At 36.7% G+C, this 144,179-nt stretch overlaps 4 protein-coding genes and 1 non-coding gene across 5 annotated transcripts in view; 2 read left to right on the forward strand and 3 right to left on the reverse strand.

The window, feature by feature from the left end:
* LOC149075041 (uncharacterized) overlaps positions 1-9,499 on the reverse strand; it is a 20,772-nt gene extending 11,273 nt beyond the window's left edge. The window contains exon 1 of the mRNA XM_089245719.1: positions 9,416-9,499. Coding sequence (XP_089101845.1) covers positions 9,416-9,434 — 19 coding nt within the window. The 5' untranslated portion in view covers positions 9,435-9,499. The remainder of the gene's footprint in view (positions 1-9,415) is intronic.
* An 18,393-nt stretch (positions 9,500-27,892) lies between these two features.
* On the reverse strand, positions 27,893-29,371 carry LOC149075042 (F-box/LRR-repeat protein 6-like). The gene has a single exon (XM_089245997.1). It carries the CDS (start codon positions 29,369-29,371, stop codon positions 27,893-27,895), a length of 1,479 nt encoding a protein of 492 aa, XP_089102123.1.
* A 10,409-nt stretch (positions 29,372-39,780) lies between these two features.
* E(z) (histone-lysine N-methyltransferase E(z)) lies at positions 39,781-82,743 on the forward strand. The gene is made up of 17 exons (XM_089246056.1): positions 39,781-39,949; positions 42,823-42,955; positions 43,063-43,191; positions 47,908-48,021; positions 50,287-50,581; positions 51,348-51,447; positions 51,666-51,829; positions 53,949-54,040; positions 56,903-57,068; positions 57,265-57,431; positions 58,067-58,328; positions 60,788-60,901; positions 61,082-61,143; positions 63,752-63,847; positions 65,916-65,997; positions 79,824-79,989; positions 82,501-82,743. Exons 1-17 carry the CDS (start codon positions 39,936-39,938, stop codon positions 82,559-82,561), a joined length of 2,217 nt encoding a protein of 738 aa, XP_089102182.1. The 5' UTR covers positions 39,781-39,935; the 3' UTR covers positions 82,562-82,743.
* Positions 82,744-102,287: 19,544 nt separating this feature from the next.
* LOC149075044 (G protein-coupled receptor dmsr-1-like) lies at positions 102,288-115,608 on the reverse strand. Its single transcript, XM_089246057.1, has 2 exons — positions 115,480-115,608; positions 102,288-105,621 (listed from the first exon to the last, which is right to left on the reverse strand). The coding sequence occupies exon 2, from the start codon at positions 105,525-105,527 to the stop codon at positions 104,373-104,375; it is 1,155 nt and encodes a 384-aa protein (XP_089102183.1). The 5' UTR covers positions 105,528-105,621; positions 115,480-115,608; the 3' UTR covers positions 102,288-104,372.
* A 21,952-nt stretch (positions 115,609-137,560) lies between these two features.
* On the forward strand, positions 137,561-137,632 carry TRNAW-CCA (transfer RNA tryptophan (anticodon CCA)). Its single transcript has one exon. It is a non-coding gene; the product is annotated as a tRNA-Trp (tRNA).
* Positions 137,633-144,179: the final 6,547 nt, after the last annotated feature.

Below are 144,179 nucleotides of genomic sequence, written 5' to 3' on the forward strand. Positions count from 1 at the left end.
CGAGATATCAAGGAAACAGTTATTTTCCGAATATTTTGCTAAGTGGTGTAGTTTGTTTTCCAGTAGTGTAGATGGTAGCATGCTTGCCCGGTATGCAAGCGGGCACGGGTTCGAGTCCCGGCGGAGACGCGATGACTTTTCTTTCCGAGTTCACCTCAGCAAAATATCCGGAAAATAACTGTTTCCTTGATATCTCGGGCTGAGAAAAAGACATCTATCTCAATCTCCCCATTCTTGAGATATGCCCGGTGATTCTTTGACTATTTTTTCGTTTATTTTTTGACTTTTTCATAATCCTTGTAAAATATTCACTGTAATTATTACATTCTTGTAACTTTGTACACATTTTTCTCATGCTTCTTTGAGCTTATATACCGAAGTTCTGTATATATATTTCAAATATTGTATTTTACATTTTCCATTGTCTTTTCGTCCAACATGTTTTTGAGACGGCAGGAGTCGGGGAACAAGGGTTAGCATTTTTAATGCATTTAGGCATAGCCACCCTTCAGAAATGCCTACTTTTTTCCGAACCATGCATGGGGGTTCCCCTTGATGAAGACCCACTGCATAGGTTCTATTTCACTCATGAAATTCAATTTTTTCCTTTTTCTTAATATAATTCTTTTTGTGTATATATATATTATAAAGTTATTCTGTAAATTATATCTTATTAATCTTACTCTACTAATACGTTTTTATTAACTATAAAAAGATATCTTAAAACTTTTGCGTTTTGAGTTTTTTCGGGAAGTTCCTTATATTTTTGATGCAATTGCATTACGGCCCTCTTTCAAACTTTGCCAGAGAAAACTTAGGGAACATATTTTGAAGGTGTTTTAAAGCTGCTGATTTAGTTACTACTGATAAATGAAGAACTGTTTAATGTGACTCGTGCAAGGCAGTTTTGACGCCCCTTTGCCGTATAAGTAGCACCAGTAAATTAACGCAGGAAACTTGTTGCTGTGTTCCCAGCCTGATGAAATGCCTCAAAAATCACGGGTTTCCTCTACGAACCATTTAGTTTGCTCATAGTTTGAAAGTTTGCATAAAAACTTTTTTTTGCAAGTTTTGTAATCATTTTTGTTTTTCATCCCTGATTTGGCGCTCCATGCATCGCGTAGGATATACATCCTAGAGCCTTTTTGATCAGTGCTTATAGTGTAATGCCTTAGGCTGGCATTACACTATAAAAGTTTTGGAAAAGTTTTTATATAAAACTTGAAAAATGCAACTAATCAGCGTATCTGCCACACTCGAGTGAATGCAACCGATAGGCTTATTGGATGGTTTTTCAAGTTGTGTAAAAGATTCTTTATCAAACTCTTATAATGTAATCGGACTTTAGTTCGATCCATCGTTGAAGTAAAAGAAAAGCTATATTACAACTTGAAAATGTATAAGAAAGAAAAGGTATCCCCATAACAGTGGGTCACCAAAATTATGGTACGTCTGAGTAATATCGTCCATGCTGCGATTCAGTGGTTGCCTTCATGAAATCCTAACAAGCAGTTGATGGGAGAAAATATCTTTAAATGTTTTTAAAATATTGGTAGGGGGGGGGGGGGACAAAGGTAATAACACAGCCATTATCTACAGATACTGATTAACATCGTTTATGCCCGATGAGGGCTCTAGGATATAGCCATTTTTTCGCATTTCTGGGGGACTCCCTCCCTTCGCTACGGCTGTGATTGTGCAACTTTTCTGGGAACAATCAACAGTTATCATTTGACATTGTGAATCTCAATAGAGAACTAACCCAGTAGTTTTCTGCTGCCAGTTAATCTCACAGTAATGGGCTTTGGTATGTCTACTTTCAGTTCACGGAAACTTGGCCTCCGACATTTTGCCCCTAATTTTTTTTGACTCCTGACAGTAGGGTCCTAAATAGAAAGGAGCAGGTGGTTCTGGTGCCCCGGACCAGAGGGATTGCAAATTTCACCCTTTAACCTCTTCAACATTACGGGGGAGATGAAACTACGCTCTCGTCCCGGCTGATGAAGAATAGTCGTTGAAAAACTATTTTTGATCCTAATTCCGCTCATGTGCACTGGCAACAACCAACACCTAGAACAGCTATAGTTGGTATTGCAATTGTAAAATTCATGCCATAATAATACCTGTAGTGCGCTTGCTCAAAGAATGGATCAAAAATCATGGAGGAATGAATGAGTTTCTAACCTCCCTGATCAAAAAATGGTTTTTCAGTGAATGTGGAATGAGAACGCGAGGTTACCATCCAAAGAAGTGGATTGCCTTTAATTAGCTACTTTTGCTCAGTTCGTTGCGCACTGGCTCTCTATTACATACCAGTTATGCATTTGTTTATTGAGGTTTTTTTTTTAACGATTGAGATCACATGCTCACACACACACTGGTTTTGGTCTCTTACATACTTGCACGTGCTCTAGATCAGTGATTCTCAACCTTTTTTAGCCCATGTCCCCCACCTCGTGTTACCCAGTGTCTCACCCCCCCCCCCCCCATGTCGGAGTGCGAGATGTTTCCCACTTATTGAATTGAATTTAGTCAAAACTAAATTTATAATGAACAAAACTTTTATAAATTTGATCGACCTTCGTAACCCTGGGCAGACATGTACCCAGAGGGGGAAGAACAAGAAAGGATCATTTTCCCCAAGAGCCGCATTATATGGAAAAAATAGGTCTTGTAATATACGAGACAAATCCACAGAGAGCGTATATATATAACAATAAATCTGCCTTCTGACACTACTAATTTTCTTGGCCACTCATTCGCTAAATTTGCCGCCCTGGGCTGTAACCCGCCAAGCCCCCCTGTAAATACGCCACCGTTCACCCACTCTTCCATGGCCAAATAATAATTTCCTCTTGTATAATAAAAGTATGCATTTGAAATCTCTGATTAACGGTTACCCCTCATTCATGGACAAAAAAAAAATTGTCAGAGGGGTGAAAATATGTGTTTAGTTTGCGTGTAGGTCTCTCAGAAACTTCACAAATTCGAGTTTTTTTTAGACCTGAAGCATTTTCCTTTCATTCCATGATATATTATCCACTATAACTCAAAAACAGTTTGAAATGGGACAGGATTGGTAGGGTTTTTCGTGTGTTTCACTTAGGCTCATCAATGAGCCTTCTTTCGTTTGACAGAACCCGTTCACCCTGCATACACATTAGATCATCGGTTCCATCATTGACGCTAGCTGGGGTGGCTCAAGCTCACATGCCGAACGGGTTCAAAGCCTAATGTGCTGCCCTCAACGACAACCCTTGCAGGGAGGCTGACAGGGTTTTTTTTAGTGAAAAATCACACACAACACTACATGTGCACTCAGACTGTTAGGTACACACACAGTTACACCCCGGCACAACTTTGCCCAGTGATCCAGTGATAAACTTGATTTTTTTCGAACAAAATGTCTGTGTTTATACGTCCCACTTTTAAGAAACTGCCTCGCATGTAGGTCCAGGATTCTTTTGTTGTTCTTATCACGCCCGATAACTTGAGTCACATTACAACTCTTATTGATGCGCCAAATTCCCTGGACGGATCATGCTGATCCCTTGGGAATACGTGAAGACTACGTTATTAAAAATAATTAATTAATTAATTAAACTATGGCCCCCCCCCACTACCTGCAACAGACCCCCCCCCCCAGGCCAGGATCTTTGGTAGGCCTCTCTAGTGTGAATTTATAGCGAAAATAAAAATGACCAGATTCGTTCCAGGCTGGAGTCCGGTCAGCCCTGCCCTTGGGGGATGGGGGAAACTATGATCATTATTCATACTTGTCCCGTAAACAGGGGCATCGGAAGTATTTCGAATCTGTGGGAGCTCGCCTCAAGCTTTATGTAGAAAATTTAGATTCCTGAACCTTTTCGGGAGTTCGTAAGACAGTTTTTTCGATGCCAATCCCATTGTGCCATTCACTGAATGTGTTGATTTTGACGAAGACATCAACAACGCTCATTTTAGTAGAGTAATATTAAAGTTTTTGTTTTTAACGTGATCGTCACGTATTCCCAAGAGATCTTTGCTATCTGTCCAAGAAATTTGTTAGTAATTAAAATTTCATAATTTCTGTGCAGAAATTTCCTTTTCCCGCGATTTCAATTTTGTGTGTGCGTAGTATTCAAAACCCAGATTTTCTCTGCCTACCAATTGTAGAACTCTTTTTCCGCTTTGTCAAAAGCATGATATGCGGTAAAATATAATGGCTCCCCACACCATTCAGCAGGACCTTTAAGATGGGATCTTTGTTTCGGCCCCCGGAACCCTCTCAATATAGTGAATTTATAGTGTGAGCAAACAAAAAATGATGAGAATCGTTTTCAAGGCTGGAGTCCTGTCCACGGGTAGAATTATGAAAAAAGAAGATTCCTTTCGTCGTGCGGTATTGTACCAGTGAACGCAGGAAGAATTTTTTTTCCCATAACCTTTCTATTTGCCCCACCAGTGGAAGATTAAAAAAAATGGCTACTGGTGGGCCAAAGCCCCGTTTTCTGTTTTTCTGATGCAGCTTCTATTTCAACCCGTCTACTATGATGGGAGTCAAAGATGAAACTTCAGCAATAGGTTTTGTCCTGCCATTTTAGAAACAGAATTTTCATGACCTTGTTTGAGAACACAAAGACAGATCCATTGAAAAGATAGCTCTCCATGGACAACTTTTCTGGAATAGGTCTTTTTCTATCGTACTTTATTTTAATAACTATACAACCCTCTTTGCAATATGAATGATATATCTGAGTACTAAACGTTATTTGAAAATTTTTTCCATATAACTTTTCAACTTTTAACCAAATAAACTTTTCCAATTCCCTTGTTTGCTATGCAACTTGTATATTTTATTATTGTGTGTGTCACGCTTGATGAATTGGCCAGCATTTCCACCGTGTTAGGTCACCACGTAGAGCCATTGTGTGATGGTTAGACTACCCAATGGAACCAAACATTGCGTCATCCAGTAGTAAAACTCGTTAAGCGCCAATCAGTTTTTTATTTTACAAAAAGTGAAAAAAAAAAAACTTTTGTAGAGTGCGTTTTTCGGGCTGCCATTTTGAAATTTAAAATTTTAACAGCATAACATTAATATTTAACAAGTGTCAGCTCAAAAAACACTCTACAAATGTTTCTTTTTCACTTTCTATAAAAAAAACTGGTTGGCGTTTGACAAGTTTTGCAACTGGACGACTCTCTCTCTCATATATATTTTACATGATAAATCTATCTATCAAGATAAAGTAATGCCAAATAAAAGCTAATCACTGAGTTTCAAAGAGTTTGATTGTTGTTTGATTTCAAAGTCGATTTCCCGAGTGTGTGTGTTTTTTTCTCGGGGAAATTTCAGAGCTATTCCAGGGAAGCATGCTTGAGAGTGTTTCTTGCGCGCCCCCCCCCCCCTCTCTCATCTATCTATCTATCTATCTATCTTCTTCTATATATATAAAATTGATTTTCTGTGTGTCTGTGTGTCTGTGTGTGTGTATGTTCTCTATACAAACCTACAATTTTAGATCGATCGTCGCCAAATTTTGCATATATACCAAATGGGACCCGACTTGAACGATAGGCTACTTTAAAATTTCGTCAGAGTAGGGCAAATGCCCCAAATGGGCAAAAAACTGTCGGGCAACAATGGTTTTTGGACCTCAACAATCACTTTACGAACGTTTACTTTGGTTACCGTGGTTCCCTAGCAATGCGTTTCAGACGTGTATATGCCTTTACAACGGTTTGTCACTTCTTTAATCCTGTTAGTATATGTATAATAGTTTATGCCTTTATAATGGTTTGCCACATTTTCAATATACTCTCAGTAATGAGACTTTTTGAATAGACGTCATAATCATCATCAGCATCGCTTTGAGAGTCAGGAAAAGGGTGATCCTCATAGAAATCAGTGCTAAAATTGTCGATTTTACTGTAGAAATGCTGCAATTTAGTGGGGTTTTCTGTCACATCAATAATTTTTAAAATTGTATTGAATTCTCGGTTTTTGAAATATTCAGTTCGCTTAGAGATATAGGAAGCCCAGGAGATTAAATATGAAGTAATTAGCCAAACCTATACTTTTGAGTTGGATATTCGAACAATATCATTGATTTCATTTATATCTTCTCAAGTATGAAAATTAATGTCTCCATATTGTCTCTTTTGATATTTATTTGCATAAATTCATGTGGGTTAGGATATTTTAAAATTAGTTATGAGCCCGTGAAAAGTGCATCGAAAAAATTCCACAGCTTTAACTAAGGATTTTTGGAAGCTGGAACAGACAGATGGATAACTTGAAGTTCAGGGGGTGGAGGTTTATCGAAATACCTAGCGCCCCTTAAAAAAAAGAAAATATATATTCATTGCTACGTTTCTGTGTAAATCTAGATTTGTTTATTTCATGAATCGCGCAGGTCGCCATATTGGTTAACTTGGACACGGTTTGTATGTCCCTCAAGAAAAAGAGAGGGAGATATCACGTGATCCAAAAAAGCCTCATTGAAGAAAACCCGGGCAACGCCGGGTATTATAGCTAGTCTCATATAAAAGAGAACCAGGAGCAAGGAACTTTGCTACTCGTTGATTTGATTTTTGAATAATTAAAATTAATTAAATTAATAAATTTTTATCAAAATTTTTTTGTACACAAAAAAGTTTATATGTAAAGGTGAATCCCTGAACCCTCCGTCAGCCTCCCTCTTGTGAGATTTCTACAGGTTGTTCGAAAGGATTCTAATATATAGTCATACTTTTTCCTCTTTATATTTCCTCTTAAATGCTTCGCATCTGTGCTTTCTTCACAGGTCTCTCAGACCCCCTTAATCACATGCCGTGGTTTGAATTCTACTTGGTTTTCATCCATCAGCCCCCTCCCTTAGAATATTCCAGGGACATTAAAGAATCTGGTCTAGATTATAGTGGTCGAAATGCATTGATTCTACTACCATCCTTTTCAAAAGTATTTTCTGCAAATAATTAAAGTTAAATTTGCAAAATTTGTCAAGGGCGCCCTAATGAGTTGGCTGGATGTGTGCCTGTTCAGTTCTTTCAATAGTTTTTTTTAAAATATTTTGGGGAGCCGTGGATAAACGTTACCATAGCAAGAGACCAAAAGTTTTAAAATCACTGCTTTAAAGCTATTCGAATAAGTAATGAATATAAAATGCAATGCACCCATCTCCTCCTGCGTATGCGCTCGAGTCTTTCAGGCTATCTCTATATACACGGAACGACTTTCAACTTTCAGTCCCTTTAATCTTTTCTTCATGTCGGTGTCTGTGGTACTGCCCAACAGCATTCGCCAATACGCCGGGCCGTCATAAGAGCATCATGGGCCCCCGGGCCAAGTGATTTTTCTGAGACCCTACCTGGCAAATTCTTGAAAATTTTAACAGGTTCTCATTTTTGTGAGGCACCTCTTCTCTTCAGGCTCCCGGGCCGTGCCGGGTGGGCCCATGCGTTAAGACGGCATTGCCAATACGCGTGAGTAACGCATCAAAATTCAATTTTACTCCTCTGAATTTCGTTGAGGAGTGAAAATATTCCTTCAAATTGTAAGTAAGGTTTTTTATAGTTTTTTTTTATCGCGATAAAAAAATACGCCTTAAAATTTTGAAGAGGAGTGAAAATCAATATTCAAAATTATATTTTCCGATAACACTGCTATTCATTATGGGAAATACGGGTGCCAACGGCGTTCATAAGAACCTAATTTTCAACATGCGAGCAGGGCCGGATTAAGACGCTTGAAGGCCCTAAGCACTTGAGTAATTTTGGTGTCCCCCTTCCCCACCCTGCCATTGACTACACAGTTCAACGATTTTTTTTGCATTTGAAAACTAAAAATTTGTACTTTCAGGTTTAGCTTTTTTTGGGAGAATTGACAATATTGGATATTGCCGATTCCCCTCTAGGGTGACCATACGCATCGTATTTCCCTTCCATGGTCCCCACAAGGGTGAGCTGACAGGGCTCCGTCCCGACACGATTTTCATTTTTTTTTCACGCTATAAATTCATCATAAACGGGGCCCGTGAAAATCTGACCTTGGAAGCAAGCAAAAAATCTCAACCTAAGGGCCATGTTTTCCCATCTATCTATCCACATTATTATTCAGAAGTACCTTATATTATTTAGTTAATTGCCATGATTGGGTACCTTTTCCTTCTGATACATTTTCGAGTTAATTTGCAATTTAGACTTGGTAGCATGCTTCTACGTTGAATCAAACTACGCAGTTCATCCATATATGTGTTATACTCGTAGATCTGCACATTTTAAGTTCATGTCCTCATTCTGTAGAACTTGGCTCACGCTGTGTCTTTTTGACGCATGGGACCATCCAGGCGCGCCTCGGGGACCTTAAGTGCAAAGAGGGCCTCGTGACAATTAGATCTGGTTGCAATTTTCGTGAGTAAGTATTCAAATTGGAAGGCAGGTATTTTTAGCTAGATTGGAGCTTCGGAAAAGTCTTTTTGCCCAGGGGTCCTAACGAGGCTAGTGTGATTTCTCGGACAACGAGAAGTCACTCTATAAGAGGGGTCCAATCGCAAGGGTTACGCTGAGAAAAGGAGAGTTTGGGGGTTTTCTTTCGGCTGTCGGAGACGCGATTGCCCAACCTAGTTATTGGCCTTATCAAGAGCACACAGAATCGACCTATCGAGGGACACAAAGAATTGAATCTTTCCAGAAAAATTTTTTGTTGATAACTTCGAAAAAGCATTATAAATTAACAGATATTCATTTGGTAACATGTAAAGGTATTTTCTTTTAATATTTTAATTCTTACAAAAATATTTTTTACTTTTAATCCTCATTTGGGAGATACGGGGCCTCTACCTGCGTAGGCCTCTGGAGTCTACGACCCTGCTAAGAATGCGCTTGGCTAAAGGCCGTCTTAACAGCATCATGGGCCCTAGGGCAAAGTGATATTCTGGAGGCTCATATATTTCTGACGGGGACGTTAAGGAAAAAAAGAGTTAAAAAATTGAAGTTAAATTCAACCATTTTTCGACTGAAGTTACATTTTGACCCGATGTTCACAATTTTACGAACACACTAGGGCCAGGGCCGTACACAGGATCGATTTTTGGAGGGGGAGAGGGCCACAAGTAATCTCTTTCAAAGAATTAGTGTTTCTAATCTTCAAAAAGCATAGTATTGAATTAATAAAGGTTAAGGTAGCATAAAAGGGTAATTTCATTCAATAATTCTTTTTTGCGAAAATATTTAATAACATCTTAATTTGTGATGAGGTAAAACGGTTCCTCATGTTCCCCCGTACGCCTGCAAAAAGTGCCTTTTTTTCAAGTGGCCCACCAGTGAAAATTCATTATAATATGGCGTGGAACGGAGTACAGTAAAAGTGCAAAGATAAGTAAAAACGCTTGTTGAATTATGGATAAATAATAATTGTGAAGTTGCTACTTACTGGTCTTGACGTTGGGCATTTTTGACTTGCAGAAGTAGAAGAGAATTTGCCAATGGGATCGAAACGAAGGTCACTATATGTTCAATAAGAGTCTCTGATGTGAAAATATCTATAAGATAAAGATAGACGGAAGATAAAGAATTCGTCTGCAAAGATTTTACTTTTTGAGAATTTTCTAATTCTTTTCCAAATAAAAACAAATTTACTTACCGGTTACCAAATTTTCCGTGGCCGGTATCGAAAATGAATTTTTGGAAATGAACGACTGTGACCGAAATTTTATGAGCTTAAGTTTATATAAAACTAGCAAAAATACCGGGCGTTGCCTAGGTTCTATCCCTTGGTGACAAAGAAGACCGACAAACCATTGTAAAGAGATAAATGTATGAAATGCATTGTTTGGGAACAGCTTAAAAAAAATCGGGGGAAAAAGCGTTTTCCTCTAATTTAGACTGTTTTCACCCAACTTTTCCCCGATTTTGAATTCAAATATCGCAGTGATATTAGGGACATCCCTGTAGTTATCTTCCTTCGTGAAAACCAACATCCTCTATATCAGGCCCGATATAGATTCGCGGGCCAGATATGGGGTATTTTTGCCGCTCGCGTGACCATATGACCCGTTTTTTGCGGTATATTTCTGTAATTTGGGCCGTCCCAACTGTTCTTTGGAAAATGTGTCCCGTTTTCTCCTTATTTTCAACAATGATAATTTGAATTTTTGAAATCAAGAACAAAGATTATTTTCATGACTTAATTATGTTATGATAATCATGACTAATAATAATTATAGTCAAATATATTCACATCATATATCAGTATACGTACATGAACATGTAAATTTTTTTGAATTACATTTTTATCTGCAATACCCATCATTTTGTATGATTGGCGATTTTTCGACAATTTTAGCGATAGTTGGTAGCTTTACTGGCCTTTGATAATTTTTCGTCTGTAAATGTCAGCTTGACTTGCTTTTGACAATTTTTGGTTGTAACCAACACCCTTGAACCCCCAGACACTTGAAGGTTGTGGAGCTGCCGGGCTAGAGAACTGATTCTTACCCAGGGCCGCAACTATATATACACTCTTTCAGCCGGGCAAGCATGAATCATGCCACCCTCGGGTGATTTTGAATAATTTAAAAAAATAATTTAGCATCCCTATCTGGTTCTGCGCACGCGGCACTAGATCCACCTGCATTCTTCTCTTGGCTAGGTGGGAGAGAGGTCTGTGAAAACCCTAGGCCAGAGGATTTGATATCTAATTTTTAGCGTAGCCGGTCAATTTGTCGCACTCAACTCGTCGCGGAACAAATTCGTCGCAGCTCCAATTCGTGCCGGTACAAGTTTGCCGCCGTGTGGATGATGGGTTGCATTTCAGCATCTAGTTGAATGATTTGAAATCGGAACAATCCAGTCTTATTTCGATGAATTTTGTGTTGCGAGCCAGAATAAACATATTAACGGTCGAAAAACCATTATTTTTTTTCTCCAGTATTTTACTTCATATATTTAGGAGAAATTTAAAATAAAAGTTGTTTTGGTAACTGCTGTGCCTCTGGTCTAAAAATACGTTTGAAAAATTGTATTTTTTCTAACGAAAAATTCCACAAAAACAAAGTTTACATAATTTTTTTGCATGTAAATTTCAAATGTAAGTGTATGAATTATTTTTATTCGTATTCTGTATGTTTTTGTGAACATTTTAGTGAAAATTTCACTTGAATATATTGAAAATTGAAAAAGTTGTGATTTATTTTCTCAAACAATGCCGCTTAAAAATGGAGCCTCGGAAAAGTCATCTGCATCAGTTTTTGATAAATTTCAACATTTTTTTTTCTCAAAAAGTTTTAGAGATATGCAAATAATATTTCACACGGTTAATAAGGATGGTAAATGCAACAAATAAAAAAAAAATCATTGAAATCTGAGACTATGGCTGTCATTTTGGCATTTTGCCGGGTGATTTGAAATGGAATGACCCACCAATTACTTTGCTTTTAAAGTGGTATGTGTACGAAAATTTGACAAAAAAGTTTCGAATTGAGTTTGAAATCTGAAATTGTGTCTGTATTCGAGTTTTTGCCTGGAATGGAGAAATATTTCTATAATATTTTAATATGAACAGCTGAAAGGCATTATATATGCTAATGTTTTGCATATATAACGTTTTTCAGAATTTTTAAGTCAGAATTTTTAAAACACCGCTTGTTCAAATGTCTTTAAACATTGTATTTCTCTCAGCACTGAGGTATTACATGTTTTGGCATAATATTTTTAAAATTAAAATGCCGAGAAGAAATTTTGTGGCACAAGATATGGGTAAATTTTGGTTATTTTTGTAAAAGGTTCCATGTTGTTGAAGTTAATATTCGAAAACAAATAACAACTAAAATTGTAAAAGCTCTCGTTCAATTGTATAAATATATCCAAAGAATTTGAGGGGAAAAAATCGAGTTCCTGAAGTGAATAGTAAATTTTTAAATGATTTTTAAAAACGGAGATGTTTCTCATAGGAAAGCATGGGAAGCCACGGTTTGTTTGGGCTTACTTGGTCCCTTTAATAGAGCTATCACTGGCTTCATCTGGCAACCCAGCTTCCCCGTGCTTTCTCAACGGAGGCGCTGGTCGCGTCACCTCCTGTTATTCTTTCCTCCATGGAACCAAACAAACCGACTGTGGTCTGCTCATTAAGAGGTTCTTTGTTTTTGACTTTTCCTTATGCTCTAACAAAATAACCGAACTTTCAGATCGAATTTCCAGTTCAGTTTATGAGCTTTGTTTATAAGCATAGGCGTAAACTTATTGAAAATGTTGGGGGGGGCTCACGCTCTAATGGAACCTCGTTTATACGACGCGTCGTATAAATGCGAAAGCAGTACTGCAAAACTAACTTTTTCCGAAAATTACCCCCCTCCCACCTTTTTTTTACAGACGTTTCCGAAAAAAAAAATTTGTGAAAATCTGTCGTTTTGATTCAAAATCTTATGCTTGAGAAGAAATATACTTATAATACTATCATAACATTACTGTTGCTCAAGCAATTCTTCAATTCAATAAGTCTCAAGCAATTTTCCGGTATTCATTTCAAGATTTAACCGAAAAAAAAAGTGTTATTTAAACGTTATGTAAAACGTCCTTTACTTGACAGAGAACACCGTTACAAAATTATCGATTGTGGGGGCGACAAAAATCCCAGTTACAGCCCTGTTACAGCCCCTATCAGCATACCGTAGCCCGTTCAATAATTATTTCAGTACCTGTCAAAAGCCATTGAACACAGGGCCACAACTAGGGAGGAGCAGGCGGGTCTCGTGCCCCGGGCGCTAGACCGGATGGGGTGCAAATTTCATTCTAAAACACCTCCTTCAACATTACAAGGGGGGGGCGTCAAAATGCGCGCTTGCCCCGGGTAACCAAGCATCTAGTTGCAGCCCTGATTGAACCAGTCAATCATCTTAAATTTTATTACTTTTTCAGTAAAAAATATGCATGAGAAACTACAGTCGGTCCCGCTTAGTTTTTCCGCTTACAACGTTTCTTCATGATGGGTTTTTGAAAACCGTAAAACACTGTATTTCAGTGACACGTTTTCACCAATTGAAAAATTATGTGATTCGATTGATAGAAAAGGTGTTTTCCAAAGACTTGGGAGTTCGAATCGAAGTGAAAACGTCGATTAATTGAAGTGTATACAGGCAGGGCCCTGGGTAAAGCAGGAATTAGGAGGCTCTTGCGACAAGAGTCAAAGATGTTAATTGGTCAGTGAATGTGTGTTGTTTGAATTTCGGGGGCTCAAAGTTATAAAGGCTTCATTTGCCCATGAAGAAATTAGGCCCTGTATACAGGGATAATGTATAGAAATGTATAGCAACTGAAGCAAAACCTCGTACAAATAAGTAAGGTCAGAAACGTAATAGGGAGATATATACAAAGGGTTCCATTACATTTTCCTAAATACAGTAAAATCTCCACAAATGATCACCTGTACTCAAACACAAATATGCATCAGTGGTCGCCTCTATTCGGCGTAAAATTTCTATGGTGGAGCCCCGTACGCTCTCCTCTTATATTCATTTATCGAATTTACTGATTTATTTTCTTCGAGTGGGTGCGGAGCCCCCGGGAAGTGTACACGGAGCACCGGTTGAGAACTGCTGCTTCAGTGAAAAGTTTCCCAAACTTTTTGTGTTCCATAGCTCTTCTTTAAAAAAAATTTCTTTCTCATTTCTCCCAACTCAAGCCCACCCATAGGATCCTATACTAAACCCATAGCTTCTATCAACCCTTTGGACAATTGCATCGACCCCTTCCCCCAGGGGTCGATATTTCACACTTTGGAAAGCACCGCTTCAGTGGCCATTCTTGGTTATTATACAACTTAATTTAATGAAAGGTCACGGGAAATTGACCTTTTTATTTTTGATTTATTCTTTTTTTTTTTTTTTGCACTATTTATAAATTTGTTATGATTAGTCCTGTTTGTTGCATTTATATAAATTAACCTCTTTTTAGCATTAATGTGTGTGTATAAATGTATGTAATTGAAGCATTTTCAGAATAAGTGCAAATTTTCAAGTTGTGCGGAAGATTAATTAAATTTTTGTAATTTTTAAAATTAATATTGCTCATAAATACAATAAAAGTTCGTTATAACAACAGCTCACAACCACAAGAAAAGTTTTCGCTGTAATGTAGTTCTCATTATAAACGAATTTTCACGTTTCGCTCTGTAAGGACATAAAATTATTGAAAATTGCTGCTTTATCTGCATTGGGACGTCTTTGAGATCATTTCGTTCTAATATTAACGATTGAACGGAACTCTAGTCATGTGAAATTGATTTTTGATCTCAAATCAGTTGATTCTCTAAGAGTATAAGACGTTTTCCATAGAATTTCGTATCATCAAAGCGGTTTAGATGACCAACTGAACAATTAAAAGTCTGAACTTATTACATACATGCTCACTTCCATGGATTTATGGATCAGGCAACATCGTCTATCGAATCGGAAATTCAACATTTTGAAATAGTTTGGTTGCTCAACTCCAAGGACCTTCTAGCTACATGTACCATACCCGAAGCCCGGGTGCTTTATTTGCTTGTCATTTCTTTTTTTTCAAGTAAAAAGAAGTAAAATCTCAGGAGAAAAATCCACCCATTTTTGACATTATTCATGTTTTGTTACTTGTGTGCACGTGTAGTTTGCTTCTTTTTCAAGCAACTTTTTCTTTCTATTAGTGAGCAGCTACAGTACTAATAACTAGAAATTCCTAAATAAAATACATGTAGAAATCATTTGCATGAGAATGTTTTTGCAAATGAATATGCACCGAGATAAATAGAAAAGATGCATTTAAAAACGCATTTCCGTTTTTTGCTTGGTTATTTGTTCTTTAGCACATATTTTCTCAGTTTTAGTTCATATTTAGCCATTTTTTTTAAGTGGAAAATTCGGGCTCTAATTACAGGCGAATCCCGTTTTAACGAATACCGTTACAGCGAAAATATCGTTTTAACGAATAGTTTTCTAATCCCTCTAATAAGTATACATAGGAACAATGCAAACAATCTGAAATTTCTTTATAACGAAGTGTTTTCTCCGGTTTCTTGGACTTCGTTATAACAGGATATTCGACTGTATAACAATCATTTAATGTATTGTTACCAAAGTGAATGTGACAAGGGCGTAGCCAGAAATTTCGTTCGGCAGGGGGGACCAAAGTGACAGAACAATAGATTTGGTCATCTTTTTCCCTTTTTTCGGTCATTTTCTCACATTTCGGACGAGGGGACCAGACCCCCAAGTCTTCCTCTTCGCTACGCCCTTGGAATGGGACTACCCCTGAGCATGAGCGTACCCCAAGAAAACCAATCTATTGGGGGGGGGGGGGGGGACGACGACACGGAATTTCTTCCAGAGAATTTTTGAGTTGGTGCCAATTTTTCAAAAGCATTTAATTAACAAAAAATTATTTGATTGTTGGGGGCGTAGCCTTTGCCCTTGAGCCCCATTCTAGTTTGATCACGGTCCAAGTAAAAATATACTTTCATTCTCTCTCTCTCATTGAAACGAGCACAACTCCGGTCTATCGCCATAGGCAATTTATTCAGATGTAGTCATGCCGTAAATCTGCGTATATCCTCCCAGGATCCCCCAGATCTCATGAATCCCGAAATCCCCTGGGCGGGGTCATGAAAATGACTATATACAAAAAATATATTCAGAACAGTATATGCATCTTTATTTATTCCAGGGTTGGACAAACCCCAAGTGCCAGGTCACCATGGTGACTGGAAAATCTGTATTCGCGCCTAAAATTTTGTATATGTGATTGCTAAATCAGAATCTAGTGATGGCTCAAAATTTTCCGATTTCATAATTGTCTTCCAACATGGAAAGGAGCAGAGCCACAACTAGAGAAAGCAGGTAGGTCTGGTGCTCCGGACGCTGGACCAGAATGTGAGTCGAATTCACCCTTTAACTGCTTCTTCTACATGCAAGGGACGCCAAAATTCCGAATTGCCCCAGATGACAAAGTATCTAGTTGCGGCCCTGGGAAGGGGTCATCAATTCCCAGAAAGGTTGAAAAAAGATTATTTAAGATACTTCTCTCGTGAAAAAACCATGCTTGGCTCTTACAAAATTTGGCTGGTGCCTAGATTTTTTAATGATTTTTGTCGAGCCCTGTATTTATTTATATTTTATGATACAGTGTATATTTCCCCCAAAATCAAATTACATGTCACTTATTTAAGATTTATTTTACTCTCATATATTGAGTCATATATCAGGTTTTAAATTAGAAAAATAATAATTTTTTTAGTTGCATAAATTTCTTATTAAAAACTCGATTCAAATATTGTCACTTTTACAAGTACGCAAGCCAAATGGAGTTTAAATTTTTCTTAAATAAATTTTAAATATGATTGAAAAAAATAAGACATATAGTAAGTTTTATTAATTTATTGATGTGTCTAACAGAAAAAAAAGTATTTTATACTACGATTTATTGATTATAAGTATTAGAGGGCTGCAAAATCTAGATTGTTTTTGAAGATTCTGAATAAATTATCATTAAAGAAAATGTTTAAAATGCATGAATTTATCAAAAATGTGTAGCTATATTTAATATTGCTTACTTTTTCTGTCAGGAAACTGTGCGGAATCACGAGGAACTTTTCCGTTTTCTTGTAATACAACATGTTTTACTAACAGAAGGTTATACTGTACGTGCACAACCGAATGTGGTCCACACAAACCATAAAATACTGTGGAACTGTCCATCTCAACATTTGTGGTGGGGGGGGGGGGTTCAGTGGAAAAACAAGGAGTTTACTTCAAGTGGCTCCAAACACAGCTATTCTTATTTTGCAGAATCACAAACCTCGTCTAGATCTTTCTTCACCACTGTAATTTCTTTATATTCCAATTAGGATCATCTATGGCTGGGACCTGACTACGGCGCGGTTGGACGCGGTTGAGGTTGGGGGGGAAGGCATCATCTATAGTTTTATTCTGTCAACGCACAGATACAACTGCAACCGCTGAGCGCGGTGTTTTCAACCGAGAAAATCCACATTTTTTGGGACGGTTGGGGTAACCGGAAAGCTGCCATCATGTATTGCAAAGGCTTGCGCTCCCTGATGACGGTTCGGCTGGACCTGCGGTTGCTCTCTTCCATTGTCTATTAAGTGGTTTGACAAGGAGGGTGACGGGATTTCGGATGCACTGGACAAAGGAATTGCTCTCCTCAGGTTGCCATAAAAATGAGGGGAAAAGACAAATTCGAAGAACTGTATGGTGAAGTTCTATTCGACAGAAGCTAATTCTTTGTTTGGCGCTTTTGCACTGATAACAATAAAAAAAACCAATGGAGAAAAAAAAAATTTCTAACTAGTGAAATTTTTTTGCTCTACATGAGCACACATTAAAACTCGGTTATAATGACATTCATAAACTAACGTGATTACGCTAAAACCGAGATGTATATTTTAGAACACTTGAATGAAATGCATTGGATCCCGATTATAACGTGTTAGCAAAAAACCAATTAGTTACCTCATCCAAAAGAGTACAAATTACCACGGGGCCCAACCATTTATAATAAATTCATAAAAAATTAGAAGTAAAAATAATCAGACATCTGAAGGAATATATTTTTATATTTGCAAATTCTCCATATCAAACTTTTGAAACATTTATTAAAAGCCTAAGTATGAACCGGGGATGAAATATGTCCCTAAGAGCTGCATCGTGTGTGTTTTGCTTTCATTATTCTGTCTTTTTGGTATTAATTTTTGTATCGTATATGAATGTGGCTGTCTATCTGTTGTTTTTGCAATGAAAAAAAAACCATCTAGTCCAGCGGTTCTCAACCGGTGCTCCGTGTGAAGTCCCAAGGGCTCCGCGGCCCTCGAGGAAATTAAAAAAAGAACCAGTAAATTTGAAAAAAATAATTATTAATATTTTTGAATAAAAATAAATCAGTAACTTTGATGAATAAATAAAAAATAGGCCTACGGGGCTCCACCATAGAAATTATATACTGGAAATTGCTCCGTGGGTCAAAAAAGATTGAGAACCGCTGATCTAGGCAAAACGTTGTATGCGGGTAATATCGAAGAGTGCACTAAGACAATTTTCACACCTACCGTTCTTTTCAAGCAGTTTTTGATTTACAAAGCCGCAACTAGGGAGATTAGTGTGAAGCATGTAAATAATTTCGTATAAGGGGGTGGTTGATGATGTAAGTGACCTTCAAACCCCCCTCGCCCCTTTGTCATCAAATGTCCGCAAATCCTAAACCCCGCCCCCGCCCCCCCCTCGATGCTGACGTAATACTTGAATCACACCAAATGAACATTTTTGGGAACTAAAAGGTCTAATGAGTATCAGAATGTTTTTTTAAAAAAATTTGATTTTTTACAGTTTTTAAAACATGAAATTCAGAAATTTCATTCCGATTTCCTATCTGAATTTTTTTTTCCTGACCATCAAAAGAAATATATATTTTTTTTAAACAGGAGAAAATCATTTTTTCCTTGACTTTCTTTTGGTCATATGGGGTTTCCCAAAATCACAATTATTGTGCTTAATTTCCATTAATTAGAAATTTAATTAATTGGAAATTTACTTTAATTACAAAGAAAAACGTGCTAAATTCATGACCAATAATTTTCTTCAAGCCAAAACTTCAAAAATATGTTACTTAAATAGTTTTTTAATATATTTAATGTTATTTAAATTAATTATGATGATTCCAGTCATCATATATAAAAAAATTTGTGCGATTTGGTCACGAATCGTAAAAGCATCAAAAATGGGTCAACTTGTAGGCTGTCTTTCTTCAACTCTGAATTAATTTCAAATGGCAAATATTGTTACAGAAAATTAAATTTCATTACATGAATATTTTTATTAGTATATACAGTAAAACCCCCTCCTTTTTGTGAACACGGACAGGACAAAAAAATTAAATACATGTAAAATGGGTGACCGTTGAAAAGAGGTTTGAAATTCATACGTTTTTATATTATACATCTGTAAATTATTATTTGTCCGTAAAAGAGGGAGTATCCGTTAAGACGGGGTTTTACTGCAATGCAGCTTATGAGCACGAATTTGCATGCTAACTGGAGCCAACTTCAGCTTGGCGAAAATAATTTAGCCAATCCCGAGATGTCACGTGACATAAAAAAATAAAAAAACCCGGTTGCTAACAGCAGTGTGTTTTTCATGCAAAATTTCACGGTTGCTGATAAGATCAACCGCGCCAGCCGAACCGTAGTGTGCCGGCAGCCTATGTCGGCGTCCTTCACGGATGGCCATCCATTAAGCACAAAAGCTTTTAAAGCCTTGACCGGCGGCGTCAAGAAGAATGTAGTTTTCAGGATCAGAAGGGGGGGGTCCCCATATGGACGGATGCCTCCAGGTGACATATTCCCCACATAAGCGACACGCTATACACTCCCCGTCCTTCTAATTAGGAAATGGTGATTGTATTCAGTAAACCTGCATTGAAGCAGCCGAAACTGAACCCTATTGAAATGCTCTTTGTCAGCTGCAGAAGGTGCGGCCCCTTTATCATGAAAAAAAAAAAAAAATACATGGAATAAAAAGTCCGCCAAAGATCCCAGGCTAGAAGCCCTTCTCCAGTATGTGGGAGTCCATGGCCGTGCTTATAGCTCGCTGAGTGCCCCCCCCCCCCCGGGAATCACGCCACTAGATGCCACGGACGGGCTAGGAGTGAAGATCATTTTATTGTCTGGAAAGGGGAGGGGGAAAGCATTGAAATGCCTCCTTGAGATCGACTGTGATGCCGCAAGATATTTAAAATTTCTATACTACAAAATTTATTGCGGGGGGGGGGGGGCTCAAATGGCCTCAGCCTCTAGGTTCTGGCACCTATTCTTTATAGAGTGTAATTTATTTCGGTTTCAATATCATTGCTTCCCAATTTTCAACCTCCCCCCCCCCCCCCCCCCACCATGCATCTTTTGGCTTATTTTCATGTCGGCGCCATGGCCGTCCTCCGGTCGCAGTGAACAAAAGAAGAGACACTCAGTTTTTGCCACAGGCAAAGAAGAAAGAGCCCCCTCAACACCTCAAAGAATCTTCCTCTCAGCCGTGCCTTCTGGCAGTAAGGATTGGAACCGATGGAGGGTGCAATTGGGGATTGAACGGCAGGGAAGAAATGAGATAAACGTATTGTCATGGAACAGGAAAGCCAAAGACCATCCAGATTTTTTAAAAGAACTAAAATTTTGTGCAGATTGTTTCCATTAACTAATTCATAATTAGGACAACTTTTGGTTAAAAAAAAATTTTTCATTATTGCAAAATGAATAAGCCATATTCATACGAATTTTTGGGGGGGCTGAGCCGCGTCTTCAAAAATGTTGGGGGGGGCTCAGGCCCATGGGCCCTATAGAAGTTTACGCCTATGTTTATAAGGAACTGAGCGGAATAAACAATGTAGTTTTTTTACTTTGAACTTCATCATCACGACATGAGTCACTTTTAAATTTGAGACTAGATGGCAGCACATTACTATAAAATGGAGTGTAGAAAAATTCACATTTTACGATCTTACCTGTCGTCTGCTTGTGTGGAGGTTCTCTGTTTTAGATGTCTCCTTGGGTTTCGAAAAAATTACTGAACTGGAAGTTTGATCTTTCAGGTCAGTTTATAAGCTTTGTTTATAAGGAGCAAAGTTGAATGGAGAATTCAGTTTTTTTATACCTGAGCTTCGTCATCACCACATAAGGTACTTCTGATTTTGAAAGTAGGTAGCAGCACCAACAATATTTTTAAAAATGAATGTCTTAAAGTATTCTAGAGTATTAAATTTTAATTTTAATTCCCTTAAAATTGTTAGTGCCATTGTGAATTTGCGGCAATTGCTACAAGCCAAAAAAAAAACCTGCTATTGGCGGACGGCGTAACATTTCGAGTCACCCGGTATATACGGGACTCATTACTTCCTAAATACAATATCTATAGGATATTCGCCTAGTCGGGAAGACTGGATGCATTTATCGCATCCACGTCCTGCAACAGGGGTCGCTAGGCTGGGATCTTTGTTGGGGCCTTAGGGGGCCAGATTTTTCCTTGGTCCCTCGATAAAGAGTTTATAGTATGAAAAAAACAAAAATTATATAAGAAACTAGACTGAAGCCTTTCAGCTCTCTCAGAGGCCGTGCGACCTGTGCAGCCACATGGGGCACCTCTCAAAAAAAGGGTGCCAAATCCGAGTTGGAAGGTAAAAAAAAAATTGTTGAGCTGAGAAACGTCATCGGGGGCATCAAAAATAGATCCCGGACGGGCAGAGATTCCTTTCTCTTTTCTGCCCCTACTCATTTGTACATCAAGGCCACCTTTAGACCATCGTAGACCCGGGGCCACAACTAGAGGTTTGGTCAGCTGTGTCAAGCAAGCATTTTGGCACCATCTTGTAATGTTGAAGCATAGTTGGAAACAATTGGCTGTGTGACCTGCTCGGCTGATGCGGCGTCCCACCACCAGGTGCGGATCCAGGTCGATGTGTCGGGAGAAGAGAATTTTCGTGGACCCCACTCGTGGCCTGCAGGCGATGTGCGTCTTTGCAACTGCCCATTTTCCCCCCATATCTTTCTATTGATATATCATTTCATGTGCAACAAGTGGGGAAGTGTGTGTGTGTGTGGGGAAGGGGGAGTTGTATGAGGGGTCCTGCTGCTGGTTGGCTTGTGGCTTGGTGTGGGAGGTTTGCTGGTCTTGTCTCTGAGATGGGCCAGCTTATATCTTCTAGTGGGACCAGAGCGGGGGTCACGGTTGGTCTGGTGGTGGGAGAAGCGAATTGTGTGCAAGTTCGTTGGATCGTTCCGTATTTTACGGGACAGGAAAATTTTCCAATATTATTCGGTTCTTACCTATCGCCCCCACCCTTGGATCCGCATCTTCAGCTGCTGCGAATGGAGCAGAGGTGAATATCTTCAGCAGCGAAATGAGTAAAGGCAGAAATATTCAGCTCCGAAATGAGTAAAGGCAGAAATATTCAGCTCCGAAATGAGTGGAGGCAGAAATATTCAGCTCCGAAATGAGTGGAGGCAGAAATATTCAGGAGGTACAACTATCTTCAGCTGCGAATAAAGCCTAGGCAGAGATCTTCAGTGGCGAACAGAGCCTAGGTATTTTCAGCTGCTAATGAAGCCGAGACAGATATCTTTAGCTGCGAATAAAGAAGTGGCAGACATCTTTAGCTTCGAATGTAGTGAAGGCAGACGGATCCAGGGCGATGTGTCGGAGAAGCGACTTGCTGTGTAGGTGCATTAGATCATCCGTATTTCACGGGACAGACAAATTTCTCCCGTATTATTCTGCTCTTGAGAGGGGCGATCGCCCCCCCCCCCCCCCCGTCTGGATCCGCACTTGAGCCCTGCTCAAAGAAGTGTGCGAAATTCGAGTTGAAAAAGTGAGAAGCTTTGTCGACAAAAAAACAACAACAACAACGTAGGCAGGCGACACCAAGAATAGATTCCGCACAAGTACACATATCTTCTCGATTCACCCCTGTTGTTAACGCATATTGGTGCATCAGCCCCCCCCCCCTCCACCCTCCAGAGCCACCCTCTGAACCTCTGTGTAAGGTTTTTTTACAGGATATTCATTACTCTATAATGAATTCATAACAAACCATGGATTAAATATCCTACGGCATGGTTCCTAGACAGGGATCTCTGGTACGCCTCCAGATCAAACTTTCATGCCCCTCCCCCCGTAGTAAGTATATTATAAGTAGTAGTATAAAAAAATATAATTATCGTCCCGTGTCTGCTCCCCTCTAATTGCGGCCATAGGGAGCAGCGAGTCTTGTGACCCGGGCGTCGGATCAGAGGGGGTGAGCACCAAAATGCGTCCTTGCCCCGGCTGACTAAACATCTAGTTGCAGTCGTTGCAGTCCTGCCTATACTCTTGTGGGAAGGGCCGCAACTAGTGGGGTTGGGCAAGTGGGTCCAGTGCACCTGGCACCGAGGCTATGAGGGGGGGGGGTCCACCCAGGGACGTAGCGTGCCGCGAGACAGACTTTCTTGGGGCCTCTTGAAACGACTTGGGGCCTCTTACTATCATGCAAAATAATTATATATTTTTTGTAAGCCTCCCCCGCCCATTCGCTCGAGGCAGGACTCTGGTTACCCCAGCTCTTTTACGGGCCAGGGTCCATCCGGGGGGGGGGACTAAGAAAAATAGGATTTGGTGAACTTTTTTTCGGAGCATTTTTCATACAAAGTACTAGGTGAGCATTTCCAGCCAGAAGGGAGGGGTTGGGAGCTTAGATATATCACTTTGTTCGGGTGCCAGGGTCGTCTTAAGAACACCATGGGCCCCCCGAGCCAAGTGATTTTTCTGAGGCCCTATCAGGCAAATTTACATGTATGTTCCTCGAAAATGTCAACTATATCTCATTTTTTGTGAGGCCGCTTTTTCTCTAGAGGCCCCAAGGGCCGTGCCCAGGTGGGTTCATGCGTTAAGACGGCACTGCTGACAGAGTTCCAGCCCTGGGATCCGGGACAATAACCATCATTTTTTTTGACGGAATAAATTCATTACAGAAGTCTGGCTTGGGGCCCGCTAAAGATCTCAGCCTAGGGGCCTCGCTCCAGGATGTGGGGTGTGGGATGTGGAACCCTCAAAAATAAAGAAAAAGAATTTGACACGGTTAGAACTACATTTGAAAATGTAGATTAATTTAAAATTACTACAGCATATTCCGCTTAACACACGGTCCCATTTAAAATTTTTTTTCGCTTAGTACGACTTATTTTCGTGATCCTAACTTTTACTAAAACTTATTTAAATTTCCCGTTTTAAACGTTTTCCCACCAACAACGTTTTTTATGAGTTTTTGGAAACGCTATAAGTGGGATTCACTGCATATGAGCTCTTCAATGTTATTACTTTTTTAAAACCTTCTTGTGCCCCAAACAAAATCCAATATTTCAATCTCAATATTTGAATATTCAAATTCGAAATTCAAAAAGACGCTCTGGAATAGGGGTTGTGTCGAATATTAACAACACTAGCTGCAATCAGCCTAAACCTCAGATATAACTTATTTAACAGTATGCAATGAACTACCGGGGCTGTAAGCAACGTAGCCTACATCCTAAATGTTCGGAAATTTGTGCTCTTAAATGTTTTCATGCATAAACTCTCTATTCTTGAACAGGGTCGTTTCTGGACATTTTTCAAGTGTAAGCGAATGAAGTTTTGGTGATAAAAAAGTCACCCCTTTCAGTTGGCGCCTTTTGCGACCGCGTAGTTCACCAGGATTCACGATCCGGCTCCGTTCATGAAACAAAATATCTCTAATGTTGGTACTGAACCAGGTGAATAATTAGATTGAGAAAAAAAAAATCAGAGAGAAACGTTTTACCTTTTTTTTTCAGAAAGCTCAGTAGTAAAAATTGTTAACATTTAGAATTTACACACTGTACATCCGTCTTCCGGAATATATGAGAGAATGATTCAGATGGTAATGTTTGCGACTGAAAAATTCCCAAGCCTCCCTAGGGAAACATGACAGTTCAGAGGTTTCCAGGAAGGCATGCAATTAACACTCTAGAGCAGCGGTTCTCAAACTTTTTGACTCGCGGAGACCTTTTCAGGATATAATTTCTGTGGAGGAGCACTGTTTGACTCTAGGAGCCCTTTTCACATATAATTTTTATGGCGGACCCCTGTAGACCTCTTTGTTTTATTCATTTACCAAATTTACTGATTTCTTTTCTTTTCCTCGAGTCACCGCGGAGCCCCTGGGAAGTGCACACGGAGCACCGGTTGAGAACCGCTGCTCTAGAGGACAGTCGAAGTTGCCTCGCTTCGGGGGCAGTCATCATATCATCTAGAGATATCCATGCTACAGTCTACTATGGAACATCAACAGTGGAAGCATCGCCGAATGAAACTACACACATTCACCTCGTGCGCACTATTGGTACCGCCAGACCAGATGGTAACTGCAACGAGTTCGCAGATTTTTGTATGTGCAACAACTTTCTAATTGTGTTTTTTAGTAAAGGGTGTCCATGTGAAATCAATTTTTTTATTTATTTTGTGACGCACTGTATTTTCATTCTCAAAACTGAAACAGAGTAGTTTCTGGACACGTTTTTAGCATTTTCCAAATTGGAACCATACCTCTACGGCAAATAGTTGATGAGATGAAGGGCGAATTAACAGAGGCCACCGTATATACGTAGTAAATCCATGATCTATCTAAAATATGAAAAAGTTCGAAAACGTGCATTTTGGCAATTCAAAAAAAAGAAGGTAAAATTGACATGCATGGCGTCTGTATCTTGCATAATTTTAAAAATTAATCTTTTAACAAATTTTTCATAATAATTTTTAATTAAGAAAAGTATAGGGAGAGATCAAGCGCTGAATTTGGGGATGGAAAAAAACCAATAAAATTTGACATTGCAATTTCAAAGCCAGAATCAAAACACTGAAAGGCAAATTTAAGATGCGTTGAGATAAGAAGCAAATAATGTGGAAAAAATACTTTTTTTGATTGAGGGTCCATCTTCCCTCGATTAAAGTATGTAAAAGTATATATGATGGCTCATATCTCCACTAAGTATAGACACAAATATGGTAAGCATGGCCCCCCACATCCTGGAGCGGGGCCGAGATCTTTTGCGGGGCCATCCCCCCCCCCCCGGTCAGACTTTTCACGGGCCCCTTCTGTAGTTAATTTATAGTGTGGAAATGCAAAAAATGATGAGAACTGTCCTGGGTCCCAAGGATAGAGCCCTGTCAGCCCCCTTTGTGGGGGCCATGGGGGTAAGTAGCATTAGTTGTAAAGATGTTATCAAAGACTTTTAGCTAGAAAAAAGGTAGTTAGAAAGCTTTTAGATATATATATATATATATATATATATAAAGTGGGTGCTCAGAAATATCCAGATCATATGTTCAACCTCAGACACAGTCACGGATCCATAGCGATGAGTCAGGAGGGGGTGGCTAATTGTGTAAGATTGTAGGATTGTCTCGTATTTTACGGGACAGTCCAAGTTTTACCATATTATACGGATTTTGGGAGGAGTGATTACTCCCCACCCTACTTCTGGATCCACTGCTGGTCTTGGATTAGTTACTTTTGAAATACAAAGTTTCATTCGATGTTTTTTTTTCCATTGATGGATTCAACATTGTGTAAAATATACGTATGGGGGGGGGCGGTGGGGGAGAGAGCACCAAAATCATTTAAGTGCTTAGGGCTAGGGCCTTCAAACATCTTAATCCGGCCCTGTATGTGGAATACTGGTCCAGTATTCCTTGGCGAATATTTGCTTTCAGAATTCTAATAATGTTACGACTTCTCGCGTTCCCGATCAATGTTTTGCCGGACGTATTGGAGGATCGCTTCTTTGGCTTAGGTAGGAGGCTACAAGGTACTGGTCGTTCTGTTCAACCAGCCTTCCGATTCCTTCCGGCCTCTAACATTGATTGACGATCGTTACCAATGGTGGAGCGGCTACACCACTCGCCCATGACCAACCTTTCAACACATTGGGCCAGACTAAACACGAGCGTAGCCCTAGTTTTAGCCGGGATTTTTTATTCATAACATATTTTGAAATCGATGATTCTTTATGAATCCCCAGTGCAAATAGTAACTTGATATGTTGATTATTGCACACGCAGAATTTGATAAAATTACATTGTGCGATGTATTTCTGGAAAGTAGCTGTTCAGGTGAGAGAATGAATGCATTTTTTTTAGTTTTTTCATATATGTTTTTACTTTCGTCACAAATCTCTGTCTGCAATCTCTGCGACCCATACTTTGGGAACCCCTGGAGTACAGTAATTGTTTACTCCTTAAAATTAGCCACCTCTAGAGGATCATCTCAAGACTTCTCTGGTAATCGAGTGGTCATAGTGACGGACTCACATCTCCAGGACCCGGGTTCAAACTCCATCGTCACCACAGTGGTGGTCGTTTGAAGTTGGTTTTCTGTGGTTCCCAACTTCAAGGTGAGAATGCGAGCTGTTCTCCCAGTTAAAAAAGTCTCGCCACAGAGAGCCACAGACCAACAGTATACTTATTAAATTATTTATTAGTATAAAACGGTATTCAATCATTATTTTCACTTCTGAAATATAAATAGCATCACTGAAAAATCAGACACACAACTATATAAGCATTCAGACTGTTAGGTACACACACGCTCACACTTCCAGCACAACTCACTCGATAGTAAATTGTCCATGGAGATAAACCGGAGTCGCACTAACGCCTTCTATCGCAGAAAGCCTCCGCTCGAAACTTTGACGTCACTGAAGTCGTCCATTTCATCTGCAGCCGTTGGATAAAGAAGGCCGCCGTATGTGAGATCTTTACCTTCTTTTGCAGTATATCCAATGACTAAATGGGCGACTTCAGTAACGTCACGAGCTTCGCGTGGAGGCTTCCTGCTATAGAAGGTGTTAGTTGTGCTCGGTGTGAAAGAAAGAAAGAAAAGACCATCTTTTTTAAGGTAATCTTGCCATCGTTTCTTCGTACTTCCGATTTCAAGAAAGATTCTACCAGGACTGAGCGCGGTCGCGGATCCGGGATGATGTGTCGAGAAGGTCGACTAATTGTGTAGGCTCGGAGAGTTATCCCATATTTCACGGGAAATGTCAATTTTTCTCATACCCGGCTCTTGGGAGGTGCGATGGCCTCCATCGCCCCTTTCCCGCGCCCCCAAAACTATAAATCTTCATCTGAATATGATCCTGGAAAATTGAGACTCATACGTAATGAATATAACACGAAACCATTTCTCTTTGATGTATCTGTTTTTATATCCCCTGTCAGGAAGGACAAAAGGAAAAAGAATTTGATTGGCTGAGTCGACTAACATCCGTGAGGTACATTTCCACGTTACATCGTAGATTGGGATCTGAAATTCCGGTCATCAACGACCTCGACAGAAATCACCGATCGCGATACGCGAAATGATTGCACGCGAGACATGCGACGCTTAAAAGAGAAAGCACGATCAGAGGCAAACAGCGGCGTAAATAGTGGCGCGATCTCGAACCTTCGGTAGAAGACGCGCAGAAATTTTCGACCTCCCTGCGATCCCGAAGATTCCATTCGTTGCAACGCACGGAACTGAGGTTCTCACAGGATCGTATCAATCTCTTCAGGACGAGGGTGTCGATGTCGTTGTCCGCGATCAACATCTCCTCGAGTCTCGGGTTCTGATTCCCATCCAAGTAAGCTTCCAGGACTTCGTCCAGGTCGCATTCGACCCCGGCGAAAGAAAGGCACGTCAGCGTACTCTTCCACTTGGCCACGCACTCCGCGAGGAACGTCATGGTGGAGTTCTCGAAGCTCTGGTATATGAACGACAGAAATTCCAATTTATCCGACGGGACCCTCGGCAGGTTACTCAGTACAACGTTCTGACATTTAATTAGCTGTAGATTCTTGAGATTCTCGGCATTCTTCAGCATCGAGTACAAGTCCATTCCGTTGAAGTCGACGAAGCACACGCAGACGGACGTCATGTTCCCGAATCCGTTACATTCGACTTCGGGGGGAACTACGTCGATGTGGAAAGCGGTGAACGCCCGCATTTTCGGGCACCCTAAAATGATCTCGTGGAGGGAGAGCTGAGGTCGAAGCTGGAAATAATCCGGGTAATTGATGGGGTCATCATCGTGCTCCGGAAGCATGACCAGAGAGACAAACAACTGTTCCAGAGAATGGCAGTGCTCGGCGATCATGTGAACGAGGAGATCGTTGGCGAGGAGAAAAACGTTGCAGAGTTCGAGTTTCTTCAAGTTCTGACCACGTGCGGCCAAGAACGGACCGAGTACATCATCCGGGATCCGCTCTTCGGCGAGCTTCATTATTATCTTGGTCAGATTCAAGCTCTCGATATTCGGGCAATATTCAGCCAAAGCCCGCATCAAATCACTCGACACGAAGTTGGAGAATAACTGAAGTTCTCTCAGGTTAGGGCAGTGCAGAACCAGCCGAGGTAGTTGGCTGCCATCGATGAAACTGTCTAAGCACTTCAGCCTCGACTTTGGGTGCAGCAACGCTATCTCGTTCAACTCCATCTTTTCCTGGTCGCTCGTGAGCGCGAAGGGCTTGAAATAGTCGAGGCGCCGGGCAGACCTCAGCAGTCCTCTTTCAGCCAAACCCATCATTTCATCGAATTTCCAGCTTTCGGTCTCCAAAACTTTCTCCCAGAGGGATTCGGTCGAATAAATCTTATTCCACTTCCTGCAGACCTGAGGGATGTTCCTCAAGAACTTCCGATATCCCTCCGAATCGATGTAGAAGGAGAAGATGCGCACCAACAGCTCCGGAGGAAGATCGCCGATATAGTTCTTCCTCTCTACTTTTGATAGAAAGCATTGGAATGGAGGGATCTTAATTTTTAGTACATTCAAGCTCATGGTCAAACACTACGTTTCTCTTGAGCCAGCCAACATCTTACTGTATATTTGGAAAAAAAAATTAAATCTATTGAAATGACTATGTAGCCGGACTTTAACCAAGGTACTTAAAAAAAACCACAAGATCTATCTGAAAACCCCGAATTTACTGCATCAGTTCTCGGAAGAACCAGAGAAAAAAAAACGGCAGACACCCACACAATCGTTACATAAGCCAATTTCTACATTCGTAAAACAAGAAAAGAAAAATATCCTAACGACTCGATGCGACGAAGCCTTTATACTGACTATATCCACCCGTAATATTGCTGTGTGTCATCCCATCCCTTATCATTTCAGCTTTTTGTACGATCTGAAACTGACTGGTAGAGTTGCATGAGGAAATTCGATCTAATCTCATCCTTTTTTTTTATGAATAAAGGATCTAGTGATTGATAAATCGTTCATCTTCTTGTAAAACGATATAAATGTGAAAAAATATGTGCATATGTTAACCCCCCCCCCCTACATACCTTGATCGGGGTTTGTGAATTTTTCATTATTTATTTATTTATTTTTCCTCAATTTAGTTATCCCCCTGTTCACGCAAAAATGTTTTTGTATTAGATAGCTGTGTTGTCACTAATACGAATTAATGTTATCGTTTCTGATTGATGCATTGTGATATTGTAATGAGCTAAGGCTCAAAAATAAATATTTAATTCAATTATCATTTCAGCTAACAAAATCGCAGTGAAATTCGACAGCCATCTTCACGGGTTTGTATAGGAGACCTTTCTCTTCCGGAAGATTTCAAAATATCGATTTATTACTTTCCAACATTCACTCACCTTACAGAAGTTTTGTAATGAAATCTCTTACAATAACTTTGCAAAACAAATCTACCTCAAAACGTAACACATAACTAGAACTTAATAGAGCATGGTACCGATCTTAAAATCAGCAACTTGACGTGTTATGATGAATTTATTACGACTACTTAACCTCTTTACGAACAAGGACGTAATATTGCGTCCAAACGACTGTGGAATAAAAGTCAAATAAGCTCTCTCTGTTTTCTTTCCTCTCTCTTCTCATCACTGCAAGGGTTGGTTACAACAAACCAATATAAAACAACACACATATGATGTATCCTTCTACTGGGTAGGTATGAGAGCAAAAGAGAAATGTTTACGTGAGGGTGAACAGATAAATCTACTTCATATCAATCATATATATATTGCTGTCCCGCCCCTAGCGGCATACAGCGGATCCTGAAGTTCAATATTTCAATCAATCCCTCTCAGCACAAAGAGTCCAATTTTCTATATATATATATATATATATATATATATATATTCGTGGGTGCTCACAGCACCCACGAAAATTTGTAAAACAGGTCCGAGCACCCATAGAATTGATTCAGAAATCGAAATTTCCTATATGGAACTCAAGACGAGCACTCACAGGTTCGAAACACTTCCGACGCCCCTGTCCACTATGCAAAACAACAACTTCACTCTGTAAAAATAAATACGAAATATATGCCCATAATCTCATGGGATAACTTAAAAATATAAAACTCAAATCAAAATGTCACAAACTTCAGTATTCACACATTATTCGCAATATAGTTAGGAAAAGTTCTCTCCTCCCTTTTTTCTTTCACTATTCCCTACCAATATTCGAGATATATCTCCATTGATTTTCTGATGACTCCTATGTAAAATTCATAAATTTCCTTGTTTCTTAAAAGAGTTAATACGTCGAGATTTCTTTTATCCGGAGGTATGATTGTCTCTCTTTCACTTTTTCCAGTAACGGCAATCGTACAGGTAATGTCTTCTTCTTGCACACCTTTCACCACAAAATACACAAGAGTCATCTTTCTGGTGTCTCCACCCTTGATAATAACCAAAAGCGCCGTGTTCGGTCAGTATCTGGTTAACATAAAAGTTGCCTTTAATCCTGCTACAGCTTACCTTCGGGTATAAGTAATATGTAGCACAAAAATCTACTTCGTATAACTACACTCTCTTACGAAGGTTTTAACAACTGGCTGTTGCGAAGATATATTTTGGAAAGAGATAAAATCCAACTGCCCCTGCGGGGAATCGAACCCACGTCCTTTCATTTTCCGGGTGAACGCACTAGACTACAGAGGCACCGAATCAGTCGCCATCTGGTGGCAGCGTCAGCAGTTGTGAGCTTGGCCTGAGTCTGGTCCGGCCGTCCATCATGTGCATGGTCCCTTTCAGTGTACAGGAGCTCCAAGGAAAGATTGAGAAATTCGGTGCCTCTGTAGTCTAGTGGTCTAGGGCGTTCACCCGGAAAGTGAAAGGAAGTGGTTTCGATTCCCCGCAGGGGCAGTTGAATTTTCTCTCTTACCAAAATAATTTACTGTAACGTGCTCACACCACGTTTACAGATCACTTAGGTAGACCGTGACACATATACAATTCACTTAAGTGGCCCCCGGCATTTTTATATCACTCTAGTGGCTCTTGACATATTTCCAGATCATTAAAAATTGCCCACCGCACATTTCCAAATCACTCAAGTTGCCCACGGCACAATCCGAGATCACCTGAGTAGCTCGAGGCATATTTACAGATGATCCAAATAGCCCGCCACACGTTTCAAAACCAATGAAATGCTCGCATTCTACAAAAGGTTGAGTACTCTTGGTTTAATCAAAAATAGATAGCCTCGGTTGATACAGTAGACTCTTATTAATGCTTGAGGTAAATGTGCTAAATATTGCACAATACAGTCACATTAGTGGGCTATAGTGCCGCCAAGAGTGCATAGTTCGGAGGGGTGCCAAATTTGAGAAATGAGTGGCCAAGTAAACTAGAGTAGAATAGGAAAAGGGTGGCAAAATTTGGGTTGTTTTCCCACAGGCGGTAAAACCATTAATTTGCCTCTGCCTAGAGAGTGAGGGACTAGGCCAGTGAGTAACCAAACGAGTGACATAGAGAGTTTGGAAGCATGCGAGTGAACAAAAGGAAGATCAAATTTAACGAAAATAAATCAAGGAACTAGGTGAGTGAGTGGCCAAAACAATGTTCAGGCATGTGAGCGACCAAAGGAGTGATCTAGAGAGAGTTTTTAAGCATGAGAGGGGACTAAACAAGTGACCTAGATAGTTTGCAAGTGTCTAAGTGAACAAAAGAGTGACCCAAAAATCAAAGAACCGGATCAGTGAGTCACCAAAACAATGTTCAAGCATGTGAGCTTAAAGAGTGACTTACAAAGTGAGTGACCAAACGAGTGACCCAGAGAGTTTACAAGCATGTGAGTGACCAAACCAGTGACCTAGAGACAGGGCTGCAACTAGATACTCTGTCAACCGGGGCAAGCACGCATTTTGGCGCTCCCCTGTAGTGTAGAAGGAGAAGCTGAAGGGTGAATTTGATGCCCTCTCAGGATTCGGTGCTTGGGGCAGGGGTGTGCACAGGATCACCTTTGGAGGGGGATACAAAAGTTTCCTTCCCGTGGGGAATTTGTTGTCATCACCCTTCAAAAAGCATTTGAATTAACAGAAATTGGCTTAAATACTACCTAAAAGGTATATTTCCTTTCGATATTTTAATTTTTTCACAGAAATATAAAAAAAATTTCTAACTTTTTTGTCGGCTTTGGGGGAAAGGTACAAGCCCCCATGCTCCTCTCCCGTCCACCTCTGGCTCAGAGCACCAGACCCCCCCCCCCCTTCCCTTCACCCACCGTAATTGCGGCGCTGCATACAGAGCTTTCAAGCATGTGAGTGACAAAAGAGTGATCTAGGGGATTTCCAAGCATGTGAGTGTCCCAGAAAATTAAAAGGGTGGTAAAACTATGAATCCTCTTCTGCCTAGGGAGCGAGAGATTAGGTCAGAATGTCACCATGCACGTGTCCGTATAACCAAAACAGCGTGCAAGCATGAGAGCGATTTAATACCATGGCCGCAACTAGGGAGGGAGCAGGCAGGTCTCTTCCCCCGGGTGCTAGACCCAAAGGGGCGCAAATTTCATTCTGGAACCTCTCCTTCAACATTATAAGGGGGGCGTCAAAATGCTCGATTACCCCGGGTGACCAAGCATCTAGTTGCGACCCTGCTTAAAATAGTTTGCAAGCATATGAGCAATCAAAACATTGTGCAAGCATGCGAACAACCAAAACATTATGCAGGCATGTGAGTAGCCCAAACAATGCGTTTACATGTGAATTACCATTACGGATGGGGGGCATTGCCCCCCAGCGTTAAAGATTGAGTCGACTGATCTAATGTATATATGTATATATGAAATGACATCATCATCGTGCACCCCCCCCCACCCAGCAATAATGACCTTGCCCCCCCCCCAGACTTCCAAGTCAATCTCCGCCTATGGCTGCAATTATCGATTGTAAATGCTCATGTAAATTATTTGACATGTTATTTTATGTAACGCATTAATACAGAACCGGAAATTTTTTGTCGCTCCCTCAGAGCTGGGCCGCACCTGCCCACCTACGCTACTGCCTAGGAAAACCTGGCTTTAATTACGTTTTTATATAATTTTACCGTCAGTATAGTGGCACCATCTGTTTCAAAAATTTGGAAAAGTAGCGTTACCTAAGGTGAGTGACAGGTGTCCTCCTTGCTCAGTTTTGAATCTGGTAACCCTATCCGAACCACATGATCCGTATTTTCACTTATGTGTTCGATCCATTAGAAGAAATATAAGTTCTTTATTTCTCCTCTAAGGTTCGATCATGCAAATTGTCAGAATATTTTTATGGAAAGAAAATATTCTTTCTAAAAAAATAATTTTTTGTAGAAAAAGTATAATTATTTATATTAAAAATTATTTATTTAAAAATATAATTAATCTATTGATTTTTTATTACAAGTGTACCAATTTTGTTGCCGAAATTTTCGTCTCATAAAAAATTTCATGATAATTTACATGCATAAGTAATTATCACAATAATAATTTACATGCATAAGTAATTATCACAATAATAATTTACATGCATAAGTAATTATCACAATAATAATTTACATGCATAAGTAATTATCACAATAATAATTTACATGCATAAGTAATTATCACAATAATAATTTACATGCATAAGTAATTATCACAATAATAATTTACATGCGTAAGTGAAAAAAACTTTTTTCCCCATTTTGATCAATGATTTTTTGGTTTATATTTATTACGAAGTCAATGATAATATTGTAAAAAAACCCGATCTCTCTCCCTCTTTTTGCTCTCGCTCTTTTTCCATCATCTTTTGAGTTGTTGAAAATTTTGAGATTAGATGGCGACACAAACAGTATATGAATTGAGCCTCAGACTGTCTGTCGTCTGCTTCTTCCAAGATTCTTTGTTTTGGACGTCTCCTTGTATTATGAAAAAATAACTGAACTTTTATTTCGAATAGCCAGCTCAGTTTATGAGCATAGCTTGTAAGGAACCAAGCAAAGCGACTTCTTGTCTGTCGTCTGCTCATTGAGGTTCTTTGTTTTAGATGTCTCCTTATGCCCAGATAAAATAACCGAGCTTTTAGTTCAAACATCCAGCTCGGTTTATGAGCTTCATTCATAAGGAACTAAGTAGAATGAAGATTGTTTTTCAACCTGAACTTCATCCACACCACATGATTCACTTTTGATTTCGACATTAGATGGCAGCACCAACGATATCTTAAAAAAAAGATGATGTAGTCCCGTTTCCATGTGCGGTAGCGTTGGGAGTTCTAGCCATTGAGCTTAGGGGAAGCATCCAGCCCCTGCGACTGGCACGTTTCCCATAGAAATGTACAGTTCGGTCTTTAAATATTGGTTTTTAAAAATTAAAAAAAAAGGATAGAAAGAGAACTCATCTAAAAATGAAAATAAATTATTAATTTCATTGATACTAGAATCATTTCTTTCATTAATGCCTGAAAAATTTCTTTCATCAATTCTTGGATTTTCCCTCATTAATTCTGGAATAATTTGTTTTATTAATTATTATTTCTTCATTTTTTGTAGAATAATTTCTTTCATCAATTCTGAATAATTTCTTTCATCAATTCTGAATAATTTCTTTCATCAATGCTGAAATTATTTCTTTTATTGATTCTGTAATTATATCTCATTAATTATGTAATTATCTCTTTCATTATTTTTGGAAATATCTCTGCTATTAATTTCGGAATTATTTCTTTCATAGATTCTGAAATTATTTATTTCATAGATTCTGAAATTATTTCTTTCATAGATTCTGAAATTATTTCTTTCATAGATTCTGAAATTATTTCTTTCATAGATTCTGAAATTATTTCTTTCATAGATTCTGAAATTATTTCTTTCATAGATGCTGAAATTATATCTTATTAATGCTGAAATTATATCTTATTAATGCTGAAATTATTTATTTCATAGATTCTGAAATTATTTCTTTCATAGATTCTGAAATTATTTCTTTCATAGATTCTGAAATTATTTCTTTCATAGATTCTGAAATTATTTCTTTCATAGATTCTGAAATTATTTCTTTCATAGATTCTGAAATTATTTCTTTCATAGATTCTGAAATTATTTCTTTCATAGATTCTGAAATTATTTCTTTCATAGATTCTGAAATTATTTCTTTCATAGATTCTGCAATTATTTCTTTCATAGATTCTGAAATTATTTCTTTCATAGATTCTGAAATTATTTCTTTCATAGATTCTGAAATTATATCTTATTAATGCTGAAATTATTTATTTCATAGATTCTGAAATTATTTCTTTCATAGATGCTGAAATTATATCTTATTAATGCTGAAATTATATCTTATTAATGCTGAAATTATTTATTTCATAGATTCTGAAATTATTTCTTTCATAGATTCTGAAATTAATTCTTTCATAGATTCTGAAATTATTTCTTTCATAGATTCTGAAATTATTTCTTTCATAGATTCTGAAATTATTTCTTTCATATATTCTGAAATTATTTCTTTCATAGATGCTGAAATTATATCTTATTAATGCTGAAATTATTTATTTCATAGATTCTGAAATTATTTCTTTCATAGATTCTGAAATTATTTATTTCATAGATTCTGAAATTATTTATTTCATAGATTCTGAAATTATTTATTTCATAGATTCTGAAATTATTTCTTTCATAGATTCTGAAATTATTTCTTTCATAGATGCTGAAATTATATCTTATTAATGCTGAAATTATTTCTTTCATTGATGCTGAAATTATTTCTTTCATTGATGCTGAAATTATTTCTTTCATTAATGCTGAAATTATTTTTTTTATTAATGCTGGAATTATTTCTTTCATTAATGCTGAAATTATATCTAATTTATTCTGGAATTACCTCTTTCATTATTTTGGAATTATCTCTTTTTCATTAATGCTGAAATTATTTCTTTCATTAATTCTGGAATTATCTCTTTCATTAATTTTGGAATTATCACTTTCATTAATTTTGGAATTTTTTTTTATTAATGCTGAAATTATTTCTTTCGTAAATTCTAGAATTTTTTCTTCCATTAATTCTAGAATTTTTTCTTCCATTAATTTTAGCATTTTTTCTTTCATTAATTTTGGAATTATCACTTTCATCAATCTGAAATTATCTTTCATTAATGCTGGAATTATTGCTTTCATTAATTTCGGAATTATTGCTTTCATTAATTTCGGAATTATCTCTTTCCTTAGTTCTGGAATTGTCTCTTTCCTTAGTTCTGGAATTGTCTCTTTCCTTAATTCTGTAATCATCTTTCATTTATCGCTTTCAATTATTTTGGAATTATCACTTTATTAGTGCTGAAATTACCTCTTTCATTGATTTTGGAATTATATTTTTCATTAATTCTAGAATTTTTTCTTTAATTAGTTCTAGAATTTTTTTCATTAATTTTAGAAATATCACTTCTTAATTCTGGAATTATCTTCCAATAATACTTAAATTATGAATCATCTTTCATTAATTTTGGAATTATCTCTTTCATTAATTTTGGAATTATCTCTTTCATTGATTTTGGAATTATCTCTTTCATTGATTTTGGAATTATCTCTTTCATTGATTTTGGAATTATCTCTTTCATTGATTTTGGAATTATCTCTTTCATTGATTTTGGAATTATCTCTTTCATTGATTTTGGAATTATCTCTTTCATTGATTTTGGAATTATCTCTTTCATTGATTTTGGAATTATCTCTTTCATTGATTTTGGAATTATCTCTTTCATTGATTTTGGAATTATCTCTTTAATTGATTTTGGAATTATCTCTTTAATTGATTTTGGAATTATCTCCTTAATTAATACCTTGCCCCCCCCCCCCCAGACTTCCAAGTCAATCTCCGCCTATGATGAAATTACCAAAGGAGTGACTAAAGCCGGGTATTCCTAGGAATAGGCTTGTTGCGCAGCGTGAACCGAATTAGACTATTTCGCGCCGACAGAAACGAGTTACATAATCACGCTACGCGTTTGTGTCTTCCTTGCGAGGCGCATCAGATCAGGGCGGCTATATAAAATATATAGCTTTGGCATCAGCTACTCTGTCGTCTGCATGCTCCGTTTTTTAAGGGAAGGGAAAGAAGACACACAAGAGTGAAGAGAATATCGGCAAAACCTCGGTGCACGACGAATTTGACTCCTCCAGACGCAGTCGGCCCATCACGCCCGACGTAAAGCGCAATCGTGAGGCGTATCGCACTCTGTAGGAAAACAGTCATGCTGCTTTTCTTACAGGTGAGTGGACGGCGTGTCGCGCTGGTCGAATCACGTTGCGCGAGGCACAGGAAACCTGCTACTGTGGTGGTCGAGTGGTTATAGTGCCGGACTCGTGATGCGAGGATCCGGGTTCGAACCCCACAGTGGTGGTCGGCTGAAGTTGGTTTTCTGTGGTTCCCAACTTCAAGGCGCAAATGCGAGCCGATCTCCCCGTTAAAAAGTCTCGCCACAGAGAGCAACAGTCCTACAACGGTAAATCATTCAACCATAACACTTCACTCATAGTTAGTAAAACTGGGGGCAGATGACAGCACTACACATAACAAGCATTACACAGAAACAAACTTTACGTCAGGTTGCACTACACGTACACGCACATTCCCGCATGTACCGATTCGTTGGGGGGTTCCGCGGAGGGGGGGGGTGCATGTGTGGTGTAGCAGTAGTAGGTAGGGGCTCGGGGATCCATGATGTTCTTGAGTCAGCCACCTCGTTGGGCAATTTGCCTGTTGTGGCGTTGTATTTGTATTTGTATTTGTATTTGTACTAGGAAAACCCGGCTTTAGATTACGACCAGATCAGTGAGTGACCAAAAGAGTGGCCTTATAGAGAAGGGGGGAATGAGGTCAGTGAACTACCAAAGAAATGAATGAAAAAATGAATCAAGAGGAAGGATTGGAAAAATTATGAAAGGTGTGACTTAGAGACACCGGCGTATTTACGGGGGGGGGGGGAACCCAGGGACGTCATTTCAACTTTTTTCCAAGGGGGGCAAAGAACATGGACTCACTGTATGTATATATACATGTATATATATACACATACCATTTTTAGTGTATTTTGAAAAGCCGCCCCCCCCCCCAAATGACGGGCCAGGGGGAAGCAAGCTATAGCGCATCGAAAAGTTTGAAGAATGAGTGATTCAGGGAAGAAGAACCGAAAGATTTGGGGGGGGGGGTGGGACAGTCGGAAAAACAATAAATCCATCCACCTCTGGGTGCGGAAAGGTATAAAAAGTTTTTGTTCGTGTTGCTGTAGAAATATCTTTATTGGAGAGAGTTTATTCAAGTTCGGGGGTGGCGGCTTCTAGAAGAACAGTAAAGCCAGGTTTTCCTAGGAGCAGGTTTCCTGTGCCGCGCGCGACGTGATTCACCCAGCGCGACACGCCGTCCACTCACCAATAAGAAAAGCAGCGTGACTGTTTTCCTACAAAGCACAATACGCCTGACAACAGCGCTTTACGTCGGGCGTGATTGGCCGACTGCTTCTGGAGGAGTCAAATGCGTCGTGCGCCGCGCGTTTTGCCGATATTCTCTTCACTCTTGTGTGTTTTATTTCCCTTCGCTTCAAACCGGAGCATGCAGACGACAGAGTAGCTGATGCCAAAGCCATATACTTTATATAGCCGCCCTGATCTGATGCGCCTCGCTAGGAAAACACAAACGCGTAGCGTGATTATGTAACACGTTTCTGTCGGCGCGAAATGGTTTAATTCGGTTCACGCGGCGCAAGAAACCTATTCCTAGGAAAACCCGGCTTAATTGTCTTAGAGGAGAAATAAGGTACATTATATTTCTTCTCAATGGTAATTGTAGCAACAATTGACAGCTTTGCTCACTTTCTGCGATAACTGGCGATCAACCGTAGTTTCCTCTTCGAAATATGGTCAGACATTCAGCTAACATATTTTTTTTCCCCGGTTCTGGTTCCCGCCTGCTCCTCCACATTCGAGCCGAACTCGCTCTTGGGTTCAAATTATCATCCAATTTACATGTAGATGTTAATTTGAAAATCGCTAATTGTGTGGACGATGTTTGGCTGGATGGCGTGGAAATTGGTTATTGGATGAACGTGTATCGATTGTTTTAAATCGCCGGCAAAATGTCTTCCACGAGGTGTGTATGGACCTTCCCCCTCCCTCCTCTTATTTCTTGGTTGTGTAATGTTGATTCTTTTGTTGTGGTGTTGATCCAACATAGTCACTAATCACCGTATAAAACGCGAAATAACTACGCGGTGACGTATTTTCGAGGCTTGAAATACGCTTTCGAGATCGCCCGAGTTATTTGCCATTTGTGTATTAAGTAATTGATTTTTATGGTAAAGCGGAATTAACATGGACTCTTTTTTTGGTGCTAGTGTTTACCTGAATTAGGCGCTGGAATTGACCGGGGCAGGGAGGGGTGTTGGTGCAAGCTTATTACTCTGTTCCCCTCCGGGTCATCTATGTGTTCGTGTATGATGAAGTATCAACAGCTGGCTGATGCGAAGATAAATCCAGGACAGAAAATTCAATTGTTTAAAAGATAGACGTCTCCTCGCTTGCTTGCTGGGTGAGTGCCGTAGGTTATTCGACTACAAAGGCAATGAATCTCAATCTTTCCTTAGAGCTCGTGTGCGCTGAATGGGATTGTACACGGGCAGTCAGAACTAACTCGCGCCAAAGCTCGCATTACTGACATTGCCATCTTTAGGCCTGTTTGCCACATTAAGTGATTAAGTAGGAAACTGAATTTTAAGTTGCAGATTGCTTAAAATAGTGTCCACACAGTAAGTGATTGAGTAGATACTCATTAGGTACTTATTAAATAGCTGAACGGAAGGAGATGACGGAGAATTTACAGGTTCACGTTTAAGATCAAAATAACCCCCTTCTCCTGAGCGGGAGCAAAAGGACTCCTCCAAGAATGGCCAATCATGCCCACATGCGCATAGGTCTACTTAACGGAAAAAATAGAATCCGGTTTACTTCACTAAATTACTTTATCACTTACTATTTAAATGGTGTATAAATGATCCTTATATCTGCATGCGTTTTAAAGTACTTGACAACTTAAAATTTAATTACCTATTTAATCGTTTAACACATCTCTGAATCAATTTTAGGAAAGGGGGATGAAGTCTTTTGATATACATGAAACCACGTTTGAGGGTAATGTGCGGAGAAGTGATATTGAAACTATGGGTTGAGGTTGAAAACAAAAGGCATCATTAACTTATTGTAGGGGTTTGTTGCAATCCACCGAACTTGGCATCCAAGCTTCATGATGAAATTTCCTACATGTGTAAGCATAAGAGGGTTGTCATGTTAGGGGATTTCAATTAACTTGTATCGACTGGGAGAACCTTTTGGCTAGAGATGAATATGGAAGACACTTTCTTAAGTTGGGGTGTTCCATAATTTAGTTTATATATGTTTTAGTTTTTGTAATTGTATTTTTATTAGGTTACTGTATTTTTGAAATGTATGACATCCATATTTGTTATGGGCAAATTTTTCTCAGCCACCTCGTTGGGCGTTTTGCCTGTTGTGGTGTTGCATTTGTGTAAACAGGCCTTTGTTAGAAGATGATGTAATCTTCTGACATTGTACATGTACTGCCTGTAACTCGGCAGATGCACGCAGGACTGTACTTTAACATGCGACTTTGTCTGCTGTTCTCAAGTGATAGAGACTACTCTACTGCACACCAACTCCAGTCATATATTGCTATACAGCAATTTCCAATCAGTGGAGTTGGGTTGGAAATGAAGGCTTCGTCTATCGGTGGTCTCCCCATTCTCGGTAGGTAAAGAAATTGCTTCTAATGTTCAATGTCCAGATTCGAACCCATAAGGGGTAGAGACTGTTAAAAACCACAGCAAATACTTTTCCATAAAATGAATGAAATCAACGTATTTTTTGAGAAATTAAAATCACGACAGATGCCTAGAAAAGATTGAAAGATGTAAATTTTTTATCTTAGATCTTTTTATTTCATTTTATCCTTTGAGAATGATACCCATAGAAATTCAAAACAATCGTAAGGTTTTCTCATCATTTTAATTTGTCTAGAAATACCTTGTTTTCACTGGTTTTAAGTTGTTTCACCTGTGTTTTACGACCTGTGCAAATTCGGATCTCTGATGCTAATAACGATTCTATCTCTAAGTAGCAAATTTTACATTTTTGCGCAGTAACCGCATACTTTAATCTGTCGTCTGAATGCATTCAAGAAATTACCAAATCACTCACCTTTGTTTTGGCTTTTTTTATTAAATTGAAGAGGGCCCCTCTGATTGGTCTTGTTTATTTGGTCAATCACAAAGGAGTTTAACTTTATTTCAGTCAAATCTAGATCATCATAGAGTCGCATGCATTCAAGCACAAGAGAGAAAGCACTACTTGGTACAGTTTCGTCTGATCGTCCGGTAGACATGGGGGAGGTGATTGCTCTACCTTTGGCAATATAGCTTACAATACCCTGTAGGTTCTTCTCCAAAATGCGAGACTTCGCAGCTGCCAACCGTGGATAGGCAGCCGCCGTCAACTAATCGGTATATGCTGTGCTGCTTCATTCATGCTGAAGCGATTCAGCTTCTTTCCTGCTTGAAGTTAGTGTTACAACACCACTGCCACCATGTTCACTGATATGAATCATCAATTATAAATGAGATCCTAACACAGCTTCTAACAAACAATGAGTCAATATTTTGGAACATTGCCCTGTTGCCATTCTGTGAGAGAGAGACTCATAATTTTAAATAATAATATCCTCAATTATTTTAGGTTTCTTAGTCATCAAGTTGGCAACTAGAATACTTAGGCGACCAGTTGACTAGCTACTTTGTGTACTAATATGTTCTGTACTCCAGTATTGTGATTCTGGAATATTTCTTTGTGTTTGTAGTGCTAAGGTTAACTTGTTTTCATGTATTTGGTTGATTTTTGTCATTGCTTCAAAATAAAGTCGTGTTTGTCTCTCTTCCATGCCATGAAACGAATCAGTGCCCGAATGAATCGGTATGAGAAGATCAGCAAAGAAGTGGAAAGAGTGGCGCCAGAATGGAAGAAAAGAGTCAGGTCAGAATACATGAAACTTAGACAGCTGAAACGCTTCAAAAGAAACGATGAGATCAAGGTACTGAGAGATCATTAGCAGCATGTGTTTTTTGTCGATGCTCTTATTGTATTAGAAAGTTATATGAGAGAGTTGTGCTTTAAAAAGTTTTTCCCTTAATTTTTCAGGCTGCATATATTGCCAACCGGAAGCATATCGCCGAGCAGTATTCTATTCTTCAAACCCTGTACACCAAATATAATGCAAAAATTGTTTTCCGCTCCGATGTTCCTTCTTATTATCCTGTCATGAAAAAGGTATTGAGTGAAATATTTCCTATTACATAATCGTTATGAACAAATTGATGTGGCAAAACTTTTGTGTACCCCTTAAAGCAGGACTTGACAAATTGAAAAAAAAATATTTAGGCTCCAGCCAAATTTCTTAGAAGCCAAGAATGAGATGTTAATCTCAAGAAAAACTGTCCTAATTAATGTCTCTTCTACTTTTTCGGGACTTCATATCCCTTTCCTACATTAAAAGACATACATACTGTCATTAAATCAGAAAATTTTGGGTTATTCATAGACTCCAATTTAACAATCGCGTACAAAAAATTTTAAGCATCAATACCAATTTTATAGTCACTATTGCAAACTGCCGCTTGTCAACTCCTGCTTTAGGAAAAATCTTTTCAGTGAATCCAGACTTTTCATTCCAACTGCATGCTATGTTAGGCTATTGCTGTATGACACCACTGTGTGAAAGTCCTAGCTACTACAGTGTTAGAATTGAAAAATAAAAGTCCAACATGTATTCACTGGTCCAACAGGACCAGTGAATACATTTATTTATACAAGAATCTATTAGTCTGCAGACATCATGACTATTCTGCTAAACAAAATCTGTTCTAAATAATAATAATAATTATTATTATTAATTTTCCTAAATATATTAGAGCATTTAAAAGAGTGATATATCATGCAGGTGTGCAAAAAGTCGAAATTCCACTGTGGATTGGTGATTTTCCCATTGGAGATTCTTCCTCCATCATTGTGTCACCATGGGGTATGAAGTTTTTAGCCACTGGTTCTGTGGACCACCACAATCTTTTTGTCAGTGGTCCGACTATTTAATCAGTGGTTTCGGACCAGCAGACCACCAATGATTTTGAACGCTGCACTAGGAACAGCGTTGGGTTTGTGATATAACAAGCATCAAAAACTGGTTTAAACCGTGAAAAACCTAAATGAATGCTTTTCTATAACGTTTTGAACACAATAGGTATATAACGTGATGAAAAAACTTACATTTTTTCATATTACAATGGGGTTTTTTTAAAATTCTTACATTAATTTATTACAATGAAATAAGAATTATAATTTTTAAAATTTAAATTTTTGACATAAAAAGAGTCTAGCACATATTATCCCAGCGATGACCTATTGGTTAGAAATTCTTCAAAATATGGACTGGGTCACCGTTTCAGTTAGTAAGTCTAGAACATATAAAATATAATTTTATAGTTTATTTATTTAAACTACTCATTACCTCTATTCAATTTTCTAAGCAAAACAGTTTAGCCTTTTATTCAAAATATGTTGCGGGGTATCAGGCTTAGATTTTTTACCTCAAGAAACCAATTTGGTATTAAAACAGTCAAATTTATTGATAACTTAAACTTAACCTGATAGATATGTTAAATAACAAAACATCTTTAATTTTATGTAGATTAAAGTGCTTTATGTTTTGAATTACGATTACTGAGAAAAAATATCTCGGTATTTTAAGTTTTCTGATCTGCCCAAAATTTGATTCCATATTAAAAATTTTCTTGTGCAGCATCTGTTAATACATAATTAAACTCATTTATTCTCTCGTAAAAGCTTCTTAGCTCAGGTTGTACAGGGTGATCCTAAAGTCACGCAACGCTTTCTAATAAATTTTATTTTTAAAATTCTATCAAGAAGTAAAAAATAAAATTTTATAGTTTAAATAAGACAACATTTGTGGATACGAAAATAAAGTTTGTTTGAAAATGTTATAACGTGTACTCAAATTGTGAGCCTTTTGCATGAATGCAAGCGCACATCCTTTTTGCCAGAATTCTGGCCACTCTTCTCAGGGCACTCACCTTTTCAATCTTTGACTGAATATTTTTTTAGTTAGTCAATGAAATGGGGATTATTCTTGTGCATTTGTCTTCAGGGTGCAGTGATCTTGGTGGCTACAATCCTTTTGAACTAAGGCGGTCATCGAAAAATGTGTGTAGTAATCCATTGCCTCATTAGATATATGGCAGGTTGCTCCATTCTGTTGCAAAAAACAAAAACGTTTATTTTCATCCAACAGTAGGAGGAATTACAAGATCATATCCCTGTACAGTTCCCCATCTACTGTTAAGAATTATAATTTTTAAAATTTAAATTTTTGACATAAAAAGAGTCTAGCACATATTATCCCAGCGATGACCTATTGGTTAGAAATTCTTCAAAATATGGACTGGGTCGCCGTTTCGGTTAGTAAGTCTAGAACATATAAAATATAATTTTATAGTTTATTTATTTAAACTACTCATTACCTGTATTCAATTTTCCAAGCAAAACAGTTTAGCCTTTTATTCAAAAAAAAAAACAACACACTTTCCTACAACGTGAAATAGAGCATCACACACCATTTTGATCGAATGCAGAGACTTTTCATGATAGACTTGTAGATTTTCGTTGCACCAAATTCTGACATGATCTGATCTAGAGCTTTCATATCTGGAACAACCCCAACACGACAGGTTTAAACTCCAATTTCTTTAAAGTTTTTTAAAAAAAGTTTTTCAGTTTTTCCCTTTAGTTCACGTATTCCATGTTTGCTCAGTAGAGATAGACGCCCACTTCGTCTGTAACTTTGTCTTGCAGTCTTCAACATTTCCAGTTTCTTGAAAATGGAACAGCAATTGCAAGAATGTTGTCTTATTGGGCACAGAAACATTTTTGAATTCGCTTTTCAATGCCTCAATAACGGCTTCAAATGAATGAGTTGAAAAATATTGTTCAATCATAAAAATTCTTTGTTTCTGGCAAAAAAAACCATCTTGATCATACAACAAAAAAGAGCCCCTTAGAGTATTTGTGCACAAGGAAAATTAAAAAAAAATGGCTTTCCATCTTGAACAGTATAGTGCTGCTGTATGAAAAAACTTTACATTTACAAAAATCACAGTATATTTTGAGAAATTCATTTTTTTATAACGGGTTGCATGACTTTTGGATCACCTTGTATAAATCCAGAGTTTCAAAGTGTATTTTCAATTAAAGCAGAGCTGAAATAACCAAAGCATTGACTTGCAAACGGTTTCCGGGTTATTAGGCCATGGTGTTAAATTTAGCACAATCGCTACGCTCGGCAAAAGATCTGAGAGACCCGCTGTGCATGGCAGGTGTCTACAGGATTCCATGCTCGTGTGAAAAAGTATACATAGGAACAACAAAAGGAAGTACTACTACAAGAATAAAGGAACACCAGAGGAGCTGCCGCGTGGGTAAAACGGAAAGTTCAGCCGTTGCAGAGCATATGTGGGAAACCGGCCACAAAATTAAATTTGAAAAGACCGAGATAATATCGTCGGAGGTGCACTACCATGCTCGTCTTCATAGAGAAGCCATTGAAATATTCAAGCACCACAACATGAATCGAAAGGAGGAGACGAAGGTGCATCCCACTTGGGTCCCGGTACTTCAGCGCCGCAGGGAGTAGAGATGTGCCCCCGACGAATGCCAGAGAGAAAATGACCTCGACAGCCAATCGTCGCCAGACACCACTTGCAGCCAATCGGCGCACAACACATCCACACAAGCCAACCAATGTGGTTCTTCTGCGGCCGATCAAGTCTCAGAAATGCATATAGAGAACAAGTCGATGACAGTAGATGTACGAAGCCTTTCTCGCTTGCCGCGGAGACTTATGTCCAAATAACCTCAGATGATGCCTGCCACAGATGTGGGCGAAACATCAGGAAGAAAATCTCCTAGACCATGGCCTAATAACCTGGAAACCGTTTGCAAGTCATTTAACGCCGGCCATGAAAGCCTCAGACAATATTTTAACCAAAGCATTGTTTTGCACGTTTAGATACAACTCCAATTAGAAAACTATACAAATTAAGAAACCATTATAAATGTCAGATTCATAATCAAACTTAGTTATTCATACTTTTACACTAAGAATGAATCACAGGAGTTAGCATCATATACATGTCAGCACTGCCAAGTTAAAGGACGTGTTTAGTCCTACTATTTAGTATTTTGATTGCTAAATATATTCTAATGTTATGCACAATAAGGGTATCATTTTAAGTATCAGTGATAATCTAGATAACAGAAATCAACATTACATATATGGTGTAAAATAATTTTTTAAACATCCATCTGTGTTATAAAAAGAGTACAGCAGATGGCTAATATCACACATTCATATGAGCAGTTCAAGAAATTTTGGAAGGTCAAGAATCATATTGAATTGAAGAATATCAAATCAATCCTTCAGCTTTTATGCTATATTTTTATTCATATTTTACAAGAAAAAATACATATATATTGTCCAAAATAATTCAGTAGATTGTAGAAAATTGTTTTAAATCATATTAAGCAGCATTCAAATCGTCTGCTGGTCTGAGACCACTGACTATACAATCGGACCACTGGAAGAAAAAGTGTAGCGGTGTGTGGTTCCAGTAGCGGAAACTCCCCCCTCCGGTAATACACTCATCTCTGAAGAATCTCCTGTGGGAGAATCATCGATCAATCCTGACTAGGAATCAATGGCAGTAACTTTTGTTTATCAAAGAACAAAATAAGAAATGCAATTCTAGATTTTTGCACCTTTGCAATTTCTGAAATTTCTTGATTTCAGATCAAATTAAATTTTACATGCAGCTTCTGAATAATGCAGGCATGATTGTGTTTAGGCAGTTACTTCGATAATTTAATCGATGAATGTTCTCTGCAACTTTTCTTGTATTTAAATATTTTCCTTTATAGTGTGAAGTCCGTATGCAGGATGGCAAGTCTCAGTCATCCCACATCCATATTATGTATGCCGTAACACCAATTCCAACTATGTATACATGGGCTCCGATACAGCAAAATTATATCGTGAGTATTTTGTGTTACTTTACAAGTGTTTAAATTTACTTTAACAGCATATTAACGATGCCTGTTGTTTCCCTGGTCTCTCATCATTTTATTGCATTTCACACTCTCTCCAAAATAAGAGCCCAGAAAGTTTGGGATTTCTTTCTTGTGACCCTCTTTCCCTCTGGAGAACCCAACTGCTTTATTTTTTTACAGTGATTTCAGTTTGAAAAAGACCAGGCAGCCTTCAGCCTTATAATGGATAACTGATGTGATAAATATTAGACTCCCTTGAATGGATGTAGAGCATTTTAACTTTTGGGGGTTATTGAGAAAGAGGACCAAGTTTGATCATTTTGTTCGTAATGGTGGACAATGGCATTGTCCCTAATTATTTTAGCAAAATCATTGTAGAGCCAGTTGCAAGTTATCAGTGTCTCAGCATCGTTCACCATCAATTTCATTTGATCTTTTTCATTCAATTTCTCTTCTCAATCAGTCTTTCATCTTCGCGTCCTTTCCATATTCTTAATTTTTTTAAACACATTGTATGACATCTATTCTTATTCAAGAATTTAAAATGCAGTAAATATGCTAGTACTGCTTTTTTTTTTTGTCTTTTTTTTTTTTAAAAGTAAAACCAACATTTGAAGCATTTTAAAATTGTTTTTCTAATAATTAGAGTTTTTCAACAATTCAAGGCCCTATCCACCTTAGATTATAGCGACTAGTTCAAAATATGGATTTTATTCAAAACATCTGCACTGAACTATTGCTTTAATTCCTTAAACTAGTGTTTCTTAAAATGTGCATCACAACTCCTAGGGGCTTCACCAACCTTTGTTAGGGGTATTGCAACAAGAAATATTGATTGTGTGTGTGCGCTGGCTTTGACGTAGTTCTTTTACGAAATCACAATATCTGCTAAACTGGTCTGTGAAGCCGTAGATTAACCATGAATAGGCAAGGGTGCCACGAGGGACAAAAATTTGAGAACCACTGCCTTCTGCCTTAAAACTCAGCATATCATTTCAAATATATCTTTGCTGTTTAATATTTCATGCAAATTTAATATTCATCTTTCATAACATGAGATTTGTTATAATATTCTAACCAAGCAACAGCATTAATTTAAACTTGCCTATAAAAATTCTATATTTTTAAAAATCTGCAGATAAATAGAATGCGATACATTACTTGCTATCGGTGTTATTCAAAAATACAGTTTTGATGATTAATTTCACGCCATTCCAAAATTTTAAGGGTATTTTTGTGAATAGAGGGGTATTTTTTTTTTATCAGTGAGAAATAACTCTATTAAAAAAGTTACCTAAAATTTGAAAGAGTATTTTGATTTCAATAAGTTTTTCAATAAGAGTATTGGCGAACACTGCTTGCTGTAATCGTTTCTTCATTACCCTTGCTATTTGTGCATTCCTTAATTCAGACCACCAAAGTCTAAGAATCAATTCCTTGACAATTGTGAATTTTTTTAAATTCAAATTGCTACCATCCAGTCAGATACCATGAATTCTGAGTAAACTTTAAAATTACAATGCATTAAATTTTTTAAATTTCTTCTGAATTTTTTTAAATGCAAATTTTGCATGATATAATATTATGTAGGAAGAACATATTTCATCCCCAAAGTATGAGAGGTAAGCCAGTTTTAAGGAAACAACCACTCCTCAGAAGTAAAATTCATTTTAAAAAATGTGTTCTTGAGGGTTTTTGAGTAGTGCTCTTTCCTCCTAACAATGGGCGAACCTAGACTAGAGCAAAAGATGGTATAGGAGTGGGATTGTTTGAATCTGAGTTAGCATAATGGAGTCTAGCTGTGCAGAACTTGCTTTAAAAAATTTGTCTCATTCCATTTTTATGTCAGTAAAATAGCAGTATTTGATCCAGTCCCCCACTTCTCACTTTCCGCTGATAGCAGACAGATTCTTTAACTTGATACTTGAATAACATGAAAATTCAGGCATTTGTCCTTTTTGCTTTCAAAATTTGGCAACATAAACATGTTAGGGCTGCGCATATGCACACACAACACATTCCTGCATGTACCAATCCGTTAGATTAGGTATTCCCCACACGCAGACAGAAAGAGTGTTTACGAGTTTCGTGTATAGTTAACTAGAGTGATATAATAACAGTGCGTGGTGATAGTAAGGTGATAACAATAACAAAAAAGGATTGATATTTTTTTCTTTCTAGTTGTGTGCTGACAGAAAGGGATAAACAAATTTATAAAATTATTAAACTTTTTTCGATCATTTCATGCAGGTGGAAGACGAAACTGTGTTGCATAACATTCCATATATGGGTGATGAGGAGTTGGAGAAAGATAATTCTTTTCTGGAGGAACTGTTGAAGAATTATGATAATAAAGTTCATGGTGAATCTGATGAGAACTTCATAAATGATGACATATTTGTTGAGCTAGTTCAAGCGTTGAATGCATTGCCCGAACCTGAAACTTACTTGGATCCACCAAAGGACAAAGAGACATCAGACAAAAGTCTCATCGGTCGCAACAAAAAGCCTATTAGCAGCTCGAATTGGATTCCCATTGAACCAGGCAAAAAGTTTTTTTGCAGTGAAACCTGTATGAAACGGAACATTAAAGGGACCAAAATAATATTCTGTTTTAGACTGATTTCCATTTTATTAGAGAAAAACATTCAAAATCAAAGAACTAATCATTGGACAGACTATATTTTGATTCCGTTTAAGGCAGGTTTCCGTCTTGTACAGGTTTCGCTGTATTTTATTTTCTATTATTTTGAGTGTAAATGTGTTTATTTCAAATTAAACAGGCATGTTTTGGAAACTTGGCATTTTCTAGCCAAAGCTGTGAGTTGCATCTGTGCTTTCAAAACGATTAAAAAAAAAATTTCAGTACAGACTATTGACTATTCATTTCTATAATAGGTGTTAAATGTCCTAATTTTCAAACCAAGAACATCTCAGGTTGATGGGCATGGGCAATTTACAACCTAGTGAGTTGTGCCGGAAATGTGTGTGTATCTAACAGTCTGAGTGCTTATCTAGTGGTGTGTCTGATTTTTCAGTGCTGCCACCTATATTTCAGAAGTAAAATGTAATGATTGGATAGTTGTACACCCTTTGTAGGCCTGTCCTTATTTAATACTGAATCATTTTATTCAGTTATTTGAAATGAATACAGCTATACCTCCTTAATGCGAAGGCGAACAGACCAAGTCCAATAAATTAAAAAAAACTAGTTTGAGATGAATCGAATGCTTTATCTGAAGTACTTTCTATCTTTAACAAGACTGGACCAAGGCTGTGATACTAACTTGACATGATTTCTGATCTTACAGCACCGCAGAAGAGTGTTTTCAAGAATATTCCGGACATTATATTTACTGCCATATCAAGTGTGTTTCCTGACAAAGGCAATCCAGAGATACTGAAAGAAAAGTAAGTCAGTAGAAATTTTCCTATTTTTTTTATTCTTTCATGCACACAGTTTGAATTACATGCCACCGTTAGTTTTCTGTTTCCCGATAATTTATTTTTCTGGCAGGTTTAAGTAGACTTAATGTAGCCTGTGTGTAGTTGTGAAAAATGTACCTGAAGAGAATTACTTTATAAACTTATGTATCAAAATAATGATTTGTGAATTTCCTTATCTTTAGGTATAAGGAGTTATTGAGAAAACAAGAATCAATCGCTGTGCCTCCCGAGTCTACTCCAAATATGGATGGTTCTGGTGCTCAATCGGTTCTTAGAGAGCAAAGCATGCACTCGTTTCATGCTTTGTTCTGTAGACGATGCTTCAAATACGATTGTTTTTTGCACCGTAAGTCTCCAAAGTATTCTTTTGTTATATTGAACATGCTTTAGGATGGAAGGAAATTTTTTCATTAATGCAGAGTACATCCTCTTTCTGTAAACTGTCTAGTATCTTGAATGTCTATATACAGGGTGTTCTGTTAATGTACCTACAAAATCAGAGGGTATATTTACATTTTTTGCAGAAACAAACGAATCAAATGATTTTTCATAGAAACCTATGGGAAATTCAGCTAATGAAATGATTCCTAAACAAATCGTCATTACTGAGGTATCACTGTAATATTAATATATAATATATCATTATTAAATTTGATTGTCAGTATCATGGCAACAAAAATCTTTTGGTTACCGGTTTTTTAACACTTATTTAAATAAAAATAAAAATAAATATTAAAAATAATAAAATTAATTAAAATAATTAAATTTAAATATCAATTATTTAAAATTACCCCAATAATTTTATTTTCGATTAAAAATAGCAATATTATTTATAATTTTGATGAATTTTAAGAAAATTGATATTCTGCTGCCAAATGTTCGTATTCTGCCAAATCACAATGTCCCATCCCTATAATTAGCTACCATTATTTGTTATAAACCGCTTGATGACAGATATACTGTCCAGCCCGCTTATAGTGAAATTGGATATTTTCAAAAATATCGGTTGCAATTTTTTTCCATTCCAGAGCAGAACTTTTTTTCAGGAAGTCCCATAAAATTGAAAGTTCCTTTCCAGAAACAAAATCTTTGAATGAGAAAGATGGCAATCTCTAGCTATAGGTAGTGCTGATTTTGTTCATTTTCAGAACCCCTTGAATAAAGAGGAATCATTATTACCACAGTTCAGTTTATTTAATGTTTCTCAGTTTTATGAATCCCAAGACTTGAAATAATAGTTTAAAGAGCCATTTCAAAGGACTTAACAGGAACATATATCATTATTCAATCTCGCCTCTGATAAAGGTTGGTGATATATACACTTTGAGAACCACTGACTTACAGTGTATGGGTACGACATTTTTTTATTCAAACCTATGTGAATATCGCTAATATTTGTGACATATGGGAATAATTTTCATTTTAATTATAATTTAATTTTTAAATCTGCCTGAGGACTACCTTTCCCATCTTCGTGAATTAACTTTTGTCTCGGGTTATAGGTGAGAAACACTGAATTTCATTTATTAAACTAGAGTATTTATCGTGTATTAGATAAAACAAATATTATATGTGAATGTTTTTATGAAGGATATATGCCTGGATTATGAAGTTCTCGTGCAGCTTTGCTAATCCAAGCTCGACTTTATTTTCTTGTGATTCAAATTTCTCCTTATTAGAAGCTAAGGCTTGTTAAAAATATATGCAGTCTATATTTGTTTTTACGACCATGCACTATATTGTGATCATTCCATTATATTTGATAAATCCCTAGGATTTGCCTCTTCATTCTATAATTATTTTGATCCAATATAACTATCTATAAAAATAATTCAATCTAATACAGTGTCCAAATTCAACTCTGCCCTGACCCTTTTGCAAAGAAATGAACCAAATCTGTGTTTGTGTTTGCCGATATTGCGTTTAATTTTTATTTTTGATAAGAATTAGTTACATAAGTGGTTGCATGCAGTTAATTATTACAATTTTATTATGGGTTTTATAAATGATGCATTTTCATTACAACTGTTTAAATTATATAACAAAATGAATAATATATAATTTTTTTTTATTCCAGACAAATATGGAATTAGCTTAAAAAGTTATCTAAATAAATAAATATAATAAATAAAAATGAATAAAAATAAATAAACGTGATCCTCACATATTCCCAAGGTGATCAGCATGATCTGTCCAGGGAATTTGTTAGTGTTAGCAAACATCCATTCCTGAACCGGGATTCAAACCCAGACCTGCACAGTGAGAGACTAGCTCTCTAACCACTCGACTGCCAGACGGCTTTTTTGTCTAACTTTAAATTCAAGTGAATATAATGTCCATTTTTCATGAAACAAATGATCCTCATTTTACAAATGTCGGTTGTATCTCTATTTTATCACAGTAACTTATATTGATTTATTTTTTCTCTGTCTGCTGATACTATTTTCTGTATAATCTGTATTCAGTGAATCACCCATCGCCGAGTAAATTCAAGCATAAAATGTGTGACATGAAGCCAAGCACAACTCCATGTGGATTCAAGTGCTATCTTCATATAGTAAGCTGGATTTTTTTCGTTATCAAATGTAGAGCAGTTTTTGCATTCAGTTATCACTTTCTACATTGGTTTGTATTATATAATTATTAGGGCTGGGAAGCGATTAATACTTTAAACTGGTTAATCAAAATTTTAATCAATTAATCAAATGCTTTTGAATACTAACCATTCATAACATAGTATTGGTGACTATATAATATTTACTGATGCTATAAAAATATATTCCATTCATTTTTCAAGTACCTATTTTCTAGATGTGAACAAATATAGAAATAGACTAAGAAATTCTGGCCACTCGCATGAAGCAAATTTAATATGCTGAACATATTTTGCCATATCCTAGGAATTTCTTAACTTGGATCTTTTTTTTGGTTGTTTTTTTAGAAAATTTATTATTTTATGTTCGTCACACTAATTTTGAAACTGCTTTCACACTTCATACTTTGCTTGTTTCCTTTAGAAACTGTACGAAATATCTAAGAGATGCGGAGTTTCACTCCCAAATGGTACTGGGGTGGAGGGGGGGGGGATTTGAGCACAGAAAACTGATGTTCAAAGAGGGACAATATATTTTGAGCTTTTCTTTTAAAACTCCAATCAAACTAGATTTGGAACTGAAATCCTCCTCAGTTTTTGTTAAATCGACTTGTATTTCACAATCCCAAAAAAGTTGATGAAATTATTGATTCAAGAATATTTAAATATGACTACTTATCTAAAATGTTATGAATAGAAAAAATTTAAAACATCTAATCCATTTCACCAAGTAATTAAAGCTAATTTACATACTTTTAAGGAAAATTTTTTATTGAATTCTAATCACAGATTGATTGAGTGAACTCATAAAATTATTAACTCTGATTAACAATTGACAGTTGATAAATTCATTGGACCAGCCCTAATAATAATTGTTATTCCAATGTTACAATATACAGTTGTGAGTGTATGGGGGCCATTCAAGTGTTGAATCAGATTTTTAGTCATTTTTGACCCCCTTCCCCCTTGTCAGCAAAATTTTGTTTGCCCTGCCCCTATCTCCTAATCCATATTGGGATCAGAGATGCACACTAGGGGGCACAGAGCCCCAGCATTCCACCTAAACATTGAAAAATTTTATGTCCCTTCCAAAGGCTGATCCTGCATACACCTCTGATTGGATTGCCTTTCGAGAATATACATAGGGAGTCTGACCACTACCGTCTGACACTGCTGTAGTGATTTTTGCTATGTATTGGGATTATTTTTCAAATGATGACAGACTGAATACGCTATATGTTTAGCTTGTGCTTTTATGTTTTTTAATTACTGGTTTAAGTTAAGCACCAATTAATGGTGTGGTATAGAACATTACCGTTGCTAGAAAAAGTTCTCCTGATTGCATAAGATGTTGACTATTCTGCAAAGACACTGAACTGTGTAGTGAAATGATAATTGTTCAATCAGTTTGGCTAAATTTTTTTGACAAAAATTGGTTGTGCTCTATATAAAAATATTTTCGAAAATCAGCTAATGTCAGCAAAAAAAAAAAAAAAAAAAAAATGTACGATTGCAGTATTGTACATTTGTGAATATCAAAACATAATGATTTAAAAGACTTATAATGCAGATGAAGCCCAGATGTTTTAAAATTTATTATCATACACAGTGAAGACATCAAATTACCTTATAACAAGAAGTATAATGACAACTTTTCCTCTGACCACAAGCTCTAATTTTTTTTGAACTTCTGTCTTTCTCTCACCGAAACGTCACAAAAATTTCTAAAACATGATTAAAACAGTGGTCCTTATCACTAACTAAATTAGCCAATGGGCAAACTCATGTTACTTGAAGTAGTTAATTTTAATTGAACTGAAAGCATAAATCTTTTAACCGCACCAAAAAATAGTTTGGAGAAGATAGTCTTAAGTTTTCCTCGAAGCTATAGCTTATAACATGTTTACACAGCTTTCTGAAAAACTCTCAAGTTTTTCCTTTTTATTTGGTGTAACATCAAGATAAAATCCCACCAATATGGTCCATAGGTGCCAATTCCCAGACTTGAAAAAAATTTGTGGTTTATCATGTGATACAATGTTTTGAAACAAGAAAAAATATCATGCAAATGAAAGAGCTAATTGGTTATTTTTTAGTATTGCATAGATTGGCCATATGACTTGTTTTTTCTGGGATGTTCCCTTATTTTTCAGTCTTGATTTTGTTAAAATAAAAATGTCTTGTTTTTCCTTATTTCCAATGAAGCCTACTTAAATTTTTTTACCCTTCACTGAAATCAAGGATTACTATTATTTTGCCATCTTATTAACGAAAATGATGACTATTTTACTTATTTGTCCTATACTTTATTTGAAGAATCTATTTTAATCCACTGCGATTTGCAGAAGCATGGCATTTCCCACCATTGGTGATTTTTTGGTGATTTTAACAATAATTTGTAACTTTTGGCATCATATTTGGTGACAATTGCTGATTTCCTATACCCAAAATCCTAATTATCTATATTTCTCCGGAGAAATCATGGTCATCCTGGAACTGCAAGATGACTGGAAGAGTAGGCTATTTTCTTTAGGGATATTTCATTCAAATGAAGTACAATTTAAGGATTATCAGGGATTTTTCTGTACAGATATGAAAAATCGAAAAAAGTATAGTTTCCGCGTGGAAGGTTTTAATAAGGCAAAAAATCAGAAGGCTTCCGGGCAAATCAGAAGCATTGTGGCACTTATGTGGTAATATTCAATGATTTATTAGGTGATTAGTTGTGAAATTTACGGGTGTACATAAGTGAATATGAACATAATAAAATAGGTATCTTCTCAAATTAAATGAATATTTTCTAAAAATATGTTTTATTTGTCTCAGGAATCTGTGCAAGAGAAACTTAGAGAGAAGCAGAGAGAGGAGAAAGAGCTCATAGAGTGGCAAAAAATGAACAAGCAATTGTCAACTGACAGCGGCAATGAAGCCAGCAGCGATGACAGCAATGACAGCGTTCGCAATTCCAGAAAGCGTGTGATACCTGATCAGGGTGAGGGGAAAAAAGATTTTTTTGCTATGCATTTTTTTAAAAATTGGGGGTGTTATGCTCAAGTGTTCATGATTTTGTATTGATGGGAGGGTAGAGGAGAGGTTGTTTTAAATCTCTAATTTATATTGACACAGTATTCAACTTTCTATTCTTTTCTTGCAACTTAGAAAAACAATGATTTCTTTTTTTGTTACAGCTGGAAAATACATTTTGGATTCTAGTATGTCAGGCAAAATCGATCTCAGTGATCTGGAAACAACTTGGACTGGCGCTGAACAATCTCTGTTCAGAGTCCTGTGGAAAGTATTCTACAGTAACTATTGTGCTATTTCCCAGCTCATCAAAGGGAAGACTTGTGCTCAAGTAATTGTGTATTCTTATTTATGTATAACAGATGTTTTTTTGAATTTGATTGACATAGTGAAAATATTTTTGGAACAGTGATAGGTTTTCGGTCCTATGTCCTTTGAAACCACTCTTGTCCTTAGAATTTTTTTATTTACTATTGTGACATCTTTTATCTTCTGAATACGTACGAGTACAAATTTACAAAGTTAACATGATATTTTGATTGCTGTCACTTTCTCAACCAACATTGGTTTAAACCAGGGGTGCACAACTTCTGGCTTACTGGCCAGATGCAGCCAGTCAAGAGATACTATCCAGCTCACGAAAGATGTACGGGTAGAATAGCATGCGTGCGTGCACACACACATGTTGAAAAAAAGATAAATTGCATGAAAAAAAAAGTTGCGATGGCTAGAATTACAGGAATGTCCCCTAAAATACTAGGTCATGGCAACCCTATACCTACAAATTTCTGGCCTGTGAGTGGCATAAATGCAGCATATCTGTCCTGCGGATTGAATATGTTGTGTACTTGATCTAAACCATGATGAAATGTTCAATATTTATATTTTTCCTTTGCTCAGATGGATTGGATAGATAAGTTATTTTTATTGGTTTGTAAATTTCTAAAATTTATACATTTCTCTTAGACATACACATTTGCCCAGAAGGAGTTGGCTGATTTCAATCCAGAGGAAGCAGCACTGAACAGCACCCCACCTCGCAAGAAAAAGAAGAAGCAAAGGTTATGGTCTATGCATTGCCGCAAGATTCAGCTGAAGAAAGATTCATCATCTAATCACGTATACAACTACACGCCCTGCGATCACCCTGGCCATAGCTGCGATCATACTTGCCCCTGTGTCATGGCTCAGAACTTCTGTGAGAAGTTTTGTCACTGCGATGCTGAATGTGAGAGTTTGGTTTATTCTAAACTAAGTCATATATCTTTGGGCCAATTATTTTAATTATTTGTTAAAATTTCTTGGTGGTTTGAACCGATTGGATATTTAATTAGCATATTTATTCAAAACTAGTGCATATTTTTTTGCATTCCAAAATCAGACTTTTTCACCTGGCTGAGCCTTTAACCATTTGGGTGCGCAAATAGTCTGAGATATGCTCATCTCTCTCTGCGCAAGCAAAAATACATTTTTTTTTTCAGTTTTATTTTTTGAAACATAGATGGCAATCAAATTCAGACGTTGGTTGGATCAAATAAAAGTGAAAAGAGTGGGGGAACACACACAGTACAAGAACTCCTCCTAGCCAAATCATAGTCCGCTCTTTGAGATATTTGAGCAGGTGGTCAAAGAAAGTCTTGCCACAGAGAGCAACAGACCTACAAACGGTACAAAAATAATTCAATCATTACACTTCACTCACAAAATATAGATGTCAGCACTGAAAAATCAGACAACACTAGATACTCATTCAGACAGTTAAGTACAAACTCACACTTCCGACAGACCAGACACGACCCAGGCTCTGTCCCTCCCGGGATATAAGCCTTTCACCCGAGTGGGTTGAGTCGTGCTGGGGAGACACACTTCCGGCACAACTCACTAGGTAGTAAATTGTCCATACATGGCTATAGACCTGAGTTGTGCTCAGTTTGATAGAAAAGAAAGGAAAGATGGTCGAAGACTTGCGCCATGCTGGGAATGTGTGTGTATGTGTTGTGAACCTATTGTGAAGCTTGTTTGTGTGTAATGCTTGTTATAGTGTTGCCATGTCATCAATTTTTCAAACTATGAGTGAAGTTCATTGATTGAATAATTGTATCATTGTTGGCTTGTTGCTCTCTGTGGCGAGACTTTTTAATGGGGAGTACAAGCATACCTGCCACAAAATAGAGATTTAATAAAAGGGGAAACCCATATATTTTCTTACATGATTTATATGCTATTCTAAGAATTTCATTCAAAAACAGCAATTAAAATCATCGGGGATGATTGAGCTGGCCACTAATGCCATCACACACAAATGCAATGGGAACAGTTTAAGGGTTGAATCAGTGGTAGTAGTCTCTAAAATTTGTCACTGTATACAAAAGCAGCAATTCATTCTGCACTACAATAAATATACCGTGCACGTACTGCTCATTACCTGGGGATGAGTTCTACATACTTAGGGGGAACCTTTGAAAGAAGATAAAGTGAGTGCTTGAACACACACGCACACGCTCTCTCTCTCTTCATACTGTCTGAAAATGAGTTACCAAGTTGTAGTAATCACCCAACAATATAACTCAGAGTACCATCATGGAAAAGTCACAAAATAAGGGAAAAAAGGTCACTAAACAAGAAAAGCTGCAGGTTCTTTTATAAATCAATTTTCAGATTTTACGCTGGCAAGTTCTTATGCTCAATTTTAAAGCATGAAATCATGGCCTCATATTGGGATTAACGTCGTGAAAATGATCCCTAATGTAGAGGGGGAGTGATGGAAATAATTGTTTTTTATCACTGAATTGGAAGCGGTGATTGCCCTCTTCCGCCATATCCACCTACGGATAGATGGAACATCAGTTCCCCCCTTCCCCATTTGAGGAACTTGCATCTGCTTATGTGTGAAGTGGTGGTCGGCTGAAAGTAACTTTTTCTGGTTTTCAGAAGGAGCAAATATGAGTTAGTTTCCATTCCGAAAAAAAAAGTCATTGCAGCGAGCAACAGAAAAAGTTATGGTTTCTATCATTGATCTTCATTACACATAATCCTGACAAAATGTTGAGAGGCAAAAGAGCTATTCTACCAAATAACCGTAGTTAAATGGTTAAAGTTGCTAAATAATAAGTATTAAATATCCAAAATCACCAGATAAATGAAATTGAATTAACTCAAAGACAATACAATTAACACAGATACTAACACATACAGTAGATCCTGCTTATAAGGTTTTCACAAAGAACATTTTTCCCCTTGGTATGACTCATTTTCGTCGTCCCAACTCTCACTAATACTCGCCCATATTTCCCGTTTGAAGAGCTTTTCCTCTTACAACTTTTCTTCACGATAGTTTTTCGAAAAACGCTATAAATGGGATCCACTATATTACATTCCTCAATTTTACCCAAGGGACCATATAATCCGTCCAGGGTTCATTGATTAACATATAAATGATTCGTGTTGCCAAATAAGTCGAGGAAAAATTACTAAATCGTCCTTTGGGTATACGTGCCAGACACTCTGTCATTAATTTATTAAACATGTAGGAACTGAAATTAGATTAATTTTGCTGAATATCATCCACACTGTTTTTTTAATGCAAAATATATTGATTATGAAAAATATCAATTAATTTAATTAATTTCAGTGCATCGTTAGTGAATCAAAATTAGTCACATAATTTTGTTTCTGTACATTTTTCAGGTCAACAGAGATTTCCTGGCTGTAGATGCAAGGCCCAGTGTAATACTAAGCAGTGTCCATGTTACTTGGCTGTGAGGGAATGTGATCCAGATTTGTGTCAAACTTGTGGGTCTGGTATGATTAGTTTTTTTAAGACTCCATTATAGTTTCAAAATTTCTTTTTGGCATGGAGGAAATGGTATAGTAATGTGCCTCCAGAGACAACATACTTGTTCCAGTTGGAAGAAGTTAGTATGAACATTATTTTATAACATTTGTTTTGAACATAGAATTTTCTTTTGTATGATTTTACAGACCAGTTTGATGTGCGAAATATATCATGCAGAAATGTCAGCGTACAAAGGGGCCTAAGAAAAGTGAGCTTGCTGTTTTATTATTACTGTGATGGTATACATTATATATTTTTGTCTGAGGGTCATCATTGCCTTTGTTCTTTGAGACTTTGATGTCACTCTTTTTGAGTTTGAACGATCAAAATTCTAATGCATTTTTGAAGTTTTTAACATTTAATGGAATGGAAGTTTGAACATTTAATGGAATAAGCGGTTGTGAATTTAACAGTTGAAAATCACTAATCAGGTTTTTATGGCTGTTCTTCAGTGAAATACTATTTTGTGAGGTTAAGGAACTGTAGAATGGGTCTTAGCCCCAAAGCAGAATGTTTTGCATTGGTCTGCAACAAGTCTTTCAGCTGACTGGAAAGGTTCTGCAGCAAAAATTCCCATAATGGTGTATGTTGTTTTCTACACTTAGAATTCTTCCAGATTTTTCTGCAACAGCATTAATTGTTCTGCGACACGTATGTCAGTTTTCGGCATATTCTGCTTTGTGGGGGGGGGGGGAAGGCTAAGTTTTTCCATAATGCTTCACTATTAACATTAGTTTACAATGCTAGGAAATATATTATCAATTTAGTAAAGTGTTTGGAGGGGGAAAACTCTAACCTACAACAGTCCCTTAGCTCAATAAGACAGTCTTTCACTCAGCAGATGAAAATTTGTTCGAAAGTCTTCAGTTGGTTGAGAAGTCTTCAGAGACTTCAGTCCAAATGTTCGATTTTATGAAGATGGCCTCACTTGTGAGTAGATGCAAAGTTTGAATTTCTTTTTAGCACTCGAGTCAAACCTCACACAGGATATTTTCAAAGTTTTCATCTCTTTTTTTGCTTGAATATATTTTGTTAAATTTTTTCTTCGATTTTTACTAGAGATGTGAGGTGAGATGCCCCAATTTTTACATCGCCTGGATGTAAAAATTAGGGAATAATCGAGAATATTCATTTTTCTTTTAAATAATTTAAATTTTTTTTTTACTAATTTGTTTATATTGTGAAATATAAATCAGTTTTCATTGTGTGAAACATTTTACAACAAAACAATTTTTGGTATAATCACCCCCAACGACAACTTATTTAGTTCGAGAATATTCTCCAAGTCATGATGAGAATTTTTAAAAGTTTGGTTATGTAAAGATTTTAGAAACCTTTAGATTAAAACCTTAAAAAATTATTTTAAAATTAGATAAATTTTCAGAAATAAGTTCTCAAAACAAAATAAATTAAATCAGAGTTGATTGATAAAGGAAGATATTGTTATACAATCACCTTCATTCTAAGAAGAAACAGAACTGATGTTTTCTTCAATGCACATACACTTAAATTCTGTATCACTCGTATTTCTTTGAAAGTTGTGCAAATCAGCCCTGCTGGTTTAATTTTCTTGCTTTCAAACTTTAATATTGTGGTCTACAAACTTCAATATTCCCATCTTCTTTTGGACGGGAAGAAAGATGGGGACAGAGAATATTCTCTCGAAGGACTACTATTATAAATTACTAGAGAATATTCTTATCAAAAATAATAATTATTCTCAAGTTATTTATCAAGATTATTTATTATAATACATGTTATTACATATATTCTTGATAATACTCTCTGGAAAGATTTCGGTATCTGAAGCATATTCTCATCAAGAATATTCTCTGAAAGGACTATTGTTAATAATAATAATAATTCTTATTATTTTCTATAAGAATATTCCCCAGTAATTTATAAAAGTAGTCCTACCAGAGAATATTCTCAAGGATATTATATGTAACTATACTATAAATAACAGGAGAATATTCTCATCAAGAACTTATAAGAATATTCTTGTTATTTATAATATTAGTCCTACCAGAGAATATTCTTGAATATTCTCCTTCATGAGCATATTCTCTGAAAGATTGTTCTCTAGAATTTTAAATCTCTAATTTTTACATAGTTTACATACATATACAATGATAAGAAATTTTTCCTTTGTTTCATTTAAATTCATCAAACTAATCCAAATCAGAATCAAAATATAATCTATTCATTGATTAGTGCTTCAATTTGCACTGTTATGAAATGGGAATTTTTCTGAAACTGAATATTATGTGTCTCTTGACATTTCGTTTTCATGCAGGTTTCACTGTATAAATAGAACTATACTAAACGTGTTATTGGTTTTGGTGAATGATAAATATGCAGAAAGTACCTCGGCACAAACTTCAACATGGTTAATTTTATGTTTTTCTATTTATATTCAGCCCACATTGAAGTAATTTTACTCTTATACTGCCTGCAAAAGTAAGCCTTGGTGAAATATAGCCCACAAGCCAAAAACTGTGTGCAACTGTGATTTGCTTTTATCTAATTACTAGTTATCAAATTGGATGCATTCTTATATTTCCTATTGATATAAAAATGTGGGTGAAGTGAAATGAGTGTTCAAAGTAAGACTGCGAAAACAACATTAGGTAGTTTTTGAACCGAAATGTCTTGGTGATCCTTATTGAGAGATGCAAACAATCAATGCTACCACTTCATCCAAGCTAGAATTAATTTTTTTTTTAAAAATCACTATAATCAATATTAGAAATCTTTATGGATATTACAAGAATAATAAACAGCAGTAGTAACTATATTTTTTCATGTATTTTTAGCATTTGCTGTTGGCACCATCTGATGTTGCTGGATGGGGAATATTCCTCAAAGATACGGCTCAAAAGAATGAGTTTATATCAGAATATTGTGGTGAGGTAGGTATTTTTATTTTGCAAACATCCATTTTATTTTTAAAAAAATGCATATTTTTAATCATATCTATTCTTCACATGTATATGAACGATTAGAAAATTTCTTTCAATGTAGTGTAATTACATAAGGACTCTTCAATTTATACAATGGAATAGGTGTCAATGCTTCCAATTTATCCAGAAGCCTTCTCATTTTTCAGCTTTATTGATATTTTCCCGATTTTTCATATTTTGAAGGAAAAATCCCTGAAAGTACGAATCGTGCTTCATTTGAATGGAAAATCCTTAAAGAAAATATTCCTTCAGTCCTTGCACTTCCAGGCTTACCATGTTCAAAAATGTGGGAAATCAGGATTTTTCAAGTACAAAAAATTGGTAATTGTTGCCAAATATGATGCCAAAAAGCAAGTAAAGTTGCCAAATTTATTAGGTATTGCTAAAATTATTACTAAAAAAACAGGATCGCGAAAAATGCGTCCTGCAAAAATGGGATTTATGTATGGTAACTGTTGCAATCCCAAAAAATTCCTGTTTTTTTCCTATGAGACAAATACAGTGCACAATGCAGTTCCTGCTTCCATTTGCAGAACTCTGCTAACTTTCCAGGTAATGCCATATTTCACGACCAGTACAAGACTTCCAGATTATGAATTTTATATTGCAGGTTTTCTCAATTGTTACCATCAAGATAAAAAAGATGAAAACTTAAAAAAATAATAAAAGAAACAATGAGTTTTTGTAGCTTTTTCCACTGTCACACTTCCTTTTCTCTTTAAAATACCCCCCTTTCATGAGAGCTCTTGTGGTGTCGCACTAGCTGGACCTCTAGGTGCAGTAACCTGTATGGATGCTGGTGAAAGGTGCCTAAATCTATGAATGTAAAAAAGAAACATCACTGCCTGTTCATGTGGAAAGCCTTTCTTTTTACGTGTTTGATCATATGACAGCTGGTAGATAATTAAATCACCATATTTTCTCCTTGTATGACTATGTTGACCACATTTGATAGTGAAAATTATGGCAAATCGGGATCTATGTACTGAGAAATACAGAACACATAGCTTTTTGTGGGGAAAAATTAATAATTTTGCTAACAAATAAATGGAAGATTGAGGGGTTCAGCAAATCTTAATGAATTAGAATGATTTCACCAAAAAAATGATTAAAATGTTCTTCAAATATCATAAATTCAAGGAAGTATCATTAAAAAAATACTGGACATTTTTCTTCAGAATAGTCAGACAGAAAATACTAACAAAAAATACAGGAATGCCCTGTAAAATATGAGTGGTATGGCCCCCACATATATCCTTTTCTTATGCCCATAAAATTTTTAAACACACAAATGCATGTTTATCAGTTTTTTAAGTAAATTACAGGTTTTTCATTTTTTGAAGGTTGACATGCCTGCACTTGCTTAAAATTCGGGAGCTTTCATACGTCAAATGACAGGGTTCTCAGCGACCTAAAAGGCCAGGGAAAATATTAAAAAATTTAGCAAAAGTCAGAAAAATATGCTTGATAAAAGTGTCATATCATTTCATATAAGTAATTGTTTGATAGAGAAGTCAGGGAGAACTTCTGTGGGGGACTCGAAAAATATTTGGAAGAGTACCATTTTTGAATTTTATATTTCTTTGAGAGTTATGCTCAGGGAAATGATCAAGCAGAATTCGCTTTGACCCCTGAATAAGCTTCCCCCCCCCCTCCCCATGCTGTTAGATCTAATATTTTGTTCAGTCTAATTTTGCAGTGATTTTCATTTTTGGTGAATATTTTTTGCTTGTAACGGATAAGTATATCAAGGCAAAGTATCATTGCTTCTATTATGAGGCTTTTGATATCCTGCTTCATCAACTTCTGCAAAAAATGTTCATGAGTAGCTAATTGAAGTAAAGAAAATATTTATGATTTGAGGTTACTTCTATCTTTGGTGAACAGTTATTTGGGTGAAAAAATATTTGGTATTGAGCATGGATTTGATAATCAACTTTGATTTGTCTACTCATTAAACTAATCATATTCTGTCTACTCATCAAAATCTTTGTTATTTATTGACTTTTATTTACAGGTTATTTCTCAAGATGAAGCTGACCGCAGAGGGAAAGTCTATGACAAATACATGTGCAGTTTCCTCTTCAACTTGAACAATGGTGGGTAGAAAAATTTTTGTGTCTGTAGTTTTTTTTCTATTTAACGTTTGCCCATTTTTAATTTTCTTTTCCCTTTTCTAAATAACCTTTGCACTTCCATTTTGCTGATGCAGCACTCGGATGTCAACACATTAATAATGTGATTATATGTTTTTTCAATGATTCCAAATGTTATTCATCTCTGACTTGACCATTAGTTTCCCTTTCGCAGCCATCGTTATTCAATATCTCTGGATCCAAGGCGAGTAAAATGTTTGAAGCAATTCGATGGAGCATTGACTAACAGACAGTATGAGTAGTGTTATATCGAACCACTGGAAGAATATATATATATGTAATTATCAGATTAACCCAGGCTCCTAGTGGTCCAATATACATTTAGAAAAAAACGATGACTCATGAAAAGAAGGAATCAGTTAAATTTCATTAGCTTTTAATATTTAATCAAATGATCATATGAAAAGAACGAGTTATATTTACACAAAATTAAAGTCAATTAGAAAAATCCATTTCCACGATATCAAATTCTGCATAATACATAAACAAAATACTGTATGTTCAATTATAATAATTTTAACTTGATGTTGGAATAACTCTCTTTTAATCACTCTTTATACCTAATTTCACCATCTCTGCCCCCGGTTAATTCCTCCTAATTTAGGTTTTAACTAAACGTCTATAATTTACTAGAATTGTGGTAAGAATTTCTTTCCTACCTTTTCCTCCATCCCTTTCATCACGGATGATCGCCGCTCCTGATGCTACAGTTGAAAAATGTGTTTTCAAAAAAATTCTCCTCTTTCTACATTTTTTTTCCAACTTGATTTCTAGTTTGCACTAATCAATCTGCTCTAATTTTTCAAAGATTCCAAAAAGTAAAGTTTTGAGGGGTACCAACCCCCTATTTCTAATTGGTAGTCCGGCTTCAAAGAAAGATCCTTCCATTGGGTGATGAGGATTACGTAGGTACAAATAGTATTAAAATTGACATCATTGGTCAAGGTTCACCCCCTACGATCTTTCGAAGCATATGGGAGGAAGACGTTTTCTGTGGGGGGGGGGGGAAGTTGTACAAAAAAGAAGGAAAAGAAAAGTAGAGAGGAAGCAAGAAAGTCAGAAAGCACATATTCCCAAGAAGGGATGCGTACAATAGATGAAATAAAGTCAATCGCCTGCAGGTGGCAATTACAAAGGTCAAGAGGCTTCAGTATATAGGGGAGAGAGAGAGAAAAGAAGAATACGGAGCGGCTATTACGCAAACTTTGAAGGGGCCCTTTAAGTAAGTGGCCATAAAATTAAGGAGTGTTGATGGAGGCGAAAGAGCATGTTTTTTACAATTTAAATGGCTCAAGTCCCCTTTTCCCTTTTCTCTTATTATTATATTATATTGGGCTGGAAATTGGACCTCTCCCGCTTCATCTGATAGCGATGGCTAGTGACGCCATAGCAATGCACATCCATCTTGCGGAAAAAGAAAAAAAAAACGAAAAAAAAAGAAAAAGAAAATATAAGTCGGGAGATTACAATACTGGCAATAAAATTATGTTTGCTCTTCAAAACATGAATGAAAATCTGATATGTACAAATGTACATCACTTGACACAAAGGTAAGCAATGTAGGAATGCATTGAAAAGAATACTCGTACCTAGATATACATATGCGAAAAGAAAAATATATATATATGTAATATAATACTTAGAAGTGAATATACATTATGTGTTGTAGATATATACATGTGCTTCGATATTGTCGTAAGTGAATTGCAGATAGATAATATAAGCAGAAATAAAATAATATACCAAAGATCTTTGCATAAATCACTGAGCATGAAATACACAGAAGCTTTTAAAAATTTCATGAATTCATAACGTAGATTACGTATCATCCCTTTCGATGATTTATCGGAAGTATTTTTTTTTTTCTCGGAATGGTGAAAATACGTATAATTTCTTCGTATAACGTCACAAAAATATATCAATAATACGTTTAGACACAGCAACAAGAAAATCACTGTTGCATTTATCACTGAAATAAATGTAACATTAACTGTCGCAGAACATGTTTCCCTGAAAATGCTGCGCATTGATTCTAGATAAGTTACAGCACATTCATTACTCTGAACTTCAACGTACTTGTTCAGTGCCTCGAGTGTTATTAGTTCGAAAGTGTATATTTTCAAAATCCAGCTGTACAGGAAACAAATTGGCTTGTCGTGGCTCAATCCGCACTAGACCCAATGTCAGGAATCAGTCCTCATGATGTTCAGCGTGGGTTGCACTTTGCAGCGAATGTGTATAGAGCGTCGAATGTGTTTGTTCTTTTCACATGTGAGTCACTGAATAGAGGACGACGCTGGAGTACTGTCGAAGCGAAAATTATTAAACGAAATATTCGACCGTTCGTTCGTGTTCAGACGTGCAGTCAGTCCCGAACACTATTTGTTACACAGACGACTGAGGACAACCAAAGTGCGACACCGACGAAGCATCTCGTTCCGTAGGCGTATCCAAGAGAAATTGCACGTAAACAATTTCAGTGTATGGTGTCTGGAAACGGCAGTTCAATGTGAAGTTTTGAACACATTAGTGAAGTTAGCAAATTTCTTTGCTTGAAGATATCACTGCCACATTACTCGGTGAACCATCGCATCAACGAGTCTGAGTGATCGATGTCGTTGTCTGCTGAAAAGGAATTTGCATCGTTCGAAGGGAAAGTTTGAAACAGTTGATAACTGTCTCCTCTAATCAGAGATAATTGAAATTTGTGAGCGGTGTCCTGAGAGTACGGGCACATTTCACTTATGAATTATGAACGTTGAAGGGATATAGAAACATAGTATATAAACCATTTGGCAGAGGAAGAAAAAATCTTACCACAGTGTGATCATTTATAATCATTCCCAAATTAAACTTGTTTAAATGCTCAATATAAATATTATAACTCTGAGGGATTATAGATTCCAACATCAAATTATACTACACTAATACGCAGTATGTTGTATTCTTAACACAAAATTGCATATATGCTATATGGGGATATTTACATGAAAGTACTTGCATGCGTAAGTGTACAACATTAATACTTTTGTTCCTCATACACATTTTTAACATTTTGACAAAAAATTTTTTTTTTCTTTTCCTTCACTTCCATTTTTTCTTCTTTCATAATTTCATTTTTTTTTTCTTAATTTCATTTTTTTCATCCTTATTTTGTTTTGTCTTTTTTGTATACTTTCATATCCCTTTTTTTTTCTATACTTTCATCTTTTTTCTATACGTTCAATTTTCCTTTTATAATTTCATTTTTTTTTCTTTCATCTTTTTTTTTTTTCTCATAGTCTCATTTTTTTTCTCACACTTTCATAATAACTTTTTTTTCATAATTCCATTATAACTCTACTTTGTTTTCAAGGTTTTAACAATTTTTTCTCAAATATAATAGTGCGAAATTGATTACGCATAGAAATGAACAATGTAAATGCATCCATTAAACATATAGTTTTCAATATAAACATAATTTGACAGTCATTGTTGCTGAATGCTTCATCTTCTGCTTCTTCAGAAATAGAGATATGTACATATATGAATTTTTTTATTTTTATTTTTTTAATAAAGTGGGACTTGATCAAACTTGCAGTGCACTTCAATGTCTACCTCAAATTTAATTTGTGAAGGAGAGATAGTGAGTTTGAAGAAAAATTTTGCATGAAAAAAAAAGAAAATTGGAAACAAATAAGCGTTCACCGTCCAATGAGGGGCCCTTCTCACTGAACAATCAACAGCATATTTGTATCCACGACGGAATTCCAGTAATAAAAAAAAACTTATCACTGAATACGATTATAAAATTCGATGAATTAATTTTCGAATAATCGTTATAGAAATTTTAAAGAAAAATTTATATTTTCAAGTCCCATATTATTTATGTATTTACATACACAACACTTGATTAATATGTTCCAAAAGTGAAAGTGTTAATTTGTGCCGGCCGGTTAGAGCGCAAATTGTATCGATGACCAACGGAACGCTGAGGCAATAAATTACGGGACATATTATCCAGAGCAGGGGGTGCATCACTTGCTGTACTTGTGGAAGGCCTTTGGGCTTGACATCCTTGAATAGAAGATTGTGGCATTACAACGGCAGGGTTATCTGTGTTTCGAGAAGGCTCCTCGGAATAGTGCCCAGGGCTACTGCTGGGTGGGTTCCCCACCGAAGGTGCGGCACTAGGAGAAATACATTGAAGCCATTGAAGGTCAGACAATTCATCGAAACTAGCGTGTGGCCTTTGTTGTACAATGGAGTCTGCCGGATTTCTACTATTTCTGTTTTCCCTAATAGTACTGTGCATATAATCCAATTCATGACGTCTTTCTTTGAATGGGATCAACGTGTTTGCATGTACTTTAATAGGTTTTGCTTTTGGATTTCTTGTATCAATTATTGTAAAATTTACAGGATTGTGAACTGTGAGAATTCTGTAGGGACCGACGAAATTTCTTCGCTTAGGAAGCGAAGCGTGTCTATCAGCGTCGGGTTGATGCAAGAATACTAATTGACCTGGGTGAAAATTCCTATCTTTCGCGAATTTTCGTTGGTAATTTTCCTGCCTCTCTGCTGATGTAATTAGACTTTCACGCACTTTGTTGAATGTGTACTGCAGTTGTGTTGTTTTTTGTGTGACAAAATCAGAATATGAGACACGTGTATGTGGAGTTGTCTGATTAAGAATGTCTGTTGGAAGTGTAGGGTCGTAGGAAAGATGTAAATATGCTGGCTTTTCCTGTGTTGCTTGATGAATAGTTGAATTATAAATTAATTCATAGTAATTAATGTATGCATCCCAATCAGTTGTTCCTAGTGCAAATATAGAGAGGGACTTCTTCAAGTTAGAATTTATCCTTTCACTTTGACCATTGGATTGTGGGCACATCGCCGTTGTTTGCAATTTCGTTACCCCTAGACGACTACAAAGTGCTTTAAAAAGGTCACTCACAAAATTTGAACCTTTGTCTGATAATAATTTCTCAGGAAATCCAAAAGTGCAAGCAAAGTCAAGGAATTTCTCTGCTGTTGTTTTTGATGTTTGGTCGGGAACTGCGTACAGTTTCACAAATTTTGTGAAATGATCAATGAACGTAAGTATGTAGCAGTTTCCACGTGAGGTGTTAGGCAATCTTCCGACAAAATCGCAAGAGACATATTCCATTGGTCGAGATGGAATAAAATGACGTTGCAATGGAACAGGTGGTACTCTACGAGGAGATCGGAAAGATGTGCAATGTGTGCAAGATTCTACGTAATGTTTTGTATCTGTGTATAAATTATCCCAGAAATACTTCTCTTTAATGGCGTGGTATGTTTTTAAGTGTCCAAAGTGTGTCAAGTGGTTGGCTGCAAGAATGTGTGGCTTGAACTTGTTAGGTATAACTATTTGTAGTATGATCTTCTGACCCCCTGAGCGAGTGATAATCCCTTTGTGCATAAGAAGACCATTCGATAGGGCATACTTAATCCTGAGCTTTGAGTGTTGAGTGTTATCGTCTTCTAATGTAGAGATTATGGTTGACAATTTAGGATCTTCGCGCTGAGCCAACTTTATCTCCTCTATGGAGGGTAAAGTGATCTGTACTGTATTCACATGAAAGTCGCGTGAAAAAATATCGGCGACTTGGTTTTCCGAAGATTTGATTAATTCAAAATCATAATTAAATTCTGAGAGAAATGCAAACCATCGAGTGACTCTGCTTCCTGGTGAATCCCATTTCGATAATTTGGTCAAAGCAGCATTATCACACCTAATAGTGAAATGCCTACCATACAAATAGTACTTGAATGCTTTTACAGATTCCACAATGGCCATTAATTCTTTTTCCATAATAGTGTATCGAATTTGTGTGGGATTTAACTTCTTGGAAAAATATGCAATTGGATGTATGACATTAGAATTGTCTATTCTCTGCCCAATCATTGCACCTAATGCAACGTCACTGCTGTCAGTAGAAAGGATAAATTCCTTGTTGAAATCCGGATGAATCAAAATTGGAGGTTGCGAAAGTTTTTGTTTTAGAATGTCAAAAGCATTCTGGGCCTCTTGAGTCCAATGAAATTTTCTACTCTTTCTAGTGAGGTTAGTAATAGGTGCCGTAATATCTGAAAAATTTTGTATGAAACGCCTGTAATACCCAACCAGCCCAATAAAACGGCGAATTTTCCGTACAGTGTTGGGAACTGGAAAGTCTTGTATCTTTCTAATGTTTGTCTCAATGGGGCGAATGCCTGAACTGTTCAAAGTATGCCCTAGGAATTCGATCTGAGGAACAAGAAATGAACATTTAGCTGGATTAAGTGTCAAACCAAAATAGCGGAACCTCTCGAATAGTTTTCTCAATTTGTAGAGCATTTGTGAGACATTGTCGGCACCCAAGCAAAAATCATCAATATAGTTGGCAATTTTCAAATCCGAAAGAGGAGCTAAAAGTTGATCTGAAAGATTGGAAAATGTTTCCGGACTAGCATTCAAGCCTTGAGGCATAGTTTTGTAACGGAACGAGCCAAATGGAGAGCTAAATGTTGTCATGTCACGATCCTCGGGTTTCAAAGGAATCTGCCAAAAAGATGATGATAGATCAAGGGAGCAAAAAAGATTAGATCCCCGTAGCATTTCCAGTAAGTGATGAATGATTGGTAGAGGATATCTTGGATATTTTAAGTGAGCGTTCAATTTTCTATAGTCTACTACCAATCGCCATTTCTGTTGCTTCGGGTCTCCTGAAGGATTTTTTTTCTTTATCATGATCAAAGGGAAGCTTATGTGACTGTCTGATTTTTCAATCAAATTTGCTTGCTCTAATTCATTTAACTGACATTTTAATTCGTCTCTCAAAGCGTAGGGAACATTGTAGGGGCGAGTAGATGGTAGTTTTGATGAATCTACTTGTAAAATAGGAGTGATTTTATCTGTACAACCTATGGTGTATAAGCGTTTACTAAATATATCACCAAATTCAAAAAGTAATTTCAATAGCTTCGAACGAGTTGGAAGGTCTAAGTGGCTCAGCTCAAAATCATTTTCCGACAATTCCTGCCTGCGTAACTGTTTGATTTCCTGCATGTCTCTGATTACTACGTCATTCGTGATTGTACCTACACGAGTGTTTTTGTTTAGAGCCACTTTTCGAGCGGTCAAGTTCGAAAGCATAATGGGGATCGTTTTATCTTTAGAGATGGAGCACACAGCTCTATGTACTTCTATAGCATCGTTTTGTAGTGTAGGTGTCAACATTATATCATCCCCTTCACTAGCCAAAATGTCAGTTTTCAAATACACTACCCTGGATTCGTGTGGCAAAAGTGTGATTTTCGTTGCTAGTCGGGCGTACTCTGTGGATAATGTGTTACAAGTTGGAGAATTGGCGTCTCGTATTTTAATTTTTGTATTACCAGCTTCTAATATGTCATTATCGAGGTTGAGTGTGAATTTGTGGGCCTTCAAAAGGTCATAGCCAATTATTGCTTGGTATTGTGTAGCCAAATCATTTCTGACTATAAAAAATGAATGAATAATGCATTTATTTCCCAAAGTGAGAGGGATTTTGAATGACCCCAAAATATCTAGTGGCTCTCCTGAAATAGATTTAACTCTGACATCAGTGTTAGCTTTTTTTATCCGTGCATCATTTCTGATTTTCTGAAAAACAGAATACTGAAGTAATGAGACTGAGGCGCCAGAATCAATCAAACTGGTTGTTTGGCAACCAACAAATTTGACATCAGCAACAGGAAGGTAGAAGTCATTTTCTTGTGAATCCAGAATCTGTGTGTTTATCGTTTTAACTTGTGTAATACATGTATCTTGTTGCGGCTCTGTAGAAGTTGAAGTGGTATTCATGTTGGGGGAACGGACTCTAGCCGCGGAAGTGGAAGCACTTTCGTTCGTTCCCCTAATTAGTTTAAATTACCGGAATGAGATGTGTTGTTCTCAAATCTTACTGATCTGCCTGTATTGCTTCTTCGAGGATGTGGTGAATGATTGCGTGTATTAAAACGTCCTCGATTAGAATGAAATGTCTGATGAAAATTTTGAGTGCGTGGTGCGTGTGAACGTTGGTTGAAACGGTGCTCAGGATTATAAGCATAGCATTCTGAAGTTGTATGATTGTTTCGACCACAGTTTCCACAAAAATTCTGAGCATAATGAGGGTATCTATGACCTTCAAAATCATTGAGTGGAAATCTGTGTGAAATTGTTTCGTTGCAGCAAGTGTTTCCACCGCAACCTGCGGTCCACACCTGTGTGTGAGTATATTGCTGTGGGGGTTCAGAGAATGCTTGAGTTGTGGAGGGGTTATTTTCAAAATGAAATTGCGCACTGTTTTCGTGCCTTGGCACGGAGTGCAGTTGAAGATTTTCCACCTGCTTTTGTAGTGCAGCAAGTGTGTTGTGGGTCAGTTTTGTGTGCGTTTCTAGTAAGCTCCTGATTTCTTTATCTTTGCTGTTTTCTACATTACAAATTGTCTCGTGTTGTGTTGATGATTCATTAACTTGTAAAGTTTCAATGAAATTCACAGCATCTTGAAACGATTGGGGGTCTTTCACTAAAATAGAACTTTTGTATTTTGGTAGGAGGCCTTCCAAGAATTTGGCTAGTCGTGTTTGTTCGTAGAGTGATTTCACTTCGGGTTTACTGATATCGGCATTGCCGAAAAATTGTTGTGTATTTGTGGAAACACGAGCAGCATAGATTTTGACCCCTTCGTCGGAGGACATGCGACAATTCGAGAAAAGTTGCTGCCGTGTAGCAAGGCTTGTTTTGGTGGAGAAAAAATCCAAAAATTTCTGTTTAAAGTTTTCATAATTCTGCTCATTTTCCAAATCAACATTGTTAATGATCTGTGTCAACGCATCTCCCCTAACTCTGGATTTCAGCAACAATAATTTCTCTGATTCAGTACAATTTGCGGTTTTTGCGATTGCCTCTAACGTATCAACAAAATATCGGGGAGTGACAGCGGATACGTTGTCAAAATGGGGGATTAATGCCTGGCACCCCGCTAACTTATTAAAATTGCTAGGATCTTCAGCCATAGTGCAATATATTCAAAAGATTTCACAAAATTATAAATTCAAAATTCAATGAAAGTAAATGTAGAAATTCCCAAAACACAAAAAGTTTCCATACAATAATAAATTTCAACACCAACTTAATGTTTCTTTTTTTTCCTTTTAAATTATCATTATGACCATATCAATTTGAACATTCTCTCAAGAGTCATCATTTGTTCATGTTTTGACATTTTTATCTGAAGGTGATAAAAGGGTAAATTTATGAATTGAGAACAGTATTACAAAAAATAAAATTTGGAATAATACTGTAAGGGAATGGTCACGGCACCATTGTTATATCGAACCACTGGAAGAATATATATATATGTAATTATCAGATTAACCCAGGCTCCTAGTGGTCCAATATACATTTAGAAAAAAACGATGACTCATGAAAAGAAGGAATCAGTTAAATTTCATTAGCTTTTAATATTTAATCAAATGATCATATGAAAAGAACGAGTTATATTTACACAAAATTAAAGTCAATTAGAAAAATCCATTTCCACGGTATCAAATTCTGCATAATACATAAACAAAATACTGTATGTTCAATTATAATAATTTTAACTTGATGTTGGAATAACTCTCTTTTAATCACTCTTTATACCTAATTTCACCATCTCTGCCCCCGGTTAATTCCTCCTAATTTAGGTTTTAACTAAACGTCTATAATTTACTAGAATTGTGGTAAGAATTTCTTTCCTACCTTTTCCTCCATCCCTTTCATCACGGATGATCGCCGCTCCTGATGCTACAGTTGAAAAATGTGTTTTCAAAAAAATTCTCCTCTTTCTACATTTTTTTTCCAACTTGATTTCTAGTTTGCACTAATCAATCTGCTCTAATTTTTCAAAGATTCCAAAAAGTAAAGTTTTGAGGGGTACCAACCCCCTATTTCTAATTGGTAGTCCGGCTTCAAAGAAAGATCCTTCCATTGGGTGATGAGGATTACGTAGGTACAAATAGTATTAAAATTGACATCATTGGTCAAGGTTCACCCCCTACGATCTTTCGAAGCATATGGGAGGAAGACGTTTTCTGTGGGGGGGGGGGAAGTTGTACAAAAAAGAAGGAAAAGAAAAGTAGAGAGGAAGCAAGAAAGTCAGAAAGCACATATTCCCAAGAAGGGATGCGTACAATAGATGAAATAAAGTCAATCGCCTGCAGGTGGCAATTACAAAGGTCAAGAGGCTTCAGTATATAGGGGAGAGAGAGAGAAAAGAAGAATACGGAGCGGCTATTACGCAAAATTTGAAGGGGCCCTTTAAGTAAGTGGCCATAAAATTAAGGAGTGTTGATGGAGGCGAAAGAGCATGTTTTTTACAATTTAAATGGCTCAAGTCCCCTTTTCCCTTTTCTCTTATTATTATATTATATTGGGCTGGAAATTGGACCTCTCCCGCTTCATCTGATAGCGATGGCTAGTGACGCCATAGCAAGTAGTATGACTATATGACCCATATTTTACAGGATATTTCTGCATTCTTCGGGGGGAGGGGGGGATCAGTGGCTGCAATATCTCCATCACATTCCAAATATGGTTGAATTGTGGTCTGGGGACCTAGCTTGCCAGGAAACCAAGTTGAAGTCCAGGGAGAGCTTCTCTAACTATTTTTGTACAATGCAGGAACCGTGATACAGTACATTGTCCTGTTTGCTCTGACGGGATGCTGCAGCTGCAACACATGGGAGCACACTGTTGTCAATGGTCTTTGTAATGTCGCACCTCCAGGAGCCCCATTACAATTCACGTAAACAATACCCAGACAAAAACTTTACAGATTTGAAGGGTACCCTGCTGGCATGAGTCATCCATCATTTCATGATATTTGTACCATATTCTGTCATCGACATGTATCAATATGAATCTTGATCTCTTCACCCAAATAACCTTTTCCCATGTTCCTAGGGTTCAGTGCTGATGTTTCTATGTCCAGGCCAATCGCAGCACCTTGAAACTTGCAGTCGGATACAATTAGACCTTTTGTCTTGCTGATAATGCATTAAGTTATGACTGCTCATGCGAGAAGCATTTTCTACTGCTGGAGCATTGCTTACTTTATGTCTGTTAGGGATGGGACGAATAGTTATTTGGCCAAATAACTAAATACTGAATGTGTTCGCTAATGTTTTGGCCAAATATCACTTTTCTTAAAATTCATCACAATTATGAATAAATAAAATAAGATGAATATGAAGTTATAAATAAAATTAGTAATTTCAAATGATTATCAAATTTTAATTATGTAATTTATTTAAATAAATATTGGAAAACTGATAAAATAAACTGAAAGATTTGTATTTCCACGATACTGACAATCAAATGATGATACTTTAATATTAAGGCAAATGCACTAGTAGCGGTCTACTTAAAAACCTTTTAATTATTATTTTTTTTAAACTTGAAGTAATATCTATTTGGTAATTATTCTTTAACATAATTTGACCTGTTATCAATCATTGTTGGATGAAAATTTGAGGACTCGATTCTAAATTTTGTAAAAAAAATAAAAATCTACACTTAGTCTATGCAACAGTAGTGGACCAATTTAACTCTTGATGTACCAATAGTGGGGGGGGGGGGGGGGGCACCCAAAAATTTAATGAAAATGACCAGAAATGTACACTTTACCTTCATTATTATTAACATATCTAAAAAAAACCACTATTAAGGGAAAAAATAACGTAAGTTTTAATAGGGAGATGCCGATTATAACACTTACTTACAAAATCAATTTTTTTTCAACATTTGTTACAATTTTACATCTAATTAAGGAAAATGCTAACCGTTATTTACTCTCAACTAGTAATGCATCATGAGATTTATGATTTATTTTTCCTCTTTAAATGTTTTTTGTCCCTTTTAGTTGCCTAAAGTCTAAGTACATTCTTCATTTAGTGAACTTGTGTATATAATTCATGCTCAGTTCAACCTTAGTTTTGTAATTTTCTACTGAAAATATAGAATTCAGTAGAATTCTATTTTCAGTTTCATGTTTTCCTTATCCCAGAAATTCACCCTGACATCACCTTCTTTCACAGAAAGGAATATACACCACACAATAAAATATATTCAGTAAATTTTTAATTTATGAGAAAAATTCCAATTGATATAATTCTTTAAAATTAGTTTGTTGTGTTTAGATTTACATAGATATTCAGCAGTATACCTAAGCATTATTTTGCCAAACTGGATATTCGGCAAAAGGGCTGAATACTCGTCCCATCTCTAATGCCTGTGTCTGTCACGGGCTGTGCACAGCAACTTTGTTATATAGATAGCCAGCTGTCTCTTATTCAGTTGCTTTTCAGTGTAAATTATTGTTTACAAATTAATTTTTAAAATATTTATTTTCACAACAACATCTAAGAGAAAAAAATGCCACAGATTAAAAGTGTAGTGTTATACACTGAACAGCCAAAAAAACTGGCCACCTCACCTGCCTAATATCGTGTAGGGCCCCGCGAGCACGCAGAAGTGCCACAACACGACGTGGCATGGACTCGACTAATGTCTGAAGTAGTGCTGGAGGTAATTGACACCATGAATCCTGCAGGGCTGGAAGTGTCTAAAGTCAGAAGAGTGTTCCTGGAGTAACTTTGTAGCAATTCTGGACATGTGGGGTGTCGCATTGTCCTGCTGAAATTGTCCAAGTCTGTCAGAATGCACAATGGACATGAATGGGTGCAGGTGATCAGACAGGATGCTTACGTACCTGTCACCTGTCAGAGTCATATCTAGACGTATCAGGGGTCCCATATCACGCCAACTGCACACGCCCCATACCATCACAGAGCCTCCACCAGCTTGAACAGTCCCCTGTTGACATGTAAGGTCCATGGATTCATGAAGTTGTCTCCATACCCGTACACGTCCATCAGCTCGAAGCAATTGGAACCGAGACTCGTCAGACCAGGCAACGTGTCCTCAACAGTCCAATGTCGGTGTTGTCGGGCCCAGACGAGGCATAAAGCTTTGTGTCGTGTAGTCATCAAGGGTACACGAGTGGCTTCAAAAGCCCATATCGATGATGTTTCGTTGAATGGTTCGCACGCTGACACTTGTTGATGGCTCAGCATTGAAATCTGCAGCAATATGTGGAAGGGTTGCACGTCTGTCACGTTTAATGATTCTCATCAGTCGTCGTTGGTCCCGTTCTTGCATGATCTTTTTCCGGCTGCAGCGATGTTGTAGATTTAATTTTTTACCGGATTCCCGATATTCACGGTACACTCGTGAAATGGTCATATGTGAAAATCCAAATTTCATCACTACCTCGGAGATGCTATGTCCCATCTCTCGTGCGCCGACTATAACACCACGTTCAAACTCATTTAAATCTCGATAACCTGCCATTGTAGTAGCAGTAACCGATCTAACAACTATGCCAGACACTTGTTGTGTTATATAGGCGTTGCCGACCGCAGCGCCGTACTCTGATTGGTTCCATATCTCTTTATTTGCATACGCATGCCTGTACCAGTTTTTTTGGCTCTTCAGTTTATATAACTAGAAAACACGAAAGATTACAATGTTTCTTGATCCACAGATTGATTATACACAAGATAATACAGTATTTAGAGAATCCCAACCAATAAAGAACTTCAGTTTCAACTCTTTAGTTTCTCCTATTAAAATTAGCTTTGATAAGCACATCACTTTATTCGTATTGTTTTGTAATGAGGAAAAAAGAAGCTAATTTTCTTTCTCCCCCTAGACTTTGTGGTCGATGCTACTCGTAAAGGAAACAAGATACGATTTGCAAATCATTCGGTGAATCCGAATTGCTATGCTAAAGTCATGATGGTGAATGGTGATCATAGAATTGGTATATTTGCAAAACGTGCCATTCAGACCGGAGAAGAACTTTTCTTTGACTATAGGTATTTATGAGTTTGTTCTACACTTTTCAATATGGAATTATATATAATATTTTTAGTGAAGCATGATCTTCACTTTCTACTTCATGCATTCGGTTTTTGTATTTTTTTTAAATCACAAATATTACTATGAGTCACCAATTGCAAAGAACAATTTTAAATGTTACTGCAACACTATCCTACTTCTATACTCATGGCTAGTAATTTCTGTTTATTTCAATATTTCAGAAAATCTACATCAGAGAGGAAGGAAACACAGTATATGTTAATGTGATGGTACAGTGGTTGTCGGCCGAAGTTGGTTTTCGGTGGTTTCCGGTTTTTAGGCGCGAATGCGAACTGGTCTCCCATTTGAAAATGTCTTAATGCAGAGAGCAGGCAGACCTACAACATGATATTGACATAACATGAAAATTTAAGCATCTCCATCTTTACTTCAGAAAATGGAAGACAGATGGCAGCATGAACATGAAACAAGTACAACTCAACAACATAAATACATTAGGGCAACTCATACACTCAGAACACACAGTCTGGCATGTGGTGATTTGTTAGAGATTCCGTTGAGGAGTGTGTACGAGATGCACGTGCGGTTAAGTAGTAGTAGTATATGTTGATATGATAGCAGTGATAGCAACCATATAATCATGCCTCACTAATGATTGAATTGAAAAAAATTAATCGTTGGTGTTTGTCCAAAAGTTATTAGATGCACTTATACATAGAAAGTCTGAAAAATCATAAAAAAAATCTTAGGTGGTCTTTAAATTAAAAAAATCGTTATATATTTTGATATATAAATGGTCTACTTATATATTTCAAATTGTACTGCTTATACAGGACCTCAGAGTTGTCGTGAAGAGCCTCAAAAATCACCCGTAAAATAGATGTATTAATGGAATATTAAATTTCAAATATTTTGTTAACTTCTTTGTGACTCAAACTGTACTAAGAAAAAAAAGTTGCTAACTTCAAGGTAAAAGAAAAAAAAGAATGTGAACGAAATATTTTAACACATTAGCAAAATCACAGCAGCACATTCTTTGCATCAGAGTTGTTGTCACTAATTGAGACATCTATCAGCCAATTTAAATGCTAAAATGGAAGGAAAATGACCAGCTTATAGGCAAAGTCTTCTGAATTTTTATCTTCAAATTAGCTTCAATAATGAATGTCTATTAGAGCCTTTGCATGTATGCCACAGCTATGCATTTAAGTGTTAATTGTTTGCTACATCCTTAGATGCAGTACAACAGCGGTTCTCAACCGGTGCTCCGTGTGCACTCCTCAGAGGCTCTGCAGCTGCTCGAGGAAAATATAAAAAAAAATTAAATTTGAAGAAAAAAATAATTATAAATAACAATAAATCAGTATCTTCGATGAATAAATAAAAAATAGGCCATTGGTGCTCGGACATAGAAATTGTATACCAGAGAGGGCTCTGCGAGTCAGAAAAGGTTGAGAACCGCTGCAGTACAACAATTAACATTTTTATCATAAAAAAAAAATGCAGAAAGATGGTTTTACTGATTCGATATATATTTAACGCCCCCGACCGAAATATGCTAATTGAATACCATGTGTGTTGCTGACAAAATATCAATGCATAAATAATTTATTTTCAAGCCCCTTAATGTCAGATTTTTCTGATGGATATGTTCTGAGTTTTTGTTTGGGAATGCGGGAAGCAGGTAATATTTTCAAGGCAAAATGAACGAGTCATGAATATATTGAATCATGAATAATGAATGAAAGCAACTATGAATAATAAATGAACAGTCTTCCCTTTCCATTCCGTATGCAGGACTAACTCTTAACAGTTTTGCAGAGTATCTAGTTTTATGTGCCCTTAGCATGTGAAGCTCATTTTGAAGGTTGAATATTTTGAGTGCCCTCTTCAGGAACTGCAACTAAATGACTGACATGAAAATGTAGGCCATTAATGGCCATATTCACAGACATAGTTTAAACTACAATCGCAGGTTAAAGAATTAACAATCGACTTGGATTGTGGATTTTAACTAATCTGTGTCGATCTTCAATGGTTTCACCTGCGATTATAGTTTAAACTGTGTGTGTGTGTGTTGGTGAATATGGCCGTAAGTTGCTGATCTTTCATTGTTTGAAAACTGTTCAGACATGATTCATATTTCTCATACATGATTTATATTTTAACTAATGCAGCCTTTACTAACTTTAACTAATTGCCTTTAACTAATGTAGTATGAAGTTCTAACAATTCATACTAGATATATGAATTGTCAAAACTTGTATAAATATGTTATGTATATATATAAATGTTCATAACCAGTTTTTATTGTTCCAATATAATTTAAAATTCTGTCAGTCAAGTACAAACTTTCTGTTTCGATGCTAATCTTGACCACCATTATGATTAGTTATCCAGAGCTTCCTGCTATTGTCATTCTTATGAGAAGTGATATGTATATTGCGCCTAATGTAATGTGCATTTTCTTCACTTATACAAAATATTTGTTTACTTTTTAATTTTAGGTATGGCCCAACCGAACAGCTCAAGTTTGTAGGCATCGAACGCGAATGCGAATTTCCATGATGAAATAAAGGGACATTGCTTCTATTTAACTTTCGGTAATAGATTTTGTGTTTATGTTTGTCATGAGAATTTGGGTTTTCTTTTTCTTTGTTGCCGTCAAGTCCTTTTTTTTTAAGTCACTTGCAAGTGTTCCACTAGAAATTAATTTTTTCTATTAATAAAGTTTGATGGATGTCTCGTCATTGGCTGTTTTTGCTTATTAACTAGATTATGTTTTCTTTGTTGGGGTATTTATTGGGGAAAAAACTACTTTGGGGAAGGGGGCATTAAAAATATTTGTCAAATAGCTCATGGATTGCACTTTCTATTTTGAATTCAGCTTTTGTATTGTATGCTTTCTTTCATCCTGTAAGCAAATATTCGTCTGTATTCACTGAACTTTCCCAATAAAATAATCATACTTGAAGGCAATGTGATAAAAACCAACTTAGCTGCTGCAATGACAGATGTTAGTCGTTGAGTGCTTGACTAGTCCTACTGCCAGGTTGAAGGTTGCAGATCATATTTTTTAAAGAATGTTCTTATATATGATCCTAGCAGAAGGACTCGTCAAGCGCTCAATTACTAATATCTAATAATATTTGGTAATTTTTGTTCTACCGTGGTCATTTTCTGCACACAAGGGCTAATTAGACCAAGACAGATTTATTGCTGATTCTGAATGGCGGCCTTATTTATACTCATCGAGAGGTTGGTGCACTAACCTATCTGTGTGGGACTCCTGGCGGTAGCAGTCGTTTTCTGTGGTCATGTAGCCGATTGTGTTGTACCCCTGTGTCAAAGAAGTTTCTGACAAGGACGAACAGTGTATCAAACTTGTGACACTTCTAAACATGCTTTGGTACTTTAAGCAAGTATCTTATTGTCTTGGCTACCGCACCCCATCTAATTGTCCATCTAATCATAGATGGACAAATTTTACAAATTATCGTAATGGCAAATTAACAATTTAATCTGGTGATCATCTAAGATTCTATGAGAGTCTGTATTGATAATGCAGATGCGAGACTTAATTTTATGAAAACTAACTTTATTGTTGAAATATACTAATTCTGTTATTGAAAATCTTGAGAATCCAGGTTGACGATTGTCAATTTTTCTTTTATGTTGATAATTTTATCTTTTTATTGCCATGCTGCCTTTGCTATTTGATGAACTTTCTGGATGCATCCATTCTTTGGAAATGCTTTGAAATCAGTCTGAGATATGAAGCAGGGTGTGTCCTGTCCTTCGATGTTCAATGTAATGACAGATGTGCTATTATTCTGTCCACTGAGCAATCCATGGAGAAATGTAAGGCTAGTCCTGATGGGCATTTTTGATCAGCGAAATCGTATGGTTGATTTCTCACTTTTTCTTTTTCCTCTAAAGGCAGTGTTGTGTGTTGAAATGTACTCAAGGATTTAAACCTTATATTTGTTATTTCCCTTGTTTATAGAGTCTAAGAATATGATAACAGTCTACAGGATGAATTTCATTTAATCTGCTAAATGAAAGTGGGAAGTAGACGGGCCCATGTTGAGCATGAAACACAGTAGCAACTCTGTCCTCTTTCTTTTTTAACCATTTCCAAGTTATGGCAGATAGAAGGCAGATGCGTCAAGTCCGAAAAAATAGATTTGTGAAGTTTATGGGAGACCTGCATGGAAACTATATAAGCATATCTGGAAAGAGCAGAAAACATCCTATAAGATAACACTATTTTCATTGAGATATCTGGATTTAATGGTGAGCTGTGAGCATTGAGAGATTGGCAAAGTGCAAAATGGAATTGTGTTGTGAAAAAAAAAAAATCTATAACTATCAATATCACAAACATCCTTCTAGATACATTCCGCCAAATTTACCAAAATAAATTTTCCATTTCACTAGCTTTAGAAAGAGCCTACAACAAACCATATCAGTGTTCTAGTTCAGGAGAAATTTAGCTCTTTTTTTTGCAATGTATCACAGAAATCAGCATTCATCAAAAAATTAAACTTGCGAGATGCTATGGGAGGATTTTGGCGATGATTCAATTTTACACTTAGGCCATCTCTCATCCAGGTATCCTGATGAAAATTGTGTCACCTCATAGCATTTGTTTTTTTATCTTTCCAAATATGATTTTAGTGTTGAGCGTGTAGGTTTTTCAGAAACTGGAAAAAATTTGTCTTTTCAGACTTGATGCATTTGCCTTCTGACTGCTGTAACTAGGAAATGGTTAAAGGACAGAGTTGTGATATGGTGTTTCATGCTCCGCATGGGCTCATCTATCACCCTTTTTCATTTGACTGGTTAGGTGAAATTCACCCTGTATACCATGAGTTGGTGTAAAATTCAGTTATAAGATCATTTTTTAAGCACTATTTAGATTGAAATATATCAAGAGTGTTTTCCTTGTGTGTGTGTGTGGGTAAGCTCAAGGAAGATGTGTATAGGTTTTGATTATCATTATTTGGAGTCATTATATAGCGAAACCTTGATATAACAATTCTCTTCGAACCAGGAAAAAATACCATTGTAGAACGATTATCGTCATATCGAGAGGCAGCAGTTTAACATTACAGTATAGACATTCTAAAAAGGACTTGAAAAAAATATTATTACTGAGATTTATTGTTAAATCGTATATCATTAAAGCGAAGTTTCACAGTATAATAAAAAAAAGCTTGAAACCATGGTCTGTATAATATTTTTGGTCTTTGCCTTTAGTGAGTGATAGGGCGGCTCTTATCAGACAGGAGACCAGGTGTGAAAATGACCATGGAGGTCATTTCAAGGAACAAATATTTTTCTTGAACTCATGTTATTTGTCATGGTTGAAGTTCAGCTGCCTTTAATTTTTATTATGAAAAATTAATATACATGTTTTGACCAATGAAATAAATGACCAATCATTTATTTCAAAGGAACAAATGACAAAAAATAGTGGTTTGTACGAATGGGGTCTGACAAAATCTATTTAAAAAAATAAATTAGTTTTAAAGGGGTCGCCGACAGATGGAGCTAACATACAATATTCAAAAGAGATTTGGCAAATCAGGCCCTCAATGGATTGGATTGATGCACGTGCATTCTTCATTCGATGCTGCCAGCGTAATTTGCATAATCCGCTTTATATATTGCAGGGGGTTCTTACCCCTTTGGGGGGTGTGACCCGAATTTTCGGTCGCCGAAGCTGAGATGGGTTCTACATCCATGACTTTTTCACCACTGATTTCACCAATTTTGAAGACGAAATGAATTTGTTGAAGGAATATCTAAAATGCGTTTTCTCACTGTAGAATTTTTTTTCTTTTTGACCTCGTAGAGTTAATCCCTGACTTAGAGGATTGTGTACGTTTTTAGTTAGAGATATGGTGAAAATGAACTTTGGGGGCATTAATCAGAGGGTAGCACTTGAGAGGGTGTTTACGATGGCTTCCAGGCAGTGGCGTACTTACGGGGGCGGGGGGCACTTAGTGGCGTATACCAAGGACTCCAAATTTGAGGGATTAGTGGCCAAGAGAGTTTGTAGAATGGGAAAAGGGCGGCAAACTTTGTATAAATCTCAATAAATCCACCTCTGCCCAGACGGCTAGCGACCAAAAGAATGATATACAGAGCGAGGGATTAGTATTTAGAGAGGGGGTGAAAGCATGTGAATGACTTAGAGAATGTGTAAATGGTTAAGAGTGACCCATAAAACAAGGAACTATTCCGATGAGCGACAAAAAGATTGACTCATAAACCAAGGAACTATGTCAGTGAGCGACTAAAAGGATGACTTAGGGAGTGCGTGAGCATGGGAGTAATCAAAAGAATGACGCCCAGGTGCAATTGCCGGAGGCAAGAGGGTTATTGCACAGGATGGCGAATTCGGAGAAAGAGTAGTCCAGAAAATTAGACTAGAATGGGAAAAGGGCCTGCAAAATTCTTGTATACCACAGGCGGCAAAACCAAAAATGTGCCTCTGCTTCCAGGGGAAAGTGCCTCCGGGGGAAAAAAAAGTGTGATTTATTGCATAAAATTTAGCAATAAAATTCTAGAAAAAAATTGCACGTAAAGATGGATAGACCCTGCATCATCTCTTGGCTGAAAACATTTGAACGGAGTGCATCATTTCTTTACAAAAAAAAACCAAAATAAAAAAAAAATATTTGAAGAAAAATAAAGATTTTTAGCAAGAAATTCGTTTCCAATTTTTTTTGAGCACCAAAAATTCAAAAAAAATTTTGAAAGTTACAAAAAAATAAAATTAACGCTCGTGAAAAAAGGTTATGGTAGCCTACACATGTATATTAGAAGCCGTTTTCCCTTCGATCCCAGACATGTTCAATTGCATTGCGCTATATGTGCTGCCATCTGTCGGGAAAAAATGTAGTTTTCAGTTTCGAATTCCGTAATATGAAATAAATTTGGACTTAGAACAATTTTTTTCCAAAGAACTTATCGAAAGTCTCAGAAAATTTCAACTTCCTATCACATCAAAGCATGCTTCTGTGGAGAAAGTTTCTTTTTTAAATGGGATACCCCTGTGTGTGCTCGTACACACATTTAGTACCTTATCAAAAAAAAAAAAAAAAACATACAGTAAAACTCGTCTTAACGAACACCCCTCAGATGCGGTCAACCCTATTTTACGGCCAAATAATAATTTCCTCGTGTATAATAGAAGTATGCATTTCAAACCCCCTGATTAACGGTTACCCCTCTTTCACGGACGAATTTTTTTGTCCCGCCGGTGACTTTACCTGCAATAAAAAAAATGCTGCGAATATGGGAATCGATAAAAAATAAGTACCGTCCCCCCCCCCCCCCCGAATTCACAGCTTTTTTTCCTTTATTGGGAATTTTGTTTTGCAACACTCAGAAATCGTCTCATTGATGTGTTTTGTTTACAAAATTTGACTTGTGCATGTTTAGGATGGCTCGCTAATGACATTACTGTCATCACTAGAAGCGTGGCAGCTACCAAGAGAGAAACAGTCACCTCGGGTTGGATTAACCTTTGCCACAATGTGCGGTAAAGGACATAACCAATTCTACAGAGCCAACTGAAGAGACATTGCCACGTTAGCGAAACAAGTGGGTGGAGAATGGTTCAATGATATGTATATAGAAGTCGAACAACTAATTAATAGCAATTCAGAGGTATTGACCGAAGAGGAATTAATGCAATTGACTGCTCCTGAAACGGTACCAGATGAAGTAGATGAAGATATAGAAGTAGAAGACGAGTTCATCATGAGTAACATAGCGGAAGGGTTTAGCACGTTCAAATCAGCGATAGATTGTTTTCATGGCATAGATGGTACGCTCTTCACATGTAGAAAAATTGGTAGAGGAAGCCTTGTCATGATATGAAGAAGAAACGGCAAACAGAAAACACAATGTTCTTTCAGAAAACATCGCCAACAATCGCGCTGCACCCTCTTTTACATTCCCTTATACTTCTGCGTCACATTGCTCTTTCTCATGATGTTCAATAAACGGGATACACAAAAAAAAACAAAAACTATTGTTTCGGTTATTCGCGGTCACCCTCCCTCCCCCCCCGGAACGCAACCCCCGCGAATACGGGGGAAGGGGCGACTGTAGTAAAAATAATTTGCGGACGGGCAAAAAACTTATGAATGAAATAATTTTTGGTCTGGCAAAAAATAAATGGGTGAAATGGTTTGCGGACGCAGGCAAAAATTTATAAATGGGGCAAATAATTAATTTACAGGGGGAAAAAAAGATAAATGATTTGCGAACCGGCAAAGAGAGAAAGCAAAAGGGAGAGAGAATTTGGGTGACAGGCCAGTGCCGTCGTAACGCATGGGTCCACCAGGGCACGGCCCGGGGGCCTTACAAAAATGAGATCCGGTTGAAATTTTCTAGAATTTACCAGGTAGGGCCTCAGAAAAACCACTTGGCCCGTGGGTAGCCATGGTGACAGAAAAAAAAAAGAAATGATTTGCGGACCGGCAAAGAGAATAAAGTTGAGAGAAATTGTTTGCAGACCCCTCTGACGGCTGAGACAAAATAACAATAAAGCGGTAGCGTAATATATATTATTTAATACGCATAATCTAAAATTATTTAGCATCTTCATGAACTAAGCGGAATGTTTCGCGAACCGGCAACGGTCCGCGGACCATCAGTTGAAGAACACTGACCCTTAAGAGTGTGGCCCCCACAAGGGGTGGGCTGACAAGCCTCCAGCCACGGGGCCCATTTTTCACAAATTTTCAGCTCTTTCACGCTATAAATTCATCATAAAGGGGCCTCCGTGAAAGTCTTGTCGGGGGCCCGCAAAAGATCCCAGCCTAGGGGCCCTGATTCAGGATGTGGGGACCATACTTAAGAGGTTCTTAACCTTTTTCAGCCTTGATCCAAAATCAGCAACAAGATCAGCTTCCCAACCATGAGACTTGGTGAAATTAGTAAAACCAGTGACGTGATATGTGCATTTATAACTGGACTGTAAGTGGTTTTTTACGACCCATCTAGGAAGCCATTGCGAATCTAGACTGGGTCGTGGCTCCTAGCTCAAGAATTACCCCTCTGTAAGTGGATTGGTACGACCGAACTCGGAAGCCCTTTTGAATGAAGTGTAGGTTGTGATCTACGCCTCAAGAATCCCTAGCTATAATTGACTTTGTATGACCCATATCGGAAGCCACTGCGAATGAAGTTTGGGTCGTGACCCACAGCTCAAGATACCCTGGCTGTTAGTGGATTCGTACGACCCTTCTCGGAATGCCCCTGCGAATCAAGTTTCGGTCGGGCAGAGCCCCCGGCGGATGTTAGTGGATCAGGACTGTTTGGTTCGGAAAACGACGCATCTCGAAAGTTCCCGCGACCCAAAGAACCATAGTTTCAGAACTCCCGTTCTAGACAGTCAGGACAAACTTTCATCATTTCATCATCTCACTAACACACCATTCGAGCTGCTCTGTTTGAACTATACTACTATTCAACCGTACATGCACCCCCCCACCCCTACCCACGTACACATTCCTCTGCGGAATTTCTGAAGAATAGGTTCATATACAACGCGTTTATGTTGTCAGAGTTGTGCTTGCTTTATGTTCTTACTAGTGCTGCCATCTACTGTCTGGATCTGTCTGCGCAAGATCGTTATTTCGAATTTTCTAAAGTAATATAAGGTTTTGCCTCAAGTGACAATCGGTAGTAAATCACAACTGGGATAGATCGGGATGGTGGGTGCGTCGATTCATGTACAGGGTGCCCCATGAATTCGTAAATATTTGAAATATTCACAAAAAATGAAGGAATTGGATATTTGAATGCAGATTGTGAAAAAGTTAACAATATAACTTTTTCTTTGACGTTCTTGATTATGGTTATATGACAGATGCCGGTTCTACACAAAAATTTTGTCGTGAACTTTCAATAAATTTTTGTCATAATCTTTCATCGATTTAAACATCTCTGATTGGTGTCTCTCGATTATGTAAAATTTTATAAGGTTTGGGGTTTTTGGGTAGCATATCACTCCTTTGTTCTTCGACTGTGTTGTGTTTTATCTCGATGAGCATTCATTTCGCAATGATTTGTAAACAATACTCTCCTGTGTCTGTGGCTCGTTCATTCTCTACACATGCATACACTACATACCTTACACACATGCACAGACTTGTCTTTTTCCTTCAGATAACACCCCTGGTGATCTGTAACTCGCCAGACAGCCTGCAAAGGCGACGGAAACGTTCAATTCTGGTCTGGTGAAAAAGTTATTATTAAAAAGGGAAGATTTTTTTTTTTTTTTTTGATAAATAAAAATACTTTAGTTCAGGATTTTATCGACAGAGAGTGCTGCACGAAAGCAAATACTTAAACCTTTCTTCGATCTTTTCTGCGTCCGAAACGTTCGTAAGACTTCAGCCTGAGATTAAATAACTTCACCAAAAGTACTTTTTCCACCAATGCCAATATCACAATGATATTTTATGTAAGGGGTCATTCAAGTATTACGTCAGCATCGGGGGGGGGGGTTTCGGATTTGCTGACTTTTGATGAGAAGGGGGGGGGGGTTTGAATTTTGCTTATGTCATCAACCACCCTTCTTGAAGATATGAAATATTCTAAGCTGCTGAGGGGTCAAAAATGGCTTAAAATCTGTTTACGTAATACTTGAATGGCCTCTAAGCGCTAGTAACAGGAAAATTCAGAAATGAGCACCTCCCAGAGATAGAAGGTCTCCTGCACGGGTTGCCAACGTTTCATCTGTAACGTCATTGAGATTGCCTAGCAAGTTTGCCACATTTTGAACCACAGCATCCTATTTCGTTCCTTCTTATTTTGGCGCGGAATCTTCCTGGTCGGCTCACAAATACCACATGGTGTTTGGATGTGAGACATAGAAATTGCCAATTCTTAGCGCAATCGTTTCTTTTCCGCACAACGATGATACTGGTATGTGCAGCGGAATGTTTTCCCCTGAATATTCTGAGTGAGGATGCACTACTTGCTGACGTGGTCACGAGCAACGTGCGGAGGTGTCCTATCTCTAGGAGGTGGTGATCGTACACCCTGCATTTTATAGGACTCTGATTTGCATATTTTCAGCGATTAGTTTCGTGCAGCGCCCTCTATCGGCAAAAGCGTGACCTACATTTTTTTTCATTTTTGAAAAAAAAATCTCCATCGTGGGAATAATGTTTTCGAAAACCACATTGAAAATATGCAAATTCCTTCAATTTATATGATTATTTGGAACTACAGTAGAATCCCGACTATCCGGCCTAATGTACCGGAAGAGCGGGCCGGAGCCCACTATAAATGCTCACTTCCTCTATTCTCACCATACCACCAAAAACACCATTTTAATATCAAAAACCGCTCTATTCATATTTTGTGTATACATAATGTAAATGTTTGTTATGTACTGCACTGTACGTTTTAAAAATTTATTACAGAGAAACGAAAGTTCAAGAATATAACTATTGTTTCGCAAATTATGTAAATAGTTCTTTTATCATTTATTATGTCATTTTCCGCCTGCAAATGGTCATTATCTTATGATTGTAAAAATGAAAATTAACGAATTCCTCTGTAAATATCGCCAAATTGGCAACGCACTTAGCAAAGTTTGGTGACAGCTCCAAAGATTTGGTGACTCATTGGTGCCATGACGTCCCGTGAAAATGGGGGAGAATCTTCTTGAACTTCTCTTTTTTGCCTGTATGAAAGCGCCACAAAAGTGTAACTGTTAAGTGCAGTTTTTCAATCTATTGACGTTCCGTTTCGTACAGATTCACTGTAAGTGTTTGTTATGTACCGTACTGTACTATACGTTTTAAAAATTTATCATAGAAAAAGGAAGTCCAAGAATATACATATTAAGGAAACATATCTTCTGGATATTATGCTATGAACTCAGAAAGAAAAGTCATCTTATCTCAACCGGGACTCGAACCCATACCCTCTTACATACCGGGCAGGCATGCTATCATCTACACCGCTGGAGAGACGGCACTGTCTTTCTTCTTTCATGCACTGTGGCGTGAAACGCTGAAGCAGAGGCACCAGTAGCCTCTCTTAACTTTTGGGAATGGTCCCCAGGTGAGACAGTATGGAAAGCAGGTTCGTGTCTCCAGCGGTGTAGATGGTAACATTATTGCCCGCTATGGAAGAGGAGCTGGGTTCGAGTCCCGGTGAAGACAAGATGACTTTTCTTTCCTAGTTCACCTCGGCATAATATCCAGAAAATATCTCTTTCCTAGATATCTTGGGCTGAGAAAAAGAGCCGTCTATTTCTCAATATAAATATTGCTACTAAAATTATGTAAATAGTTCTTATTTATCGTTTATTACGTCGTTTTTCGCTTGTAAATGGTCATTATCTTATGCAAAAATTGGAAATTAACGCATTCCTCTGTGAATATCGCCAAATTGGCAGTAAACTTGGCGAGGTTTGGCGGCAGCTCCGATGATTTGGCGACGTCACGGCGCCAAGAGACTAGGCCGGATAGTCGAGATACTACTGTATTTACGAATTTATGGGACGCCCTGTATAGCAAAATATCGACTTCCATTTCCCATGCCTCACACTAAAAAAAAACTTTCATCAAAATTGAGTAACGTATTTTTTTCGGCCATAAATTTTCAAATTCACTTAAAAAAATTACAAATTAATAATCTCTTCAATAGCTAATGAAGCAAGTATTGTTCGAAAAATAGATAATGGCATGCTCACATATTTTTATTTTCTGATCCCATGTATCACTATTTTATCATCATGAGTGTTTGGATACACGTAACGAACTCTCTTCTAGTCACCTTTCATTATCATATCTCATTAAAATTGTGCTTCCGGGCATGAGAGAGAGAGAGAAGCCATTTCTTTCATTATCCGATTTTTCTCGTTATTTTCCCGGTCGTTATATGGTCAGATCCGATTACTTTCGCTTTGCCAACATCTCATTATTATGCGACTTTTAATATAAAAGCCGGAATGAGGTACTTAATTCACTTCTGAATTAATTCATCGATGAGCATTTCATCCATTTTTAATGAACATTTTCCTCCCCTGAGATCTCTTTTATACGCACGTGCGTTCATTCATTAATAATGAATAATAGTGTTGCTTTTGCATTCATTCATGCATTGATAATATAGCTTTGAATGATGACTTTTTTTGGTTAAATATGTGCGTTTTCATTCCGTTTATGAACAGCTACACAATTCAGTTTTGTTTTCATTTTCACGCAATTGAATTCCATTGGTTTATATAAAATTTGAAAATTTTGATGCTTTTGATGACTAAAAAAAAAGGAAGGATTGGTTTCAATTTATAAGAAAATATGTGTGCGGAAAATTCACCGATTAAGTGATATTGTGAGGGTGAGTGAGCCAGTGATGAGTGAGTTAGTAAGAGTGATTGATCAAGTCGTACAGGGAGTAAGGTTAAGTCAGGTGAGTCGGGGAGGTGATAAGTAAGCAAATGAGTGAGTCGTCGTACTGTCACTGCAACGCTCAATCATTCGGTTATACACACCCATTCACGGTTCCCTCATACCGCCACTCACTCGATCGCTCACCAGTTGGTAACTTATTCGATCACTGATAAGGATATATTCACTTAATCAGTCATCATCAAATCATTTGATCATTCACTCGGTCATTCATATCATCACTCATTCATACGGATACTCACTCTGTATTTCAGACGGTTACTCACTTGGTCACTTACATGGTCACTCACTCGTTTTTTCACCCCCCCTCATTGGGTCACTCACCCACAGTTTTTCACTAGCCTATTCACCAACTGATTTGTTCACTCACTTGCTCAAAAATTCGATCACTCACTGGTGATGCATTTTCGGTGAATTTCCCATTCGTGAATTTCATGTCGGGGAATTTTCTGGTGTCAATTGTTTGTCGCGAATTTCCCATCGCTGAATTGTTTGTCGGTGAATTTTCTGGCGGTGGATTGTCCTATCTGTGAATTTTCTATCGGTGGTTTGTTTGTCGTGAACTTCCCATTGGTAAAAATTGTTTGTCAGTGAATTTTTTCGAAACGGCGAAGTTTTTTTCGGTGAATTTTCCATCGGTAAATTGTTTGTCGACGAATTTTTTCCATCGATGAATTGTTTGTCATGAATTTCCCATCGATGAATTGTTTGTCGTGAATTTTCCATCTATGAATTGTTTGTCGTGAATTTTCCATCTATGAATTGTTTGTCGGAGAAGTTTCCATTGATGAATTGTTTGTCGTGAATTTTCCATCGATGAATTGTTTGTCGTGAATTTTCCATCTGTAAATTGTTTGTTGGTGAATTTTTCATCGATGAATTGTTTGTCGGTGTATTTTCCATCTGTAAATTGTTAATCGGTGAAGTTTCCATCTGTAAATTGTTTGCTGGTGAATTTTCCATAGGTGAATTATTGGCGGTGAATTTTCCGCAAATCATAAAAATGTTTAGATGTGTATGTTAAATATATGTTTTTATTCTGATCGCGAGCAGCTATAATTCAGTTTGTATTTATTTTTATACAAAAATTTAAATTTCATTAATTTATACAATCCAAATTTTAACGCTTTCTCCTTAAAAAAACTAAAAAAAAAGGTGTTTCAAATGGTGCAAATGTGTCTGGATGTGAATTAAAGTTTTAATACCTTCTCTCGAAGAGGTAATTTTAATGCGGTTGACACCAGGACTTTATGGAAGGCACGAGATAAATGTCGCTTTTTAGGTGCTGAAGATGAATGTCAATCACTCCAATTATCATTTTATAGATGTGGGTTCGAATTGGGGTTACCAGACTTTTTTATTTTGCACAGACTGTTCGTATTTCAAATGTCTCGCCAAAATCTACGCCACCTTCTATTGGACGGGATATTTATTGATTTAAAACTAGGATTATACAATATAAAAATTTGATAAAAGTTCTTTATTAAAACTTTTACAGTGCAATCGCGGCCCAAGTCCGTTTTGAAAACATCTTCCATAGGGGCTACGGCCACACGGATGATTTTTGAAGCTGGATATCAAGCCGGTTTTCATGCAGCAACCCAGCACCACAGCACCTCCTAGAGTCTAGGACCTAGACCAGCGTTGCGCAAACTTTTTACTCCGCCGGTGAGATATGAAATAATTTTGTCACCCACGAGCGACAAAACTATTGTATGCATATTGTGACCATATGTGACCCGTATTTTACGGAACATTTCCGAAATTTTGAGCGTTGAAAAGTTTTTTTTTTTATAAAATGTTTCGTTTTCTCTCTTATTTTCTTTCAATAAGACTTACTTGAATTGGTGAACTACAAATTTTCGCCTAATTTGTCTCGTGGAAGCTCCTTACTTCCCGCCATTTGCGATTTTTCTGAACTTTTAGCGATAGCTGGCAATTTCACTTGCTTTTGACAATTTTTATTGCTGTAATTGACAACTTGCCTTTGACAATTGTTTCGGTGATGATTAATGATATTCCGTATGCATCCCGATTTTCCGTTTCCCGTATTTTTATGAAGGAAATATGGCCAGCCTAGATATTTTTGTGTTGTGTGCATTTCGATACTTTTCTACCTCCTTCTAATCAGTTTGCTCCTTCAGTAGTTTGCTCATCACGCATGGGTTTCCAACTGCTGCAGAACCCTGGGATTCCATAATAGCTTTGTTTTTTGGTTCCGCATGATCAAACGCCCTGGAACCCGGAGATTTTATAAAGTAGGAAGCGTTCTTGTAACTGATACTCGCAAAGCTGTTCTTTGCTCTGAATTTTAACAAGATAGTGTCGATGGAAAAAAAAATCGATGCAACTTTGGATGACTAAACAACTTAGAAACATTGACGTTATACTTATTCACATCGATTTTTCGAACCAGAAGCTCTAGCGATTCATGGATGCAAACCACGATGTTTCTTGCAAATTGTACTTTTTTTAGAAGTGAGAATTGTTGAACTGTAAATGTACTTTTCGGGACACCCAGGGCCATCTTAACACACGAGTCCTACACGGCCGCGGCATCTCATTTTCATAGGGGGCTTCCATGATAAAATCAGTCACGATGATTTATGACAATCAATATGTAAATTAAGAGGTGGTGCCTAAACCCTGTTTCATTTTGTAATCGGGCTTTGATGCTGTTGAGATGAGTAGGGGCACTTTTTTTTTGGATAAATATTCAAAAATTTGTTTGAGTTCCGCAGAACAGTCTCATTATCATCAAGGGCTCCACAGGACAGCCTCATAACTAGTAAGGGTTACGCAAGATGTTATATCGAACCACTGGAAGAATATATATATATGTAATTATCAGATTAACCCAGGCTCCTAGTGGTCCAATATACATTTAGAAAAAAAAACGATGACTCATGAAAAGAAGGAATCAGTTAAATTTCATTAGCTTTTAATATTTAATCAAATGATCATATGAAAAGAGAAAAGAACGAGTTATATGTACACAAAATAAAAGTCAATTAGAAAAATCCATTTTACACGATATCAAATTCTGCATAATACATAAACAAAATACTGTATGTTCAATTATAATAATTTTAATTTGATGTTGGAATATCTCTCTTTTAATCACTTTTTATACCTAATTTCACCATCTCTGCCCCCTGTTAATTCCTCCTAATTTATGTTTTAACTAAACGTCTATAATTTACTAGAATTGTGGTAAGAATTTCTTTCCTACCTTTTCCTCCATCCCTTTCATCACGGATGATCGCCGCTCCTGATGCTACAGTTGAAAAATGTGTTTAAAAAAATTCTGCTCTTTCTACATTTTTTTTCCAACTTGATTTCTAGTTTTCACTAATCAATCTGCTTTAATTTTTCAAAGATTCCAAAAAGTAAAGTTTTGAGGGGTACCAACCCCCTATTTCTAATTGGTAGTCCGGCTTCAAAGAAAGATCCTTCTATTGGGTGATGAGGATTAGGTAGGTACAAATAGTATTAAAATTGACATCATTGGTCAAGGTTCACCCCCTACGATCTTTCGAAGCATATGGGAGGAAGATGTTTTCTGTGGGGGGGGGGGGGAAGTTGTACAAAAAAGAAGGAAAAGAAAAGTAGAGAGGAAGCAAGAAAGTCAGAAAGCACATATTCCCAAGAAGGGATGCGTACAATAGATTAAATAAAGTCAATCGCCTGCAGGTGGCAATTACAAAGGTCAAGAGGCTTCAGTATATAGGGAAGAGAGAGAGAAAAGAAGAATACGGAGCGGCTATTACGCAAACTTTGAAGGGGCCCTTTAAGTAAGTGGCCATAAAATTAAGGAGTGTTGATGGAGGCGAAAGAGCATGTTTTTTACAATTTAAATGGCTCAAGTCCCCTTTTCCCTTTTCTCTTATTATTATATTATATTGGGCTGGAAATTGGACCTCTCCCGCTTCATCTGATAGCGATGGCTATTGACGCCATAGCACAAGAAGTGCTGTAGAAGTCCGTTATAACGACAGCTCAAAATCACGGGATAAATTGTCATTATAGCGGACTTCTCGTTATAAGCGAATGTTTTTTGTAACATTAGCTACCTGACAATCACCCGCACGAATCACTCGTTATATCGAAATTCTCGTTATAAGCCGCACTCGTTATTACGGACTTTTACTGTCTGTGAGAGTGACCAAAAAAAAAAAAATGACTTGGTGAGCGAGACACGAAAATAGCGACTTGGAGGGTGTGAAAACATGTAAACGATCAAAAAAGTGACTTAGGCACTGAGGCATACATACGGTTTCGGGGGGGGGGGGGCAAGCAGGCTATAATCCAGGACAGCTTATTTGGAGGAATGAGTAGCCAAAAAAACTAGGCTAGAATTAGTGAAGGGCGGAGAAATGCGTATACCCCTTACAGGCAACAAACCAGAAATCCTCCTCCGAAGGGACCCCCGGGAAAAGCTCTAATCAGAGAGCCCAAAAATTATGTGTCTTTGTCATTTGCTCAGATTTCTACGGGGAAAAATGTGGCATTTGGACATTTGAGGTACCTCTGGTACATGCCAGAATGCGAGTTTCTGAGTGTATGCTTGGCCCTAACGCACTTGTTCCGTGCTCATGCTGCCATCTGGCTTCCACTTTCTGAAGTAAAGATGGAAATGCTTGAATTTTCATGTTTGTCAGTATCGTGTTGTAGGCCTACCTGCTCTCTGCATCGAGACTTTTTCAAATGGGAGACCGGCTCACATTCGTACCTCGAAGCTGGGAAAACCGCAGAAAACCCAACTCCAGCTGACCACCACTGTGCCGTCAACGGGGTTCGTACCTGGATCCACAGGACGATCCCCCTTTACGATCATGGAGGATATATCTCGTCCCAACGCAAATGGCAGAAATACATTCCAGCTCTGTATTTTCTTTACGTCTTTTCTCATCACCGCTTTATTGTGACTCTATGAATGGAAATTGTTTTCAGCCTCCCCGGTCTTTCTATGCGTAATTTTTGCCTTCTCCACATATTGATCTTTTTACTATATACAGGCTGCTCCTCCCTCCCAAATTGTTTACATTTCTGCGACTATTGAATTTAGAGAAATATGCTATTAATTACAAAAAACGTTTTCAGATGGCGTTCGGTTACTCAAAATGTCTTCAACATTTTCCCAAGAAGTTGAAAACATAGAAAACTAGAAAAATTAACTTCTACTGTGTAGACCCTTGTTTTCTGAAACTTCCAATTAGTGGAATGCGAATGTGGGTCTGAGAAGTCATTTTTAAAAGATTGCATATTTTTAAAAACAAAATTAACGAAGATTCTTAAGATTGTGAAGTTTTCAGCGTTTGTTTATTGCCAATGATTGCAGGTTGCAGTTCACAAATTGTCAAACGTAAATTAAATTCAAATCCTGTAATTGTCAAAACAGTTGTCAAAAAATGTAATTGTTATTTCTCGTGAATAATATAAAATTGTTTAGTTTTCATTCTATTTGTGTGCAGTCCCTAAATATGGACACTTTTGATCCAATGTGAACTTGCCAACACGGCGATGAGTTGCCAAAACATGGTTTTACATATTTAATATCTCGATTAATACTGCATTTTAAAAATATTAATTTTTGTTTTTGCAAATGACTTTTCAGAGTGGGATCTACATTTCAATAATGGGAAGTTTTAGTAAATGGGGACAATATAAGAAGTTAATTTCTCTTTTTGTTTTTATGTATACGACCCATTAAAAAAATTCTGAAATTCGGAGTATCTGCAAGTCATTTGAAGACTTTTTGTGATTCGAAGTATGTTTTTGAAGTCAATCAGCACCTCCTAGAGATAGAAGGCCCCCGCACGGGTTGCCAAGTGCATATTTAACGCCTTTTAAGACTACCTTGCAAGTTTGCCACATTTTCAACCACAGCATTTTTATTTCGTTTCTTCTTATTTTGGCGTAGAATCTTCCTGGTTGGCTCACAAATACTGCATGGTGATTGGGTATGGGGCATAGCAATCGCCAATTCTAAGCCCGATCATTTGTTTTCCGCACAACGATGATATTGGCACGAGCAGGGAATTCTTCCCTCTGAATAATCTGAGGGGAAATGGACCACTTGCTGACGACACAAGCAGCGTGCGGAGGCCTTCTATCTCTAGGAGACACTGAGTCAATCCGCTGTGCAAACAGTTTGGGACAGCCTGTTTATTTGAGCGAGGAAGAAAACACAGGGGATGATGAAGGATGTGGCTAAGCACGAATAGCCGATACTTCAAATATTAGGATGATCCTCCCAATTTGTTGCCGAAAGCCTGTACGTGGAGGGGTTACGGATGTGATTTTGTGCCTGCGTTAGACACCATGATTCAAATCCTTCCCTTAGCTTAAATATTGTCACGTACAGGGTGGTCATAAAATAACTTTGGCATATACGATCCCCTAGCGACAGCAAAAATCAATCGATAAATCATGAAATTCGAGATATAGGTGTTTCCGAGTATGCGCTCCGAAATGTGATGAGAAACAAAAACCAATCTCTTGCGGTTACGGTTACACCAACAAAATTTCGAAACATTGAAGTAGCGACACTCACTCTTATGCATTTCAAAATGATTCAGCGTGTTAAAAACCATGGGTAGTGTTGAAATGGTACCTGTAGCACCATAGATGCCAAACCAGAAAAAAAACAAGACCAGCCACCCCCCCCCCCCCGCTCTATCCCCATGGGGGATGTAAGCTGACTAACCCCAAGGGGTACGAGCCATGGTGGAAAGACCTGCACACACACACGATGATGAACCAGCGACATATTTACTAAAACACAGTGATGACACCGGAAAGAAAAACGAAGAAATATCGCGACAAATCTGGGGAACACACATAATCCAGAAATCAAAAAGGGGTGGGGGGCTTTAAAAATGCACAAAAATATAATGCGAGACAATTGTAGCGTTTCATGCACCCAAATCATCACACCATAAACGCAGGTGAAATTCGCAGACAAAAGAGATGTCAGCAAAGAACTGGTGCGCGCGCTAATCCCTCGGTCGGGGACTTTATGCTGATCTGACAGAGATCTCGACCGAGTAGTTAGCGCACCAAATATGTAGTTGGTGCGATAACTTCATTTTCTTTGTCTGCGTCTTGCGATGGCGTTTATGGTGCTACAGGTACCGTTTCAACGCCATTCATGTTCTTTTACTACGCTGATCATTTTGGGACGCATAAAAGCATTGCATTTGAGTTTTTCCAAATTTCGTTGTTGTAACCGTTGCTGTAACGCGAGAGATGGCTGTTCGTTTCTCATCTCATTCTTGAGCGATTACTCTGAAACAGTGTTTCTCAACGTTTTTCTGCTCGTGGGCTCCTTTGGACCATATTTTCTTCTCGTGGCCCATCAGTCTTAAACAGGGCCCTCCTATCCTCATCTGAGACTTTTTCTACTTATTGAATTGAATTCAGTCAGAACTAAGTTTATAATGAACAAAATTTTATAAATACGGTCGATCTCTGGAACCCTAGGCCAAGCACGGATCCACTTTTCAGGCGAATTATATTATCAGGCCTCTGCAAAATAGGGAACGATCCATCGAACCTATGCAATAAATCAATCCTCCCTACCCCATGCGTCCTCGCTCTGGAATCCTTGCCTATCTTGAGCTAGAGCTCAGTGAGCTTTCTTCATGTAGGGTCTCTCTCTCTCTCTCTCTCTCTCTCACACACACACACACACACACACACAAAATCAAAGGTTCCCAGGCAGAGTATTGTTCTGGGACCACATATACACCGCTTGTATATTTGCATACCCCTGCACTCGAAAAATCATAGCACCAGATCTGATCATGTAGGCCTTATGGACATGAAGCTCCCGGGTTATGAACATCACATGGGTTAAGGTTGCCCTGGTATCATGGACGCCTGCTAGATTCTGAAAGTAGTCACATTTTTGCCCACCATATTTCACCTGGAAGCTTTATTTCTTCACAGTTCACTGTGGGCTCGCTTCGCCACTTGTCGTGGCTCCCCCCTTCCAACTGATTTTCATTCGTTGCCCCGTGAGAGCATCCCGGGACCGCAGGTTGAGAAATCCTGCTGTAAAACATCTATATCTATTTTATGGGCATCTTTTTATCAGCCACCTCGTTGGGCATTTTGCCTGTTGTGGCGTTGTATTTGTATTTGTATTTGTATAATTTCATTTCCGTTTAGTTGATTGATTTTTATTGCCGCTAGTGGGCCTCGTATATAAGCAAAGTTATTTTATGACCACCCTGTATTTACGATAAGTTGTAACAGTACGAAATGATCTCAACTTGTATGAGTATCTCTCTCAATTTGCATGAAATGGCGGGTCTTGCCATGTGCAAATTGCGAGTCTTAATAAACCAAAATGAATAGCCAGCGAGAGACTTTTTTCATGAAAATGAGTTTATAGTCAATTTGTATCAATATTTGAACACATAAATAATAAATTTTGAGTTTCTTCCATGTCACATCAATGTATATTAGCGATATTTTGACACTTGCGTACAAATTCTCAGTGAAGGAAACGAATAAAAAGCATTGAGCTCAGGGATGAACGGTAATTCCAAGCGCTTCATTCGGATCCTTTTTAGATCAGGAATTTTCAATCGTTTGTAGGAGAACCACGGTGCTCCCCCGAAGCACCAAAGAGTGCTCGGAGTTTGTTGTTTGGATTTTAGTTTCTGACTGACACTCTCCTGACCGAACACTCCATTTATGTTGTATTCAAGGACTATCATTTCAATTTTAGGATATTTCAGAGTTCTACCGAAGAGCACCCGGGTGCTCTTCTTCCACGAGGATGATGTAGACGGTGTTCGTGACTCAAGAAAGGATGTAAGAACCCCCCCCCCCCCCATACTTTAGGTCATACATGCTCAACTTGTGATCCGCGGAGTCATCTGATGTGACCTCAAACCTCATTTTAAAAATGAACCAAGCGGCACGCTTAACAGATGACTTGAGTACGTCCACGGAGCAATTCCACATCACTTAAGTGGTCCGCAGCACGTTTACAAATCACTTGAGTGACCCGTGGAATATTTCTAAATCACTCGGCTCACTTTGCGCACACCAGTGTCCGCGGAGACAACAGACCTACAAACAATACAAATGTAATTCAACCATAACACATCACTCACTTCACTTCTGAAATATAGATGGAGGCACTGAAAAATCAAACGCAACACTACATACATACAACACTCAGACTTTTAGGTACACACACATAGTTACACTTCCGGCACAACTCACTAGGTAGTAAATCGCCCATAGAGATGGTGATAGACCTGAGTTGTGCTCGGTTTGAAAGAGAAAAAAAAGAAAAAGTGTCCGGGATCCTTTACAGATATAAGATGGTGGCATGCGGTGCAGTTTCAGCTCATTTGTGTGTCCCGCGGGGGAGTTTGACATCGCTTAAGTGGCTTATGGCACTTCGCAGGTAACTTAAGAAACCCGCGACATACAGTCGAATCCCGTTTTAACGAATACCGTTGTAGAAAAATCTCGTTTTAGTGAGCAATTTTCTAATCTCCCAGATAAGTTCACATAGCAATAATGCTAAACCTGGAATTCTCCTTTGTAACGAAATTTCGTTATAACGAAGTGATTTCTCCGGTCTCTTGGAGTTCGTTATAACGGGATTGGACTGTATTTACAGACCACTTGAGTGGGAGGCCGCAATTCAAACGAAAATGTTTCCTGTCACCCGAGGCCGGAAACCATTTCGAGGCTCCCTCCTCGTAATTTTTAATGGAAAAGGAGTGAACTCATCGATCTCGCTAGTCCGTCGCCCGGAGCACCACACGCTACTACTACTACTTCACCAAACACCAACTCTGGCCATATCGCTATATTGCAATTTACTGCCATTAGTGAGATGGGTTGGAAGTGAAGGCGCTGTCTATCGGTGGTCGCCTCGGAGTGATGGGGGCGGTGCCACCAGTTCTGAGCAGGATCTTCGGCACGAACAAGAGCGTGAACGTGTCCCTGAACTGTTTGCTCATCGAGCAGTATATTATGAAATTGATGGCGCTGTTTATCAGGGCTAGAGCGTCCATGGTCTCGCCGAAATTCGAATAGACGTTGTTGAAGAAATCGGTCCCTCGAATTCGTTAGGGAAAATATCTTATCTATATCCTCCCTTGGGTTCGAACCCGGGACCCTGACAACAACCTTCACGATGGTAGACGAGCATCTTACCACCATGCCACTCGGGCACACCCCACCCTACTGTCTTTCCTTGGTTGCGCTCCTGCTTGAGTGACCCATGCCACAATTACAGAGCACTAAAAAAAGCGGTCCGCAGTGCATTTCCAGATCATTTAAGGGACGTGCGACGGCTCTGCTCCAGATAATTTAAGTGGTCCGCAACACGTTTTCATACTAATAAAATAGCTCGCACTTTCCAAAAAGTTGAGCAACCTTGTTATAGGTCACTGGTGCTCAACCGTTTTGAAGAGTGCAGGCCACTTCATTGGTTTGATAACGTATCGAGGGTTACATAAGTGATCTCTAAAAGTGCCGTGGGCCACTTGAGTACTCTGGAAATGTGCCGTGGGTCACTTTAGTGATCTGAAAATGTGCCGTGAGTAACTAAAGTGGTCTGGAAATGCGCCGAGGGTCACTGAAGTGGAGCAAGAATGTGTCGCATGTCACTTAAGTGAAGCAAGAATGCGTCGCGGGTCACTGAAGTGAAAAGCGTCACTAAAGTGAAAGTAACGTTGAAAAGTGTTGTGGGTCACTTAAGTGTACTGTAAGTGTGCCGCGGGTCACTTGGATGATCTGGTTATGTGCGTGCTGCTCAGTTCATTTCCATACAATTAGGTTTAAGGGTCATGGGCCACGATATATGAATCTAAGGGCCATATTTGGCCCGCGGGTCACGGCTTGAGTATGAGTGTTTTAGGTAGCATTACAGGAATTTATAGGAATTAGACATAACCGGTGTTGATGGTGGTTTCTTTCGGAGTGATGGGGGCGGTGCCACCAGTTCTGAGCAGGATCTTCGGCACGAACAAGAGCGTGAACGTGTCCCTGAACTGTTTGCTCATCGAGCAGTATATTATGAAATTGATGGCGCTGTTTATCAGGGCTAGAGCGTCCATGGTCTCGCCGAAATTCGAATAGACGTTGTTGAAGAAATCGGTCCCTAGAATTCCACTGAGCAGGGCAAGCAGCCCCGAAGGGATCTCGGTGATCAAGAACAGCAGGAGGACAGCCAATAGCATGCGCGTGGTGCGGTCGTGCTGGACGCTGCCGTTCTTCTTCTTAGTGGTCCTGTTCTTCAGCCTCTGACGTCTCAGGTTCGTAGTGTAGAGAACCCGGATCAGGCCGATGCTCAGACCCGTCAGGGCGACGCAGGGGACCAGTTTGTTCACGACACTGAAGAACCAGAAGTTCACTTTGCCCAACAGGTTGTCGTTCCTCTGGGCGATCTCGCTGAAAGCCACCCTGTACATGAGCCGCTGCTCATCGTCGCCCGTGAATTCGTTCACGGCGAACGACAGGTACTCCGGTACGCAGATCAGGGCGCAAAACACGTAGGTGGACGCGATAGCGCATTTGGCGCGCGGCATCGAGCACCACGTTGTCGTGGACGTCGGGAAGCTGACGGCGATGAACCTCCACACGGCTACCGTGACGGTCAACCAAGTGGATATGGTGTGGTTGACGACGGTGAAGTGAGCGTGGAACAGCGTGAAGACTGCCCAGCCGTAGCTGAACCTCTCGTATTCGTCCAGGTCCTTGCGGATGTAGTTGTGGAAAGTGAACGGCAAGTAGGACAGCATCACCATCATGTCGGCGACGGCTAGTCCCGTCAAGATGGCGTTCGTCGGCGACTGCATGCTCTTCCTGGTCAAGACGATGATGTTCAACACATTGGACGTCAGACCGAACACGCAGACAGCCAGGCTGACGTACCCGTGGACAGACCCGTAGAAGTTACGGTACATCTCCAGCTCGTAGCCGAAGTACGGGAGATCGAGGTACTGTGGCTGCTGGCAGCCCTGGGACGAGCCGCAGGTGTCGTTGGCGTCTTGGACATCGTACGTGTCGTTGAGAGAACCTGTGTAATTCTCATACATTTTTAGTTTTTCGCGTGCGTATCCTTCACGAAGTGTTTTCTGAATCGTGTATTGCACGCCTTTTCGGATCAGGAATGACCATCCTCAGAAAAATCTGAAACAAATTCATTTGGTTATAATAATGAATACGACATGATCATAAATGAAAAGGGAAAAAAATTACAGTTCATCATCCACAACGAGAAGAACCTTGGCTACGCCCAGGTCACGTGACATTACACGCTTTCTTCTAGACTTGACTTCAATAGCCGCATTTATGCGCCACATATACAGGGTGTGCCATAAATGTGTAAATTGTTTAAAAATTCATAAAAATTCAAGGAATTGGTACAATCCGAATGAAGTTTGCGGAAACTATATTCATAGAAAAACATTTAGTTAAAGTTTTTGTCCATAGAAGGCGCTGCACATAAGCAGATGACGTAATTTTAGATATGAGCCATTCTTTAATCTCTTCTGGGGTCATTCAAGTATTACGTCAGCATCGGGGGGGGGGCGAGGGGTTTCGGATTTGCTGACTTTTGATGACAAGGAGGGGGGGGGGGGTTGAAGGTTGCTTACGTCATCAACCTCCCCTCTTTGAAGATATGAAATATTCTAAGCTGCTGACGAAATTTTGCTGACAGGGGGGGGGGGGGGGGTCAAAAATGGCTGAAAATCTGCTTACGTAATACTCGAATGGCCCCTCTGTGCCCGAAAGGTTCGTAAAGCCCCAGCCGGTGATTCGTGTGGCTTTATCCATCAATTATACTGGCTTTATCCAGTTGTGCTTTATCCATCAATGACAACATCACGATGAAAACCTTTTTCTTTAGCGCTAGTAACAAGAAAGTTCAGAAATAAGTTATTAATCGTACATCCCCTGCTTTTTATACAACTCTAATTTGCACATTTCCAGTAATGTGCTTTCATGTAACGTCCTCCATCGACAAAAACTTGAAATGAATTTTTTCTCTGTACCAAAGATAAAAATTCTCTTGCCTGTGAGAATAACCATTTCACAAACCGCATTCAAATGCACCTCTTTCTTCAATTTTTATGAATTCTTAAACTATTTACGAATTTATGGGACGCCCTGTATTTACACTCTTTGAGAGAACTCTGGTTGTACTTACTATACATTAAAAAGTGCCTCTCCCCTCTAAAAAATGATACTGATACTATATTAAATGTGTCTCTTATTTGGAAAACCACATACAGTATTGTGGTTCTTTTTGCTATAGAAGCGCCATCTGCTGTGAAAATATGTAAGTGTCTTTGCCATGAGTGCGTGCATGTCCCTCGTTTCTAAGTTACGGAATCCGGTAACCTTAGGTGTTAGGGCAAAAAAATATTATCTGTGCTTCGTTTTTTTAAATCGGAAAACTATCACAGTTTTTACAAGTGTAGTAGCGCCATATTTTGTGAACAGAGATAAATAAGTCGTTACGAAGGCGGCACAAGCGTACGTCCTCATTTTGCAGTTTCCGAGAATATGGCAACCCTATAAATAGGGACTGCTGCAGTGTTTAATACGCAGTGTATTAAAAATGTATTACATGTAAAAAAACAACACATAGTTCGAATTTCACTCACAGGTGTCACTGTAAAACAAAAAACTCGATATGACACCTGACTTCACAAAGGGTGCACGCAAGCGTCCTCCTTTCTCAGTGTTTTCGAATCTGGTAACCCTACACATAAAATTCAGCACAAATAGTGTATAATTGTTCTTCATGACGATATTTACGTTACATAAAACTACCATATCTGAACGTGAGAGCACCCCTCTCACCCGTTTAGATGTAGCCCGAGCTAAAAAGAGGTGCCCATAATAAATACATTATGGGCATTGTATAGTATTTTACCATGTGTATATATTGTTTATAATTTTAGTTTTTAATTGGGTTGCTGTATTTTTGGAAATATATGACATCCATATTTGTTATGGGCATCTTTTTCTTAGCCACCTCGTTGGGCATTTTGCCTGCTGTGGCGTTGTATTTGTATTATATTGAAATTTAATAGTTTTATGAAACGCAAATTGTCATAATCACTGATTATAAACTGTTTGTGTGGTATTTTATGCGACGGCTGTGACTGAAATTCGAATTTTTGTTTTACATTTTCCAAGAAATGAATAAAACATAAAAAAAAATTTAGGGTCTAGGCCAGTGGTCGGCAACCCGCGGCTCGCGTGCCACAAGCGGCTCTTTGGCCCCTTGAGTTTGGCTCTTCCGCAAAATAACACGTGCGGGAGCACAAAAATTCCAGATTTTTTGCAAAATCATGTTTAGACACGCATTTTAGTCATTTTGTTCTCCTTCCTTCCCCTCCCTTATGAGTTATCTTTTTCAAGGGTTTTCGCCGAAAAAAACAGTGAAAGCCTGACGCTGCTGTCACGTGATACTTCCGTGACAAATCAAAACTGGATTTTGGGTCGAAACTGCGAAGTTCGGGAAAAAGTTGTCGAAAACGAAGCTTTTTTTCTTAAGGTACTCGGGGTAGATAGACGCGTCTCTTTTCAGAACATGGGGGGGGGGGGGGACGGATGGACATGCAATGTTTTTTCCATACTAAGGAACGTCAACCTCTACCCTGCCAGATCATAGAAGACGATGCTCCTGGGCCACCAGGCCACCACCTCTCATGATGGCTCTGCCGAGGCCTCCTCTCTCCATCCAACATCGGTCATCGCTGCTGAAGCAATCCAGCCGCAGCGACCATCCGAAGCCGACGTTCTACGAAGATATGCGTTTTTTCTGCCGGTCGCCGACTAGAAATTTGCATACATTGGGTGACCATATTACCAGTGATTTTACGGGACATGACAGTAGTTTTCGCCATTTCAATTCATAAAATGTCCCGTTCTTATCCCGTTCTCTTATTTTCAACGAGGCTCACTTGGTAATTGCTTTTATATTGGACATCCGTAATGTTTTTGGGCATCTCTTTCCAGCCACTTTGTTGGGCGTTTTTCCTGTTGTTATTTGTATTTGAAGTTTTGAAGAAAAAAAAAAATAATTAGATTATTTGTGCGTTACTTGAAATTTCTTTTTGGCAGTAATTTGCAACTCTACTTGACTTTATCTAAAGCCGGGATTACACTATAAAAGTTTGATAAAAGTCCTTTTATAAAACGTTGAAGTTTAAACTTCACTTGCTTTGAACAAATGTTTTGGCTACTTTACCGCACACCAACTCCGGTCATATATCGCCATCCGGTAATTTCCAACCAGTGGAGTTGGCTGAGAAATGAAGGAGTCATCTATCGGTGGTCACTCCAGGACCGATAGGTACAGAACGTATTTCTGATGCTCTATGCCTGGAATTGAACTCGTGGACCTTGATGGTAACCTTCATGGTGGAAGATGAGCACCTTACCACTACGCCACTTGGGCACCAAATGTGTCGACTGGAACTAGCAACTTTATTCGCCTTTGATGGAGTAAATTTTTTAGAGTAGGAAGTGAGACATTTTGATTATGGTGACGCAAAAAAAAAATCTATATTTTTTTCTTCACGATTTTCTTCTTTTCTCGCTGTAATTAGTTTTGGCTGTAATTGACAACATTGCTTAATTTTGAAATTTCTTTGGCTGAAATTGGAAACTTTACTTGTTGTTGGATTATTTTTTGGCTGTAACTAGCAACTTTACTTGCACACTTGACAATTATTTGTGATAATTGGTGATATCTCGAATAAATACCGGTTTCCCGTATTTTTGTGAAAGAAATACGGTAAACCCACGGCGTTTATCGTGGTATGTGTATTGATATCTTTCTACCGGAACACTTATCGTGGGAAGGATGTGGCGGGCGGCCGCGGGTCGGAGACTGCACATCTGGTCGAGTCTAAATACAGTATTTTAGTACAAGCCGTACCTTTTTATGCCAATCGGCTGATTTGTTATTGAATTTTTAAAATGTGTCCAGGACTTGTCCACCTTGTTATAACTTGTAAGTTACGAAATTAATCTTAAGTAACCTTCGTTGAAAAAAGGGACATTTCCATTAAAAAGTCGGGACGTTCAAGTCCAGAAAATTACGAGCAATATGGCGAGCTTCATTGTAAAATATCATTTTCTTCACAAAAATATTCAAGACATGATCGAATTTCGCGATATTTATTGACAATAAAGGTTACGATATTCCAGCAACTAACAATATAGAATCATTCCTCTTGCTAAATATTAAATTAAACCGAAAATAAATCCCACATTTCATTTTCTATTCTGACCAAATATTAATTAGTAGAAGCCGATAGAGATAGGTACCTCCAATTATAATTCTTATAATTAATAATTAATCATATCCCAATTAATTATATTCGAAAGATTAGTCACACCTACGCAAATGTAACGTTGGTTATATTATTGAACATTACGGATTTCTTAAAGAAAAATCGTTTTAAGCTTTTCCGAGATGAATTATTTCCATATTCTAATTATTTACAGATTATCTCAGTCATTTTCTTTGAAATTACTACTTGAATTTATAATTATCATATACGATTCAGAGCAAAATTCAAAAATGAGTTATTACCTGAGCATACAGAACTAAGTATTTGCTTTAAATATTTCTTCTTTTTCATTGGATTATATCGATAAAATATTTTGAAAACGCAAAAAACTTTATTCGAAAGATAATTATTTATTTTAAGTAATTATTATTTTTAAGTAATTATTATATTATTTCTGGAGTTTTTTCAGTGTAGTTAGCGTTTTAATGTAAAAAAAAATATTATTTTCGAAAAAAAATATGTATTCATATTATAGAGTAAGGATTGATAAAGCTAAATAAATAATATATAAAAAATTGATTAACAAATATATATATAAATTTTTTGATGAATTTTTTTAAATTAACAAAAGTTTAACAACTCAATTTAAAATCAAAAAGAATAATTAGCATAAAGAAATGTAAACAACTTTTCTTTGATAAAAAAATTATAAAATATTGTAAAAAAATTAATTTTTTTTTTAAATAGTTGTTTTATTTGAAAATAATGAAAATAATTAATTGAAAAATATTAGGAGGTTAATGCGAAAAAAAAAGTTAATTGAAAAATAATGAAAAAATAAATAATTGAAATTTAAAAAAAAATTAATGTAACTGACTTCTCTGCCAAAAACAAGCGAATAAATTTCCAATTATAAACATTTATAGATTGTCTTATTTGATTGTGTGATTTTATTTTCATGATTACCCTGTACATTAAAAATTTAAGCAATAAGTGTTTTATATGTAAATATTTGCAAATGATTTATAAATTTAAATAAAAACTAATTTAAATTTTATATAAAAAATCAATAAATAGATATCAATGTTTTTTTTTATGAATTATTTTGAATTTTTCCATATAATAGAAAATTATATGAAAATAAATTTATATCAATGTGTTATTATTGCACGTAAAAAGATTATAAATGACATTATCCAATCATGAATATTATATTTGAACCACCTAGGAAATTCAAATAATTATTCAAAATGAATTTTGAATTAGAATATGCATAGAGAAATTTGAATTTTCTTAAATTTTTATAACTTCACAAATAAATGTATAAAGTAATTATTATAAATTTTATGTGCTGATGTCACTGTATATGTGTAACATTTTATAAAGCAAATCAAAAAATTTTATGACTTTTTACTCAAAACATATTTTTAAATTACACATAATAGTATTTATAGATAAACAGTGTTGTATGTTTATTGGTATTTCCGTATACAGTATGATGGTAAAAATATTTATATTAATTGGTATACAGTATAACCCCTCTTAACGGACACCCCTCAGATGCGGTTACCAGTCTTTTTACGGCCAAATAATATAATTTCCCCTTGTATAATAAAAGTATGCACTTCAAACCCCTAATTAACGTTCACCTCTCTTTTACGGACGAAATTTTTTGTCCCGTGGGTGTCCGCAAAAGAGAGGTTTTACTGTATTTATGATAGTTACCAAAATAATATCAGAAAGAATTATATACGTATTATAAGATATATATAATAAAACGTATTATATATATCTATAATAAAACGTATTATATATATCTATTTATAAATATTTATATAAACGTATTATATATATCTATTTATAAATATTTATATAAACGTATTAACTATGGGAAATATATAATTATAATTTATACGGAATGTTTCTTGAAGTGTTTAACAGGAATAAAATTTTACGGTTCACATTCTGAAATTCAAGTGAAATTTCAAAAATAATCAGCGAAAAAGAGAAAAATTCTGTAGGAAAAATATATGCTTTTTATATCAGGGGCCTTCAACCTTTTTCCAGTCACGAGCACTGCGTGTACCCCCGTCATCAAAAGAAGAGCACCCTTACGGCAAGTTTAGCATACGAATGCATGAAATCAGGATGATGTCAATCCTTGAATGCAATTTTTACAAGGCGTTTCAATTGGAACGTTGCTCAAGTGCTCGCGGGCACGGAATCGGACGCAAGCATCGAGCAGCATTCTGGGTACTTCAGGGAGCACCGTGGTGCTCGCGAGCAGCGGGTTAAAGATGCTATGCCTGTGTCTTATATCATCCCATAATCGAAAAAAAAAGAAAAAAAAAAGACATTTTCTACTCTATAGTCTACTCCGAGAAATTTCTTCTGTGGCATTTGGAGTAAAATCCATTGTAATATCAGTGATTGAAATTTTTGATTTTCGAAGTTTTTTCTTGTAAAATGAGTGTTATAAAAAATTTTTAAAAATTCAAAAATTGCAAAAAAAATCAAGAATTCGAATGAATGCAAATATCTCGATGAATTTTTATCCAAACATTACGGGTTAAAAAATCGAAAATTGTGCAAATTTTACTGACGCCTTCTTTTGTTCAGGATGGTATAAAAATCGCCACTTTTAAATCACTCCGTTAATTATTATTTTATTTAGTTCCCACCATCACATAGCTAAATTTTTCTGATTGTTTCAAAAATTTTCTTCCAATTTCATCCATTTAATTTTTGCGTTGGACAGTCCTTGAAACACACTGGAACGTTTTGAATAGCTCTATAATAGCATATATATAATTGCGCTGGATAATCTCAAAAATAATATCAGGAGGAATTATATTATTTACATGATATTTTGTAAATAAATATTTATTATCATATGATAAGGGGCCGTTCAAGTATTACGTGAGCTAATTTTAAACTCTGACCTCCTCCTCCTGTCAGCAAAACTTCGTCAGCACTGCCCACTACCTCCTAACACATATTATTGGGGATCAGAAACGTACGCGGGAGGAGGGCATAGGGGGACTTGTGCGCCCCCCCCCCCTAAACGAAAATTTATTTTTTTAATGTAAAAACAATTTTTTTAGAAAAATTAAAATTTCGAAAGAAAATACCTTTATATGTGTATAATCGTAGTCTTATAATCAATTTCTGTTAATTTCAATGCTATTTGAAGGCTAAGAACTCAAAATTTATTTTTAAGAAATTCATTGTCACCCACCCTTTAAGATATATATATCGTAAACCCTTGGCCCCCGCGGACCAAATGTGGCCCTGAAGGTTATCTGATGTGTCCGGCTCCCTGAAACCTAATTTTGGGAAAATGAACCAAGCGACACATTTTCAGATCCCTTAAATGACCCGCTGCACAATTCCTGAACATTTAAGCGGCCAGTGGCGCATTTTCAGATCACTGAGGTAGGCCCCGCGGCACATTCACAGATCACTTAAGTAACCCCGATCCAGTTCCAGAACACTTAAGCGATCCGTGGCACATTAAGAGATCCCTCACGTGACATGCGGCATAGTTTTAGAGCACTTAAGCGGCCCCCAGTGTAAGTTCTACCTCACTAAAGATACCCCCACGGCACATTCCCTAATTACTTAAGTGATCCGCGGCATAATTACGGGTCATTTGAGTGATGCGTGGCACAGTTCCAGAGCACTTAAGCGGCCCGGACACATTGCCACAGCACTTGAAGGATCCTCCAAACATTTAGAGATCACTAAAGTGGATCTGTAAGGGACTTATATTAGTTCAGGTACCCATAAACTAGCGAAAGGTTTTTTCTAGTATTTGGATCACCGAGTAAGACGCCATTAAAAATATTTCATAAAGGGTGGTTGATGACGTAAGCATTATCCAAACCCTCCCCGCTCTTGCCATCAAAAGTCAGCAAATCGGAACACCCCCATCGATGCTGACGGGATAGTTGAATGACCCCCTAATAACATTTAAGAGGGGAAATAGTGTTAGTTTCTAAATAATATAATTCATACGGAGCGTTTCACGAAGTGTCCGAAAAGAATAAAAATCTTATGGTTGAATTTGTGAAAATTAATATGAAATATGGAAAACAATCAGCAAAACGAGGAAAATTCGATTTTTATGCGGGAATATACGGAAAAGTAAAATTTTCATAGAGATAATAATCAAACAAATAGCAATCAGTAGAACTTGTTGCTCTATATATTAAGCTGTAAGGAATTAACTCTGTAATATTTGGATTAAAACGCACTGAGATGTCGATGAAGAACATTCTTGATTTTTTACATTTTTTACTTGTTAAATAGTAAGTGTTAAAAAATTTTAGACTCCGAAAACGAGCAAAAAATCAGGAATTCAATTCACTGAAATCAGGACAAATTTTTATCCAGATACTACGGGATGAATTTTTTCGGTAAAATTGGAAAAAAAAGTTCAAATTTCAACAACATTTGTTATCTTTAGGAAAATAAAAAAATTTAATTTTTAAATTTCCCTCTATTACTAATTTTTAAATTTCCCTTTCTTACTAATTTTTAAATTTCCCTCTCTTACTAATTTTTAAATTTCCCTCTATTACTAATTTTTAAATTTCCCTCTATTACTAATTTTTAAATTTCCCTCTATTACTAATTTTGTTATATCCCAACATAACAGTTAAATATTTTTTCTGATCATTTTACAATTTATTTCAATTTAGTACACTGAATGTTTACGTTTTTGGACACCCTCTGAAAACACTGTATATTTATTTCTGAATATGCTTATTATGATAGCATAATCGAGAGAAAGAGTATGATAATATCAAAAATAACATCAGAATATAAACAATATGATTTAGACAGTAATTATATAAAAATATATATAAATGTACGGAGATGATAATGTTGAAAAATAATTTTAATATGAATATTATGTTTCATATTCTTTCATTAACTTTGTTATTAAAATTTAAATAATTTCTAAATTTTTTTAACTTTAAATAATTATCTTTCGTTAATAAAAGAATATAAAACATATTAGTGATATCAAAATTATATTTGATCAAATTATAACCTACTATATTTATTTATTAATTATCAAATATTTTATTTTATATAACCCTCTTTTATTAATTATATTCTTTTATTAATAGAAGAATATAATTCATTAATGAAATAATTTAAAACATATTCATATCAAAATTATATTTAATTAATTTGTACCCTTTTATAATCTTTTATACACTATTTTTTCACGTTATTAATTATATTATTTTTACTATTTTATTAATTATAGGATATACGAGCATTAATAAAGCTCGTAAAGCATCGTATTCATATTAAGATCATATTTAATTAAAATATTTTCTTTTATTAATAGAAGAATGTAAAACATACTATTTGCACTAAAATTATATATATTTTTATAAATACAAATTAAATTTATTTATTATTTATACCTTTTATTAATTATATTCTTTCAATATATTCTAATTTATAAAAGAATATAAAACATAATATTCCTATAAAAATTATATTCAATTAAATTATATTCTTTGCTTATTTATATATTATATATTCATTTGTTAATTTTATTATTTTTATTTTATTTTATTAATAGTAGAAACTAAAACATATAATTAAAAGGATATTCAATTAAAATTATACATCATATAATATATATATCACGTAACTTATTTATAAACAAAGGATATAACATAATCATATAAATAATTTGAAAACTTACCTATATATAAGAAAATTTCACTACAGATTCTTCAAAATCCACAGGTAATTTGCATAAATCACGAATTTCATTCACAGATGAAAATGTCAATCGTAACTAAATGTAAATTTAGTTATTTGTTAATTTTAGTTATTAGCTTTCAACACTCAAATAATTTAATTTTGTTGGGTATAAAATTTCGAAACAAAGAAAAAATTAAAATTTATAAAAATAATGATATAAATTTGGAATATTTGTAAAATTTTCCCGATTATGTTAAAAAATTTTCAAATCACATAATGAGGAGCTCCTAGAGCGCGGATGAACCAACTTTGGCCGCGTCTAAACTGCGAATGAAGGAACGGATTCCGTGTGTGAAGAATTTCATTCTGTTCCCGTTTGATTTTCATTTTGTAAATAGTCTTCAAAAGTCGTTTTCCTCGAGCGTCACGACATCTGTTAGCAGCTTTTTTTTTTTTTTAAAATAAAAAAGTGATTTATTATTTTTTTTATCGCCAATACTCGCCAAAGTCGAATCCGGGGGAAAATAATGATCATTTTGATATAAAACAATTAATTACCACTCGATGCATTATCCATATTCGAATTATATACAGGATGGGAGAAAAGCCCCGGACTGTCATTTCAGAATTAATAAAAAAATTGACCTATTTTTTCGCATAAAACAGGTGCAGTTTGCTCTAAAATACTTATTGAGAAGTCGAGATTTTTTGTTTTGGATGGGTGATAACTTAAGTTCAAAATTTTGTTCACGGATGGCGCTGCATCAATAGGAAACCCGACGTCAGGGAAGCCATCAGATGCGGAGACCCGGTGCGAAAATAATTTCAGGGCTCTTTAGCCCCGATTTTATATATTTTGTGAGGAGAGGGGAATTGTATATGGAATGATTCATGAATTATCACACACACACGAAACAAACAATAATGCTGAAAAATTTCTACCCACCACAGATTAAAGTTAAGAATTAATGAGAGAAATAGTTCCAGATTTGATGAAAATTCAGAATAAACGGGATATCGAACATCTTAGCACGATAGAAATTCGGAATTAATGAGAGAAAAAAAATTTCAAAACTAATGAGAGGAAAGAATTCTGGAATTGAGTGGAATTTAGAATTAATGTGAGAAAAAATCGCAGAATTCATGAAAGTTCATGATTAATGAGAGGAAAAAATTCTGGAATTGAATATTATTTGGAATTACTTTCGGAGAAAAATTGCAGAAAATTTTTAATAAATGAGAGAAATAGCTCCAGAATTGATTGAAATTCCGAAATTATTAGAGAAAATATTTGACAATTGATGAAAATGCCAGAAGTAAATCAGTTGAAGTTCGCTCAGACACTTACTTACACACAGTTAATATGGAAAAAAATTTGCGTATTTGATATGTCTTATATTTTGACCCCTTATACAGACGTTAAGTGCTGGGACAAAAACCACGGTTCTGGTGCGACGACAACTGTCGTACACACCAAAGGGCGACTCAACAGTGATTATGTATGACCCCAAGCTCGTATTGGTAAATATGATAATCTGTCAAACAAGTGGCGGAAAACTTCTAGTCACTAAATATTGATTGATGTCAGATGGCAGCACTACAAGCATTACACTAACAAGCACTAGAGCATTACGAAACCAAGTGAGGCGCATATGTGTGTTCTTTGCAGTCGTCAAAGGGCGTTGAAAAGTCTCGCCACATAAAGTAACAGGCCTACAACAATACAATTATTCAATCATTGCACTTCACGCATATTTAGAAAAATCGACGGCAGATGGCAGCACTACACACACAACCAGCATTACACAGAAACACACTTTACGCTCGGTTCACAACACGTACACGCACATTCCTGAATGTACCAGTTCGTTAGAAATTCCGTAGAGGAATGTATGCGAGGTGCATATACGGCGGAGCAGTAGTCACTATATGTTGGTGGGATCTCCAATTATTTCACAAGATAACGAGACGAACATAAAGAAACGCGATTATTTTAATGCAGCGATTCTCAACATTTTTGACTGGCGGGCCCTTTATGGTAAACTCTATGGTCTATGTCGTAACTTTGATGAATAATTAAAAATTATTCATCAAAGTTATTGATTTATTTTTTACTATTCAAAAATATTTATAATATTTTTTTTTAATTTTACTGGTTTTTTTTATTTTCCTCGAGCGGCCGCAAAGCCCCTTGAGAATGCACAATGAGCCCCAAGGGCTCTACGGAGCATTGGTTGAGAACCACTGTTTTACTGCATACCTCCCAAAACACAGCCTTCCAGCGCGGAAGCCATATCCCAACTTACGCTCTGTTTCTGTCGCGACATTTGTTCTCCTAAACTTCCTTTACGAACTCATAAACTAAGCATGTCACGTTATGTGGTATAAGGTCACAGACAGTTAGTAAAAAAGTGTCCATAATGAAATACGCTATAAATGCCAAATGTCTGTGTTCTTTTTGGAGTTTGGACATTTTTTCTCGAATTTCTAGAAAAATACTGGACGGAATCATTCTGAAATTTCGGTCATATATACCACATATTGGATTATCACTGTTTCCAGTGAAAATGTAGTCACGAGCTCATTTAGGGGACCGACAAAAAATTAAATAACTAAATAAATTAATTAAGTCAACCCTGTATCAGAGAAAAAGCTGCAAATGACTTGCAACTTAAAAAAACAAGAAACAATTACAATAACTTTTTACAATACTTCTATGCATTTTCGTGAAAATGAAACGTATATACAGGGTTTGCAAAAAGTCCGTAGAAACTTTAAAAAATGGATGAAAACCGGACCAGACTAGACCAGAATTAAATTTTGGCTGATTCCCAGCCCTATGGGCCACCTGTCAGCATACAAGCTGGCCATGAAGGCCTATGAAGAAAGGGAAGAGTATATATTGTTTGTGTAAAGAATTATGTTGTGCATGTTTGTGTTAGTGCTTGATTTGAAAAAGTCCAATCGGTCATGGTCTGTCTGTGTACTCTAACACACTCAATGCCGCCACAACATACACAGTGCCACCACAACACATCACAAGGGAGAAGGTACATTCGATCATAACATCCGTTCTGGGGTTCGGATCCCGGCAGGGATGGTGACTCAAATTTTTTGCTTATATCCCGGGAGGGACAGAGCCTGGGTCGTGTCTGGTCTGTCGGATGAAAAAGGGGAAAAACATCACATGGGTGTCGTGAGGAAACCCCCCCCCCCCTTCAATTTTTGTCATCAAAATTCAAAAAGCATACATGAAAGTTCTGTTCAAGTATTCAGTGCAGTGCCTTCAGAAAAAATTTTCCCATACAATCAAAAATTCTATGATGTCCTAAAAATGTCCAAGTAGAAAGTCTAACTCTCACTTTTTAGAAAAAAGTGTCACTTCCATCAATAACGTGATTAAATGCGGTTAAGAAAAACAAAATAAATGCGACTAACTATGGATAAATGCAGATAAAGTTCTATCAGGACACAAAATACAATTGTGTGCAATTGCTGGCTCCTTAATTTTACAAATTACAGAGATGAAAAGTACATGCTCACTTATGTACAATATTTACAATATTTCCCCTTCCTGAGAAATAACTTGTGTTGCCTTAAAGTAGCTCCCAGTCCAAGTGCATTATCTGTCTAGGTCTCCTATATTTCCTTAGGATTCCTATGTCGTAATTCACTATTTCTTTGAGGTGTACAAAATCAGAATTTAGCATTCTGTCGAATTGTTCTGTATTTAATTGTTTAATGTATGCAAATATATGCGGAATGTTCAAATCATTTATTATATTAACTCCTCTTACATACCAGGGTGCACCTACAAATCTCCTCAGGATCTTGTTTTGAGTAACTTGTAGTTTTTTTATGTTTGTTTCGCAAGCCTGGGCCCACGCTGGGGACACATATAGCATTGTTGGCCGTAAAATTGATTTGTAGAGGATTACTTTATTTTTTAACGTGAGTTTAGCCTGGGGGAAAGTAATTCGGTTTAACATTCCCAAAACTCTGTTAGTTTTGTTCCCGACATGATCAATGTGATTAGTGAATGATAAGTTTTTGATCAATATGCAACCAAGGTATTTGATTTGTCTTTCTGGCCTTAAAATTTGATTACCGATATGTAGACGTCTATCTGGCAATTTACGTCTCCTTATAAACCATATGAATTTACACTTTTCAAAATTTAGCTGAATAGCTGATTCTTCACACCAATCCCCGATTTCATCTATTGTGTCTTGTAGATTATTAAAGTCTTGATTAGCATCTCTACTACTTTGAAAACCAAACACACCCCGCTTCCCATCTCTACTACTGCAAAGTACAGCACAATCGTCAGCGAAAAGGGATATTATTCGATTTTGAGGTCCCGGAATATTATTAATATATATCAAGAACAGCTGGGGCCCCCAACACGCTTCCCTGTGGCACAGATGCTCTTATAGATTTCGTTGATGAAAAAGAGTCATTTATTTTAACCTGAAAAGTTCTTCCGAGTAAGTATCTGCAAAAGAAAATAATCATGTGAGGTGGAAAGTTCATGTCAATTAATTTTTCAAGCAGGGTTGCATAATCACACTTGTCGAATGCCTTTGATATGTCCGAGAAGGCCGCCGCAACAAAATCAAAATAGTTGAAGGCATGAGTTATAAATTCAGTGACTCTTAATAGCTGAGTGACAAATGAATGCTCAGGTCTAAAACCATGTTGCTCAGCTCTAATTATGTTGTTGTCAAGCATATACGAGTGCATTTAGGGGACCGACAAAAAATTAAATAAAAAAAAATGTTTTCGGTCAACCCTGTATCAGAAAAAGCTGCAAATGACTTGCAACTTAAAAAAGCAACAATTACAATAACTTTTTACAATACTTCTGTGCATTTCCGCGAGAATGAAACGTATATTTACAGGGTGGGCAAAAAGTCCGTAGAAACTTTAAAAAATGAATGAAAACCGGAAAAATATAACCGAAATAAAAAACAGTTTGCAGGGTTAGCGTCGCTAGGTCCAGGGAATGTTTTTTTAAGACAGGAAAAAAAAACTAAAAAAACAGCCGATAGGTGGATCTGGTACGAGCGACTTTGGTGGAAATATGCAAATGAGACGGTAATATGAACTTGCGCGCTCCTAATCCACAACTAGTTCACCGATGTAAACCGTGTATGTGGACCTGGTGCACTCTGCCGTTGATGGATTTCTGACTAGCCTGTGGTGGTGGTGATGTGGATCACATACTGTTATAATAAACTATTTGGAGGCATTCTGTTTCTTTATTTGCGTATCTTTTCTTTGACTCGCGTACGTCAGCGCTACCTATCGGCTGTTTTTTTTCCTGTAAAAAAAATTCCAGTGACCTAGCGATGTTTGGATACCATGCTTTTTGCTGTCTAAGTTGAGCCTGAAACGCGAATGTCGGCAATTACATGGGCCATTGATTGATATGGGCCAATCATTGCCCTATCGAAACACACAACCCATAATGTTTTTGGAAAATAACTTGCATATTGCATATTCGTGGTTCTAACATGACGGAGCCCGATAATACTGATTACTGTACAAGTAGTTTTTAGTATCCGTATGTGTTATCTCTATATCTTATATGTGTTGTATGGTTTTTGTCTACCAACGATTTTTGAAACATTGAATACATTAATTTCTCCCCTAATTGTGATCTTTTGGAGCGCATGCGCATACTACATTTGCACTTTGAACATGACGTTGGACTTGATTCATGTTTATTCTTCACAAACGCACACTCATGCTTTACACATACATGTACAAACTTGTCTTTCTCCTTCACAACGCCTCAGAAAGGCTATTTGTAAGTCTTCAGACAACTTCATTGAGTTCGGAAACGACGAAATAAATTAAATTCTGTTCTGTTCTGGAGGGATGTCATGGTCTATTGTTGAAATATTGATGTTGAGCTTGGTAAAAAATGTCGTGTCAACGCTACAGCGTACATTCTATGACAGAGGTCATACCGTGGTTTATTCTCGGTTATTAAACAGGGTTTCCCAAATTCATTTTGTGAACACTTTTATTTATTTTGAATTTATTTCTTTCATTAAATTTTAATTTATTTTCAAATAACTTCCTTTCATTAATTAACTAATTTGTTATTTTTAATGAGTTATTTGCTTCATCAAATCTGAAATTTGTCCCGATAATTTGGAAATTATTCTTTCATTAATTTTAAATTTTCATTAATTATGAAATTGTTTCTTTCGAAAATTCTTAATATTTTTTGATGAATTGTTGCTTTTAACGACTCTAAAATTACTCTCGACAGTTCGAAAATTTCTCCTGGCGATTCTGAAATTATTCTCAATAAACAGGAAACTATTTTTATCAGTAGTTCTGCAATTATTTCCTTCAGTAATTCTCGCCACAGAATTCAACAGGACGACAACGGTACAATTTTATAAAATCATTACACTTCACTCATAGTTAGAAAAATTGATTGCAGATGGCAGCATAACACATAACAAGCATTACGTAGAAACAAACTTCACGTTAGGTTCACAACACGTACATATTATTATTATTATTCGTTAGAACTTGTATGGTTTGTACGCATCTATGGTTTAGCAGTAGTTCTGCAACTAGTTTTCATTAATTATAAATTTATATAAATTATGAAGTTATTTTTTCAGAAATTCTGAAATAATTTATTTCATTAATTTCATCATTTCTGCTAATTCTGTAATGATGCATACCTTTTGGATGCCGAATTTGGCCTCTCGAAATACTATGTAGCCTATATGAAATCACAGGTCTCAAAACTGTTGTTTCTCAGGATCCCTCCGAATTCGTTAAGCGACGACTCTTTTAATGTATCAAATGCACAGCATCACTATTGAATCTGGAAAGTATCTCATACAGTTCTGGATACAGCAGTACAAATTTCATTGGCCGGAGCTATTTAGCGATTTTTTTTTGGAATTCATTAGTTTTACTATGTAAAGTAGCTTTTTTCTGAAAATGGACGGCGGGCCACGGCAAAAAGCCCAGGCCCACGGGTTGAAGACCTCGGCATTAAGACATTAATATTTCGATGCCTTGGATCGTTAGGGTTGCCATATCGTTGGTTTATAAAGCTTTATAAATATTAACAAAAAGTTACCATCAACCGAGACAATTCGTCACTTTTTTTCTTCTTTCATCTTCTTTCATTATAAAACTGTTAAACCATTAAAATCCAGTTACCCTGGAAACGTGGCAACTCTGCATCTGTGTCGAAACCAGTGGAAATCATCCAAAAAACCACAGAAAAAAGATTTTTTAAATTATGAAAACACTTTAAACATTAGTATTAACTCTTTATTGTGAAGAAAGGTACACAAAAAAATTTTAAAAAATTACATCTAATTTGGTACAAATTCATCTTGTCTCTAAAACAAACACGAAAAGTGCATGATTTGAAAAAGTATGCAAGAATCTGAGAAAAAGACAAAATTCTAGGTTAACAAAGTTGCCCTATTTTCACTAAACTTTCTGGTGCAACATTGCCAAATAATATTATTGAACCTAAATGCAACATAAAATTTACATGTAAAAGTGATTCTGAAAGAAGATCTGTGTCAAGCAAAACAAGTATTTTTTACTTACCTCTGAATGAATGGGCAGGGCAAATGAACTTATGTAGGCTACCAAAAAACTCCTATCATAAATCGAAAACAAAAATACTGATAAACAACCTGTAAACAACTAGTGAGGCTGAAAACGTGCGAAAAAGTCTATATTTTTCAATGTCTTCTCTGTCATGAAAACATTGACGCATCTAATGGTTGGTTCAGGAATTTGGCAGAGTGCAAAACTTCATCTTTTTGAAAAACTGGAAAAGTTGACCTGGTTGACGGTACAAATTTTTATTCAAAAAAAGTGATAAATTTAGCCGTTAACAATTTGAAGAATTAGTTAATTACTAACTAATAAACATAGCCACTAACATATTTGCTATCTTAAATTAGCCATTAACATAGCTAATTCAACATAGCGTTATGTTTACTATATATTAAGTAACATTAGCGTCATATAAACATAACGGGTTCACGCGTTATGGTTACGTATGACCGAAATTACAGAATGATTCGTTCAGTATTTTCTAGAAAATTTGAAAAAATGTCTGAACTCTTCCAAGTGAACACTGAATATTTTTAAGGGAATGCATTTTCATTCGGAGATTTTAATTAAAAATGAATTAGAAAAAATTGAGAGATAGTTTTTATCTGGATATTCACTTCATTTAATATTCATATTTAATCCCTAATTTTGCACGAGTTAGAATTTTCTTCTTCAGTTATTTTCAAAATCTATCTATTCTATCGAAATTCTATCTATCTTCAGTTATTTTCAAAATTAGATTTCCATGTTACATTATTATTGTTATTAATCTTCGGGGTTTTAGAAATCAATTTCTTTGAAATATATGCATACTATAAATGACGTTTTTTTATTGCTTTATTGCATCTCGGCTTCGAAAATAGAGTCATCCGATGTGGTTAGAAATGAAATTGATTTTCAGTGTTACTTTTCAATGGCACAAAGGCACCTATCAATTCATATTCTGCCAAAAACTGAATTAATATGAGAAATATTGCTAAAATTAAGGGTAGTATTTCTCGAGATATACCTTCTAAGTGGTTTTCGCTGCATTCTTGCTGATCAGACAAAATTGTTAAATGCCATTTCTTTTCGTATTGAACCCAAGAATCTAGGAATAGAACGTATTCTTCGAGAAAGTAACCGAATTAAGGATTAGGATGATCAGTTTTGGTTGTGATTTCAATAATCGATAATCAGACTTAAGATGAACGTGTTTATAGCATTCTGTTTACTAGCAGCGATTTCGAACATTAATAAATGTTTTTCGAATACATTTTTTTATTCTCATCTCTTTTATCTCTTACTACTACTACTACTACTTAACCGTACAAGCACCTCCTACACATTCCTCTGTAGCATTTCTAATGAATCGGTACACGCCGGAATATGTGTTCTAAGTGTATGTGTGGCCCAGTGATCTCCAACGCGCATCTAGATGTGTGATTCACGGATCTAAGTTCAAAATTTCATTGAAGAGTGAAAATTCTCCTTGAAATTCTAGGCTTTTCTTATAATACAGCTATTTCTCGTTTTTTTAAATGCCTCTCTTCTTATGAAACTATCTTTAAATTTTGAAGAGCGAAAGTAGTCTTCAGAATTATTTTATCGGAAAATACTGAATGTACACACAGTAAAGTGTTCTCATATAAGAAACACAATTGAACTGGAGATCCTGCTGCCACCTATCATATAAAAACTCAACTGTTGTAATTCTTCGAATAAAATTGGCGACTGGCCTTTAATTGACGTGCCGCACAAAAAAAATATGATTTTATATTATTAAATATTTTATGAGCAATAACATTAGTGTAGTTACCAAGTTTGCTTCGAAATTTTAACAGTCCTTGTTTGTTTTAAAATAACATTAGTGAAGCAAAATGTAGCCCCCCCCCTTGCCTTTTCGAAATCGTAATCGAAAAAAGTATAGACCAGGAACAGGCCTATTGGGGTTTTTACTTTCGATTAGAGTACAATAGAGACAAGGAGGACGACATTTTTTGCTTTACTAACTTTATTTTAAAGCACACAAACAACAACTGTTAAAATTTTGAAACAAACTTGATAACTAAACTAATATTATTGCTTATGAAATATTTAGTAATATAAAATCATATTTTCTTCTGAGGCGTGTCAGTTAAAAGACTGTCACCAATTTTAATCGAAGAATTATAACAGTTGTGTTTTTATATGAAAGGGGGCAGCAGGATCTTCAGTTCAATGATGTTTCTAACATTTTATATAATACTGTACTGCAGCTTTATCTGACAAATTAATTTTTAAGAGTAATTTTACTCCTTTATAAAAATTTAAGTGGTAGTTTTGCTAAAAAGAGGGAAATTTTTTAAAGAAAACCAGAGAAACATATAACTCTATTGGAAAAAAAAACCTAAAATTTGGGGAATGATTTTCACTTTCCAATTACATAAGGAGTAAAATCGAATTTTAATGCTTGAATAACTCATCTAGATGGCGTATTGGCGAACTCTGCTAAATAGTTATTATCAATATTTTCTAGAAGGCATATTTTCGCTGATAAAATTTCATTTTTATATGTTTATTGGTTGTGGGCAAAAGCAACTAAGAAACACCATTTTTCCATGGTGAATAAGTCAACAAAATATGGACGTTTTAGAGTCTAAGAATTACTGAGAATTCTTCTGTGTACACAGAGTGTTTTCGCAGCTGAGAAATTAATTTTCTATATTGAATACGGTAGCATGTTATTTGTCGTATCGAAATTCTGTGTGCGAGGTACAACATGCCTGTACATGGTTTTTTATATATATAGCTGTACTTGCATAAAATTCCGGGAAAGAAGTCCCGACATGCTCCAGAAAAAAAGTATTTGAAAAAAAGCTGTTGAAGCTAGAAGCAAACGTCTTAAAGCATTTAAAAAAGAAGGTTTAAAAGTTTCTTTTATAATTCCATCTATTTTACTTCTATCCTCACTTCCATTCTTTGTAACACCCAGGCTACAAACAGTATGGGAAGAAATGCTATACAAGCTTCACGTCCTCCGCATCACTGAAAGTGAGCATGTAGAAATGTCGCAGTAAGTGAAAAAAAAACCTTCAAAACCTTTTCTTTCAAATGAAGGAAGTAATTTGTCTTTATCTTTGATAGCTTTTCTTTTGGACTTCCTTGTATAACTGGGAAATCCCGAGTGCAATATATTCATAGAGAAGAAAGGCTGGTGGAGACGATATTTTTCAGCGCGTTGATTCTGATATTGACAAATTTCAACTCATTTATCATTTAAGTTGTTCATTAGAATCGCTGTGAACGATTAAAAAAAATTGAGGACATACAAGTGTGTTCAGCGTGATCTCAGTAAAACGCATTCTTAAAACAGACATTTGTTGTGAACGTGATGGAAAAAAGTGACCAAAACAGCTAAGCTTAGTGAATAGGTATAAGTTATGAGAGAATTTATTGAAATTGTTTATTTTTCCAAAAGAATTCTAGTTTGGAAAAGACTCAAAACATTGCAACTATGTACTTCCAATCCATTTAACTCGTGTATCACCTCATATTTGCTGTTCCATCCATTATCTTTCCATGTTTCTTATCCAGAACATTCTTTAAATGTTGCATTTGGCAAAGTTCCTAAAAACTTATAATAATTTTCGATGCAGTAAAAAACAATGATAATAACAGCAAAAGCCAGACTCGGATAAATACACAAAGTAACTAAAATGCAATTTGCTATCTTCGAACAACTCTCAAGAAACTACGAGTTTTTAGTGTATTTACGTTATTTTTTTTCCATCTAGAAGCAGGATATTTATGAAGCTAATTTCATTAATCTCATTCCCTATGTTTTTTATGAGAATAAAATAGGAAAATAAACCTGCGTAATTTACATTCGAATGGAAACTGAATCACATAAATTCGGGAACAAGTTCCATGTTGCAAGATGAAAGGAAATGAGTCTGCCTTTGTATTAACAACATCAATACCCTTTTGCAATTCCATCCAGAAAAGAACGATAAATAATAATTTACATCGTTTGTGGAAAAAAATTGAAAAAAATTGTTTGAATATGGAGCAGATTATTCGATTTTTTTGGCACTCTATGATTTGAAAGAATTTTCGAGTTGTATATGTTACGGTAAATGTGATAAATTGGTTATTTATTACAGTAAAACCCCCTCTTCGCGCACACTCCTCAGATGTGGTCACCCCCTATTTTACGCCAAATAATAATTTCCCATGGTATAATAAAAGTATGCATTTCAAACCCCTGATTAGCGGTCACCCCTCATTTACGGAAGAATTTTTTTTTACTGCCGGTGACCACAAAAAATGTCAATATCCTTTTGCGATTCTATCCGGAAAATAATGATAGATAATAACACACGGGAAATTCACCGACACGAGTCTAGTGAGTCAGTAAGTGAGCGAGGAATGACCGAGTGTGAGTGAGTCAGTAAATTATACAGTAGTTAAGTGAGCGGAAGTGTGGTTAGTGTTGGTGAGTGAGCAAACCAGCTAGAGATGCATCTAACTGCCATGCAATTCTTGAGTGGGGAAGACCAGCAACTCCTAGAGATAGAAGGCCTCTGCAATGTTTGCCATAAAAGTCATTCAGAGTATCTAGTAGTTCCCAACTTCGAGGCGGAAATGAGAGCCTATCTCCCCATTAAAATGCCTCGCCACAGAAAGCAACAGGCCTACAACGATAAATCATTCAATCATTACACCTCACTCATAGTTAGAAAAACTGGTGGCAGATGGCAGCATTACACACAAATAAACTTCACGCCAGGTCTCACTACTCGTACACGCACATTCCAACATGTATTAACTCGTTAGAGGTTCCGCGGAGGAATATGGACCAGGTGCACGTCTCTAGCTCAGTAGTAGTAGTAATAGACTACCTAGCAAATTTGCCACATTTTGAAACACAGCATCCTATTTTGTTTCTTCTTATTTTGGCGGAGAATCTTCCTGATTGGCTCACAAATACCGCATAGTGATTGGATGTGGGACATAGAAATCGCCAATTCTGAGCCCGATCATTTCTTTTCCTCACAACAATGGAGCAGGGAATTTTTTCCCCTGAAATTCGGAAGACACGGGTAAGTCAGACAAGTGGTTAAATACAAAGGTTTACAACAGCTGGCTGATGCGAAGATATATTTTTGGAAAGAGAAGAAAAATTGAACTGCCCCTGAGGGGAATCGAACCCGCGTCCTTTCGCTTTCAGGGTGAACGCACTAGACTACAGAAGCAACGAATATCTCAGTCTTTCCTTGGAGCTCGTGTGTACTGAACGGGACCGCCCATGGACGGTCAGACCTAACTCAGACCAAAGCTCAGAGTTGATAATGATGCCCCCTGATGGCAACTTATGCGATGATGATATGACGGATGATGATATAGCGGAGAGTGACGTCATCCTCGGATAAGTGGTTAAATATCGGAACCACATTCGCAAGCTTCCGATTCTCAGACACGACACCGACAGCAGCGGTTAATCTGTGTAATTAACCCAAAAAGTTCCCGGTTAATTATAACGAGTTTTGGCAAAAGTTCATGTGTGAATTGATTAAATTAATTGAAAAAAAAGTCAGTCCTTCTGAAAACCGTTTCATAAATGCACAGTATATAAAGTACTATATTGCATTAATTATTTATACACTTATGGTGCAGCGTCATCTACCGACGTTAGGGATACATCATGACTGCAAATGACTCCACCTAGAAGTCAGTTGTCTGTGATGCCCGATGACACATTTCACTTCAAAAATTCTATAATTTGTGGAATGTGTTAGATAAAAAATACTGTATATTTTATTTCTAAAATTTCTCTCTCTGAAATTTTTTTGTTATTAATATTTTATAAAGCTATTTTATTACAATAACACAATAAATCAAATATTGGCTTACCCTATTTTAATTCATGCATTGTTGTGTTACAAGGAAACAGAGCTTAATATTGGTATATGAGAGCTCAGTTGTCAAATCGGTCGCGTCGACGCTGGTATGTAACCTGCACCCAGCGATATGAATTTACTTACCCGTTTGGTTGTTAGGGTTGCCATAACTTACCATAAGTATCACCAAAAAGACGCAAAATTAACGATAACCTGGATGATGCCTTTTCCCTGGGCAGGAATCTCCAGCTACATCGCGAACTGGCCGGCCAATGCTCGAATATCGGACATTGGTCGGGCGAACTGTCCGATTTCGGGCGTAACACATGAGTAAGGTGAACAAAACACCTTCACCTAAAATTATTAAAAAATTGGAAATAAAAATCGTGAGTACTTCAAATGGGCCGCGGTTCAGTTAATGACTCACGGGGTTCTTTATTCACAAGCACGTAATTCATAACTTATTCTGATAATTCTACATCATAATATTTTGTTGTTAATTACATATTCCGGGATAAAATCTTGACAAATCCGACATAAGTTGGAGAATAGTACGAATGAGCATTGATTTTTACGCATTATACAGCGTGTCTAGGCGCTTACCAGGCCTTTTTCCTCTCCATTGGTCTGAACAAAAATTCTCAATTGCAAAAATGTCTTAAATTAGGTGAATATCGATATTATGATACATTTACGTAAACCAATTAATTTTTGAAAAAATTACGAAATCAAACCTTTTATATGTTCGTTCAGTACGGAGGGGGGGGGGGGTGGCTTCAATTTTCTAGACACTGTGGGCCAAACTGAAATTGCCCACGAAGTCCGGATCACTTAAGTAATTCTGGAGATGTACCGAGGGTATTTTGAGTGAAATAGAACTGCACTACGAGCCGTTTAAATGCTCTTAAACTGCACTACATGTCACTTGGGAATCACAAACGAGTAACGCTGTGTGGTATTTTATGGAAGAAAGAAAACCAAACTGTAATACAAATACACAATATTAGAAAGGCTACAACCCAGGCAAAAAGCCCAACGAGGAGGCTGGAAATAGTTGCCCATAAAAAATACGGGTGATTCAATTTTTGGACGTTCCAAATTATTAAAATTTCTATTTTTCGTACCGATTCCTCATTGTGACAATTAAAAATATGGTTTGCGAGCATCAAAATTTCGAAAAACAACCACAAACTTTGAACTTAAACATCTCGTTCCAATTCTGTCTAAAACGGCAATGGAAATTGTTTGGTTTGCCATATTATGAAAGAAGTCTTCATAAATGTCGATTATAACTTCCTTAGTTTACCTAATTGTGAATCAGAATTTTACGAATTTTTTGGTGAACTTTTGGTTTACCGAAACAATAGTGAAGTCAATATGCGAGAGCCCAATCGTTTACCAATAAATAAAATGGTTCCGTCTTACTACTTTTTTTTCAGAAAATCTGGGAAAATGCTGAATTCGAAATTTTAAATTCAAAGCCTACAATCTACTATGTAGGTTTGTTTGTTTATGGAAATAACTGTTCACATAAAATGAAGTTTAGGCACCGAAATAAATCTGAACAACCAAAGAAAACGTCGAAAATTTTCAAATACGTGTATTGAATTCAACTGCAGCGTTGTTTAAAAGGCACGTTGGAATATTCTGGAGAGAAAAAATTGTTTATTTCTTATCCTAAAAATTCCAGAACCATCATTGAAAAACCATATTTATATAAATATTGGAAAATAAATAATATATAAATTATAGTTATTCATATCATAACATACAGCATAATTATTTTTAATGTTGAAAAATAGGTTTTTATAAAAAGGATTGATAATTAAATATAATAAAACATATTTCACGTGTTCATGAATTATTCATATTCATTAAAATATTTCGAGTTTCGGGAAATATTTTTACTTATTATTCCAAAATTTATGTCTTTCCGGATTACGGTAGTAATTTTCTTTGTAAGCTTCATGATGTGACTTCTTTTATAATCGAAAATTTTTACTTAGAAGAACATACTTCATGAGGAGGAAAAACGATGCCAAGCATATGAAAGTTTTTTTTTACTGTTCTTATACAGCTAAAATTTTTTAATATCCGGTACGAACGTCATCAAAATTTTATGACGCCATTGAAGGGTTTTTCTTAACGATGTGTGAGGATAATTTAAGGGCATCGCCACCCTAACGTTGAGATATACACCGAATGGCCACTTTATTATGACAACCTGATAGTTTTAAGCTGATGAGCAATGGCGTTGCACTGTTCGGTAATTTCGGGAGCATAACTATAATACTGGAACTCACACTTTCCAGTTCGGAATCGGTCACCAATGTGTTTGCGAGGAAGCTACAAAAACTTGAAAAAAAATAAAATAATATGTTTTCGATCGACACTGCATCATAAAACATTGCAAATCACGTGAAACTTTTACAGACTATTTTACATGCTTTGTGCATCACTTTTATGCATTTCCGTGAAAATAGCACATATATTCATGAAGATATAAATGTTAAAACTTATAAAAGTTCCAATTTTCACCGCATGTTTTTTTTTGCTTATAAATTAATTTTTCAATACTTTTAGGAAATTTTTGAATCTATAGTGAGACACACTTTAAAAAAACCTGTAAATACAATGATTCGAGATGAGACATAAGCATTTTAAGTTAATGATTATTAGTTACACATGCATAGAAATGATCAATTTTGTTTTCATTTTTCAACTTTGTTTTTGTAGCCAGATATATAGCGCAACTTATATAAAACTTCTAGTTGAATGTCGTGAAAATTCAGAAAGATAGATATTAGTGATACTGTCAGCTGTAATTTAAGTTATTGGCTGAAAGTAACTTAAATTGGAAAATCCTTATCTCATCGAGCTACTTTCAGCAAGTAACTTAATTTACAACTCACTGTATCACCACAACATCTTTCTGCAGTTTCAACATATTCTCTCTCAACTCGAATTTTCATATGTTGCACTAGATATTTTTCAATCTAATTCTTGAAAATGGAATTGATATATTTCTCGCACGCGTAAGTGATAATCATTTATTTAAAAAATACTCATATCTCATCGAATACTGCATCGTTTTACTGTATTTTATAAATTTTTTAAACTTTGTCTCATAATAAAGTTGAATTTCCTGTAAGTTTCGCAGAAAATTGTTGCTCTGCATTTCCAGACGACAACAGAAAAAACTCCAATTTTTCAAGTGCAATATTCACTGAGATGCTCGAATGCAAAAAATCAGAGAAAACTTGGACAGCTTAAATGAGGGGGAAAGAGCTTTGCCCGTTGGTTTTTTTGCTGTTCTTTCATAACTTTCCTTCGATTTTTAAATTCGAATATCTCAGTGAATATTGCACTTAGAAACTTGGAATTTTTTGTTATCCTTAAGAGAAACAGGACAACAACTTTTTAATTGGATGTTAGAGTACAACGGGACCATATAAAAATTTAGGTTTTGTTACATTCTGTATTGTCACTCTTAAAACTGGTACCGGGTAATTTTTGAACGCCTTTTCTGAGCATTTTTTTATGTTCAGACATCTACGAAAGACGGTTGGTCAGATGAAGGCCGCATTAGCACTTACTGGACACCCTGTATAGTGTATATGAGTACTATTCTTTTGAACAAAACTGGTAATAATGAGACGTACATGATGTGACAAAATGAGGAAAATATTTATGACATGTCACTCTCTCCACTTGTTAATGTAAGATATACAGAAAACTGGATGTTGCGAAGATATTTATTTTTTGAGAAAAAAGAAAAAACTTTCATCTCTGTCTCTACCGGGAGTCGAACCAGTGCCTCCTAGAGATGAAAGGTCTCTGCACGGATTGCCATAAACGTCATTGAGACTACTTAGCGAGTTTGCCACATTTTAAAACACAGCATCCTATTTCGTTTCTTCTTATTTTGGCGTAGAATCTTCCTGATTGGCTGACAAATACCGCATAGTGATTGGATGTGGGGCATAGAAATCGCCAATTCTGAGCCCGATCATTTCTTTTCCCGCACGACGATGATACTGGAACGAGCAGGGAATTTTTTCCCCCAGAATATTCTGAGGGAAAATGAACTACTTACTGACTTCACAAGCAGACTGTGGAGGCCTTCTATCTCTTGGAGGTGCTGGTCGAACCCGAGTCCCTCGTTTACCGGCGAGTGCCCTCACCACTAAGCTACAGAGGATATACGCTCCAATGAAGAAAAATGTATATCTCCTCTGTAGCTTAGTGGCGAGAGCGCTCGTCTGGCAAACAAGGAACCCGGGTTCGATTCCCGTTAGACGCAGAGATGAGTTCCTTCCTTAAAAAAAAATCATCTCAAAAAATAAATATATTCACAACATCCAGTTTTCTGTATATCTTGCGAGAAAAATCTTGTTATATTTCAGTCGATTTTTTAAGCCTATAATTTTTTCCCTGATACTTTTCTATTGACTCATCTCTATTCTCTGAAACTGAGTCTTCATTGAAAGAAATTTTCTTCAGGACAGAAAACCACAAAAATCCCATTCTATCAAAGAAAACGTATATAAAAAAAAAGAATTAGAAGAAGAAATAGATTATGATTTCATAAAAGAAATCTTTAATAGGATTAAATGACGGATATAAGAAAAAAATAAACTGAATTTTTCTTTTCTCAAGGAAAAAAAAAACCAGGAAAAGAATCTGGAGAAAAAACACAGGAAAGGATTGAGAAGCGGAACGTTTTCCTTTTTTTCGTGCAAAGTAAATTGAAGGATCACACAATGGGATTTATTTATTTATTTTCCCAATCAATGATATTGTCTTTTGATTCCGGATCTCAGAGATTAATATTAGGCTTTTCGTATTCCTTTTTAATATTTGTTTTGTATTCGTGTACAGGGAGTTTCAAAAGAATTTTTGTCAATTTTTTTTTTTCGTGTGTAAAATACAAATATTTCAAGTTTGTGTTAGGGGCCGTTCAAGTATTACGTAAGCAAATTTTTAGTCATTTTTGATCCCTCCCTCCCCCTTGTCAGCAAAAGTCAGCAAAACTCTGACTCAACCTTGTCAGCAAAATTTCGTCATCAGCTCTTCCCCTCTGAATCCTAACGCATATTGGCGGTATCAGAGACGTACACGGGGGGGGGGGGCATAGGCATAGGGTGCGCTCGTGCCCCCCTCCCATGATCAAAAACGTATTTTCTTAATGCAAAAAAAATAACTTTTTAATTGAAATTTCGGAAGAAAATACCTTTATATGTTATTATAATCAATTTCTGTTAATTTTAATGTTATTTGAAGGCTGTGAACTGAAAATTTATCTTTAATAAATTCATTGCGACCCACTCTCTAAGCCTTACAATGATATATCGCATAAAGGACCATGGCCCGCGGACCAAATATGGCCCGGGGGGTTATCAGATGCTGCCTGCCCTCCTCAAACCTAATTTTGTAAAAAAAAAAATGAACTAAGCGGCACACTTACAGATCGCTTAAGTGTCCCGTGGTACAATTCCAGAACATTTAAGCTGCCCGTGGCACATTTTCAGATTACTTAAATGACCCGGGACACAGTTCCAGAACACTTAAGCGATGCGTGACACATTTAGAGATCCCTTGAGTGATATGTGACGTGAGCACTTAAGTAGCCCCCAGTGCGGTTCTACATCACTCAAGTTACCCGCGGCTCATTCTCAGATTATTTAAGTGATCCGCGGCATATAATTACCGATCACTTGAGTGATGCGTTGCACAGTTCTAGAGCACTTAAGCGGCCCGGACACATTTCCAGATCATTTGGATACGCGAAAGATTTAGAGATCACTAAAGTGATATGAAGCAGGGCACTTATCAATAGGGAGGGGAGGGGGTGTCACTTCAAGTGCCCACAAACTATCGAAAGGTTTTCTCGTTTTTTAGCACACAGAGTAAGGTGTCATTAAAAATATTTCACAAGATGGATTGATGAGATCAGGAAAGTGGCTGGAGTCAACTGGATGGCTAAAGCATCAGACAGAGCAGAATGGAAAAATTTAGAGGAGACTTTCATCCAGCAGTGGATTGAAAATGGTTGATGATGATGATAATCGCACGCATATATCGCTATCGCACGTGCGATACATGTCTATATATAGCAGCTCCATCAGATTGGCTCCATGTGACGAGAGGAAAAAAAAGTGAAATAATAGAGAAAAAATTATATATATAAAAATAGTTTTTCTTGCCAAATTTTGGAGAGGAAAAAATTACCGCATCGTGACTGCAGTTTGATGGGTTGCCATAACTAACGTGGACGTGATTATCACGAAAAAAAACACGGCAACTTGATCGGATTTTAGCGATGGATTACCGGCCACTTCACGAAATGGCCGACCAATATTCAAATTTCGGACATTGAAACGGTCAATATTCAACGAAATTGGACAATTCGCGAAATGACCGTTCCCGTCGCGAATCGGCCATTCGACGATAATATATAAATTTTTCGAAAACTGACTCGAAAGCACAAGCCTCTGTAGTAACGACATTTCCGTTATAACAAAAACAATTTTTTTCCGGAGTTTTTGATGTCGTTATAACCGAGTTTGACAGCATTTATTGCTCAGTGACACCACAGAATTCGCAGTCAACAAAACGCGCAGCATATAATACCTAGGAATCCTTTTTTTCTCCAGTATTACGAAATACATCGAAGCCTTGGATTAGCTCAACGTTAGAAAAAGAAAGAAAATACGAAGGTGAAGGATTTCAATTTCCAAACATCTCTCGAGTTTGATCCGAGTTTTGTACATTGTCACGTATATCACGTATTTTAAAACACAATTCGGTCTTCACGTGGAAACGTTTCCTCCTACAACTCATTGTTAAAAACGTATTTCTTTTTCCTCCTTCTTCTCGTATACAATGAATAAAAGAAAAGCGGATAAATTTTCCGGAATAAATCTCATTTTCGGAGAAGTTTTAGTTGACATATTCTCTGGGCTAAGCCAGTTTTAGGCTGCGATAAAAACGACTGAAACCGAAGGTGGGGGGGAAAAAGGCTTTTTTCGGTTTTCCTTCGGGGGTGGAAACGCTTTTGTTGTTGTTGTTGTTGTTGTTGCATGTGTTGAATGTAATAAAATAATAAGAAAAAATATATATACAACAAGGAGTTTTCACAAACATGTCACTTACAATTGTGTCGGTTTTTCTGCTAAGTTTATTTTTTTTGGTTGCCAAAAGAAGAATCCGGAATTGCCGTCGTTTCTATATTGAGAGTTGGGGGATTCAGTAAAGAAAATACCTTTGAGCAACTTTTAAGGAATTCGACTCGAAAGGTGGAAAAATCTAGCTCTTGAGTTTATTATGAAGAATGACGTTTTTTCTTGGGATACGGAAATTTAACCTCTGCCATTTCACCTGCTCTGATTGTGTGAGTGACCGTATGAGTGACTAAGTGAGTGACTGTATGATTAAGTGAGTGCGAGTGACTGTATGATTAAGTGAGTGCGAGTGACTGTATGATTAAGTGAGTGCGAGTGACTGTATGATTAAGTGAGTGCGAGTGACTGTATGATTAAGTGAGTGCGAGTGATGATGAGAAAAAAAAAGGTAAAAAAAAAACCAGGAAGAGATGGAACAAGTTTCTTCCACTTGCTTTAGGACGAGATATCTCGTCCCTAATTAATTAATCACGAAATTATATTTTTATTTGTCTAATTATATACCGTTATGATCAAAGGAATGAGAAAAAAAACCATAATGTACGTCTGTGTAAAGGAGTCTATGGTCTTGGACTATCACCAAAAGAAATGAAGGACTTTACCATTCTTCAATACAACCGATATTCACTGAGCTTAATCGATCGATTCCCGATCCAGTAATGTCTTCAGCTGTACATTATGTGAAGGGGGGAGAAAAATTCACTTCTGGATTAATTCTGATGACATTTCTACGCGCCGTTTTCTGTATAAATTAGCATATAGTTTCTGGTCGTATTGATTAAGCATTAATTCGCATCGTTACATCTTCGAGATGCCTTATGACAAAGGCAGCAGCCATTGGAATCCTGAAAAACGAGAGTTTAAGTAGATTTGGGAAACAAAAAAAGGAGAAAAAAAATATCAGAAATAGATCGGTTTTCAAGCGATCATCTTCACTCTCGTGGGGGTTTAAGAGAAATCGAAAGAATCTCCAAATGTGTGCCAATATTTTATTTTGGTCTTCCTCTCAGGTTTTGTGCTCGAAATAATCCTTATCGAATTATTTATTACGGGAGGGGGGGTGGGGGGTTCAGAACCTTTTCAGTCCGCGGGCCACATATGCGGTATTTCTAGGCCAGTGGTTCTTAACCGGGGGGTGGGGAGAGTATTTACACATTAGCTCCAGAATGCGTAAAAAAAAACTTTCGACGAAAAAAAAATTGATAAGATTATCCGAATAAGAAACGAAAAATTGAAGATTCCAAACATGTTCCCATGTTCGATACCGGTGAGTTCCACACTTTGCAAAACTGATAAAAATACCTCAATGATAACATTATCCGTGATTCTAATAAGCGGCGTCGACTATAATTTCATGACGTAATACATAATAGTGATATACTGGAACTGAGTATTAAGTATCTGAGGTAGCTCACATGGCCCGGTGGCGCAATGGTAGCGCGTCTGACTCCAGATCAGAAGGTTGCGTGTTCAAATCACGTCCGGGTCAAAATTTATTATTGTTTTTTTTTCTTATGAAAAAGTATTACAGGAAAAATCCGCATTGACCATGGTGATTTCGGAAAAGGAAATTTTTTGAATACTACACACACACAGATTCAGTGTTTTATTCCACACGTTTTTCGTACAAAATCACTTTACAGTGATATCTCGGCTAACGAAGTTAATTTGTTCCGAAACACGTTCGTTAGCCGAAACGCGATTTCTCATAAGTTTCTATAGAGAAACCTTTAATTCGTTCCAGACATGGCCCAAAATTTAATTTTAAACTTTTAAAACACCAAGGGGTGGGCTATAAAAACAAAACCAACAAAAACTGACAGAAAACAAAATCAGCTTCAAAATTGAATAAATGAGAATTTACAGGAAAATGAGATCCTGAGGATCTTTTTACTTTGCAACCTACTTTTGGCCGGGATTACACTATAAAAGTTTGATAAAAGATCTTTTACAAATCTGAAAAAAAAAACCAACCGATAACCTTATTTGTTACATTCGCTCGAACGTAACCAATACGGTTATTCTTTGCATTTTTTAAGCTTTATAAAAGTTTGATGAAAGTCCTTTTATAAAACTTGAAAATTTCTACCAATAAGATTATCGATTGGATTTTCTAGAATTTGACCAATAATCTTACTGGTGGCATTTTTCAAGTTTTATAGAATTACTTTTATAAAACTTTTACAGTGTGTTCCCGGCCTTAGTACAAGCTGGTGGTGACACAACTCAGTCGAGTTCGTAAGTGTCCTCATCCATTTGTATTGTGGGCAGCCCATTTCTTTGTCGGATACGTGCAGATGGAAGAAGATAAGCTAAGAGTCTTCGTGTCCGGAAGATTCCCCGTGTGGAATATGCATCGCTGGGAAAATGACAGACTGTGCCACTCATTTTGTCACTCGTCCACTCCCTAGATATCTCAATCTACCACTGGGTCACTCATCATGACGCCCATTGACTACGTCGCCCACTCACTCACTAGGCCACTTACTCTATCTCCAGGTCAGTCACTTCTATCACTCACTTTCATTCTTTCTTTCAAACCGAGCACAGCTCCGGTATATCGCCATGGGTATCTTACTACCCATGGGTAACTTACTACCGAATGAGCTGTGCTGGAAGTGTGAATGCGTGTACTCCTAACATTTTCTGAGTGTTGCGTCTGATTTTTCAGTGCTGCCATCCATATTTAAGAAGTGAAGTTAGTGGAGTGTGTAAATGATCAAATATTTCTACCGTTTGTAGGCCTGTTGCTCTCTGTGACGAGCCTTTTTCAAAGGGGCGATCGGCTCGCGTTCGCTCCTCAAAGTTGGGAATCACAGACAACCAACTTCAGCCGACCACCACTGTGGCACCTGTCACTTACTACTACGAAACCACACATGCAGCTTGTTCATATTGCCCTGCGGAACTTCTAACGAATCGGCACATGCTGGAATGTGCGCGTACATGTTGAGAACCTAACATAAAGTTTGTTCCTGTGTAATGCTTGTTGTGGTAGTGCTGCCATCTCCCATAAGTTTTCCTAACTATGTGTTAAGTGTAATGATTGAATAATTGTATAGTGTTGTGGGCTTGTTACAACTGTCATTCACTCACCGACTGGAGTCAACTGTTGTCGGTGAATTTTCTTAGCGATCAATTTTCAGTGAACCAGGAGATTCTAGCACTGGAAGAACGGCCGCTCCGTAAACATAGGCTCCTTTTTCTTTCAATGCATTTTCCATTAGCCCTCATTTTACATGAATTTTTATTCTTTAAACCTGAGGAAAATCGTTACATCGGGGTTGAGTTGAAACAAATATACGTACAGGCAGACATGACCGCTGTGTGACAGCCCAGAAAGGACCATCTTGGGATGGTTTGCGCACTTTCCCATTAAAAGGGACTGACGAAATGTACGTATATGAACTTCAGAAAAAAAAAAATCGTTGAATCGGGGTCCGACTGTATTTGATTTCAGTCATTGATTTAAACAAAAAACTCCAACTTTATGGGTGAATATAATGGCATTGAAAAAAATAAATAAATAATATGGCTATTAATATCCCGGACAATGAATACGTTTTCGATAATAGAGCGAAACAGGAGAAACGTTGTAACGGAGTGTGTATTTGGTAAGAGAAATAAACGGGAAAACGATGATTTCAATCAGAAAGAACAACAGGAAAGACAATTAGGAATTGAGTAACAATTACATTATTTATTGTATCGAAAGAAAGATAAGAACCAGGAAGTGTGTATAGAGAAAATCTCGAATAGACAAGTAATAGATTGCTAATGAACGATATTTTACTGCATGCCAATATCGGAAAACTATAACTGGTAAGCAGTAGTCAACATTGAATAACTAGCAAATATGAAGGACTTCATCGATAATCGAATGGCAAATATAATTATATATTTTATTCATTTTTTTCTTAAAATTCACAAAAAAAAAATTACATTAAAAAATTGATTTCATAATTTTGTTAATATTGAAAATTTGAATTTTATAACGCGTATATAATTGAAACGCTTATAAAACGTTATAAATGCTAATTTCAACGTTAATAAATTGCGCATGAAGGATCGAAAGTTTAAGGTTTCTAGAACTTCTAGCACAGATTTGAACCCATTTTTGACATTTGCGCAACAGCTTGTTTAATTTTTTTTTTTTAATTAATTTTTATTCAAATTTTTTAGTATGAAATTAACATTTTCGGAAATTAAAAGATTCATCGAGTGCTAAAGTATTTAAAAAAGTTTTTTACGAAGAAATTTAATAGATTTATGTCTTCACAAAAATGAAATTTTTGGAAATTTTATCTCTTGTTGTGGAAATTTTTTTTTTTCCGACGACCATGAGACCAGAACTAACTTTTTTCAAAATAGTAAAAAATGGTTTTCTTTGTCGCATGATACACGAGGTTTCCCAGTGTCATAATCACTAATTATTTCGATTAAATTAAGTTAATTAATTTATATTAATTAGAAAGTTTAATAATTACAAATTTATACTAATTACAAATAACAACATGCTAAACTAATAGCCAATTTTTTGAAACTTCCCAAATATGTTATTTGAGTAACCATAATATTTAGAAAAATTATAATTTATGTTATTAATAATAATTATTTTTATACGTTCGAAGGTTTTTAATAGCTTTCTGGTAGTATTTAGGAATGAGAGAGAAAAATTCAACTGTTTTTTGAGAGGAATCGAACCACCCCGTTCTCTCACCTGCCGGGTGAGCACCCTTGACCACTAGACCAAAGGCAACAGATATCTCGATCTTTCCTTAGAGTTCGTGTGCACTGAACGGGACCGTATATGGACGGTCGGACCTAATTCAAGCTAATGCTCACAATCGCTGACTCTGCCACCAGATGGCGACTTATACGAGGATGACGTCACACTCGCTATCCGTACGAAGGTTTTTATACAGCTGGATGATGCGAAGACGTATGTAGGAAAGACAATGATAAGAAAATTCTTTATTTACGTATACCCCTTCAGTATGGTTTTTTTTGTTGTTGCAAATTTCCAAATATGAAGGAAAAATGTATTACTCGATATAACCGTTTTTTTATTCCGGTTATTTTTCCGGTATTTATTAATTTTTAAAGTTTCCGCGGACTTTTTGCCCACCCTGTAGAATAAAAATTGATGCAACTAATATCGTTCGAACAATTTTATTTAATTTAGATCGATTCAAGACAACTGTTCGGTTCATTAAAAATAAGAGAAAATATTGTTACTTCATCTACTCGACCTTTTTTGAAATTCAAATTCAAATTTTTTAACGATGAATTATTTCAATTGAAATATTTTTTTTTTCTGTAAATCAAATATTTATGAATGGATCTCAAACATTTTGCTTCGTTTGTTGAACTGAACGGTTTCCTTTATTTCGAACCAATTTTTATTCGGACACATTGATGCCAACGTCGAATTACATTAAACATTAAAAAGTGCATTAAGAGATAATTACTGAAGATATGTAAATAATTGTCATAATATCCTATATGGCATAGAATTTACAATCGAAAATATGGGCACAGAGTTTAAAATAAATCCATGTTAAATAATATTTTTCATAATATTTGTACTACAGCAGGGTTCTTAACCTATTCGTCACAATCCAAACTTGATTCGCAGGGACTTTCCAGATTAGTAGTACAAATCCACTTGTAGCAACACCACCTATAGAAGAAGACCTCTGCGCACTCGTGACGTCACTGAAGAAGGTCATCTCACCTATAACCATTGGATATAGCATGAAGACGCATGCGCCAACTTTACCCCTTTTTTGTGGTATATTCAATAGGCTATAGGTGATGTGGCCAGTTCAGGGACGTCGCAAGCTTCGTGAGGTCTTTTTCTATAGGTGGTGTTGCTTGTAGTCAGATTACAAAAGCACTTATTGCGTCACTGATGCTTCACTAATTTCGAAAATCTAACAGTCCCATGGGTCGTGATATTTCATGGGTCGCTGAAAAAGGTAAAGAACCCCTGTATTAGAGCATATGTTTTTTAGAGTTTTTGATCAAGTTAAAAGGTACGAAACACCTTGAATTCCCTGTAATAAAACAATCAGAGAGTCTTCTTGTGATTAAAAATGGACAATTTAGCAGCCACATGCGCCTTAAATATTATTCAGTTCACCGAAAAACGTTTTGGTTCATTAATTTTTCATGTTCGGTAAATGTGTGATGAATCCGAATATTATGCATAATCGACCGACCATTTTGGTAAGTTTGATAAATTTCCCTGAATTTATCACTTCTATCGGCGATTATGGATAATACCCAAGGGTCGTTGGTAAACATGATAAATTGTACTGAAATCATCAGATTTGTCGGCGATTATGTATGATCGCGATTTTGTACGGGTAAATATGATAAATCGGTCCCATGGAAGTGATAAGATTTCTTTTATGGATGGGCGTACGCCAGAGTCTGAACCGGAAAAAAATGAACTCTGATATTTAACGAATTTATCCAAATATCCGTGAGATATAAATCTTATATCTAACACCTATTTGGCAAATTATGAAACCGTTCCCGATATAACGAATTCTCGTTTGACAAATTTCACAACCGTACCTCGACATAATGAACTTATTTTTACAAAATTAACCCGCAGATTAACATTCGGGAATTTCTTCCATATACAGCAAATTCATCAATTACACTAGGGTATTATGTATGAACACCGATAAAAGCGATAAATTTCAAGTATTTACCAAATTTACCGTTGATGTTGTGGTAGTTGGTACGAAGTACGAGCAATGAGCTCTCACTTTCTTAGTCTTGTTTTCTCTGCTTAGGTAGAAATAATTACAACCAATTTCATTTTCGTTAAATAATATCAAACTAACCAGGTACGCTGGGGTATTATGTGTAATCACCGGTAAAAAAGTGATGATTTTTTCAGAATTTATCAAATTTACCAACGATGCTTTGGTGCTATGCATAATCGCCGGTAAAAGCGGTATATTTATCAAACTTACCGAAACGATTGACGATTATGCATAATATAGACTAAAACCTCTTTTTTGTGGTCAACGGCAGGACAAAAAATATTCTTCCGTAAAAGAGGGGTGACCGCTAATCAGGGGTTTGAAATTCATTCTTTTATTATGCGAGGGGAAATTATTAATTGGCGTAAAAGAGGGGGTGACCACATCCGAGGGGTGTGCGTTAAGAGGGGGGTTTTACTGTAATAAATAACCAATTTATCACATTTACCGTAACATATACAACTCGGAAATTCTTTCAAATCATACAGAGTGTCAAGAAAATCGAATAATCTGCCAATTTTTTCAATTCATTTTCCACAAACGATGTAAATTATTATTTTTCATTCTTTTCTGAATGGAATTGCAAAAGGGTATTGATATTTTTAACACGAAGGCCGACTTATTTCCTTTCATTTTGCTATACTGTATAGAACTTGTTTCCGGATTCACGTTCCATTCGCATGTAAATTACGCAGGTTTATTTTCCTACATTTTATTCTCATAAAAAAACATACCGAATGAGATTAATGAAATTAGCTGCATAAATATCCCGCTTCTAGATGGAAGAAAAATAACGTAAATACACTAAAAATTCGTAATTTCTTGTGAGTTGTTCGAAGATAGAGCAAATTGCATTTTGTAGTTACTTTGCGTATTTATCCGAGTTTGGCTTTTATTGTTATTGTTATTTCCTGCCTCGAAAATTATTATGAGTTTAGGAACTTTGCCAAATGCAACATTTAAAGAATGTTCTGGATAAGAAACATGGAGAGATAATGGATAGAATAGGAATTGCGAGAAGGTGATACACGAGTTAAATCGATTGGAAGTACGCAGTGGAAATGTTTCGTGAAAGAATTTTGAAAAACGAACAATTTCAATGAATTCTTAATAAAATTTATTTACTCACTGAGCTCAGTTTTTGGTATCGCTTTCTTCGATCATGTTCAGAACAAAAGCAAAAGAAATGTTTGTAGGAATGTGTTTTACTGATCCGGCTGAACAGACCAGTGTGTCCTCAAGTTTTTTTTAACA

The sequence above is a fragment of the Pholcus phalangioides genome, unplaced genomic scaffold, assembly GCF_987345545.1.
Source record: "Pholcus phalangioides strain wild (caught in Gottingen) unplaced genomic scaffold, Ppha-v1.0 ptg000016l_1, whole genome shotgun sequence".
Classification (NCBI taxonomy): domain Eukaryota; kingdom Metazoa; phylum Arthropoda; class Arachnida; order Araneae; family Pholcidae; genus Pholcus; species Pholcus phalangioides.

What these genes read in the sequence shown, in the direction of transcription:
- LOC149075044 (XM_089246057.1), bottom strand. Translation starts at nt 105,527, where the DNA reads ATGTATGAGAATTACACAGGTTCTCTCAACGACACGTACGATGTCCAA.
- LOC149075042 (XM_089245997.1), bottom strand. Translation starts at nt 29,371, where the DNA reads ATGAGCTTGAATGTACTAAAAATTAAGATCCCTCCATTCCAATGCTTT.